Source organism: Thalassophryne amazonica, chromosome 11 (genome assembly GCF_902500255.1).
Source record: "Thalassophryne amazonica chromosome 11, fThaAma1.1, whole genome shotgun sequence".
In the NCBI taxonomy this organism is placed as follows: domain Eukaryota; kingdom Metazoa; phylum Chordata; class Actinopteri; order Batrachoidiformes; family Batrachoididae; genus Thalassophryne; species Thalassophryne amazonica.
In genome coordinates this window covers 2,644,658-2,756,317 of record NC_047113.1, presented here as the reverse complement: position 1 = coordinate 2,756,317, position 111,660 = coordinate 2,644,658, and the positions used below count along the sequence as shown (strand labels likewise).

General features: G+C 41.8%; 2 protein-coding genes across 2 annotated transcripts; one reads left to right on the top strand and one right to left on the bottom strand.

Annotated features, from left to right (window-relative positions):
- The first annotated feature begins 7,942 nt into the window (after window positions 1-7,942).
- LOC117520228 (LON peptidase N-terminal domain and RING finger protein 3-like) lies at window positions 7,943-67,733 on the top strand. The gene is made up of 12 exons (XM_034181538.1): window positions 7,943-8,710; window positions 31,058-31,176; window positions 31,314-31,436; window positions 31,695-31,811; window positions 31,921-32,149; window positions 35,619-35,700; window positions 38,143-38,257; window positions 41,276-41,397; window positions 58,145-58,303; window positions 58,404-58,566; window positions 60,855-61,004; window positions 65,999-67,733. Exons 1-12 carry the CDS (start codon window positions 8,029-8,031, stop codon window positions 66,155-66,157), a joined length of 2,220 nt encoding a protein of 739 aa, XP_034037429.1. The 5' UTR covers window positions 7,943-8,028; the 3' UTR covers window positions 66,158-67,733.
- Window positions 67,734-75,546: 7,813 nt separating this feature from the next.
- Window positions 75,547-99,846, bottom strand: LOC117520096 (liver carboxylesterase 4-like). Its single transcript, XM_034181395.1, has 25 exons — window positions 99,730-99,846; window positions 95,411-95,600; window positions 95,179-95,320; window positions 94,863-94,996; window positions 92,948-93,101; window positions 92,716-92,820; window positions 92,504-92,602; window positions 92,212-92,355; window positions 91,953-92,030; window positions 89,802-89,949; window positions 89,567-89,716; window positions 89,382-89,454; window positions 89,163-89,302; window positions 87,608-87,797; window positions 85,912-86,050; window positions 85,611-85,744; window positions 81,640-81,793; window positions 81,401-81,511; window positions 81,209-81,307; window positions 80,534-80,677; window positions 80,338-80,415; window positions 78,624-78,771; window positions 78,398-78,547; window positions 78,222-78,294; window positions 75,547-76,900 (listed from the first exon to the last, which is right to left on the bottom strand). The coding sequence occupies exons 1-25, from the start codon at window positions 99,803-99,805 to the stop codon at window positions 76,717-76,719; spliced, it is 3,237 nt and encodes a 1,078-aa protein (XP_034037286.1). The 5' UTR covers window positions 99,806-99,846; the 3' UTR covers window positions 75,547-76,716.
- Window positions 99,847-111,660: the final 11,814 nt, after the last annotated feature.

Here is a 111,660-nt window from a genome sequence, read left to right as displayed (position 1 = left end):
CTCTGATAGCAGAAAATCAGTCTACAATTTAAGTTCATCTTTGGGAGAAAAAAAATTATTTGGTGTTGATGGTCCCAGTGCTCTAATTGGGTGCCACTGGCATATGGTGGGCAGTGTGTGTAGCCTTATGTGGTGTTTTTTGGGGAGTTACTTTGGGTACTTCATTCTTAGGGTGACATGCACTGATTTACACACAGGTTTGATTTACACACTGGACAGGATGGCAGGTTATCATGGGACTGACTGCAGAATGTTTACATGTTTATGTAATTATCTGGATTTACCAGTATTTGCTGAATCCGCTGTAGCACACATGTATACTACGTATACTGTGTTACAAAAAGATGAGAGACATTTGAGAAAAGTTTGTGAGTTTGTTTCATGAGCTTGCCTCTACTGGTGGTTGGCTCTCACTGCGGTATTGTATCACTTCCTGTTCCGGAGCACAGCGGTGTTTTTCTGTATCTGTTAGCTGTTTAATCTGCGCAGTTAGATTGATCTAGTTATCTAGATTACTATTTGTTTCACAGTGTAATCTTTACGTGCCTTAACTAAAGCACTCATTCTGCTGAATCACTTCTAAATTATTTACACATTATTCACTTTGCGTGTTTTTAGGAATCCGCTAGCTTAGCGTAGCTACTAGCTCTTAGCCGATTTAGCATGGCGGCTTCTCCTGTCTCTCCCGCACTTTTCTGCTCTGGGTGTGAAATGTTTAGTTATTCCTCGGCCTCCTTTAGCAGTAATGGTACTTGTAATAAGTGTAGCTTATTCGTAGCTTTGGAGGACAGGCTGGGCGAATTGGAGACTCGGCTCCGCACCGTGGAAAATTCTACAGCTAGCCAGGCCCCTGTAGTCGGTGCGGACCAAGGTAGCTTAGCCGCCGTTAGTTCCCCCCGAGCAGCCAGGAAAGCAGGCTGACTGGGTGACTGTGAGGAGGAAGCGTAGCCCTAAACAGAAGCCCCGTGTACACCGCCAACCCGTTCACATCTCTAACCGTTTTTCCCCACTCGACGACACACCCGCCGAGGATCAAACTCTGGTTATTGGCGACTCTGTTTTGAGAAATGTGAAGTTAGCGACACCAGCAACCATAGTCAGTTGTCTTCCGGGGGCCAGAGCAGGCGACATTGAAGGAAATTTGAAACTGCTGGCTAAGGCTAAGCGTAAATTTGGTAAGATTGTAATTCACGTCGGCAGTAATGACACCCGGTTACGCCAATCGGAGGTCACTAAAATTAACACTGAATCGGTGTGTAACTTTGCAAAAACAATGTCGGACTCTGTAGTTTTCTCTGGGCCCCTCCCCAATCGGACTGGGAGTGACATGTTTAGCCGCATGTTCTCCTTGAATTGCTGGCTGTCTGAGTGGTGTCCAAAAAATGAGGTGGGCTTCATAGATAATTGGCAAAGCTTCTGGGGAAAACCTGGTCTTGTTAGGAGAGATGGCATCCATCCCACTTTGGATGGAGCAGCTCTCATTTCTAGAAATCTGGCCAATTTTCTTAAATCCTCCAAACCGTGACTATCCAGGGTTGGGACCAGGAAGCAGAGTTGTAGTCTTACACACCTCTCTGCAGCTTCTCTCCCCCTGCCATCCCCTCATTACCCCATCCCCGTAGAGACGGTGCCTGCTCCCAGACCACCAATAACCAGCAAAAATCTATTTAAGCATAAAAATTCAAAAAGAAAAAATAATATAGCACCTTCAACTGCACCACAGACTAAAACAGTTAAATGTGGTCTATTAAACATTAGGTCTCTCTCTTCTAAGTCCCTGTTGGTAAATGATATAATAATTGATCAACATATTGATTGATTCTGCCTTACAGAAACCTGGTTACAGCAGGATGAATATGTTAGTTTAAATGAGTCAACACCCCCGAGTCACACTAACTGTCAGAATGCTCGTAGCATGGGCCGAGGAGGAGGATTAGCAGCAATCTTCCATTCCAGCTTATTAATTAATCAAAAACCCAGACAGAGCTTTAATTCATTTGAAAGCTTGTCTCTTAGTCTTGTCCATCCAAATTGGAAGTCCCAAAAACCAGTTTTATTTGTTATTATCTATCGTCCACCTGGTCGTTACTGTGAGTTTCTCTGTGAATTTTCAGACCTTTTGTCTGACTTAGTGCTTAGCTCAGATAAGATAATTATAGTGGGCGATTTTAACATCCACACAGATGCTGAGAATGACAGCCTCAACACTGCATTTAATCTATTATTAGACTCTATTGGCTTTGCTCAAAAGTAAATGAGTCCACCCACCACTTTAATCATATCTTAGATCTTGTTCTGACTTATGGTATGGAAATAGAACACTTAACAGTATTCCCTGAAAACTCCCTTCTGTCTGATCATTTCTTAATAACATTTACATTTACTCTGATGGACTACCCAGCAGTGGGGAATAAGTTTCATTACACTAGAAGTCTTTCAGAAAGCGCTGTAACTAGGTTTAAGGATATGATTCCTTCTTTATGTTCTCTAATGCCATATACCAACACAGTGCAGAGTAGCTACCTAAACTCTGTAAGGGAGATAGAGTATCTCGTCAATAGTTTTACATCCTCATTGAAGACAACTTTGGATGCTGTAGCTCCTCTGAAAAAGAGAGCTTTAAATCAGAAGTGTCTGACTCCGTGGTATAACTCACAAACTCGTAGCTTAAAGCAGATAACCCGTAAGTTGGAGAGGAAATGGCGTCTCACTAATTTAGAAGATCTTCACTTAGCCTGGAAAAAGAGTCTGTTGCTCTATAAAAAAGCCCTCCGTAAAGCTAGGACATCTTTCTACTCATCACTAATTGAAGAAAATAAGAACAACCCCTGGTTTCTTTTCAGCACTGTAGCCAGGCTGACAAAGAGTCGGAGCTCTATTGAGCTGAGTATTCCATTAACTTTAACTAGTAATGACTTCATGACTTTCTTTGCTAACAAAATTTTAACTATTAGAGAAAAAATTACTCATAACCATCCCAAAGACGTATCGTTATCTTTGGCTGCTTTCAGTGATGCCGCTATTTGGTTAGACTCTTTCTCTCCGATTGTTCTGTCCTACCAGGCTGCTCAAGGAAGCCCTACCATTATTTAATGCTTCGATCTTAAATATGATCAATCTATCTTTGTTAGTTGGCTATGTACCACAGGCTTTTAAGGTGGCAGTAATTAAACCATTACTTAAAAAGCCATCACTTGACCCAGCTATCTTAGCTAATTATAGGCCAATCTCCAACCTTCCTTTTCTCTCAAAAATTCTTGAAAGGGTAGTTGTAAAACAGCTAACTGATCATCTGCAGAGGAATGGTCTATTTGAAGAGTTTCAGTCAGGTTTTAGAATTAATCATAGTACAGAAACAGCATTAGTGAAGGTTACAAATGATCTTCTTATGGCCTCGGACAGTGGACTCATCTCTGTGCTTGTTCTGTTAGACCTCAGTGCTGCTTTTGATACTGTTGACCATAAAATTTTATTACAGAGATTAGAGCATGCCATAGGTATTAAAGGCACTGCGCTGCGGTGGTTTGAATCATATTTGTCTAATAGATTACAATTTGTTCATGTAAATGGGGAATCTTCTTCACAGACTAAAGTTAATTATGGAGTTCCACAAGGTTCTGTGCTAGGACCAATTTTATTCACTTTATATATGCTTCCCTTAGGCAGTATTATTAGACGGTATTGCTTAAATTTTCATTGTTACGCAGATGATACCCAGCTTTATCTATCCATGAAGCCAGAGGACATACACCAATTAGCTAAACTGCAGGATTGTCTTACAGACATAAAGACATGGATGACCTCTAATTTCCTGCTTTTAAACTCAGATAAAACTGAAGTTATTGTACTTGGCCCCACAAATCTTAGAAACATGGTGTCTAACCAGATCCTTACTCTGGATGGCATTACCCTGACCTCTAGTAATACTGTGAGAAATCTTGGAGTCATTTTTGATCAGGATATATCATTCAAAGCGCATATTAAACAAATATGTAGGACTGCTTTTTTGCATTTACGCAATATCTCTAAAATCAGAAAGGTCTTGTCTCAGAGTGATGCTGAAAAACTAATTCATGCATTTATTTCCTCTAGGCTGGACTATTGTAATTCATTATTATCAGGTTGTCCTAAAAGTTCCCTAAAAAGCCTTCAGTTAATTCAAAATGCTGCAGCTAGAGTACTGACGGGGACTAGAAGGAGAGAGCATATCTCACCCATATTGGCCTCTCTTCATTGGCTTCCTGTTAATTCTAGAATAGAATTTAAAATTCTTCTTCTTACTTATAAGGTTTTGAATAATCAGGTCCCATCTTATCTTAGGGACCTCATAGTACCATATCACCCCAATAGAGCGCTTCGCTCTCAGACTGCAGGCTTACTTGTAGTTCCTAGGGTTTGTAAGAGTAGAATGGGAGGCAGAGCCTTCAGCTTTCAGGCTCCTCTCCTGTGGAACCAGCTCCCAATTCAGATCAGGGAGACAGACACCCTCTCTACTTTTAAGATTAGGCTTAAAACTTTCCTTTTCGCTAAAGCTTATAGTTAGGGCTGGATCAGGTGACCCTGAACCATCCCTTAGTTATGCTGCTATAGACGTAGACTGCTGGGGGGTTCCCATGATGCACTGTTTCTTTCTCTTTTGCTCTGTATGCACCACTCTGCATTTAATCATTAGTGATTGATCTCTGCTCCCCTCCACAGCATGTCTTTTTCCTGGTTCTCTCCCTCAGCCCCAACCAGTCCCAGCAGAAGACTGCCCCTCCCTGAGCCTGGTTCGGCTGGAGGTTTCTTCCTGTTAAAAGGGAGTTTTTCCTTCCCACTGTAGCCAAGTGCTTGCTCACAGGGGGTCGTTTTGACCGTTGGGGTTTTACATAATTATTGTATGGCCTTGCCTTACAATATAAAGCGCCTTGGGGCAACTGTTTGTTGTGATTTGGCGCTATATAAAAAAAAATTGATTGATTGATTGATGAGCACCATGCATCAGATTTAAAAAAAAAAACAAGGCGTGAGTGTGTGTGTGTGTGGGGGGGGGGGTATGATAGAAACCACAACCCCAAAGAAAATCCATTTTATTATTTCTGTATATATATATATAAAGATTTTGTCTGACATAACTATGTCACAGCAGATGGGTAAAGAAAAAAAAAAGCTGATAAAAACAGTCATTAAAGCCAACAGCTGCAGAAGTCAGACTGGCTTCATGAAATGACTAAAGTGGGTCATATAAGTGACACATCTCTGATTGAAGGTTACTGTATTTGTTCCTGTTTGAGGCAGTTGAAGTCAGATAGCTCTGGTGTTCTTGACAAAGATGCCAGTGACTATTCATCTTTCTTTGCAGTCACATGAGACCTTGTTGTATAATAGCACTATTTCAGAAACATATACAAGAGTCAGGGTGCAGTGGAGCAGTCGGCCCTGTGACTGTGGTCTGTGCGTCTGATTGACAGCTTGTGTGGTCAGTGTGTGTGTGTTTGTGTAATAGTCTGGGAGTGTCCTCATTTGCATATATGTCAGTATGTGTCGTGTCAGTCTGTTTGTAGCGGTGTATGTGTCAGTCAGCGTGTGGGATTGAGTTCACAGGCTAGACCAGCTGACCTACATTACCACCACGGCTACTGACATGGACACTGATTGACTGACAGGTCTGTAATCCACACACAGCAAACTGGGCTTATTTTGACACGACAGGAAATCACACTGATAGGCTTCGGGCAGCACTAATAATAGCAAACAGTTCAGTATCAGAAGACTTCAGAGGACAATCCCTGAACTGCAGCCGTTAATCAGAGCTCTAATGTGAAGTCATAACATTCAAACGCGCGTACAATATATGCATGTATTGATGGGTGAATCTTGATTGATTATAGATGGCTGCTTCCAGGTGACAGGGACGGGGTGTTGGCCTTCCTAAGGGTTTTTGGAGCCCGGTGGATGTGGCAGAGTGTAGCACCATCACATACTCTGAGACCTTCAGGATCAATAAAGTATTTATCTATCTATCTATCTAGACCTGATCTCTTATTCATTCATTATCAGTACCAAATTATTACAGTTAAGGGTCACTGTAAAATGGTAAATGGACTGCATTTATATAGCACTTTTCCATCTGCAAATTATGCCTCACATTCACCCTGATGCTAGGGTGCTGCCATACAAGACGCTCACCACACACCAGGAGCTATAGGGGATTAAGGACCTTGCCCAAGGGCCCTTAGTGATTTTCCAGTCAGGCTGGGATTTGAACTGAGGATCTTCTGGTCTCAAGCCCAACACCTTAACCACTAGACCATCACCTCTCCTATTTGTGGTATTTAATCTTTTGTGATGAAATACCCCAATCAACAAACTGGCCAGAGGTTGGCCACTTTCCATCCTGCACACCTTCATATTCCATAAACATGAGGAAGAGTTGCACTAAACCAGATTCATGGACAGATGGATGATGACAACAACACACAGGGTGATTCCTGTATAAAACCCCACATTTCTGGTTGGGGGGGGCTCACATTCACCCGTGTGCACTCAGTCCACAACCTTTATTTCACTCATTGGGGGAATGGACTCTTATCCATATAGCTGAGCTGATTGATTGATTTATTTCATGTTACTAGTAGAGTTACCCGTCTTTGCTTGGGCAAACAGTAGTTACCAAGTTGTAATCATTTCATGAAACAAACAAACAAACCTTACTTGTGTGAAGCACCTTGAGGCAGCACTGTTATGGCGCTACACAAACAAAATAAATTAAACTGAATGATATAAAAGCTGACACTAAAGCAATATTGAATATATGCATATAAAAAAACAACAAACTGGCAACATTTAGCGGGACTTAGCCTTCCGTCACCATGTTTATTACATTTATTATTCTCGCAAGAGTCTCGCAAAACCGGCTGAGTCTATTCGCCCGGCGGCTGGAGATGCAAAGCCGCGGCAAAACGTCTACTCGCCTGATCGTCGGCTGAATAAAACACAAATAGTCTATTCTACCATTGACATTTTGCTGAATAGAAGTGGTGATGGATGTGGCTTTCTGTTTTTATTTTCCCAACTTGTAAAATTTAACAATTTTTATTTTTTTTTTTAAAGGTTAGTGGACTGGGTTCCTTTGTGAATTTTTTTTATCCTTCTTTCTCTGTGATTCAGTAGATGTATTTCAGCCGGACATTTAACAAAACTCATGGACACTGTTTTTTTTTTTTTTGCAGTTACCATGTTTGTGAAATGTTGTGTGTTCTCCAAAAAAGCTAAAATTAAAACCCAAACACTCAGTCTGAGCAAAAAACACTCAGAGTGATGGAATTCTGCTGAGAGGAGCTTCTTTCAGACGCTGTTGGTCAGCGCGGTCGGACGGCGCTGTGACTTGGTGTGCTGAACCCCTCACACCGGCCAGAGACAGACAGTGAATAGCAAACTTCGGCTGTGGGTGCCCGGCCGCTGCCCACAAAACCCAGCAATCACATTCCATCAGTTGACTGAAATGATGTCATCATATTGCTAAACTTTTGCACAAATCTGTGATGGAAACCCAGTTTATGACAGAACATAAAGATTCATTTGATGTTCATTCATGTGCAGACAGCGATCTTGCAGTGTTGAATGATGCATCTCTGCACCACTGGGGGGGGGGCATATCCCCCATCCAGCCCCACCATGGAGCCGCCCCTGGAATGTGAGTCGTTCTGAGTATTGGACGGTTCGGCTGCGGTTCGGCTGCAGGCCTCCACACGGTGACCGGTCACGGTTTAGTGAACTACTTCCAGTCAGACTGATTCGTGCTCTTTGGACGCTCAGACGGTCGGTTACATATCAGACTGTTTTGTAACACTTTTCCACAGCCGTCCAATGAGAACAGCTGCACGGGTCACATGACTCAACCTTTACATAACTTTTTTTTTTTTTTTTTCTCTTTTCTCTCCCCCTCTTTCTCTTTCTGTGCTCCGTTCAGGGTTTTCGTTGGTAAGATGTAAGTTGTTGGTGTGAAGCTGCGCTGTGGCAGCGGGGGATCAGAACCAGAACCGACACATGTCACAGGTGAGTCCGCAGCACCGAGCGGGGATGGACCCGGACACCGAGGACAGCATGCTGCAGCTCGCAGCCCGGGCTTTCCAGGCGAAAAACTTCGACCTAGCGGCGGATATTTACGGGTGTCAGCTCGCGGACGTGGGAGATCCAGACAGCCGGCAGGAGCTGATGGTGAAGCGGGCTGACGCGCTCGTCTTCGGTGGCAAAATCGCCGAAGCCCTCGATGTGTACCGACAAGCCTCCTGTCCGGACAGACTGCGACCCGCGCAGCTGGCAAAACTGATAGAATATCTGTCCGGTAACATCAGGAGGCAAGACGGAGGCGACGGGAGAGGACAGGAGGCAGCCGGTGCCGCAGGTACCGGCCACGAGGAGCTGTGCTGCCGGATGTGTTCGAGCTTCCTGTTCGAGCCCGTCACGTTGCCGTGCGGACACAGTTTCTGCAGAAAGTGTCTGGAGAGGGAGAAGAAGCGCAGGCCGTTTGTGTGCAGGGACTGCAAGACCGGATCCAAAGAGAACGACGTCCAGAACTACAGGGTCAACGTAGTTCTGAGCAGCCTGCTGGCCAAGTGGTTCCCGAACCTATACCAGGCGGCCCGGCTGCGGCGAGAAGGCAACGAACTGTACGGCGACAGGAAGCTGGAAGCAGCGCTGGACCGATACAACCGAGCCGTATTGCTAGGTACACAAATACACAACCGAGCCGTACCGCTAGGTACACAAATACACAACCGAGCCGTACCGCTAGGTACCAAATACACAACCGAGCCATACCGCTAGGTACACAAATACACAACCGAGCCGTACCGCTAGGTACACAAATACACAACCGAGCCGTACCGCTAGGTACACAAATACACAACCGAGCCGTACCGCTAGGTACACAAATACACAACCGAGCCGTACCGCTAGGTACACAAATACACAACCGAGCCGTACCGCTAGGTACACAAATACACAACCGAGCCGTACCGCTAGGTACACAAATACACAACCGAGCCGTACCGCTAGGTACCAAATACACAACCGAGCCGTACCGCTAGGTACACAAATACACAACCGAGCCGTACCGCTAGGTACACAAATACACAACCGAGCCGTACCGCTAGGTACACAAATACACAACCGAGCCGTACCGCTAGGTACACAAATACACAACCGAGCCGTACCGCTAGGTACCAAATACACAACCGAGCCGTACCGCTAGGTACACAAATACACAACCGAGCCGTACCGCTAGGTACACAAATACACAACCGAGCCGTACCGCTAGGTACACAAATACATAACCGAGCCGTACCGCTAGGTACACAAATACACAACCGAGCCGTACCGCTAGGTACACAAATACATAACCGAGCCGTACCGCTAGGTACACAAATACACAACCGAGCCGTACCGCTAGGTACACAAATACACAACCGAGCCGTACCGCTAGGTACACAAATACACAACCGAGCCGTACCGCTAGGTACACAAATACACAACCGAGCCGTACCGCTAGGTACCAAATACACAACCGAGCCGTACCGCTAGGTACACAAATACACAGCCGAGCCGTACCGCTAGGTACACAAATACACAGCCGAGCCGTACCGCTAGGTACACAAATACACAGCCGAGCTGTACCGCTAGGTACCAAATACACAACCGAGCCGTACCGCTAGGTACCAAATACACAACCGAGCCGTACCGCTAGGTACACAAATACACAACCGAGCCGTACCGCTAGGTACCAAATATACAACCGAGCCGTACCGCTAGGTAACATATGTACAGCGGAGCCGTACTGCTAGGTACCAACACAGATGCAACCGAGCCGTACCGCTAGGTAACAACACACATAACCCTTCAAGTTATGACCACAATGTTTTACACACATATAACTAGTACCCCAGATATGTGTATTCTACAATATGAAGATTATCCATTAAATCCCTTCTTTAGTACAGCTCTTTGAAATTTTTTATTTTTTTGCGAGAATGGACAAACTGCCATTTTTGTGACGCCATAGAATGAAAATGAAAAATTAGCTCTGTATCCAATTTTTGACATTTAGTACTATATCTGGGGTGCCCAAATAGGGTGTATTCCAAATTTGAGCGTTTTATCTGCATTTTTAGCTGAGATAATGCCTTTTTACAAAATGGAAAAAAAGCTCAAAATGTGTTGGCGAGTAAAAAATAGGATTGTGGGTACTCTTATCAAAAAAATTGTATCTAAAAACTACTTGGAATTAAGCAGAAATATTTTGCACGTGTTCATCAGACATATGTAGGTACTGGTAAAAAAAAAAAAAAAAATCATGAAAATCCAAGTCGGTGACCTGGGAAATTTTTGGAAAATCTGATGATTTCACATGGAATGACACTTACTTTGAACTTACTAAATAAAGTTATGCACAAACACTTTTAATATATAAATGATTTACTGCCCTCTGTTGGAATGGCGTGTGAGTCCAGCATATAATTAGTAGGGCTGCAACAAACGATTATTTGGATCATCGATTAATCTGATGGGGTTTCAACACGATTAATCGGATTAGCGGGGAATTTTTTAAAAATGTGCAAGAGAAACAATTTTTCTCTCCTTCCATCACTTTATTTAACAACAGAACATTTTTGAAAACTTAAAATACTTGAAAATCAACAAATCGTCAAATGTCCCTTGGCTGTTGAAATATAAAATAATAAAGAATGAAGCAGTTTATATTAAAGAACAAAAATAATTATTTCAAATGACATTGCTTTATCAAAGTGCTGAGTTGCCATAAAACAACATTGAAGCATATAAATGTTATAAAATATATGGTGAAAAAAGAGGTATTTTTATTGCTGCAAATGAGCAATTAGCATAACCAGTTAACCATCAAACCTAAATCAAAAACTGTAGCTGACTCATTATATGTGCAACATTCTCTGTATAACTTGTAAACTATGTGGTCAATTCACAATGACACATGTGACTCATCCCACATATTCTCTCTCTCTCTCTTGTCCACTTGTCCAGTCAAAAATAAAGATTTGTTAACTTGCCCAGACACTGAGCTCTCCCCTTCCTCGCTGATGACTCTGACATGCTTTCGTTTGAGATGCATCATTACCGTCGTACTCCCGTGCCATGCGAGGTCCGACTTGTAAATGTTGCAGTTAACAAACGTCTTTGCGTTAATGTAAAGTGCTCCCACACTTTTGAAGTCTTGACTTTCTTCTGTCTACTTGCTTCTGCCATATTCTAAGTGTGTAGTTCTACGAAACAGCGTCTGATCTGCTCTGTGCACTGGTCACTTCTAGTGCCATAATCGCTCGACACAACGCATCAATGACACAATGTGTTGCCAACGCCTGTTGTAATCGAATTTTATTGATTCGTTGTTGCAGCCCTAATAATTAGCAACGTCCATTGTTCAGTGTTGTTAGCTAATATCCGTAGTTTCTCCAAAAATATTTGTCCTATCAACTTTCCATTTTCACAGCGTTCATCCTTGACCCAAAATACTTAAGCAAATGGCAAATGTCAGCTTTCTCTGGTTGCGTGATCGAAGCCATACATATGCACGCACACACACAGAGGCCACTTGGTTATTATAATATAGATAAGCAGTATTTAAACACACAAATGCATTGCTATCATGATATATATGTATGGATGGATGAGCTTTATTGTCATTGTCATTACAAGTGCAACAACAACGAGATTACGTCCACACTCACATTTCCACAGACAAGAAACAGCAGTTAATCCACAATTATTACTTGTTTACTGTAATAATGGCACACATCAGAATCAAGACAACACATATACGAGGTCTGTCAATAAAGCAACGGTCCTTTTTATTTTTTTCTAAAACTATATGGATTTCATTCATATGTTTTTACGTCAGACATGCTTGAACCCTCGTGCGCATGCGTGAGTTTTTCCACGCCTGTCGGTGACGTCATTCGCCTGTGAGCACTCCTTGTGGGAGGAGTCGTCCAGCCCCTCGTCGGAATTCCTTTGTCTGAGAAGTTACTGAGAGACTGGCGCTTTGTTTGATCAAAATTTTTTCTAAACCTGTGAGACACATCGAAGTGGACATGGTTCGAAAAATTAAGCTGGTTTTCAGTGAAAATTTTAACAGCTGATGAGAGATTTTGAGGTGATTCTGTCGCTTTAAGGACTTTTCATGGTGCGAGACGTCGCTCTGCGCTCTCAGGCGGCGTCATCAGCCTGTTTCAAGCTTAAAACCTCCACATTTCAGGCTCTATTGATCCAGGACGTCGTGAGAGAACAGAGAAGTTTCAGAAGAAGTCGGTTTCAGCATTTTATCCGGATATTCCACTGTTAAAGGAGATTTTTTGTAATGAAAGACGGCTCGCAGCCGCCGCGACGCTCCGCCACAGGAAAAACACCTCTGTTGAAAGCCTTAAGGACAAGTTGGAACATGTCCTGCTGTTAAACAATTTCTCATATACTCACTCCACTGAAAGCCATCAAAAGCCGCCTGGATTTTACAAATGGTTATCAACACGGAGGTGTTTTTCCTGTGCCGCCGCGCCGCGTCGGCTGCGTCCCGACGCGCGGACCCGTCCGCACGTCTTTCATTAAAAAAATCTCCTTTAACAGTGGAATATCCGGATAAAATGCTGAAACCGACTTCTTCTGAAACTTCTCTGTTCTCTCACGACGTCCTGGATCAATAGAACCTGAAATGTGGAGGTTTTCAGCTTGAACAGGCTGACGACGGCGCCTGAGAGCGCTGAGCGACGTCTCGCACCGTGAAAAGTCCTTAAAGCGACAGAATCACCTCAAAATCTCTCATCAGCCGTTAAAATTTTCACTGAAAACCAGCTTAATTTTTCGAACCGTGTCCACTTCGATGTGTCTCACAGGTTTAGAAAAAATTTTGACCAAACAAAGCGCCAGTCTCTCAGCAACTTCTCAGACAAAGGAATTCCGACGAGGGGCTGGACGACTCCTCCCACAAGGAGTGCTCACAGGCGAATGACGTCACCGACAGGCGTGGAAAAACTCACGCATGCGCACGAGGGTTCAAGCATGTCTGACATAAAAACATATGAATGAAATCCATATAGTTTTTGAAAAAAATAAAAAGGACCGTTACTTTATTGACAGACCTCGCACATTTGACATTGTTTATGTGCACTAAACTTGAAACAGTTGCAACACTTGTAGAAACAAGTCATTTCTTGGGAACATAAAAAAATTATACATCACCTCATGTTTTTTTTTTTTTTTTTATTATTATTATTATTATTATCTGGTGACATGCATTATTTGTATATGATATTAAGATGGTTAAATAGGAAATCTGGTCTGCACTGAAATGTGTGGTATGTGTCAGTAGAATACAAGTCTCCCTGAAAAAAGAAATTTTGGTGTTGATGTTTAATTGTAGAATTTTTGTCTTGTTAAACACCCCATCATTGGCAGGTGGTGTCGTCCAATGTCACAGTTTTCACAACAAAACAGAACACGTCCAGGTACAGCTTATGAAGTTCATGTAGCGTAAAATAGCCTCCTTTTCCACCTGGATAGTCCCTTGTTTGTAACGTCTGTCATTTAACCTACAGGTTTGTTTGTTGTTATTATTGTGTGATTTACTCTGAAGGTGCATGATACAAGCTGCTCGGGACAGAATGCACAGGGAAAGGTGACGATCAGGACTGTAGATCTGGTGATATCCATGTGGTCTGCTGTTCATTGGCCTGTGTGAAGTTGCACGTAACGTGTCTAATCATAAGCAGTGTGCACATGCACATAATATAACCAGATGCATCCTCATCATGACAGGTCTTATCTTGTGTGATGTCCTGTTTAATAGAATGTGGAGAACTTTCCTTTATTGTGAAGAGGAATCATGAAAAGTGTGTCTCCTGTAATTCTGGCCAGTCCATATTCTGTGCTGTTGTTATCCACTTGAATGCAGTTTTAGTACTTGATAATATGCTAATAACCATGTCACTAACTAACAGTCACATAACAAAGTGTCGTAATGAAGTGTGCCTGAGGTATCACAGTGTCCTGCACACGGTGTACCAGGTCTCTGCTGGTATATAAGCAGTACAGCCTCGCCATGTGTTGGATAACAGCGTTATGTAGGCTGGGCCAGTGGACCAAACATTGCGTAAGCACACATGGCTCCTCCCCTCCCTCGTTGTGTAACATCAAACAATGAATCAGTCAAATGTAGGTCAAGGGTATTATTGCCGGTCACCACTGGGAAGACTAATTCTGTTTCATACATACACAGAGGAGGTGGTGTGTTGATGAGAAACTGTGACTGCAACTCTGGGATCACCGGGGAGACTGAGCACCAGTGTGTAGAAACTCTTCTTCAGGAAAGAATTTTAGTGCAGCGGATAACTGAAACAATCCTTCAATTGTTGATGCAAGCACCAAATTAGGCAGAACTACTCCTTAGACATTACTCTTTTAAAAAAAAAAAAACAACTGGCCACTTGAATTTTCAGTAGGCGGCCAAGTAGGGGTCAACTGAAGAGTTACACAGGGGTCAAACTTTATAAATGCTCCTATCACATTGAAAACTACACCACATTATTTGTCTGATCATAAAGATTTCAAAAAAGTATAGTTTAGGCTATCTATGACTGAATGTTATGGGGTAAAAGCATGTTGACAAAGATAAATTTCAGTTTGTACAGGGGTCAAAAGTTAAAGTTGCTCCAGTTTTGGTAAAAAAAAAAAAGTGGTGTAAATTATTGGTTGAACTAATAGGATTAATATGTGGAATAGTTTTATTGCTTGGTCTGTAAAGTAAAGCTCAAACTATGTCAACATCCATTGGATTTTATTTAACGGCTGAGTGGATTCTTGTCATTTGATTGGTGGGTTATAGTTTATGTCATGTGACATGGATTATTTGTACCATTTGCCGTTGTGTCTCATTTACTCTGCAATAGTGCTTTTTAGCATGTTCTAATTCTGTATGAAATGTGCTACTGCACGCTCCGACCACTACGCACACTCACACTACCGGGGACAGCGTTTAGCTAACGTGGCAGAGTTTGTTTTGCTGACGGACGACAATTTGAATGAGCTAATTGACAGTTCTAATTCTTCTAACACACGTGAAAAACACAAATCCACCACGCCGTAAATCGTCTGGAGGCAGCTGCTAGGATGAGGAGCTGGACAAATTTTTGACGAGATTTTTCGCTGGACTGAGGAAAGCAGACTGTACATGAAGTCGGTGCACAGCATCATGGACTCCATCATCAGAATTGTTTTTGAAATATCTGACTGTTTTTGCAAATAGACTGAGAACAGTTTTGGACTCCTGTTTAAAGTTTGTGTTGGACTGTTTGGAACCTGTTGACGTCAAAGGACCAGTGACGCACACCAAAATGTGAGTCCCTTTTCTGTTGTTTATAAATTAATAAAATATCACATGACAAGGATCTATTTTAGCCATTATATAAAAAAAATAATGAATGTGTTTAAATTCATTATTTGTATACTATGACGTGCGTAATATGTTACCCTGTAATGTGATAACTCAGCATGGCACATGGTGCAAATTATTCCTTTTTAAAACCCTATTAGCTCCACTCATTCCAAATCTCATACACACATATACATACAGTTATATGCCAAAGTTTGGGCACCCCTGATAATTTTCATGATTTTCCTTTATAAATCATTGGTTGTCTGGATCAGAATTTTCAGTTAAATATATCATGTAGCAGATGAACACATTGATATTTGAGAAGTGAAATTAAGTTTCTTGTATTAACAGAAAGTGTGCAATAATTATTTAAACAAAATTGGACAGGTGCATAAATTTGGGCACCCTTGTCATTTTATCGATTTGAATACATTTAGCACTAATTATTGGAACACAAAATTGGTTTGGTAAGCTCATTGACCATTGACCTCCTTACACAGGTGAATCCAATCATGAGAAAGGGTATGTAAGGTGGCCTTTTGCAAATGTTTCCCCTCTTTGTATCTCTTCTAATGAGTGACAACATGGGAGCCTCTAAACAACTCTCAAATGACCTGACAACAAAGACTGTTCAACATCATGGTTTAGGGGAAGGATACAAAAAGCTATCTCAGAGATTTCAACTGTCAGTTTCCACTGTGAGGAACATAGTGAGGAATTGGAAGACTGCAGGCACAGTACTACTTAAGGCCCAAAGTGGCAGGCCAAGAAAAATCTCAGATAAGCTGAAGTGAAGGATGGTGAGAACAGTCATAGTCAACCCACAGACCTGCTCCAAAGACCTACAACATGAGCTTGCTGCAGATAGTGTCTCTGTGCATCGTTCAACTATACAGCGCACTTTGCACAAAGAGATGCTGTATGATGCTGTAATGCAGAGGAAGCCTTTTCTGCGTATATGCCACAAACAGAGTCACTTGAGGTATACTAAAGCACATTTGGACAAGCCAGCTTCATTTTGGAATAAGCTGCTGTGGACTGATGAAACTAAAATTGAGTTATTTAGACATAACAAGGGGCGGTATGCATGGCTGAAAAAGAACACAGCATTCCAAGAAAAACACTTGCTACCTACAGCAAAGTTTGGAGTGGTTCCATCATGCTGTGGGGCTGTGTGGCCAGTGCAGGTACTGGTAATTTTGTTAAAGTTGAGGGTCACATGGATTCCAGTCAATATCAGCAGATTCTTGAAAACAATGTTCATGAATCAGTGACAAAGTTGAAGTTGTGCAGGGGCTGGATCTTTCAACAAGACAACGACCCTAAACACTGCTCAAAATCTACTAAGGCATTCATAAAGAAGAAGGGTCCAAAATACCTTCAACCAGAATCCAGACTCATTGGAAGCTACAGGAAGCATTTAGAGGCTGTTATTTCTGCAAAAGGAGGATCTACTAAATATTGTTTTATTTTTTCTGTTGGGGTGCCCAAATTTATGCACCTGTCTAATTCTGGTTAAAGAATTATTACACACTTTCTGTAAATCCTATAAACTTCATTTCACTTCTCAGATATCTCAAATATCACTGTTTGTCTGCTATATGATATATTTAACTGAAATTGTTGATCCAAATAACCAATGATTTATAAAGGAAAATCATGGAAATTATCGGGGGGGGGGGCAAACGTTTACATACCACTGTATGTGTATAGTTAAGATTATTTTGAGAAAGCTTGTAGTTTTTCTAAGATTATGTTATTTGGTGCCACTGGGGTGCTAATTTATGTTTATAATGCTGATACGCTTTTAACATTTGTACTCAATATGGATACATCTAACAACCTATTCTATGGCAGAAATAAGCAGCCTGTAGTTTTTGGTTTGCACTTCAAAATGCATGCTGCAAGGCGGTGGTTTAGAGGCCAGAGCAGTGAAGAAATTTGTGGAAAGGTGTGTGTGTGTGTGTGTGTGTGTATGTGTATATATATATATATATATATATATATATATATATATATATATATATATATATATATATATATATATATATATATATATATATATATATATATATATATAAAATCTTCAACCACTTACTCCAATTAAGGATTGCGTGCGAGGTGTATCTATTTACATAATTTTAATGTTACAAGACAATTTAACTTTTGTAGAGGCAGATAAAGCATGTTTACGCAGTTAAGTATGGAGGTTATGTTTTCACCTCTTTTTGATTTTTTTTTCCATATATTCTTATGAAATTTTTACTGAAGATTCATATCCTAATAGGCAAGAACTGATTCAGTTTTCAAGGTCATAGGTCAAAGGTCAAAGTCAGGAAAAATCTTGTAAAATTGGAAAAATCCTTATCATTAACATTTAATCAACATTCAGAAATTTCTAACTGTCCAAAAAGATAAAATTTCTTTCATATTTGAGGTTGTTATGTAGGATGGTATCCTTTATTGTCTGACACAGTTTGATCTGGATCTGATCCAGATTACAGATTTTGTGCCCATTTAAATTTAACTTTGAAAACCCCATTTAATATATTTTACATTATATCTTAATCAAATGTGCCCCAATCACTCTCATATTTGAAAGTGAGGTCCACACTGACACTCATTATCGCTTGAGAAAGTCTGATCCAGATTGTAGAATTTGTGAACATTTGAATTGAATATTGAAAAGCCCATTTGGTGTATATTTGGCATTATATCTCAATCAAAAGTGCCTCAGTCACTCTCATTTGTGACAGTGAGGTGCAAACTGGCACTTTCAGTAAATAGACTTAAATTTGATCCGTATCTGATCTGTATTGCAGATTTAGCAGATATTTGATTCTTTTTAATATTGAAAAGCCCCTTTGATCTATATTTTGTATTATATTTTAGATTATGAAAAACCACATCTAACTGGCCTTTGACCTTGAAAGGTTTTTCCAAGGTAAAAATTTCAGGAATTGGAAACTAATGTTGGTGCAGGTTTGCACTCTAGAAGTGCGATTCTCAAGTTAATAAATGTATTCTGAAGTTTATCTAATAAATTTTGCTTTTTAAAGTTTTCAGTCATTATCCAAATACTCTAAACTGGCCGCATTTGTCTTCACAAATATTAATATTAATCAATATGAAAAAAATATTGCAGTCACATTTTTGGCTTATTACCCATCTCTAGCCACAGGCAGTACTGGTCGGTGTCACTGGAAGTATCTCTTGAAAATAGTTCATTAATACATGCCATTATCATCATTCTGGATAAATATTTCATTTGAATATCCTGTTCTAAAAGCATATCGCTGCATATCACTGTCACAAGCTCATAAAAGTGTGCAGTGGGATTTTCTTTTCTCATAAAAGTAAAGTCAGAACACGGAAAAAGAATAAACGCTGCATCCGATATGAACATTAGTCTGTCCTGTTGAGCAACGGACTGGAATGTGTTCCTAAATCTCTAACAGGCACATTTACCACATTAGCTAAATAAATTGCACATAATGTCCTGAATGAGATTTGGCACAGAATAAACCACCTGGTGTGGTTTAAAAGCAGTAACTAAATGAATGTGGACTGTTCCAGATGATTGGTTGTTTGATTAAATATAGCTGCACTTAAACACAAGCCTACCTGTTGTGATTACTGCCATGAGCCTTTGAAAAAAACTTTAAATAAGATTGATACTGAATGTTTGTATTGTTCTCACAATCATACTTTCAACTCTGAATCTAGCATGAAAAGCGAGTGTGAAAAGAGAGCTTTTTAACGTGATCTTAATGCATTTACTTTGTCTTGTTTAAAAAATCGCAACATTAACCCACACAAAACACAGGAAAAAAACATCTTCAATAAATCTAAGAAATGTCTAATGAGGTGCAATAAACCCAGTGAGTTCTGATCTGCTCGCAGGAGGTTCGCGGCGGCGCCACTGTTGGTCATAACATTAGTGATGCATCGCTGCAGCTGTTGATCCTCTATCACTGGATAATGAGGTGCGAGAGATACGCAATGCATGGCTATCAAAGGACAATGGCAGATTGGACAGTGTGAAATTGGAGTGAGTGTAAAAAATGCATGAAGCAACAAATTCCCCGGTGAAAATACACCATAGTATTGTTTATCCCTGCAGCCAACTGAAAGGTACAGCAGCCTAGTGGAGGGTGTGTTCAGTAGCGGAAGGCTCACTATACTTTAACAAAGTGGAATATAACATTCAAATAATGAATGTTTATGAGTTCAGTGCTACAAACATTTCATGAGGTGAAAGCTGGAATGTTTCAATGAGGGGAATCGCGTCAGAAATTAGTCCATCTCTTCATCCTAACAGCTCTTCAGACAGCTTATGGTGTGTGTGTGTGTGTGTGTTCGAAGAATTAGCAGCATCAATTAGTTCCTTCAAGTCGTCGTCCATCAGCAAAACAAACTCTGCCATGTTTAAACGCAGCCCCCACTTGTGGACAGGATTCGCAGTGTGCAATGGTACAAAACATATGGAACCAAACTGCACGCTAAATGCAACACAACACAAATGGGATGAATAATCCATATCACATGACATACAAAGCACCAATCGAATGACAAGGATCCACTCAGCCATTATATAATATACAAATAATGAATGTTTATGAGTTCAATGGTACGAATGTTTCATGAGGTGAAAGATGGAACATGCCATCTTTCACCAAATCAAATGTTCCTTCCATTGAAATAATGGAAAAAAAACATTTATGATTTATTTTATATAACGGCTAAAATAGATCCTTGTCATTTGATATTTTATTAATTTATAAACAACAGAAAAGGGACTTACATTTTGGTGTTCATCACTGATGCTTTGATGTCAACAGTCCAACACAAACTTTAAATAGGATCCAAAATTGTTCTCAGTCAACTTGGAAAAACAGTTAGATAGTTAAAAAATAATTCTGACGATGTAGTCCGTGATGCTGTGCACTGACTTTGTGTACTTTCAAAAAAAAAAAAAAAAAGACTTTGTGTACTACCTCAGTCCAGCGAAAAATCGCATCAGAAATTTGTCCAGGTCTTCATCCTAACTTCATCCTCTTCATCCTAACAGCTCTTAATGCCTCCAGACGGCTTACGGCGTAGTGGATGTGTGTGTGTGTGTGTGTGTGTGTGTGTGTGTGTGTGTGTGTGTGTGTGTGTGTGTGTGTGTGTGTTAGAAGAATTAACAGTCAGTTAGCTTGTTCAAATTGGCGTCCGTCAGCAAAACAAACTCCGCCACGTTCAGCTAAACGCCAACCCCACTAGTGTGTGGGTGGGGTTTGCAGTATGCAATGGTACAAAAAGTGTGGAACCAAATTTGCACAGTAAATGGAATCAAATTTTCACACTAAATGCAATGCAACATAAATGGGATGAATAATCCATGTCATGTGACGTACAAAGCACCAATCAAATGACAAGGATCCACTCAGCCTTTATATAATACAGACTTAATGTGGTATTGTTTTTTGATAAAACAGAATTGTGATTTAACAAATGTGTAGCTGTTTCAAAGGGCTCATTTACTTATTGAAGATAATAAGGTGAACTGAAAATAGCAGGAAAAATGGTCAGTGTCTTTCTTCAGTTATGCACAAATTTGCCAAAGGCCTATTGTGAATTCTGTTGTGACAGTTCATCATTTTTTAAAAACTGTCACCAGGAAGAAAAGTGTTCAGAGTGCTTCATAGTGCATCTATTTATATGGAAGCAGTGGTTCAACTCTCATCTTAAAATGGGTAAACTGAATTGGTGAGTTTATATGAACAATTGCTGATGTTGGAGAATGCCCAATGGCACACGCAGGAGACTTTTCTGGCTGGAAATCTGATCTGATTTGACTTCACTGAGTTATGAAAGTGAAATTATTGGCCACTTATGTAAGTTTAAAGTTGCATACTTGTTTCACTGAAAGTTGAGACACACGTGTTTTCTGAGAAGTACAGAAAAATGAACAGAGTTTTCTTGGCAGTGAAGTTGATTCTTGACAGAAGCACCGTGTTAAACTTGTAAAAGTCACCTGGTACAGCTCGGTAAAGCAGACAGCTGTTGTATTACGTAGCTCTGTAGTGACCCACATGAACTTGTTTGACTGAAGGATAATAAAACCAAAGTTACATGACTGTCTCTGTTTGGATTAGATAATGACATGAGTTGCCGATTTAAGCTGCAGTGGGTGTGTTGACACATTTGTGGTTATTACAAAAGGCACATGATTACAAATGGAATACTTTACTCACTAAACAATGAGAACAAAAACACAGTCAGTGATTTGGCTTTGACAGAGTCAGCATGGCCAGAATCTTGTATAATCTGGCAGTGCGCTGTACTTGTCAGTGTGGCAAAACCTTATTAAAGTGGAAAAGTGGTTAAAACAGTTACTTTTCTCGCTGTTTCTGCCAACTGACTGTTTTAGGTTATGTGATCACACCAGCTGTTAGCTCATGTCAGTATCTCAAAAAGTACAACACAGATTTAAACACTTTGTGAGGAGCTGGTCCTCAACTTACTTGGGCCCCACCAATACATCTGTTGGCTGATAATATTGCCCAATATGAACCTTCCATGAAATCACTGGTATCACTGTTATTTTTTTCAGATATGACTACTTTTATTTTACCAACTACACAATGCAGAAAAACACTCTGGCTGTTGGCAGTGATGTCATTGCATATTTGTCCAGCAGACGGCACTTCAGAGGCGTTGTTGACAGTGCTGTCAAGCATGGCCAGGACCCCATCACCCCTTGGTCACAGAGAGGCAAAACAAGCACCTGCTATTTATTCAATGAGAGCAGTCCTTTTACAGCAACATGAGATAAGTGGTTGCTGTGTCATGGGGTCAGAACACACAAGAATCGATCCATCCATTTTCTTCCACTTTATCTGGAGTCGGGTCGCGGGGGCAGCAGATCAAGCAAAGCTGCCCAGACCTCCCGATCCACACACACCTCCTCCAGCTCCTCCGGGGGAACCCCAAGGCGTTCCTAAGCCAGCCGAGATACTTAGTCCCTCTAGCGTGTCCTGGGTCTTCCCCGGGGCCTCCTCCCGATGGGACGTGCCTGAACACCTCTCCAGTGAGGCGTCCAGGGGGCATCCAGAAAAGATACCCGAGCCACCTCAGCTGGCTCCTTTTGACATGGAGGAGCAGCGGCTCGACTCCAAGCTCCTCCCGAATGACCGAACTCCTCACCCTATCTCTAAGGGAGCGCCCAGCCACCCTGTGGAGGAAACTCATCTCGGCTGCTTGTACTCGCGATCTCTTTCTTTCGGTCATGAGCCAAATCTCATGACCATAGGTGAGGATCGGAACGTAGCTCGATCAGTAAATCGAGAGCTTTGCCCCCCTGCTCAGCTCTCTCTTCACCACGACGGTCCGATACAGCGACCACATCACTGCAGATGCTGCACTGATCCGTCTGTCGATCTCATGCTCCATCCGTCCCTCGCTCGTGAACAAGACCCCGAGATACTTAAACTCCTCAACTTGAGGCAAGGACACTCCACCAACCTGAAGAGGACAAGGCACCTTTTTCCGGTTGAAAACCATGGCCTCGGGTTTGGAGTTGCTGATTTTCATCCCGGATGCTCCACACTCGGCTGCAAACCGCTCCAGTGCACGCTGAAGGTCCTGATTTGACGAAGTCAACAGAACCGCATCGTCCGCAAACAGCAGAGATGAGATTCTGTGGTTCCCAAACCGGACCCCCTCTACACCCTGGCTGCACCTAGAAATTCTGCCCATAAATGTAATGAACAGAACCAGTGACAAAGGGCAGCCCTGGCGGAGGCCAATGTGCACTGGAAACAGGTTTGACTTACTACCAGCAAAGCGAACCAAGCTCCTGCTGCGGTTCCCCGTACTCCCGGAGCACCCCCTACAGGGTGCCCTGAGGGACACGGTCAAACGCCTTCTCCAGATCCACAAAGCACATGTGGACTGGTTGGGTGAACTCCCATGAACCCTCGAGCACCCGATGGAGGGTGTAGAGCTGGTCCAGTGTGCTGTGACCAGTACGAAAACCACATTGCTCCTCCTGAATCCAAGGTTCGACTATTGGTTGAATTCTCCTCTCCAGTACTCTGGAATAGACCTTACCGGGGAGGCTGAGGAGTGTGATCCCCCTGTAGTTGGAACACACCCTCCGGTACCCCTTCTTAAACAGAGGGACCACCACCCCAGTCTGCCAGTCCAGAGGCATTGTCCCCGACCGCCACGTGATGTTGCAGAGGCGTGTCATCCAAGACAGTCCCACAACATCTAGAGACTTAAGGTACTAAGGACGGATTTCATCCACCCCAGGAGTCTTGCCACCTAGGAGCTTTCTGACCACCTCGGTGACTTTGGCCTGGGTAATGGATGAGTCCGCCTCTGAGTCCCCCAGTCTCTGTTTCCTCTTCGGAAGACGTGACGATGGGATTGAGGAGATCGTCGAAGTATTCCTTCCAAGAAGAATGTCCAGACTACAAGAATGTTTTATGTAAATGATGAGCAATGCGACATTGATCATGCTTCAAATCCGGCGCAAGGCAGCATGATCTACATTGGTTGGTTGTTGGTTATATTTATTTATAATGAAGTTCTTGTTTAAACTGTAAAAAAGCTTCAGTTACATTTCTTTGTCATAAGGTTTTGATAAGGAAATGTTATGAATATTGTCATTTTTTTTTATGCTTAAATTGGTATCGAAATTTTTTTTCTCCCTAATATCAGAATCGGCCCCTAAAATAACCATATCGGTTGGGCTCAACAAGTAACAATGACGCTTTGTTTAAATTTAAAAGATGTAGAAGAATCAATTTTGCGCAGTAGGTCAGATTTAATTTAAGGATAAAGATAGGTGTAGCAGTTCTGTTACCACTAAGATCAACCTTCATTGAGGTAATGTATGTTTAATGTAAATGTATGGTATAATGTACAGTAGTGTTCAGAATAATAGTAGTGCTATGTGACTAAAAAGATTAATCCAGGTTTTGAGTATATTTCTTATTGTTACATGGGAAACAAGGTACCAGTAGATTCAGTAGATTCTCACAAATCCAACAAGACCAAGCATTCATGATATGCACACTCTTAAGGCTATGAAATTGGGCTATTAGTAAAAAAAAAAAAAAAGTAGAAAAGGGGTGTTCACAATAATAGTAGTGTGGCATTCAGTCAGTGAGTTCGTCAATTTTGTGGAACAAACAGGTGTGAATCAGGTGTCCCCTATTTAAGGATGAAGCCAGCACCTGTTGAACATGTCTTTGAAAGCCTGAGGAAAATGGGACGTTCAAGACATTGTTCAGAAGAACAGCGTAGTTTGATTAAAAAGTTGATTGGAGAGGGGAAAACTTATACGCAGGTGCAAAAAATTATAGGCTGTTCATCTACAATGATCTCCAATGCTTTAAAATGGACAAAAAAAAAAAAAAAAAAAAAAAACAGACGCGTGGAAGAAAACGGAAAACAACCATCAAAATGGATAGAAGAATAACCAGAATGGCAAAGGTTCACCCATTGATCAGCTCCAGGATGATCAAAGACAGTCTGGAGTTACCTGTAAGTGCTGTGACAGTTAGAAGACGCCTGTGTGAAGCTAATTTATTTGCAAGAATCCCCCGCAAAGTCCCTCTGTTAAATAAAAGACATATGCAGAAGAGGTTACAATTTGCCAAAGAACACATCAAGTGGCCTAAAGAGAAATGGAGGAATATTTTGTGGACTCATGAGAGTAAAATTGTTCTTTTTGGGTCCAAGGGCCGCAGACAGTTTGTGAGACGACCCCCAAACTCTGAATTCAAGCCACAGTTCACAGTGAAGACAGTGAACCATGGTGGTGCAAGCATCATGATATGGGCATGTTTCTCCTACTATGGTGTTGGGCCTATATATCGCATACCAGGTATCATGGATCAGTTTGGATATGTCAGAATACTTGAAGAGGTCATGTTGCCTTATGCTGAAGAGGACATACCCTTGAAATGGGTGTTTCAACAAGACAATGACCCCAAGCACACTAGTAAACCAGCAAAATCTTGGTTCCAAACCAACAAAATTAATGCCTTGCAGATGTGAAGAAATCATGAAAAACTGTTGGGGAAGTGTCGTGACACGGACCCACAACAGGGGGCGTTAATGAAGGGACAATGGAATAGCCAAAAAGTAACAATTTAATGTTGTGAAGGTGCACAACGTGATACAGACAGATACAAATATGTGTTATATCAGTCCAACAAAAGGTGACTTGTGGCAGGCTCGAAGATAGGAGACGTCCGGTGAGACAGAAGCCGGAACCCACACAAGCCTCACCACCAACGGACCTGAAGAACACTGGAGCCGCCAAGCCCTGCGCCCCAGGTGGCCACTGTCTTCAGCAGTCAGACCCGGTACTGCTGGCAGAAAACAGAAACAGTTCTGGATGAGTGTGAGTCTGCACACTCAGTAATCCCACAGTCTGTGTTCAGTTAATGAGGGAGAACCTCCACCTCCAATCACACACTCGTGCAGCTCCTGAATTAACCACTTATCTGAGTGGGGTGTGAGGCGAAGCCGTCGCAGTCCACACCAAACGCCAACTCCGCAGATAAGGCACACCACAGGAAAACAGCTGCAAAAAGAGATCAGACTAATACTCAAAGTTTAAGTCAGCAGAGAAAATTACCTGTATGGTAGATGATTTCTCGGTGAGGAGGTGGAGTTGCAGTCTGGTCTTTATAGTGGTGGTGATGGGTGACAGCTGGTGATGATTGATGACAGCTGTCACCTCCAGCGGCTCCGACGCCCTCTCGTGCTTGGAGCCCGCACTCCAAGCAGGGCGCCATCTGGTGGTGGTGGGCCAGCAGTACCTCCTCTTCAGCGGCCCACACAACAAAAAACTGTGGTTATACAACTAAATACTAGTTTAGTGATTCACAGGATTGATAAAAAAGCAGTTTGAACATAATAGTTTTGAGTTTGTAGCGTCAACAGCAGATGCTACTATTATTGTGAACACCCCCTTTTCTACTTTTTTTTTCTAATAGCCCATTTTCGTAGCCTTAAGAGTGTGCATATCATGAATGCTTGGTCTTGCTGGATTTGTGAGAATCTACTGAATCTACTGGTACCTTGTTTCCCATGTAACAATAAGAAACATACTTAAAACCTGGATTATTCTCTTTAGTCACATAGCACTACTATTATTCTGAACACTACTGTACGTCAGAAGGTGGTAGAGCTTTTCCATTTCATTAATTTTGCTGTTGAACAAAGTGGCAGCAGTGTAGTTCTATCAACATTTTCAAATGTAGACTAAATACAGCCTTATTGTTGGTTTATTGGTTTACTTTATTATTTTTAATTGTTGTGTTGTTTTATCATAGCAGAGATGTCGGTCCAATGAGAGCGACACTCTGAGCAGAGTGCAATGAAACAGAAAATGTTAAATGTTGAACACTTTCTGGCATGGGTGGAGCTAGAGCAGAGGCCAGGGTTTCACTGGACTCCTGATTGGACACAGATGATTGGCATGTCACGGCACTGCATGTCTGGTTCAAAAGAGCTGCATTTTGAAATCAGTAAGTCAAATTGACTGCTAGGTTCCTCCTGTCCAGTAGTTGGTGCTATGTACCACAAAAAAGTTCTAATTCACCTTAGTAGAAAAAGAAAAATGTTTGCCTCAGATTTGAACTGAACATGTCGTTTGAACCATGGACTAATAATGACACCAAACTTATATTGGTAAGTAAATGACCATATTTTATGCCAGAAATGTGGTCCAGGTTGTTCAAAGTGGCATTTCTCCTTTGTTTTGGGTTGCCTTATATATACGTCTTTTTCCAGTGACATTTAAATGAGCAGGCAGCTGTTGATTAAATAACCTCTTAATTTTGCTATCTGAGTGACAAACCAGTGGCAAAACGTTAGATTAAATAAATCTAAAATTATCTTCCTTAAACTCAAATCAAACTTAAATCTCTACAACCTGATATAAATTAATTGAAAATAATGAAGTGGTGTAGAGGAGGATTTTCTTAAAAAGAAGACCTGAAAGTTCAGATACAATTTGACAGAAAGTGCATTTGAGATGAAAGCCAAGACTTGATGTTTTGGTAAAATAAACTTTTGTTTTTCTTCCTAATTGTTGTGAATAAAGTCTTAGACATATTCGGTGACTTGGAAATGTTCATGTTTCCATCCCCTGACTTGGCTGAAGAAAACTGACAACTATTTGCAGGTTTTATCACGTTTTAGAGATTTGCTTTCAGTTTGAAATCAGTCTCAATCAGTTTGAAGTCAATCTCAATCCCATCGTCACATCTTCCGAAGAGGAAGCAGAGACTGGGGACTCAGAGGCGGACTCATCCATTACCCAGGCCGAAGTCACCCAGGTGGTTAGAAAGCTCCTCGGTGGCAAGGCTCCTGGGGTGGATGAAATCCGTCCTGAGTACCTTAAGTCTCTGGATGTTGTGGGACTGTCTTGGCTGACACGCCTCTGCAACATCGTGTGGCGATCGTGGACAGTGCCTCTGGATTGGCAGACCGGGGTGGTGGTCCCTCTGTTTAAGAAGGGGGACCGGAGGGTGTGTTCCAACTATAGGGGGATCACACTCCTCAGCCTCCCCGGTAAGGTCTGTTCCAGAGTACTGGAGAGGAGAATTCGACCGATGGTCGAACCTCGGATTCAGGAGGAGCAGTGTCCTGGTCGCGGCACACTGGACCAGCTCTACACACTCCATGGGGTGCTCGAGGGTTCATGGGAGTTCGCCCAACCAGTCCACATGTGTTTTGTGGATCTGGAAGGTGTTCGACCATGTCCCTCGGGGCACCCTGTGAGGGGTGCTCCGGGAGTATGGGGTCTGGGGTCCTTTGCTAAGGGCTATCCGGTCCCTGTACAACCGCAGCAGGAGCTTGGTTCGCATTGCCGGTAGTAAGTCAAACCTGTTTCCAGTGCACATTGGCCTCCGCCAGGGCTGCCCTTTGTCACTGGTTCTGTTCATTATTTTTATGGACAGAATTTCTAGGCGCAGCCAGGGTGTAGAGGGGGTCTGGTTTGGGAACCACAGAATCACGTCTCTGCTGTTTGCGGATGATGTGGTTCTGTTGGCTTCCTCAAATCAGGACCTTCAGCGTGCACTGGGGCGGTTTGCAGCCGAGTGTGAAGTATCCGGGATGAAAGTCAGCACCTCCAAATCCAAGGCCATGGTTCTCGACCGGAAAAAGGTGCTTTGCCCTCTTCAGGTCGGTGGAGTGTCCTTGCCTCAAGTGGAGGAGTTTAAGTATCTCGGGGTCTTGTTCATGAGTGAGGGACGGATGGAGCGTGAGATCGATAGATGACTCGCTGCAGCATCTGCAGTGATGCTGTCGCTGTATCGGACCGTCGTGGTGAAGAGAGAGCTGAGTTGGGGGGGCAAAGCTCTCGATTTACCGATCAAGCTACATTCTGATCCTCGCCTATGGTCATGAGATTTGGCTCATGACCAAAAGAAAGAGATCGCGAGTACAAGCGGTCGAGATGAGTTTCCTCCGCAGGGTGGCTGGGCGCTCCCTTAGATATAGGGTGAGGAGCTCGGTCACTTGGGAGGAGCTCGGAGTCAAGCCGCTGCTCCTCCACGTCGAAAGGTGTCAGTTGTGGTGGCTCGGCCATCTTTTCTGGATGCCCCCTGGACGCCTAGTTGGAGAGGTGTTCCGGGCACGTTCCACTGGCAAGAGGCCCCTGGGAAGACCCAGGACATGCTGGAGGGACTACATCTCTCGGCTGGCTTGGGAACGCCTTGGGGTTCCCCCGGAGGAGCTGGGGGAGGTGTGTGTGGATTGGGAGGTCTGGGCAGCTTTGCTTGAGCTGCTGCCCCCACGACCCGATTCCGGGTGGATGGATGGATGGATGGGCTTTCAGTTTGAGTTTGAGGAGGATAATTTTAGAAATTTTTATTCTTTATATATTTTTGTATTTCTTATATTTAAAATGGCATAAGCAAATTAAAATGTGAAATTCCAAGTGTTCCAATACTTTTGGAGGGCACAGTATCCTAACCTTATGATGAGTGCAAAATGAGTGTGGTATTATTACTGTTTTCTTTAAGGTTTAATTTTTACTGTTGCTGCACTTTGTGTCAAATCATAGTCATATCGTATATCATATTGATATGACAATATTGAGATATGATAATTTGTCCATATTGTACAGCCCTAATGTCAACTAGCTGAAAACTTTAAGCATTTTTATGTAGATGTAAATTAATATTCAAAGTGGCAGGGGGTTAAGAGGGCTGTAATGGGGGGGTTCTGGGGGTGGAGCTCCCCCTGAAGCTGAAAGGCAAAAAAAAGAAAAATGTTTAAAAAGGCGGGGGGTGTCTGGGTCTTCTCCCCCCCCCCCCCCCCCCCCCCACCAAGAAGCTGAAAGGTTTTAGCCATGCTAATGCTCCCCTGAAGCATTTGCTTAAACAGTCTGAAGGACCTCAGTGATGTGAGATGCTGAAGAGGTTCGCTCGTTCATGTCTGCAACATATATGTTTTAATAGGAGGAGTTTGTTTAGGTGAAAAACAGTGTCTTTATGCTTCTTTGTATTAAATGTGTGCCACACAATGCATCTGTTTATAATATAAACCCATAGGAAACTTAATCAGTTTTTTTTAACTCAGTTGTTTTGAGAGAAAAAAAAACTAACAAATTTCGTCTGAGAGCTTTTTATTAGTCAATTGATTTTAGTTTATTCATTTTAATTGTTTTTTTTTATATAGTGCCAAATCACAACATAAGTCGCTGCAAGGTACTTAAGGTCTAAGGTCTAACCTTTTTTAAATGTATTTATTTGACTGCTGTGTACTTCTCAGTGCTTGCAGGGAAACATGTTTCCATAGGATTACTGCCACATTTGCATAAGGTTCTATAGTTATGAAACCTAGAATGTGGGGGACCTTGATAGCGCTGCAGGATTTTATTTATTTTTTAAAGACAACTTTTGTTTTTTCCATATACTGTATGAGTTGTTTCATTATGTGGAAAGTGATCCACTTAAAACTTTTAGTTTCATATAATCATCATTTCATCCAAGCAGTAAAATCTGCCCTTGAGGCTATAATTCAAACAGTGTTACACTGTTGACAGACTTCAAAAACCAATCTGCAGTTGGATGTGAAACAGTAGTCTGCTTTAAGATAATGAGGATGAACCAATTAGACAGTTTAACAACTTGAAAATTAATCAGACATTTCTATATTAATTTAATTATTCTAGATATTTTCTTGCAAAATGTAAAATCTGTTGATTCCAGCTTTTTCATTGTGAGGATCTGCTGATGTTAATTATAAATTTAATATATTTGCATTTTGAAGGCAGCAGTTTGGGCTCTAGTGAAATTATGATGGACTTTTTTTTTTTCTTTTTGAATTTTTGACCAAGAATAGATTAAAAGATAATTTATAGATTTACAGGAGAACCAGCATAAGGAAGTGGATATGGATTAAAAAAAAAACTTACTGGATTGGTACTTTGCATTGACAAACTCCTCGGGTTTAGTCCAGGAAAACAGCAAGTCAAATCAGTGCATCCCTGCAGAGGTATTGATAATAAAATGATTTTTATTTACAACTATTAAGAATATGTTGTTGTCATTTCAGCAGACTTGATATTTTTGTGTTGGGCCCTCCTGTCTTTTTCAGCACCCATGGACCACATACTGTTCAGTAACCGCTCCCAGATCCACTCTAGTCTGAAACGCTACGAAAAGGCTCTGAGAGATGCTGAGACGGTCTGCAGACTGATGCCTCACTGGTCAAAGGTATAAAGATTCACATGTAGTTTATAGATTAGAAGAAGTATCATAATCACAACCTCTTAGTTCAGTAAGAAAACATAAAAAGCTCACAGTCAGATGTAGTTTTCATGTGACATGACTTATATTTCCTCGGTCTGCAGGGCCACGTTCGTAAAGCTCAGGCCCTGCATGCTCTGGGGAGGACCGAGGAAGCCCTGACACAGTACTTATTCTGTCTGTCCATCGAGCCCGACTGTAGACTGGCTAAAACTGAGGCTTACAAGGTAAACTCTTGTTACCCACTCTCACCCTCAGAGAACGAAACGTCATTCAGTCATTTAACATCATGCGTGACGTCACGTTTGCACTTCTTTCTAGTTTGTATACTATTTACAGAAGACAGTTTTGCTACATACCAAGTAGAACTATTCCAGTTGCAGTTCTTCATAACACGTCTGCACACAACAAACAGATGTGCAAACATTAGGAGAGCATTATGAGAAGAGTGAGTCATCAGATTACTGTTTCCTGTCTTCTTTCAGCTCCTCAGTGATCTGTTGGCTCCAGTTACAGATCAGGTCCCTGAACACATCTTAGACTCCTTCACCACAGTGTCTTCCAGAGCAAACATCAAAAGCAGCATCAGTGCACCTTCCCAGGTCAGAAAGGTCCTCACTCTGCGGTGTAAAAACGAAAAAAGGTTTAGGGACTTATTCCTTTTTCTCTCTTTTCCACCCATTTCAATGTCTGTGTCTCTCCTTCCCTCAGACACTTTGTCCTGCTCAGTTCTGCCCACAGTCAAGTCTTTCCTTCCCTCCTCCTGCACCCATTGACCCACAACACTCACATGACAGGTCAGAGGTCTGTGAGGTCAGGGGTCAAGGAGAGCGAGAGGACAGAAAGCTGGACCACTGTTTCTTCGTCAGAAAGAAACGAAGGCACATAAATGAGGAGGGAGGAGAGGAAGCGAGCAGTGATCAGAAGAGATCCAAGTTTGGTGAGTTCAGGCACATGATCACATACAAAACTCAAAATTCAGAAGGTCAAACCTGAATTTTTTTCAACACATGTTTTTAGAGGTTTGGTGGTTTTATTTATTTATTAGATGTAGAAAATACTGGCGCTAGTAATTGCCACACTTTAATGGTACATCTAAATGAATGGCTGAAGTACTGGTTCTCAATTTTTTATTTTTTTCAAATTATTTTCATTTATATAGCGCCAAATCACAACAGAGTTGCCTCAAGGTGCTACACACAAGTAAGGTCTAATCTTACCAACCCCCAGAGCAACAGTGGTAAGAAAAAACTCTCTCTGAGGAAGAAACTTCAAGCAGACCAGACTCAAAGGGGTGATCCTCTGCTTGGGCCATGATACAGACATAAATTACAGAACAATTCACAGACAAATATACAAGAAATGCTGTTGGTGCACAGGACAGGAGGATCGCCAACACGAATACAACTCCCATCTCTTGATGGAGCTGCACCTTAAAAAGAGAGAAAAAACAGAATCAGGCATCAGAAAGACAAGAAATACAGTATAACTTGTCAGCATTAAACAACAAGAAAAACAGAGAAATACTAAGGTGATCACCAACCACTAGCCCTAAACTTCACTAAGACCCAGAATTAAGGTCAAGTTGAGGCCGCAGCCCGCTCCAATTACCAATAAAATGAATTAAAAGAGTAAAAAGCGTAAAACAAAACTGTACCAGTATGCTAGCCATATGAAAGGGAAAATAAGTGCGTCTTAAGTCTGGACTTGAAAGTCTCCACAGAATCTGACTGTTTTATTGACGCAGGGAGATCATTCCACAGAACAGGGGCACGATAAGAGAAAGCTCTGTGACCCGCAGAATTTTTATTCACCTTAGGGACACAAAGTAGTCCTGCACCCTGAGAACGTAAAGCCCGGGCTGGTATGTAATGACCCAGTCACACAGCACACGACGAATCCTGAACGAAGGGAAAAAGTAAAAAAAACGTTACAGTTCGTTGAGAAAAGGTGGACGAAAGAGCTTTTATCACCGAACAGTCTGCGAAGCAAGAGCGCAAAAGGGACAAAAGAGGAACTTAACAAAACCGAAGCTCACGATCTCGACGAAACACACCTGGAGCCACAGCTGGAGCAGAGCGTGTCTGCTCCAGCACTCGGTGCTGGGACGGAGTTCATAGCGCCTGAGTCCTGGAGAAACTGCAAACACAATCTGTGGAGATGTTGATGGACCACCTGCTCTGGTTCCTTGTCCAGAACAAAAGAGGGATCATGTCCATCATTATCAGAATCCACACTGTCGACACAATACACACTCCGTCGTTCTCCAATTTAAAAAAAAAAAAGAAAAAAAAAAGTGCGCCGTGGTCACTGCTATAGTCACAGTATTATGTTCTAATCCATATATATTGATTTATAACCGAAAACTGTCAAAAGGGAGAATAAATATAAGTGTAAAGATGATTGACTATATCAGAGCATTAAATTAAATCAGTGCATGTGAACGCGCGCATTGACTCACGTGCGGTTTTTCCACCAGCTGATCACTGATCTACAACGTGAATTCTTCCTTCCAGAACAGCTCTTTATATCATCATTTTGATTCATCTGCCTGTTCCCACATGTACAGAAAGACTGGATTGTCATTTCTACACTCAGATTGTTATATTTAATACAAAATAATAAGCGCACGCAGGAGCTGCTGCTAATGCTGCATTCAAGTACCGTCGGAAAGTACACAACTTTTTCGTTGTTTCAAATTCAACAGTTGCTTGTGGCAAAATAATTAATTATATCCACACAAAAGATTAATTCTGGCCTATGTAATGTGCCTGAGCCCATTGAAGCTGCCCCCCACAGATAAAAAAATCCAAGCAGGCAGGCTGAGTTTGCCCTGTAATTTCCGACAGTACATGAATGCAGCAGCAGCCTCAGCGCTCACAAACTGGCTTCTGCACTTTGTGAAAACGTTCAGCTGCTCCAATGAAGTCAAATTAAACAATACTGTTACAAAACGATTAAAAAACGTCAAGAACACTACAAAAACTACACACAGCAAACAACAGCAAAACGAAACACAGACGAACTGAGGTTTTCGCTGCCCTTCATTCAAATTTTTCAACAGTTTAAAAATCCTGACGAAGCTCCGGCTGCAGGAACGAAGCTGCGCGAAGGTTAAACGATGCCGACAGTCAACGAAAGTCCAGATTTCTTGTTTCCTCAGGGCTTCGTCACCCTTCGTTAAGTGCTGTGTGACTGGGCCATAAGGTTTAATTAGGTCAGCTAGGTAGGGAGGTGCCAGTCCATGAATAATTTTATAGGTTAGTAGCAGAACCTTAAAATCTGATCTCACTGGACAGGAAGCCAGTGAAGGGATGCCAAAATGGGTGTAATGTGGTCGAACTTTTGGCTTCCTGTCAAACGTCTGGCTGCAGCATTTTGAACCAGTTGGAGAGCCCTAATGCTGGACTGCAGTAAACCATAAAATTGAACATTGCAGTAGTCCAATCTAGAAGAGACAAACGAATGGATCAGGGTCTCAGCATCAGCCATAGACAGGATGGGACGAATCTTCGCTGTATTTCGCAGGTGGAAGAAAGCAGTCCTAGTAATATTTCTAATGTGGAGGCCAAAGGACAACGTAGGATCAAAGATTACCCCAAGGTTCCTCACTTTGTCACATGAGCCTAGGCTAAGTGTTAACTGGTCAAATTGATGCTGATGTCTCACTGGACAAAGAACCATCATTTCAGTCTTATCAGAGTTTAAAAGTAGGAAGTTTCTAGACATCCAACTTCTCACTGATGCAAGGCAATCTTCTGAGGATTTTATGTAAAGGAGATTACCAGCAGTTATCGACATGTATAACTGAGTATCATCAGCATAGCAGTGAAAGGTAATCCCAAAATTGCCACCCACATTTGTCATAAGCATTGCAGGGTCTCTAATCACCTGCTCCATGGCCTGCTGTAAATTCCTAAAGTTACCCTCCATGTAGAGCTCTATCTGTGTTCGCAGACAAGATGGCGGCGCCTTCCCCAGTAGGGTGGAGGCCATCCGGCATCAGCAACCCACGGCGTCCCCAGAAAGAAGGCCAGTTATCAATAAAGCTAAAGCCTTGCTGTCTACAAAATTGCGCCAGCCACCTATTTAATGATGTCAGCCTGCTAAACGCCTCATCGTTACCCTGGGAATCGACTATTTATTCTCAAATGTTTTTCATTCACAATGTACTTTGGAAGTGTAAGCATTCATGGCCAATATTCAAAAATAGCAGCTTAAAACATTCTGTCAAAACAAACTGTTCATATTAATGAAAAAAGAATTAAAAGGGCAGGTTATAATTCATTTTATTCAAATAAAGATTCAACCTCTTAATTGTTTTTTAATTTTATATCCGTACCAAACCTCCATCCATTATGGGTGTCTGTTGACTGTAACTACGTATTTCTCTAATACTCTTTCTTTAGAACCCGGAGAGGGGATTGGTTCATCCTTGGTCCTTGGAGGCATTTTGGACCCCATAGACCTGGAATGTTCTCTTTGCATGAGGTGAGATTTTGTTTCAAATTGACTCATGATTAACCCTCTGGAATCAACTGATGCGCCTTCATGTAAAAGTTACATGACCGAATTTAGTGGATGTAACACCCAATGTAACACTCCACTCAGAGCAGATTGGGGTTTTCTTTCACCAGAACATTAAATCTAGGCTAAAATCTCAGATGTACCTTCTGACAAATTGTAGCTGAACTTTCAGGTCTTCTTTTTAATGAAATCCTCCTCTGCTCCACTTCATCATGAAGCTGTAAAACTGGTGATACAAAATGCAAAACTTGCACTGTGCACAATTTCTCCAATCACAGCCATAGAAACCTGCAACTTCTGCTGGGTTGTCTGGGTGTCTTGGTGGCTTTCCTCACTCTTCTCCTTGCACAGTCAGTTTTTGAGAACTGTCTACTCCACACAGATTTATCACAGAGTGTCATACTGTTTGTATTTCTACATAACTGATGTAAATAAAGTTCAAGACATATTCAGTGACTTGGAAATGTTCATGTATCCATCCCCTGACTTGTCTAAAGAAAACTGGCAATTAAACTGATTATTTACAGGTATTATACCAAAGGAGCTGATTACTTATGGAACCCATCATCTTGGCTTTTATATTTTTATGTAATTTATATCAACTTGTAGAGATTTACTTTCAGTTTGAGTCTAAGGAAGATAATTTTAGAAATTTTTATATTGAGAAGCCTGATTTACTTTATGTATTTGAAATGCCATAAGCAAATTAAAATGCGTGAAATACCAAGTGACTGAATACTTTTGTAAGCCACTGTATATGTGGCCCTGTGACAGACTGGCGTCCTGTCCAGGGTGTACCCCACCTCATGCCCTATGACTGCTGGGATACGCTCCAGCCCCCCCCACATGCTCCTCAATTGGAGAAAGCGGTTGAAAATGAGTGCATAAAGTACGAATGACAGTCATAACATGCCCTTAGGAAAAAAGACAGACATACAATTTGTAAAAAGCAATAAAAGCATTTTGTGTAGAGGATATTTTCCAGTATATTTGAACACTATCCATCCATCCATCCATCTTCTTCCGCTTTATCCGGAGTCGGGTCGCGGGGGCAGCAGCTCAAGCAAAGCCGCACAGACCTCCCGATCCACACACACCTCCTCCAGCTCCTCCGGGGGAACCCCAAGGCGTTCCCTAGCCAACCGAGAGATGTAGTCCCTCCAGCGTGTCCTGGGTCTTCCCCGGGACCTCCTCCCAATGGGACACGCCCGGAACACCTATCCAGTGAGGCGTCCAGGGGGCATCCGGAAAAGATGCCCGAGCCACCTCAACTGACTCCTTTCAACGTGGAGGAGCAGTGGCTCGACTCCGAGCTCCTCCCGAGTGACCGAGCTCCTCACCCTATCTCTAAGGGAGCGCCCAGCCACCCTGCGGAGGAAACTCATCTCGGCCGCTTGTACTCGCGATCTCGTTCTTTCGGTCATGAGCCAAATCTCATGACCATAGGTGAGGATCGAAACGTAGATCAATCGGTAAATCGAGAGCTTTGCCCCCCTACTCAGCTCTCACTTCACCATGACGGTCTGATACAGCGACCGCATCACTGCAGATGCTGCACCGATCTGTCTATCGATCTCACGCTCCATCCGTCCCTCACTCATGAACAAGACCCTGAGATACTTAAACTCCTCCACTTGAGGCAAGGACACTCCACCGACCTGAAGAGAGCAAAGCACCTTTTTCCGGTCGAGAACCATGGCCTCGGATTTGGAGGTGCTGATTTTCATCCCGGACACTTCACACTCGGCTGCAAACTGCCCCAGTGCACGCTGAAGGTTCAGATTTGACGAAGCCAACAGAACCACATCGTCCGCAAACAGCAGAGACGAGATTCTGTGGTTCCCAAACCAGACCCCCTCTACACCCTGGCTGCACCTAGAAATTCTGTCCATAAAAATAACGAACAGAACCGGTGACAAAGGGCAGCCCTGGCGGAGGCCAACGTGCACTGGAAACAGGTTTGACTTACTACTGTCAATGCGAACCAAGCTCCTGCTGCGGTCGTACAGGGACCGGATAGCCCTTAGCAAAGGACCCCGGACCCCGTACTCCTGGAACACTCCCCACAAGGTTCCCTGAGGGACACGGTTGAACGCCTTCTCCAGATCCACAAAACACATGTGGACTGGTTGGGCGAACTCCCATGAACCCTCAAGCACCCGATGGAGGGTGTAGAGCTGGTCCAGTGTGCCGCGACCAGGACGAAAACCACACTGCCCCTCCTGAATCTGAGGTTCGACCATCGGTCGAATTCTCCTCTCCAGTTCTCTGGAATAGACCTTACCGGGGAGGCTTTTTATCATATTCACTAAGAAAAATGTCCAATAAAATTTAGGGGAAATCTCATCTTACAAAGACTCGTTCAGTAATAGCATGTTTGTTCCACGGTCACTTGTATGATTTCAGACTCTTCTACGAGCCGGTGACGACGCCGTGTGGACACACCTTCTGTCAGCAGTGTCTAAAGAGGTGTTTGGACCACAACCCAAAGTGTCCACTCTGTAAAGAAGAGCTGTCTGAGGTACATGGTGTTGCACCTCATAACACCATTATATCACACACAAAACCAACTGGAAGCAGCAGCTGCCTGGACTCTGTGAGCTACGTAACAGTTATGTGTGTTACACAACGTACTACACAAATCAAAGACTGAGGTCAGAGTACTGTAGAAAATCAGCCGCCTGTGAAAGAGATGTTGAGGCCACAACCCAAAATATTCTCAGTTCTAACGCTGCAATAATGTGGGATAATGTATTTGTAGGCTGATCACAAAGTGCAGTGGTGTGCAAAGTTCAGGGAATTAGTGCGTATTTTAAATACAGTGGTCCCTCGCTATAACGCGGTTCACCTTTCGTGGCCTCGCAGTTCACGGATTTTTTTAGTCCAATTTTACATGCTTTTTTTTTTTATAGGGCATTGTGCTCTGCGTCCTCATCAAGCAGGCCATTCGCGGCACCGCGAAGGGAAAGTACGCGCATTGTGTTCTGCGTGTCTGTTTATAAGAATCTTCTCACCCAGAAGAAAAAAGAGCACCAACAACTACCCATAACTGTGTTCTTCACTCGGAAAAAGACACCTGCAGCGACGTTTGACTCAGTGGAAAAAGGCGCGACAGCGGAGGGGCGCCACGACGAAGAGGCGCGATCAGAGGAACTATGAAATACTGGTCAGTCACTATTAATAATTTCTTGTGTCCAACCTCGTAGGTTGATCGTTAAAATTAAATTCGTTAGTTCTAAAAGCCATCATAATTATTTATAGGAAAACGTTCTGTTTTTATTTCTCAAACAAATGTTTGGGCCTGAAAACAGGTTGGTCTCATTTTTCTACTAAGGTTTGAACTTTGAGAGTGTTTACACACGAGAGAAAAGTGACAAAATGTTCATACCTGTTTGAGAAAAGTGTATAAAGTGTGTAGTGAGGGGTTTTACAGCCTTAAAACGTCTATAATAATTGTAAAAAATAATGCTATTTCGCAGATTTTGCGTATTGCGGGCTATTTTTAGAACGTAACTCCCGCGTTATAACAACGGACCACTGTACAGTGGTCCGTTGTTATAACGCGGTTCACCTTTTGCGGCCTCGCAGTTTCGTGGATTTTTTTTTTTTTTTTTTTTTGTGCAATTTTGCATGCTTCTTTTTTTTAACAGTGCATTGTGTTCTGCGTCCTTATCAGGCGGGCTGGTCGCGGCACTGGTGGGCATCTCTGTATTTAATCATTAGTGATCGATCTCTGCCCCCCTTCACGGCATGTCTTTTCCTGGTTTTTTCCCTCAGCCCCAACCAGTCTCAGCAGAAGACTGCCCCTCCCTGAGCCTGGTTCTGCTGGAGGTTTCTTCCTGTTAAAAGGGAGTTTTTCCTTCCCACTGTTGCCAAGTGCTTGCTCATAGGGGGTCGTTTTGACCGTTGGGGTTTTTCATAATTATTGTATGGCCTTGCCTTACAATATGGAGCGCCTTGGGGCAACTGTTTGTTGTGATTTGGCGCTATATAAGAAAAAAGTTGAAGTTGATTGATTGATCACTGCGATTGCTCTCACTAAGCACCACAGCGGGCCACTCACACTGCCCCACTGTCTGCTGTGTGGAGTTGCGGCCAAAATCTGGCAACAGGTCCAGAGACTACGCTCGCTGTTTTGATGCAGAGCGCTCCAGCAGCGCGCAAGGATAGAATTCTTGCGGAAACATCTGCAGCGCTGCATGGTCTCGGTAACTGCAGCCGCAGAGCTCCGTGGCCACTGAGAGAGGTTTGTATCTTTTTAATGACTTGGATTCTTTGCGGATCCTGCATCTGTCCTGCAACGGTAACGCCGGAGGCAGTGAGCGAAGGGAGAATACGCGCATTGTGTTCTGCGTGTGCCTGTTTATAATCTTCTCGCCCAGAAGAAAAAAGAGCGCCAAAAACTACCTCTAACTGTGTTCTTCACTCGGAAAAAGACACCTGCAGCGAGGTGTCACTCAGTGGAAAAAGACGCTACAGCGGAGCGGCGCCAGGACGAAGAGGCGCAATCAGAGGAACTGTGAAATACTGGTCAGTTACTATTAATAATTTCTTATGTGTCCAACCTCGTAGGTTGATTGTTAAATTTAAATTTGTTAGTTCTAAAAGCCATCATAATTATTTAGAGGAACATGTTCTATTTTTGTTTCTCAAACAAATGTTTGGGCCTGAAAACAGGTTTTGATCTTTGGTTTCATTCTATAATACTGGACTTATTTTTCTACTAAGGTTTGAACTTTGAGACTGTTTACACAGGAGAGAAAAGAGAAAATGTTAATGCCTGTTTGAGAAAAGTGTGTAGTGAGGAGTTTTACAGCCTTAAAACATCGATAATTGTAAAAATTAACGCTGACCACTTCACGGATTTTGCCTATTGTGGGCTATTTTTAGAACGTTACTCCCACGATAAATGAGGGACCACTGTACTCCGATTTGACTTTATTAACATCATTAAATCAAGAACACACACATCAGTTCAGGCTTCTTTTTGCTGATTTTATAATGAATACACTTTAATAATTAAGTGAAAACCAGTTCCTTCAATATGATTAAAATCAAGGAAAATGCTGCACAATCATATTTTCATTTCTTATTGATTGATTTCATGTCCTCTGACTTTTTTCAATCTGCATGGCTAAAAACCATGTATTATTTCTCATATTGAAGGATTTGTGCAATGTTACAAAGCATCATCTGTATTTTTATTAAATTTTGGTCATGTTGAGATATATGTTTCACATGTGACTGCATGAAATAATCTGATAGAATCTTCCCAAACTACTGGACACAGATTTGATATTTTAAGGGGAGCAATGAGTTTTTTTTTGTTTTTTGTAAACCTGAGCTCAGAGTGACCCTTGAGATGTATCTGTAATGAGGTCAGTGTGTTTCAACTCAGAGTTTGAACCAAGCCAATTCCAGAAGCACACATGTAGCTCCTCATCACCCACCTCCAGTATTTTTTTTTTGGTTGCCAAAAATATGAGAAACTATTTCTGTTGTTGTTAAGCCCTTTGTTAAAGTCTCTGTCTTTCTCCAGTACCTGGTCCAGAGGCAGTACTGTAAAACAGAACTAATGGAAAAGCTGATATCCAAGTATTTTCCTGACGATCTCATGGAAAGACAGAAAATTCACTGGGAGGAGATGGCAGAGCTCTCAAAGTGAGTTTGGTTCTGCATTTTTTTATGTTGAGTTATTGTGAAGGTCGTTGGTTTCTTCCTCATCATGTGTGCTCTTTCATCAAAGCTCATAATTTAAGATGTGTGTAGTATGTTATGTACACTCTCTGTGCCCTCCAGAGCCCACATTACGCCATGATTCATAACAGATGTATTTGCCGGTGCCCAGATATTTAACAGTGCCATGTTAGAATTTGCAGTATTACGTTGTGTTTCTTGTAACAGAGTTACACAAACATGGCAGAACAGGTCCAGGGCGGATAAGAAGCTGTTATGTATACAGTCTTCTTGGTTCCAGAGAGAATACTAGAGTGTGCAGTACACACTGTCCTCGTTTTGTCTCGTCCTTGAGGCACTGACAGGGTGTCTGCTCTGTGGAAGACTCCTTTAGAAAACTGAAGTCTGCCGAATCCCAGAATAGTTTTCTTTTACATCTGGACTTCTTTGCAAGGTTGGAAATGTTGAAGCACACAGTAGTTGATGTGAATGTGTGTTGAGGTTTGCTGACTGTTCTTTAAAGCCTTGTGTATATAATATTTTTTCTATATTTTCTGGTATAAGAAGGCAGGAGCACAAGAATGATGACAATTATTGGACCATCCTTATCACAGTCTTTCATTTGATGGGTTACAGAACAGGATTCAGAGGGCGGGCTGAGGCAGACTTCCTGTCTTGTTATGTGTCTGTTAGTCTTTTAAGACGTGGGGGGTGAGGAGGTTTATGGAGCATCGTATGTGAGACTGATTAAAGCTGAGTGGGCACAGAAATTTAAAAATCATATGCAAAGCACACAGGTGGGGGGGGGGGTCGTACACTGCATTTTTACTGCAGTTATGGAGAGTGTGCATGTGACGTAGTCAAACCCAGAAGCCAGCACTATACCTCCGGCATGCTGGACGGTAAACAGAGCCACAGCAGCTGTGTTCACTCGTCCACATACTGTCACAGTCCACACTGTGAGAACAGGAATCAAACCGTTTTAGACTCGGACAGAAAAAAACTTCATGGATCACACAGTTTTAGACTGTTTAAAGCCATTATGGAGCTCCTGTTTTAACAATCATTAAAGCCAAACCAACAATAAGCTACGATGGGATCAACAATCCACATGTGAGAATGTGTAGCAAACAGTTTCAGATCCAAACAGAAAAAAATGTCATGAATGGAACCATTTCAGTTTCAGCCTGTCAGAGCTCCATGATGCTGTTTAATTTAAATCGCTAAAGCTGAATCAGCATTTTGTGAATTAACGGTAAGCGCACAAACTCCTGCATTTGTGATAAAACAGTGACAATCATTAAAGCAGGTTACTTTGGTATGAAAAGTATTTAACATTTACTTTACCTGCATGTCTCACGAAGCAGGAGGAACAACATAAACTAACCCATGCACCGTAGATGTGATTTTTTTTTTTTTTTTTCCTTGTCACCTTTTAATAAACAAATTGTGCACTATGCAACTCACCCTTGCTATGATGATCTTGTTCACAAACCCCGCAACAAAGTATTTGTATCCCTGATAAAATACTTGTTGATATCCAGGTACTGAATATCAAGGACGTACTCACATGCCAGCAGCTCAGAAAACGTCCACAAAAAATACAGGTCCTGAAGGCCAGTCCACACAATAAGATAAGATCGACTTCATTTATCCCGAAGGTAATTATTTTGCCAGAGTACAGAAACTTTTTTTTTTTTTTTTTTTTTTTTAACCGGCAGTTGAAAGTTGTTAGTGCACTTGGTTTCAGTGCAGAAGGTTCCCGGTTCGACCCCCACCCCTGCCACATTTCTTCGTGTAATGTGGAGTTGAGTCAGGAAGGGCATCCAGCTGATAAAATCTTGTGCCAAAGCAACATGCAGATCCACCTTGGATTTGCTGTGGCAACCCAGAGTGCAAACAAGGGAGCAGCCGAAGGGACTTAGATTAACGTTAACCACATGGAGGAGAGTTTGTCCTCATATGTACTTTAATTTGGGGAGTTATAAGATGCAGGGCTCTCCCCGGAAATTTAGAGAATGATGGTGCTGGAGGTCATGTCAGCACCACGCCGTCTCTAATTGGGAGACGCTATAGCATTTTACCTTCTTTCTAATACCATTTACCAGGCCTCACTGCTAGGGTGCATAATTTCCCCTTTTTTAAAAAAGGATTTTGCAAATCACCTTGTCCCTAGGTAGGGATGGGTATCGAGAACCAGTTCCTTTCGGGTATCGTTATGAAGTGATTCGATCCACCAACATCAATAACCTTTTTGCTTAACAATTCCCTTATCGGTCTTTCAGAGTTGTTTTTGGGGGTGTTTGTCAGGAAAATGAGAATTTCTCTACATTGATTACAGACCCTGCAGCGGGTCTGTAATCAACTTTTCTGCAGCGCGGCTTTGCTTTGAACCTTGAACCAATCGAAGCAGTGATTCGCAGATCGAAGCAGTGCTTCAATCTATTGCTTCGTTGATTCATTCTTTTTCGCTTTATCTTAATTTTCCCCCACTAAAACCCTAAAGAGCATACGTCTGTGAGTATTATTTACCTTTTCTATGTTAAACCGACCTGTTAAGGTCTTCTGAAACAGTTGAAAGATGTATTTTATAACTTAAAAACGGGACCGATGCTAACGTGTTAGCATGTCTATGGCATTTTCAATATTAAAGTTAGCATTAAGTTGTTGCAGCTGTCATCACGTTTGATTCAAGGATTCAAAGGATTCAAAAGAATTTTATTGTCATATGCACATAGGAACATGTTCCTTGCACAATGAATGTGTCTACTGCATTTAACCCATCCTAATTGCCAGTTAGGAGCAGAAGTCGCCTTTAGGCGCCCGGGGACCAGCTCCAGATGTACTTCCTTGCCTAGGTCAACAGCAGGGCTGAGCAAACCATGACCGGCTCTTTACAGACAACGCACACAACACACATGAGCCGGCCCGGTACATGAACACATATAAAAGAACACACAAGGTAAAAACATGGGATAGAAAAACCTTCATAGCTGCTGCATTACACAGCAGTAATGCAGGAAAAAAAAACCCCATCAGCACAAAAATCAGTGATCACACACACAGACAGGAGACGAAAGACGACAACCGAGATTTGAAAGTCCAGTTTATCAGAACACCCGGAGGCCGCCTTTAGGCGCCATCAATGACCTTGTTCATCCATCTGGAAGGAGGAGGGGCTCAGCCCTGAACAGTTCACTGTCCACAGTCAACGTCAGAGCTGGAGAAGCTGAGGGAGGGAGAGACTGGGGAGCGAGGCTTAAGTGTTGTCCTTCCTTCAGGAGGTTTTTATCGCAGCGGCCTTGAAGTGCAGCTGTGTTTTTGGGAAGCCAAATTAATATCCAGATTAGCAGACGCCTGAAAAATTCCACAGTCTGAGAACAGAGTGGCTCTCAGTACATCTGAATGTACAACCCCTGGCAAAAATTATGGAATCACCGGCCTCGGAAGATGTTCATTCAGTTGTTTAATTTTGTAGAAAAAAAGCAGATCACAGACATGACACAAAACTAAAGTCATTTCAAATGGCAACTTTCTGGCTTTAAGAAACACTATAAGAAATCAAGAAAAAAATATTATGGCAGTCAGTAACGGTTACTTTTTTAGACCAAGCAGAGGAAAAAAAAATATGGAATTACTCAATTCTGAGGAAAAAATTATGGACTCACCCTGTAAATTTTCATCCCCCAAATTAACACCTGCATCAAATCAGATCTGCTCATTGACATTGACCCTATGCCATGACATTGACCCTATGTGTCTTTTTGCAAGGAATGTTTTCGCAGTTTTTGCTCTATGGCAAGATGCATTATCATCTTGAAAAATGATTTCATCATCCCCAAACATCCTTTCAATTGTCCAAATATCAACATAAACTTGTGCATTTATTGATGATGTAATGACAGCCATCTCCCCAGTGCCTTTACCTGACATGCAGCCCCATATCATCAATGACTGTGGAAATTTACATGTTCTCTTCAGGCAGTCATCTTTATAAATCTCATTGGAACGGCACCAAACAAAAGTTCCAGCATCATCACCTTGCCCAATGCAGATTCGAGATTCATCACTGAATATGACTTTCATCCAGTCATCCACAGTCCACGATTGCTTTTCCTTAGCCCATTGTAACCTTGTTTTTTTCTGTTTAGGTGTTAATGATGGCTTTCGTTTAGCTTTTCTGTATGTAAATCCCATTTCCTTTAGGCGGTTTCTTACAGTTCGGTCACAGACGTTGACTCCAGTTTCTTCCCATTCGTTCCTCATTTGTTTTGTTGTGCATTTTCGATTTTTGAGACATATTGCTTTAAGTTTTCTGTCTTGACGCTTTGATGTCTTCCTTGGTCTACCAGTATGTTTGCCTTTAACAACCTCTCATGTTGTTTGTATTTGGTCCAGAGTTTAGACACAGCTGACTGTGAGCAACCAACATCTTTTGCAACATTGCATGATGATTTACCCTCTTTTAAGAGTTTGATAATCCTCTCCTTTGTTTCAATTGACATCTCTCATTTTGGAGCCATGATTCATGTCAGTCCACTTGGTGCAACATTTCTCCAAGGTGTGATCACTCCTTTCTAGATGCAGACTAACGAGCAGATTTGATTTGATGCAGGTGTTAGTTTTGGGGATGAAAATTTACAGGGTGATTCCATAATTTTTTCCTCAGAATTGAGTGATTCCATATTTTTTTCCTCTGCTTGGTCTAAAAAAGTAACCGTTACTGACTGCCACAATCTTTTTTTCTTGATTTCTTACAGTGTTTCTTAAATCCAGAAAGTTGCCATTTGAAATGACTTGAGTTTTGTGTCATGTCTTTGATCTGCTTTTTTCCTACAAAATTAAACAACTGAATGAACATCCTCCGAGGCCGGTGATTCCATCATTTTTGCCAGGGGTTGTAGAAAGGATGCGGTCTTACTGACGGTCAAAGCGGTTTTCCAGCTCTGCTATCTTTCCGGAGATGGTATCCATTGCGCGGTTAACACCCACTGATTGAGCTGACACTGCCTTTCCAATCGAATCAATCATGTGGGGCAGCCTGGACAGGCCAATTATAACTGCTTCAACCTTCTTGAGTTTCCGGTAAACCAGCACTATGCCCGCTCCACACAGCAGAAAGCCGGTCACCACTGAGCCAAATATATACACATCTTCGACGTCCTCCACAGACAGCGTGTAAAGGCACATGACCTGCCATCTCCTCCATGAGTCCATCACGTAACCCATCACATGCGTCCTGGCAGGACAGGTCGGGTCCTCCGCCCCCGAATGTCTTGTAGAAAAAATGGTGTCAATTGCGTTCAGAGACCACTTTAATAGATCCATTTTTGTCGTTTTCCAGAAGAGCAAAGCTGCAGCCTCACAGACAACACGCCACAGAAGCAGGAAAGATAAGGAGGGAGGGAGAAGAGAAAAATGTGTCCGTCTCGGCCGAGAGCAAGGAGGCAAAAAAATGGTGCATGTTTTCTGTATAATAATGGCTCAGCGTTTGTTGTCATAAAAGTCAAATGTATTACAAATCGTAATGTTTTTTAAATTTATTTTTGTTTATATTAATAATAATAGCAACCACAACAATAATAGTAATAATAACTAATCAAATTATTAGTTATTATATACAGTTTTAGAGAAAGAGACAAAAAGAACCTAAAAAAAAACACAACAGAAAATTTAAAACCAACTAACAATGAACATACATAAATAAAAAAAATACATACATACATACAGAAATAAATAAGTGTTTCCTGTGAACACCTAGTGACTCTCACACCTCTATTTCATCCCTGTCTTATTTAAGTTTAATGACAATTTGTTTTGGTCAAACCATATTTTCAATGTGTTAAATTCTTCAGTGATTTCCTCCAGAACTATCTGACAAACTAGAAAACTGCTGCATCCTAGTAAGAGCAGAATACTACTGGAAAGAATCTGAATAAGGATTGTTGGGTTTTCTCTCACTAAATGGATGCTGCACTCACTGCAGTTTATTGTCTGGAATAGTCCCAGATTGCATTTCAGAGCTTCTAGAATTCAAACATTTTCGTGCAGGTGGTGTTGGGGGGTAATTTTGGGTTTCAGCTTTTTTATTTTTCACCACTTTCATCCCTGAATGTGTCAACCGAGAGTCACTTTTGTGCAGATTAAAGTCACTAACTGGGACTCCTGTCTTGTTGCGAGAAAGAAACGAGAATCGTCCTCCGTTCTGTTCACACAGCTACAAACGCTGTGCGGCTCTCTGACGAGTCAAGTTGGAATTAATAAATTCAAAGTGAAACACCATTTTGTTTATTTTTATTTATGTCCAGAGATCAAGGATGCAGTGACCAATTTCATATTTATTTCCTTTAAGACTCAATGAAATACATAGAAACCTGTAAAGCCTACTTTTAGTACAAAATTCACAAGAGGTATCAATAAGGGAATCGATAAGGAATCGGATCGATAAGCAGAATCAATAATGGCATCGTAAAATCTTATCAATACCCATCCCTATCCCTAGGTTTGTTTTGTTACACTACCCAAAAAATTACTACAGCACAAATTTAAACAAAATCAACATATATTTAACGGGACCACCAAGGCTTTGAAATTCTTCAAAAACCATAATTTTTTTTATCATTTAAAAGAATTGTTAATATACACTTTATTTATTGTTTATGTTGTTTGTTAACACAATAGAAGGCAGAGAGAGATGCTTCCTTTCCAAATTCTGTAGTCTGTGATAATTTCTGTAACAAACAGAATGACATGAGGTATGAAGCTGAAAGTCAAAATAATACTGAAAGTTTTTGGGAAGTAAAATTGCCTGAAATGTTTTTTCCCACAGAAATTTCAATAGGTAGATTATACTGTCTTTATTTTACAACCCCAATTCCACTCAAGTTGGGACATTGTGTGAAATGTAAATAAAAACATAATACAATGATTTTCAAATCCTCTTCAACCTATATTCAATTGAATACACCACAAAGACAAGATATTTAATGTTCAAACTGATAAACTTTATTGTTTTTGTGCAAATATTTGCTCATTTTGAAATGGATGCCGGGAACATGTTTCAAAAAAGCTGGGACAGGAGCAACAAAAGATTGAGACAGTTGATGAACGCTCAAAGAACACCTATTTGGAACATTCCACAGGTGAACAGGTTAATTAGAAACAGGTGAGTGTCATGATTGGGTGTAAAAGGAGCATCCCCAAAAGGCTCAGCCGTTCACAAGCAAAGATGGGGTGAGGATCACCACTTTGTGAACAACTGCGTGAAAAAAAATAGTCCAACAGTTTAAGAACAATGTTTCTCAACATTCAATTGCAAGGAATTTAGGGATTCCATCATCTACAGTCCATAATATAATCAGAAGATTCAGAGAATCTGGAGAACTTTCTACACATAAGCAACAAGGCCGAAAACCAACATTGAATGCCCGTGACCTTCGATCCCTCAGGCGTCACTGCATTCAAAACCAACGTCATTGTGTAAAGGATCTTACCACGTGGGCTCAGGAACACTTCAGAAAACCATTGTTAGTTAACACAGTTGGTCACTACATCTATAAGTGCAAGTTAAAACTCTACCATGCAAAGTGAGAGCCAAACATCAACAACATCCAGAAACGCCACCTGTTGGGAAAGTGTAAGTACACGGACCCACAACAGGGGGCGCAAATGAACGGACAATGGAATAGGTCAAATAACAACACTTTACTGTTGCGAACGTGCACAACAAATACAACAAATTACAACAATGGACAAAATTCAATTCACAATGGTGTTTTGTGGGCAGGCTCGAAGATAGGAGACGCCTCTCCAAAGTAGAACCGGAACCATACGGTTTCCTCCGCCACAGGACCCCGGGAATACTGGAGCCGCCAAGTTCCGAACGCCCAGGTGGCCACTGCCTCCGCGTGTCAGACCTGGTACTGCTGGCGAGGAACAAGAACACAATTAAACGTGGGCGCGTCTGCACCCAGCAACCTGCACGGCAGGGAAGCTACCTCCACCTCTCGTTGGAGAAAAAAGTCTGCAATCACTCACAAAAATCACAAAGGTTACTGTCAAGCAGTCAGCTGAGATTATTACCTTCCAGGTAGAACGATATCTCGGCAAAGAGGTGGAGACGTCGTCCTGCTGATATACCCCTGCCGATCAGATGATTGGTAACAGCTGTTGCCGGTGATGTGTGACAGCTGTCACCCTGGCTGCTCCTGTGAGGCGGCTGCACCCTCTGGTGCCTGGAGCCCGCACTCCAGACCGGGCGCCCTCTGGTGGTGGGCCAGCAGTACCTCCTCTTCTGGCGGCCCACACAACAGGACCCCCCCCTCAACGGGCGCCTCCTGGCGCCCGACCAGGCTTGTCCGGGTGGCGGCGGTAGAAATCAGCCAGGAGGGCCGGGTCCAGGATGAAGCTCTTCTTCACCCAGGAGCGTTCCTCAGGTCCGTACCCCTCCCAGTCCACCAAATACTGGAAGCCCCGGCCCATCCTACGGACATCCAAAAGCCGGCGTACAGTCCAAGCCGGCTCGCCATCGATGATCCGGGCAGGAGGCGGTGCCGGGCCCGCAGTACAGAGGGGTGAGGTGTGATGTGGTTTAATCCGGGACACGTGAAATACAGGATGGATCCGCAGTGAGGCCGGCAGCTGAAGCCTCACTGCGGCTGGACTGATGACCTTCTGGATCTTGAAAGGGCCGATGTAACGGTCCTGTAACTTGGGGGAGTCCACTTTGAGGGGGATATCTCTGGTGGATAACCACACCTCCTGTCCTGGTCGATACGCAGGGGCCGGGGGCCGCCGACGGTCTGCATGGGCCTTTGACCTCATCCGGGCCCTCAGCAAGGCAGAACGGGCGGCACGCCACACCCGACGGCACTTCCGTAGGTGGGCCTGGACCGAGGGCACACCGACCTCTCCCTCAACCACTGGAAACAAAGGAGGTTGGTACCCCAGACATACCTCGAAAGGGGAGAGGCCGGTGGCTGACGACACCTAGCTGTTATGGGCATACTCGATCCAGGCCAGATGGGTACTCCAGGCCGCCGGGTGCGCGGCTGTCACGCAACGCAGGGCCTGCTCCATCTCTTGGTTGGCCCGTTCTGCTTGCCCGTTGGTCTGGGGATGGTACCCGGATGAGAGACTCACCGTGGCCACCAGTTCCCGGCAGAAGCTCCTCCAGACGTGCGAGGAGAACTGGGGACCACAATCGGAGACGATGTCTGTTGGGATCCCATGCAGCCGGATGACGTGGTGAACCAGGAGGTTCGCTGTCTCCTGGGCCGTCAGGAGCTTCGGGAGGGCCACGAAGTGGGCCGCCTTGGAGAATCGGTCCACTATCGTGAGGATGGTGGTGTTGCCCTGGGACGGCGGGAGGCCCGTGACAAAATCCAGGCCGATGTGGGACCAGGGGCGATGGGGCACGGGCAGCGGCTGGAGCAGACCCGAAGCCCTGCGATGGTCAGCCTTGCCCCTGGCGCAGGTGGTGCAGGCCTGGATATAATCCCGGACGTCGGCCTCTAGGGACGCCCACCAGAAGCGCTGCCGGACAACTGCCACGGTTCTTCGCACCCCTGGATGACAGGAGAGCTTAGAGCCGTGACAGAAGTCCAAGACTGCAGCCCTAGCTTCTGGTGGGACATATAGTCTGTTCTTCGGCCCAGTTCCAGGGTCCGGGCTTCGTGCCAGGGCCTCCCGGACGGTTCTCTCTACGTCCCAGGTGAGGGTGGCCACGATAGTGGACTCCGGGATGATGGGTTCCGGTGGATCCGACAACTCCGTTTTGACTTCATCTTCATGTACCCGGGACAAGGCATCCGATCTCTGGTTCTTAGTCCCGGGACGGTAGGTGATCCGGAAGTCAAAACGGCCGAAGAACAGTGACCAGCGGGCTTGCCTGGGATTCAGCCGCTTGGCGGTCCTGATGTACTTCAGGTTCCGGTGGTCAGTGAAAACCGTGAATGGCACGGACGTTCCCTCCAACAGATGTCTCCACTCTTCAAGAGCCTCTTTCACCGCAAGGAGTTCTCAATTGCCGACGTCATAGTTCCGCTCGGCCGGGGTCAACCTGCGGGAAAAATAGGCACACGGGTGAAGGACCTTATCGGTCTTCCCGCTCTGGGAAAGCACAGCTCCTCTCCCTGAGTCCGAGGCTTCCACTTCAACCACTAACTGGCGACTAGGATCGGGCTGCACCAGAACGGGTGCAGACGAGAAGCGCCGTTTCAACTCCTTGAACGCGGCATCGCAACGATCCGACCAGGTGAAGGGGACTTTTGGTGAGGTCAGGGCTGTCAGGGGGCTAACTACCTGACTGTAGCCCTTAATGAACCTCCTGTAGAAATTAGCAAAGCCGAGGAACTGTTGCAGCTTCCTACGGCTAGTGGGTTGGGGCCAGTCTCTCACCGCCGCAACCTTGGCCAGATCAGGAGCGACGGAGTTGGGGGAGATGATAAACCCCAGGAAGGACAAAGAAGTGCGGTGAAACTCGCACTTCTCGCCCTTCACAAACAGCCGGTTCTCCAACAACCGCTGCAGGACCTGACGTACATGCCGGACATGAGTCTCAGGATCCGGAGAAAAGATAAGGATATCGTCTAGATATACGAAGACGAATCGGTGCAGGAAATCCCGCAAGACATCATTAACCAATGCTTGGAACGTCGCGGGGGCGTTTGTGAGGCCGAACGGCATGACCAGGTACTCAAAGTGACCTAACGGGGTGTTAAATGCCGTCTTCCATTCGTCTCCCTTCCGGATCCGAACCAGGTGATACGCATTTCTAAGATCCAGCTTAGTAAAGATTTTGGCTCCATGCAGGGGGGGTGAACACCGAATCTAATAATGGCAACGGGTATCGGTTGCGAACCGTAATCTCATTCAGCCCCCTGTAATCAATACATGGACGAAGTCCGCCATCTTTCTTGCCCACAAAAAGAAACCTGCCCCATCGGGGAGGTGGAGTTCCGGATCAGCCCAGCAGCTAATGAGTCCCGGATGTAGGTCTCCATTGATTCGCGCTCAGGTCGTGAGAGGTTGTACAGCCTGCTGGACGGGAACTCAGCGCCTGGAACCAAATCAATGACACAATCGTACGGACGGTGCGGGGGAAGGGTGAGTGCCAGATCCTTGCTGAAGACGTCAGCAAGATCGTGGTACTCAATCGGCACTGCCGTCAAATTGGGAGGGACTTTGACCTCCTCCTTAGCCTGGGAACCGGGAGGAACCGAGGATCCTAAACACACCCGATGGCAGGTGTCGCTCCACTGAACCACCACCCCAGACGGCCAATCGATCCGGGGATTGTGCTTTAACATCCATGGGATGCCCAAAATCACGCGGGAGGTAGAAGGAGTTACAAATAACTCAATCTCCTCCCGGTGGCTTCCAGACACCACCAGAGTTACTGGTGGTGTCTTGTGTGTGAGTAAAGGGAGGAGGGTGCCATCTAGTGCCCGCACCTGCAATGGCGTAGGAAGCGCCACCAGAGAGAGCCCTACCTCCTTTGCCCATCTGCTGTCTAGCAGATTCCCTTCTGACCCCGTGTCCACCAGTGCTCGGGCTTGAAGGGTTAAATCCCCGCTCAGGATTGTGACTGGGAGTCGTGTGGCAATTTGTGTGTGTCTCACTTGAATGTCTTGACCCCCCCTTAGCCCAGTCTCTAAGGGCGAGTGTTGACGTTTTGGCCGTTTGGGGCAGTCTCTCTGTGTGTGCTCTGTTGAGCTGCAGAGAAAACACTCTCCACGGATCAGCCTTCCCATTTTGGCCCTGTGCGTTTCCCTAACAACGTCAACAGGGGGAGCTGTTGCCCCACAAAGCGCTGCGATTGTGGAGCGTGGGGAGGGCGGCCCCTTTTCGAACCCGGAAGGGAGAGGGGCGGCGCGTATCCGGTCACGTCCTTCGCCTCGCTCCCGACGGCGTTCCTCTAACCGATTGTCTAATCGTATAACGAGATCAATAAGCCCGTCTAAATCCCGCGGTTCGTCCTTGGCCACCAGGAGCTCCTTCAGGACCAACGACAGTCCGTTTACGAAGGCGGCGCGGAGGGCAGTGTTATTCCAGCCGGACCTCGCAGCCGCGATGCGGAAGTCGACTGCATAAGCAGCTGCGCTCCGGCGCCCCTGTCTCATTGACAGCAGCACGGCTGAAGCGGTCTCTCCTCTATTTGGGTGATCGAACACTGTTCTGAACTCCCTCACAAACCCATCATATGTCAGAAGGAGCCGTGAATTTTGCTCCCAAAGCACTGTAGCCCAAGCGCGTGCCTTGCCGCGAAGCAGATTAATTACATAAGCTATCTTACTAGCATCAGTCGCGTACATGACGGGACGTTGTGCGAAGACGAGCGAACACTGCATAAGAAAGTCCGCGCATGTCTCTACACAACCCCCGTATGGCTCTGGAGGGCTTATGTATGCTTCAGGGGAAGGTGGGAGGGGTTGTTGAACGACCTGTGGAACGTCACTGTTACGCACAGGGTCGACAGGAGGGAGAGCCGCAGCAGCGCCCTGAGGGCGCGCTTCCACCTGCGCGGCGAGAGCCTCCACCCTGCGGTTAAGGAGGACGTTCTGCTCGGTTATTAAATCCAACCGAGCCGTGAAAGCGGTGAGGATCCGCTGCAACTCACCGACCATTCCTCCTGCGGACGCCTGTGCGCCCTGTTCTTCCATTGGCCGTTCAACAGCCGGTTGACGCCCCTCGGGATCCATGACGTTGGCCGAGATATCCTGTTGGGAAAGTGTAAGTACACGGACCCACAACAGGGGGCGCAAATGAACGGACAATGGAATAGGTCAAATAACAACACTTTACTGTTGCGAACGTGCACAACAAATACAACAAATTACAACAATGGACAAAATTCAATTCACAATGGTGTCGTGTGGGCAGGCTCGAAGATAGGAGACGCCTCTCCAAAGTAGAACCGGAACCATACGGTTTCCTCCGTCACAGGACCCCGGGAATACTGGAGCCGCCAAGTTCCGAACGCCCAGGTGGCCACTGCCTCCGCGTGTCGGACCTGGTACTGCTGGCGAGGAACAAGAACACAATTAAACGTGGGCGCGTCTGCACCCAGCAACCTGCACGGCAGGGAAGCTACCTCCACCTCTCGTTGGAGAAAAAAGTCTGCAATCACTCACAAAAATCACAAAGGTTACTGTCAAGCAGTCAGCTGAGATTATTACCTTCCAGGTAGAACGATATCTCGGCAAAGAGGTGGAGACGTCGTCCTGCTGATATACCCCTGCCGATCAGATGATTGGTAACAGCTGTTGCCGGTGATGTGTGACAGCTGTCACCCTGGCTGCTCCTGTGAGGCGGCTGCGCCCTCTGGTGCCTGGAGCCCGTACTCCAGACAGGGCGCCCTCTGGTGGTGGGCCAGCAGTACCTCCTCTTCTGGCGGCCCACACAACACCACCGCCTTCTCTGGACCCGAGCTCATTTAAAATGGACAGACGCAAAGTGGAAAAGTGTGCTGTGGTCTGATGAGTCCACATTTCAAATTGTTTTTGGAAATCAACAACAACAATTAGTGTCCTCAATTCCCAAACGCTTATTGAGTGTTGTTAGAAGGAAAGGTGATGTAACACAGTGGGAGACATACCACTGTCCCAGCTTTTTTGAAACGTGTTGCAGGCATCCATTTCAAAATGATCAAATATTTGCACAAAAAACAATAAAGTTTATCAGTTTGAACATTAAATATATTGTCTTTTTGGTGTATTCAATTTAATATAGGTTGAAGAGGATTTGCAAATCATTGTATTCTGTTTTTATTTACATTTTACACAACGTCCCAACTTCATTGGAATTGGGGTTGTATCTGGGAATCATATGTCCCATTAGTTTTTACCAATCAGGAAAATTGCAAACTTAAATTTGCGGAGAATTATAACTTCACTGTGATCCCCGTAAACAGTAACCAAATCACCTCAAAATTCACAACTATTATTTCTGAAATGGAGCATTTTTAAAGTGGGGATATAGAAATCCATGACTAAGGGTGAAAATGACCCACCCTACTCAGAGCTATGGGTCCGCCCCTGCACCCCAGGCCTGTGCTGTGTGTGCGGCTGCAGAGAACGAGGGTTTGCTGGTTGTTTTTGAGCTCTGCGCTATCAAACAGACAGGTGCACACTGCTGATCATCTGAAATAGACATATTGCATATTTAAAGTGAAACAATACGTTTGTGTATTTTTAAAAAACATGGCGCCGTCGCTGTGTGTTGGATCCACTGGCTGCTCTCCACCTCGCAGGATGCGATATGTGAAGCAAGTTTAACTATTCAAACAATGCCTTTTTCAGGCTGATTCTTATTGGATTCGATCAGAGTTTTCATCTATTCATCAACGGGATGCACAGCAGATTTATCAGTACGACTTTTGTGGAAAAGTTGCACTCCACAGGCTGTTTTTCACAGGCTGCATTCACGTGCACGTGCAGTAGGGTGGTTCAAAAAAATAAAAGTTGGAAATTCATTACTCTCACCCCTTCATTTTATGATGCTTTGGGGAAAAAAGAAAGCCTGCCAGATATTTTTGTCATACATTAATATTTAGAGGTAGCACATCATAGCTGAAGGTTGTAAATATATCAGTTATCGCTGCCCGAGTGCCCGTGCAATAGGTTATCCATTATCCAGTATCTAATCACATCACTTATAAAGAGGATAGAAGTTAACCACCTGAGTGTAACTAAAGTATAATTTTATTTTCAATTTAAAACTATACCTGGGTTTAAATATTTCTCACAAACAACATACTTTCAAAAAATGTTATTTTAGGCTACAAGCTGAAAATTTTGCTTCAATTCACAGCTTCTTTTCTTTCAGATCTTTGGTGATGGTGAATCTAACATGAGATAAATGTAAAAAGAGACACTTGCTGACTTAACATGCTTAACCATTAACTGGAAACTTCAGTAAAACATGTCAGCTACTAGAAGTAGAACATTTGTATACCTTATTGGTTCCACCACTGAAATAAAGGGAAAACAATTGCCCTCAAATGGGCAAATACTCAAGGTATTTTTCTTCAAACACACTGATTTGAAGAAAACTGTCCATGATGCTGCTGTGACCTCTATAGACATGGCAATTCCTTTTGGGAGAGAGCTAGAATCCCACTGAGGGCAAAGCAGCATCTGATCACAAAGTTAGAAAAGGTGTTCGGAAAATGGAAAACATTGAAAAAGCCAAGAATCGCAATACAGACAAGCAGAAGAAAGATGAAACAGTGTTTTGTGAATCTTGGAGGACTTGTTTGACATGGCACATCAGGATGTCCTAACAATGATAAAGTTTGAAGATGACAGACAGTTCCTACTTGCTCAGCGAGAGAAAGGTAGAAGGGGATGCATGACAGGCATAGATAAAATACAAACTGCCAAAGAACAAAGAGCAGAAAAAAGGAAAGCTGCAGAAGTCAAAATACAAAGAGAAACTGGAGGAGCCTGGACCATCTAATGTCTCACTACCTGACACTGTCCTCCAGCCAGAGTGAAGAGAACACAGAAAGTCCCAGATGAAGAATTTGTTATGCCAGTGCCACAAAAAGCCAGTAAAATTAAAGCTGTTGTAACACCAGGACTTGCAGCAGCATTGGATAGGACCAAAACAACAGACAGAAGTGCCACCTATATTCTGACTGAAACGGCAGCAAGTCTTGGTCATGATGCAAGCAAACTTAAATATCATTATCATGTAAAGGATGTTCTCTTATGTTACACAACTGTATAATGGTTCTTGTGCTGATTCATACCTTTTTGAATATTAAGTACTGCAAGGCATAAAGACTATTATGGTTTGGAGCTAGATCAAAATATATGTGGAAATATATAAAGCATAGACTTATTTAAATTTATCAATAATGAAACAGTATTCATCAATAAAATGAAAATGCAATGTTTGATGTTACAAAATCTTCACTACCCCAGTATGTAGGTACTGTAGGAGCATGATACATGTACGAGAAGAACTGCTCTCACATTTCATGTTTTAGTGTTACTATTTTATGGGATATGAAAAGATTTGATTTTCCAATGTATTGCCATAATTTCTGTCCTGACATATCAATATTAAACTGACAGAAATCATTTGGAAATATCTGGAAATGACCATACTATATGACAAAGTTATTGCCAGCAAAATCTTTAAGGGCTGTGTGCTACCAGTAAGAATTATTAGAGTTTTATTAAATTGTACATGATGTGTTTTTATGTTAGGTACAACAAATTTAGAGGGTGAGACTTGAAGTTTTTTGAAAAAAAAATTTTGATCATTTTTATGGACCACCCTAACGTGCAGCCCCCCCACTGATGGTCTGGGAAAGCAAAAGACCACACCATCAGGTCACCTTCTGTGTGTGTACACACACTGGCCGGGATGGACAAACTCACTTATCCATCTACAGTTTTGCTTTTCATGCCCTAAGTTGTTACCATCACAAGGAATGTTTATACCTAAACTGTAGCTGAATGACCCAAAATAATAAATGAAGCTTCTAGTTTTTGGCTACTCGGGAGATTCTGTAGGTTGGCAAATTAAAAAGTAAAATGAAGGTACTCTAAGTAAAGCCTCAGGACATAAGTTCTTTATATGCTTCAAGGGAAAATCTTGTACTGCTGTTGTCATGTTTGCTTTTTGCCTGGAGACTTTGTCCTTCTTATAACAGCCCTTGTACTGTGACCTTCCTGTGCACCACATCATGACATTCTTTATTTTTCTTCTTTCTTTTCAGCCTTAACAAGAATGTGCCTATATTTGTGTGCACTATGGCCTTCCCCACCGTCCCGTGCCCACTCCATATCTTCGAGCCCTGTTACAGATTGATGATTCGCCGATGCATGGAAACAGGAACAAACTGCTTTGGCATGTGTTTGGGAGACAACCTCAAAGGGTCAGTGCAAAAATGATGTATCTGTTAGCTACAAGACTGTCTCAACACTTCTGTGGGTATAGACCTCACCTCCTGCTCCAACGGTTGTTCCTGGCTCTAGGTTTGCAGACTACGGGTGCCTGTTGGAGATCCGGAATGTGAGGTTTTTCTCAGACGGCCGGTCAGTGGTTGACACCATTGGCAGACGGAGATTCAAAGTCATTCACCACAGCGAGAGGGATGGATACAATACGGCTGATATAGAGTACCTGGAGGATGTAAAGGTATGACTGACTGAAGCAAAAAGACAATAGGAAAAAGATGGCAGGACAAGAGCTAAGATATCTCTCTGTCCGTCAGTCAAGGGAGGACCTAGGTTAGCTCTGTAGCTACTAATACAACCCCTGGCAAAAATTATGGAATCACCGGCCTCGGAGGATGTTCATTCAGTTGTTTAATTTTGTAGAAAAAAAGCAGATCACAGACATGACACAAAACTAAAGTCATTTCAAATGGCAACTTTCTGGCTTTAAGAAACACTATAAGAAATCAGGAAAAAAAACAAAACTGTGGCAGTCAGTAACAGTTACTTTTTTAGACCAAGCAGAGGGAAAAAATATGGAATCACTCAATTCTGAGGAAAAAATTATGGACTCATGAAAAACAAAAGAACGCTCCAACACATCACTAGTATTTTGTTGCACCACCTCTGGCTTTCTAACAGCTTGCAGTCTCTGAGGCATGGACTTAATGAGTGACAAACAGTACTCTTCATCAATCTGGCTCCAACTTTTCTCTGATTGCTGTTGCCAGATCAGCTTTGCAGGTTGGAGCCTTGTCATGGACCATTTTCTTCAACTTCCACCAAAGATTTCATTGGATTAAGATCCGGACTATTTGCAGGCCATGACATTGACCCTATGTGTCTTTTTGCAAGGAATGTTTTCACAGTTTTTGCTCTATGGCAAGATGCATATCATCTTGAAAAATGATTTTCATCATCTCCAAACATCCTTTCAATTGATGGATAAGAAAAGTGTCCAAAATATCAACGTAAACTTGTGCATTTATTGATGATGTAATGACAGCCATCTCCCCAGTGCCTTTACCTGACATGCAGCCCCATATCATCAATGACTGTGGAAATTTACATGTTCTCTTCAGGCAGTCATCTTTATAAATCTCATTGGAATGGCACCAAACAGAAGTTCCAGCATCATCACCTTGCCCAAATCAGATTCGAGATTCATCACTGAATATGACTTTCATCCAGTCATCCACAGTCCACGATTGCTTTTCCTTAGCCCATTGTAACCTTGTTTTTTTCTGTTTAAGTGTTAATGATGGCTTTCATTTAGCTTTTCTGTATGTAAATCCCATTTCCTTTAGGCGGTTTCTTACAGTTCGGTCACAGACGTTGACTCCAGTTTCCTCCCATTCGTTCCTCATTTGTTTTGTTGTGCATTTTCGATATTTGAGACATATTGCTTTAAGTTTTCTGTCTTGACGCTTTGATGTCTCCTTGGTCTACCAGTATGTTTGCCTTTAACAACCTTCCCATGTTGTTGTATTTGGCCCAGAGTTTAGACACAGCTGACTGTGACAACCAACATCTTTTGCAACATTGCGTGATGATTTACTCTCTTTTAAGAGTTTGATAATCCTCTCCTTTGTTTCAATTGACATCTCTCATGTTGGAGCCATGATTCATGTCAGTCCACTTGGTGCAACAGCTCTCCAAGGTGTGTTCACTCCTTTTTAGATGCAGACTAACGAGCAGATCTGAGTTGATGCAGGTGTAGTTTTGGGGATGAAAATTTACAGGGTGATTCCATAATTTTTTCCTCAGAATTGAGTGATTCCATATTTTTTCCTCTGCTTGGTCTAAAAAAGTAACCGTTTACTGACTGCCACAATCTTTTTTCTTGATTTCTTATAGTGTTTCTTAAAGCCAGAAAGTTGCCATTTGAAATGACTTTACTTTTGTGTCATGTCTGTGATCTGCTTTTTTCTACAAAATTAAACAACTGAATGAACATCCTCTGAGGCCGGTGATTCCATAATTATTGCCAGGGGTTGTAAATCTCCGTCCGGACCCAAACAAAGAAAACACGTGTTTTTCTCTGCACTCGTTGGTTCTGGCAGCACAGTGTAAACAGTGAAAGAATGCCACAGTGTTGTGTGCCCATGTGCACCAATCGATCTTATACTTCGCCGGATTTGTCTTTCTATACATTTCCGACTAATGGTAAAGAAAAAAGTAGATGGGTACAGCTGATAAGGTAAATAAAAACGACTATATTAGATATGTTACTGCCAAGTGGACCCAACAGATAATGTTAATGTCACCTTCGCAAAAGTATTTAATTTAGATCAGTGACTGCAAGTGGGACGGGTTAAATTAAACAACTGAATGAACATCCTCCGAGGCCAGTGATTCCATATTTTTTGCCAGGGGTTGTATATGAAATAACTGTGATGAATTGTACTTTTTCTTGGTTTGGCTGTAAATGGGATATGTTGTGAGTTTGACCATTTGTTTAAGCAAAATGGCTTGTTTGTGTGTTTGTAGGTGGAGGGCAGTGAAGAGCAGGAGCTGCAGTCGTTGCATGATGCAGTATATGACCAGGCTTTAGTTTGGGTCAACTCCCTCAATGCTGAACAGAAGGAACGCATCGAAGGACACTTTGGACCCATGCCTGAGAAAGACTGTGAGCCTCAGGTACACACATACACACAGTTTACATGGCCACACCTGCGTTGGTTTAATTTGTTGTCTTGTGTGTTTGTGTATGAACAACGCTGTTATGTTACATCAAACCAATCTGGGTGGAGTCATTCAGGATCAGCCCAAGTGATTTGACTTTGAGAAAAATCTGTTAAAACTCAAGGTCATAGGTCAGGACAGGTCTTGCAGCATGTGCTGGTGCTGTGCAATTTCAGTTTATTAATTTATATAGTGCCATCTCACGGCAGAGTCGCCCCAAGGCGCTTCACATAACACACAATTCATAACAACAGAGTAAATTTAAGATCAAAAAGGGCACAATAAAAGAGTAAAACACAGTAGAATAAAAAAACATTACAAGGCAAACATAAAAACAGAATACATTAATAAGACAGTCTAAAAAAAAGTGGGTCTTCAGTCTTGATTTAAAGTGGATATGACACCTAAAAAATTAGGTAAAACTGATATAAATATCAAAATATACATACAGTATAGTAAGTTGAAAGTGGTTTTAATTATTATCACTGAGAAATAAAGTTTGTACAGCTTCTCAAAAGTGTGTTTCTTGGAAAGCGCGCTGGCAGCGTTCCATCAGCGGTCACATGATGCTGTGACGTCACAGCGTGGAGAGTACCATCTTTGTCTGTTCGATTAACAACAGGAACAGATGGACCTCCTGAGGATGTCGCAGCAGTGATTAGACCCTACAGATTGGAGCCGTATCTTTCGGACGAACATTCAAACCAGGAGCATTCTGGCAGCGAAAATAATGCCGACGTGTTTATGGTGGAGCCGAAGCAGAGGCAAGAGACGTGCCAATTCCGATGGATTCTGAAAGGCTGCAGAATATGGAATGGTAAGGGAGGCTTTCATTTTTGTTGCTGCTGTTTATAACACTCTAATTACTGTATAGCATTTTCGATTCGAGCGTCTGTTTACTACCTTTGTTATTGTTCCGGAGCCGTGATAGTGTAGCTGCTACTTGTGGACCACCGTCATTACCTTCGGGTTTTTGCCGTTTTCGAGTGCCTGGCATTGCCTTCATCCATGTTTAGTTACGTTATTTTCACGAAAGAATAAGAAATAAACGGCGAAAGTTTCGAAAAAGATCACCAAAAACAACAGTGAACATGCCGCCGTCGTGTTTACACGCCGTCGTTGTGTTTACATGACGCCACTGTGTTGACTACGTAAGTTCCTTGACCATTTCAAGATTATTGTGAATATATTATTTGGGGTTGACATTTTATGTGTTCCTGTGAGTGGTGTGAGAACACGGAGATGGTAGAGGAAAGTGTCTGCTGTCAGGAGCAAATGCGTGTGTGCGAGCGGCAGCCGGACATTTCGTGCATCGCACAACACCGCAGCTTTTGATCAGTCTGCCTGGACTTGAAAAGGCTAAAACCATTCACCCTTGTGTTTGTGCAATATGCTGCGACACACTGGTCAGGCATATCAACAAACAAGTCCCTGAGAGCTGTGTTTAATCAAAGTTTCTGCCGCTAAAAAAAGTGTAAACAACGGCCGCCAGGCGCGCAAGCCGATATGGTCTACACATAGTGACGTATTTCAGGATTGGTGCTCAGCGGGAAGCTGGTCACGGGGCGTGCACATTTTTCAGTGGTGGGACGTTCAAATGTTGTATATAACAGGAGAACCGCGTCCATTTTCCTAAAACGCTTAGGTTGACCAAATTATATAACCTTTGTTACATGTAATAAGACTATGCTGTCTTTAAGTGTCATATCCACTTTAAAAGTCTCCACCGTGTCGGACTGCCTTATAGCTGCAGGTAGATCGTTCCAAAGAGTTGGACCACGGTAGGAGAAGGCTCTATACCTCTGTGCATTGCCACATCCACAAAATTAGGGAACCGTCATGAGTCCTGGATAGTAACTACAGTTGCAAATCATCTATCTCCACCTCTTAAAAGTGCGTAACCATTTATCTGCCATGGGTCTTCTTCAGCTCCTAGGACCCTCAAGCCTGAGGCACCTGCATCCTGGATCATGCCTAAAGAAATGCATGACACAGTTATTCTAGTGGTTCCCAAGGATCTTCTGAAGAGACTTGGCAGGAAAGCTGCCTCATCATCAGCTTAGGTGACACTCGCCAACATCCGAGTTTTGGTCCAGTTCTTATATAATGGAGGATGTTCAGAACGGCTGCTTTGAGGAATTCGTTACAGATATAACCTTTGTTTACTATGAAACACCAATATAAAGTCATATCACCTTTCTGTTAGTCACATGACCTTTGATCTTGGGTTACCTTGAAAGGTCAAACTCAATGACCCATTTAACCTGGGAATTGATTTGTTCTTAGTCTGAGGCAGGGGTCTTGTTTTAGGTTTACAGAATTCTGACATTTTGACTTCAAGTCCCACATGTGCAATTCAACCATTTATGTCTTCATCCAATGTGCAAAAGAACAGTTTCTAGTTTAGGCTGGGAGTGTCACAGTGGGTACAGGACACAGTCTCACTATGAAACATGTCTCTACATTTCACACACCCGGCACTAGGGGTCACCAGCGCTGCTCCCGGAGATGATCTGCTCTGCATGTTTTCCACGTCTCCCTGCTCCAACCTTTGCTAATTAAGTAAAGCCACATACTCATTACACGATCATGCAGTATGAAATGTGTGTTTTGTCAGGATTGCACAGAAACACAAGTTGTATTGTAACGTATGTGTCTTGGTAAAGTCAGACTGCAGTGCAACATTTCAAGCATGCTCAAAATGTCTGTGACGTGGCCACGGCCATATTTCCCGTATTACATCATAAAGCACATTGAGACACATAGAGCACCGCACAGGTGTGCAAGAACGCAGACAGACAGACACATTTGCACTTGCGAAACAGGAGTAACCAAAGTGAAAACGTATCTCACTCACCTGTGGTCAAAGTCCACCAGATATCCATAAAGACTTTGTGTGAGGAGGAGATGATCCATGTTTCTCTTGAAATCCCAAATAAAAGCATCAAAAAGAATGTTTTCTAAAAGTAAAGACGCAAAGTTTTAAAGGACCCACTTCCAGTGTGCACATGGAGTGTTGGAGTCCACAGAGTGGACAAAGAGGAAGAAGTAGGACCTGTATAGACTTGAGGCCCACTGGTGTTGGTGTTTATCTCCGTATTCCGGAGCATCAAGCAGATGAGAGTCTACAACTCCCCCCGAATGGGACACCAGTCCAACGCACATTACTTCTCCAGCTGAGGCCAGGACCCCTTAACAGCTGGGTGGATTACATGTCTTGTCCAAGAACAGACAGGTGGCGTAAGCAGGGTTCAAACCCAGGTCAATTGGAAGACCAGCTCCTTATGCACTCAGTGACCTGATCCACTAAAAAGATGACATAATAGGAAAAAAATGTTCTCATGCACACAGTTTATAATTAATTTCCATAATTTGGTTAAGTTGTACACATGAAGTAAATACTTAAATAATTTTGTTGGCACTGGAATAGGTGAGATGGTGCACGCGATGCAACGTTCTCTCTGCACAAACATCTATTCTGTGCTCAATAAGTGTGTCATTTTTTATTATTATCCACATAAACTCTCGATGTCTCTCAAACAGGTTGTTAGTTTAAAGTAATTAGCTTTAGCCAAGACATGACCGACTTCTGTGTGCTAACATGGGCTAATGCTAACAGGCCAGACTAGCCGCTCACGGAACTGTATCATGTCACGTAAACAATAACAGTTTACCCAAATAAATATTAAAACCAAATAACTTGAAATGAATGTAATTAAAGGGTGGAACCAGTAGGTAAATGATAAACATAGTAAAATATGTTCGATATGTATGAACGTCCACACATCATCAGACACAACAGGGTTATTCCTGTTCTAATCCAATTCCATCGTTTGCATGGTTTATTTTTCTGAAGGTAATTTGGGTGGCGAGGCTTACCGTGAAGCAGTGAGCGTCTCTCCATCAAATCAGTAATCCATCAAACGTGAAAATCCATAAAACGTGAAACGGTAATTCTGTATCAGAATCCACATCAATATTTTGTTACAGTAGCTTAAACTCACTCATTTTAGCAGCAGCGGCACACGACTTTCTCTCACTCTGAGCTAACAGCGCTAACAGCTAGCAGCGTGCACAGCACACAGGTGTTCTGACGAATTGTGCATCTTGACAGTTCCGTGTCCTGATAATACTGTGCATGCGCAGTTGTGCGCGCATTTGCTGTTGCACGCGGAGGACAGGAAAGACATTCAGCGGTCATGACGTCTCGTCAGAACACCGGTCAGGACACGGAGTAATACATCTTTGGCCACCGTTCCACAGATATTATACGCCTGATATTTCACATGATTAACCAATCAGATTCGCAGAAAAAATGTAATTGGATTAGAACAGTAATTATTCATTTTCTATACCCACTTATTCCAGTTCAGGGTCTGGTGGGAGGTGGGCTGGAATCTGTCCCAGCAAATGGGGCTTGAGGCAGCGTTTACTTTGAACAGGCCGCCAGCGTGTCACAGGGCCACAGACAGACAAACATATGAGCAATTTAAAGTTTCCACTTCACCAAACCTGCATGTCTTTGGATGTGCGAGGAAGCCGGAGCACCTGGAGGGAACCATAATGACAATAACAGTTACTAATAATAATAATAATAATCATATTATTACAAGTTAGCATTTCTGGATCAAATTCTTCATTAGAACATTCCAGTGACGTCTGTTTACATCAGCATCTACAGATTCTGTGCACTAATCAGAACATTATTTCTGGGTTCTAAGTTTCAGCTACCAAAATAAAAATACATTTAACCTTCATTCTGTGCGATGGCAGCTGAAGTTTTAAAACCAGGGCACATAAAATCCAAAACTATCTGCATAGTTGGATACTATGAGGGTTATGAAGAAAACAAATGTTGCAGTCAAAGTATGCCATTTTTCAAGATTTGGCAAATAGATGAAATGAATGTTTCACACTGTCTTGTTTTGTGTGTCTTTGTCTCCTTGCAGGCCAGTCCAAACGGTCCATCGTGGTGCTGGTGGTTACTCGCCGTTCTTCCATTAGAAGGTCGGGCCCAGCTCCCGTTTCTGGCCCTCACCTCTCTGAAAGACCGGCTCAACGGCATCCACAAGGTTCTGCTCTTCATGGCCCACAACAGGCACCGATGACGTGTTCAGTTCAGCAGTGAAGTTCTTGTTCTTCTGTTTGAAAGACAAAAAAACAACTTGTGTAGCTTTTAGTAAAGCAGCGTTGAGCTCCACCTATGCATCAGCAGCAACTGAAAGACAAACAGCAAACGTGCAGCTACAGTAGAACTGAATAATTAAGTAGCTTTTAACGTATCACATTGTCTTCACCACGTGCTGCAGAGCTACGTTTTCCTTCATGTCCAACATGTGTCATGCTGCATTCAGAAAGGAGGCGGATCAGACTCATTACAGCGTCCGCTGGACCACAGTGTTCGGACAGGACAGGACTTGTGTTATTACAGCAACGTGTTAAGGGCGAAAACACTTTGCTACTGGACTCGAGCTGTGAGACCAACTCAGTGGACGTCCAACTGAAAAAGCTGCCTGTACAAACATGGCATTAGGTCCAAAATACAGCAAATATCTCCTTTAAAAACAGTCATAATTAAAAAAAACACAACAACAAATCAAAACAAAAAGATCTTTTGTGCTAAACTGCTGCAAGTGGTCCTCCAGGTTTCAGTGCACAGTCCCTGCCTGCACGTCAAACACAAGTATTCTGCACGAGACCACGCCATCAGGTCGCCTTTTGTGTGTGTAAATGGAAATGGCTACAGTGGAGTGTTGATAAATATTAATGAATATTGCAGGGATTAAAGTTTTATGTTGGTACAACAGATTTCCATCAGTTGGGCTGCCAAAAAGCGACTTTCATGCTGATGCTGTCTTGACACAGAATCAAGGCTGGACGCAAGATATGAAACTTACCACATACAAAAGTCGATTTTTAGAATAACACCGTTTATGTTTTGTTTTGGGTTTTTTCTCTCCTGGCAGCGAGTCGTGTCCTGTCTGCAGGGGGCGGTGTGTTTGAGTGTCTCTCAGTGCACAGAGAGTAAAGAGCAGGGGTTTACAAACATACTTTTAAACTTTTCTTTTTTTCAAAGTCTACCCTAGGTGTCCCTGTGAGTGTCCTTGCTGTGGTTAAACTAAAAACACAGCTGGAGACCCACAATGCATTAACAACAAACACTTGTTTTTTTCCCCCTCAAAATGCCCCTAAATCTCTTTCTGAGGGCGGCATGACATAAATGCGCTGATAAAACTTTCTTACTTCTTAATTAGGTGCTGCTTTCAACATAAATACACAAATTCTTGATTGTTTCGGCTCAGAGACTGCAAGTCAGGTGTGCATCCAGACAGAAAGAGGATGTTGTGGGGAGGGAGGTACGTGCCTTCCGCAACACCCCTTGATTAAAGGTCCAATTTTGAAGATATTTTTTATATAATCTGTCTATTTATAGCCCCGCGCTACAAATAGAACTTCGGCCATTGACAACAGCTCGCCAGTGAACTAGGGTTCGGGCTGTTCAGGCTCTTCTTCATACTACTACTCATCATCATCATAATAATTATTATTATTATAACAACTAAAATGTTTGAATTGGTATTAATCTGGGCCTACGTTTTACTATAGTTCTTGACTAACTTTAATTGATGAGCTGTTTACAGTGCAGCAGATAACAGAATATTTCCAGAGGAATCCTTCAAATGGTGATAGAAGCACCAAATTTGGCACAAATACTCCTTAGACATTACTCTTTTGAGAAAAGAAAAGAAAAAACAATTGGCCACTTGAATTTTCGGTAGGCAGCCAGGTAGGGGTCGATTGAAGAATTACACAGTGGTCAAATTTATAAATGTTCCAATCATATTGAAAACTACACCACATTATTTGTCATAAATGCTCCAAAAAGATATAGTTTGGACTGTCTGTGACTGAATGTTATGGGGTAAAAACAGCAAGAATGGTGACAAAGGTCCATTTCAGTTTGTACAGGGGTCAAAAGTTAAAGTTGCTATAATTTTGTTAAAAAGTGATGCAAATTATTGGTTGAGATAATAGAATTAATAAATGGAATAGTTCTGCCAGATTGTTTAAGTTATCTGCTGCACTAATAAAAGTAAGTTTAGTTAATTAAATTTTTCTGCATAACTAAAGTAATGTAATGTCAAAGCTCAGCATTACAGAGTCAGATGGGATGAGGGAAGCCAAAAAATAGGAAAATGATTGACTGTTGTGGTTAGTAATCTGATCAAACAAACATGTCGGTTGTGATGTCAAGTTTGTTTAAAGGCAAAAAAAGGAAAAAGGAAATACAACACATATTAAGAAGTACAACTAAATTGTGGGGGATTGTGGTGAGAAAACGGTGAACAAAAACCCCTCCAGAATCCCTGGACATCAAAAACCCAAATTTTTCTGGGAGCCCCCCCCCCCCCCCCCCCCCCCCCCGGCTGGCTGGCAAAGGTCCACTTTCACCAAAAAAGCCCCACTCCCCCATTTCAGATCCCGGCTACAGGCCTGAGATTTTAATTGTTACTGAATGAAGTAAAAGCTGTAGACAAGCTGTCTGCTTAAAATTTGTTTAAATATTTAAATAATGTGAAGGTTAAAATCTTTCTGTAATAGAAAAGAGCAGCGATGGTTAGTGAGGGAAATATAATTTTGTTCAGCAGGAGAACAACTTGCTGTTTTCTTCATGGTCTCCATCCTGTTTTACCTTAAACACTACAACACGATCGCAAAAGGGTTTCTACAGAAAGGTAGATGGTGAACAGCTTATGATTTGGCTGTGAAAAAAAAAATTCAGTCAGATGATTTTATTTATTTTGCTTTAATCCCTGATATTGACAGGTTATACTTGTTCACTCACATTTGTGTCCTTTTCAGCGATTGAGACACATTTACACCACCAGCAATTCCTACACTTAAGAACACAGAGGCGGCATAGGCCCACTTTGAAATCTGAAAACCTTTAATCCCTTTAATCACAGTTTGGATAAACACCTAAGACAAGATAAAGACTTTCCATACATATGCTTTGTTAAAGTAGGTCAGAGAAATGGAAAAATAAGTTTAAATCCTCTGGCGTGGTTTTATTACTTCTGATTACACATTAAAAATAATCAAATATTTTAGGTCATTTTAAACTTTATTACAAATAGAAAATTTGACTTTTTAATTATTTTTTTTTAATGACCTCATAGACCACCTTCAGTACCCTGAAGTCCACCGGGGTTCTGCAGCCCACACATTGGGAATCACTCCACTACAGGTGTGCTGAACATCAGTGTTTACAGGGATCCCTGTGTTTATTATATTATGGAGTATTCCGAAGTCCAAAACCCTTCCCTTTTTTTTCTTTTTTTTTTCTTTTTTTTTTTTTGTCTTCTCCACGTGCTGCAGCTGACAGCACAGGACTCCTTATTTTCATGGGTCTCCTTGAAGGCTGTTGTGCTTTTTGATTTATTCATTTTTTAAATTTGTTGGGACTTTTTCATTATTTATTACCTTTTTATTATTTGTGCATGCACTGATGTTTACATGTGATTAAAAAGACATTCTGATCTGCTCACTTTTCAAAAACTATTTTATTTATATTTGACCCTGAATTAAATCCAGCAGGACACCATATGTGGAAGAGTTCAGAGCTGTCCATAAAACCCCCTTTGTGTTCACATTCAGAGGGAATCTCACTGAAAACTAGTGCAGAGTGAACCATCAGATCTGTTTGAGATTTATATATATATATATATATATATTTTTTTTTTTTACCTTCAGTATGTTGATGTCTGTGGATTTCTCTGCTGCCTGCGGCCTCCTTGACGGCTGACAAGCATTTAGATCCTCCGCAGTGGAATCATTCCAAACAGATCCCATTTTATTTCACTTTTTACTCAGATAAATTTTGCAGTTCCATTATCTGTAAGTGTTGGAGTAGAAAAGTGGACTCCAGCAGGGGTCTGAGGGTTCTCTGTACAGACTGCGTGACCACACTGCAGTATTTCAGCTATCCCAGAAAGTAACACCTGGATTACAGTATTTTTATAGAAATTGGCCTGAATTGTGAACCAATTTGTGATTAGAAACATGCCAGAATGTCTGCTTTGATTGATAGTTGTTGATACTGAAGGCCGGGGCCTTTACTGTCGTTGTTGAAAACTAAAACCCAGCTGTTCGTTATCCAGTTTGTCCACATTATGCTGTTTTCCATTAAAGATGTCGTACTGTCCAGAACTGATTTAAAATCTACATTTTGCAGTTAAGATGGTTGGGACTGCATGTTAAACATGCTCTCATTCCTAGAATCCTCTCTGTGCATGTACAAGGAAACAGCTTTGATTTAACCAACATTTAGAGCCAAAGCGGCTCTGTTTGGACCTAAGTGACCTATGTCACAGAGGTCCACGTCTGCCCTTCTGTACTCTGAGCCACTCCCACAGCATCTGTGGGACAGAAACTGTACTGTTAAATCCCCATGATCCCTGAACCCTCAAGAATTTAACTGGTGTTATTGGGAAATTGGAGCAACTTTAACCTTTGACCCCTGTACAAACTGGAATTGACCTTTGTCACCATTCTTCATGTTTTTACCCCATAACTCTATAACATTTATTTATAGATAGTCCAAACTATATCTTTTTGGAATCGTTATGACCATTCAAATACTGTGATATAGTTTTCAATATGATTGGAGCATTTTTAAAGTTTGACCCCTGTGTAATTTTTCATTGACCTCTACCTGGCCGCCAATTGAAAATTCAAGTGACCAATCCACTTTTTTTTTTCTTTCAAATCAGTAATGTGTAAATGAGTATTTGTGCTGATCTTGGTGCTTGCATCATCATTTGAAGGCTTGTTTATCTGCTGCACTAACGTTGCTTTTTTAGTTGGTGTTTTTTTACTTTCTTCACGGCTGAGGCGTGTTCTGGGCTCTTGCCTTACAGAGCGAATGAGAGCCAATTATCAAGTAATTAAATTACTTAATTTGTCAAAATGGCATAGTTCAGCAAAAATAGATTTAAATAGATTGATGAAGAAACTGTTTGGAAGGCTTTTTTTCTTCTCTTTTTTTATTTATCTAGGTTTCCCAAGACAACCCAGTTTCTCCACATACAGACACAATTGTGGCACTTTGAGGAAGTTTAACATGAAACTCCAAACATATTTAACTAAAATGTAGTTGGAAGTAGTTTTGCACAGTATAACTCCCATTAAAACTTACTAAGTATTAAATGTCTCCTTTCACATAAACATGCATTTACAGTTTCCTCAAACATGACAAAACCATAAAAAAGTGACATTTTAAATGTGTGCATATAAAGTTTCAAAGGGTAAACACACAAACCTTTCTGCTTACTGGCTCAGGAGGCTGTTAACTTTAAAAGTGACTGTTCCCCTTTGGATTTCACTGCCCATCCTTTTAAAGGTGATTGACACATTTGTGTCCCTTCTACATGAATGATGAGATCCCAGAGCACATATGTTGATCTAATCAAAATGAGCTGAAAACCTGAAAATTTTCCAATACAACAGCTGTAAAATTTCTCAAAAATGACGTTCTTGTAACATCTGTGTGAAACCAGGGTTTGTTTTCCATCAACAACAATAAAAAAGCATGCAGTCCACATCTTCACGCCGTGTGCCCTTGGGGCGGGGGGGTTGAGGCCTGGACAGGAGTGATTTTGTGGAAACACGCTTTTGTTGAAAAAATGTCGTTTGGGACGTTTGAGGCCTTGCTGTGTGTGATGTAAACTGTGCAGCAGATTGTTGAACTTTGCCTTCAGCAGAGCCATTATTTATTTATTTTTAAATTTTATGTTCATGTTTGAGTTTTACTGATTGTTTCTTCTCTTTCGAGTACATTTTGCCTCACCCTGATCACTTTATTTCACATGTAATATTACAGGGAGTTTAATGTAAAACCATCAACATGCTTTGTTTTGTATTTAAAGGGTGGAAGCCATGAAAGACGAGGTGGTTATGTGCAGTAACATCTCTGTCCCCAGAATATTGGACATGTATATCGGTGCACTACTGGCCTCATAGTCACGTGATTTCTCTCAGTCAGCAGTGGGGTTTAAGGTTGTAGAACTGAATTGTTAAACGATAGTGTGGATCTGTGATCAATGTGAGACAGTGTGAGGATTTCAACTCAATAGAAACATCTGCTTTGAATCATGTCTGACATCAACCCAACTATAGTAACGACAAAAATTACAGTCAGTGAGGAAACGATTGTGTAAGAATGCAGCTTTGGTTTGGTGAGCAGAGGTGCTGATTTGTTGTAATTTATCTTATTGGGGTCATTTTTACACAAAAATTGAATTTTGGCTTTACATTTGTATTGTTTCATTGTTTGTATGTGGCAGCAGTTTTTGTGCCTTAATTTTTTTTTCCCTCCCATGTATAAACTCATAGCAAACAAGCTCAGTTCTCTGAATAACATCTTATTGTCATTATCATGCTTCTTTGTTATTTGTGTTTTGTACTGAAGCAAAATTTGGAGTCAGTCTGTTTTAAAAGCTCCGTCTGTGTGAGTGTCAAAAATGTTTGTAGGCGAGTTTGTTCTTAATTCATAAAAACTGAACATTTTTGAAGGAGACGTGTAACTAGGAGAAGAAAGAGTGACATCAAAGTTATTTACAGTATTGAAATTTTCCAGCAAATGAAAGTTGAGAACTGCTGTTAAACCAATAGTAAGAAAAAGTCCTACAAAAGATCAAAAATATTAGTCAGTGCTACAGTCAATTTTTTTTTAACCTGTTAGTCATTTTATAAGCTAAAGTATGTGCCCTGTAAAAAATGAAGTGAGCAGATACATAAACAACACAGTCACTCAAACACAATAAATACAGTCATCTTGTAAGTCGCCAGATAAAAACGGCATAAAAACGATAAACTGATTAAACTGACTAACTTTTCTGCTCTAGATAAATACACATGAACATTTGTTTTGCTTAAGTAATACCACATGCAGCAGTAGCCTAGGTAGCCACCAGACCAAGGCTTTGGAAATGAAAAACTGCCAAACAAGCTCATTTCAAGAGACCTGTAACCTCAGCTGCACCTGCTCCTAATTTCCGTCATCCATGTGATAAGGTTACTCCCTGCAACAGGCCAAGACATTTCTGACAGGTGGCAGTTTTCAGTAGGTAAGAAATGTCTATGGTATTTTACAGAAACAAACTTGTTTTTAGTAATGATCTGGTGTATCAAGGTTAATCATGTAATCACATTATATTCATTATGTGTCTTTTTAATTTGGTGAGTTACAAGATGACATTTATTGTTGGTGAATTATCATGTGAACAACCTGGAATGGATTGACTCCTTTTATCCATCTGTTACTGCTTTTATCTAAGAATACGGCGTGTCTCACAGTTGCTGGGCATGTCGGGGCTTATTGCGGAGAATAATCTCAGCACGATTGAATATTAAAAGAATATTTAATTTAAAATCACTATGCAGCATGAATATCAATCTTTCAGTCCGGTTGTCCAGACAACACTTGATTTTTCCCTGCGTGTTACCAGCATAAGGTTTAGTCCTTACCAGCCCTGTTGTATAAATAATAATTCAAAAACAAGAAATGTAACATCAATTTAAAAGGGCACATAATGAAGATAAAGTGATTAGAGGGTGGTTAACTGTTGGTGCACCAGAACAACTGAAAAATAACTGTTGTGTTTATGAAAAATTCCAAGGAACAGTTTGACACCTTTATGCACACTGCCACCTAGAGGAAGGTTCTGGAATGTGCATCCATATAAAATTATGAATTTCAAACGCAGCTGCTCCTGTCAGCAGAGGATCTCTGTGTGCACAACTTATTTAATTAACCAAACTTGTACATGTTCATATTTTTTACGAGAATTACTCAAAAACTATTGAAAGGCACCGGTGGTGGTGGCCAACTGGTTAGTGGGCTTGGTTTCAGTGCAGAAGGTTCCCGTTTCAAATCCCACCCCTTCCACATTTCTCCATGTAATGTGGAGTTGCGTCAGGAAGAGCATCCGGTGCAAAATGTGTGCCAAATCAACATGCAGAGCCGCCCTGTGGTGACCCAAGCGCAAACAAGGGAGCAGCCGAAGGAACTTACTCAGAAACTATTGAAGAGGTTTTTATTAAGAATAGTCAGATTTGGACTCAGAGCTGGATGAAGGGCCATCTACTCCTGAATGACTTTAAAAAGTGAAAATCACAAAACAGTTTACAGTTCATTAGTGTGTGTATAAGATTAGATAGAACTTTATTAATCCCTTGGGAAGACTCAGGGAAATTAAAGTTAAAGCAGCACACAGGGTAAGAAGCACACAGAGTATTAAGTAGAAGTGAGAGAAAATTAGCAAAATGTTAATACAAATATAAATACCAGAAATACTATCTTACTGGCTACAACTGCCTCTTGCTTCTCCTCCCCCTGAGTGAGGAGTTGTAGAGTCTCTGAGGGACAAAGGACTTTTTCAGTCTGTTGGTGCTGCACTTGAGAATACATCTACTTCAAGAAATGTAACATTAGTGAGTTAGTTCAATTTATTTTATTAATGCCCCGTTTACACCAGACTGAGACCTATACCAGGTCATGACATTTACAGGTCTCGGCTGGTCTCCGCTTTCAGCTGCTATTTGTGTTTACACCAAGCGTGCACAGCAACAGAACGGTGCGAGTGAAAAATATGCTAATATCCACGATCACTGATGCAAGCCCATGCAGAGTCTATTAACGACCCGCAGGATCAGGTTCAGAGTGAGCTGAGATGGGAGATACACGGGTCTCATAACTGGTCTTGATAAACTCTTGTTAACTGGACACACAACTTCTGTGAGTGTTTTAAACAGATCAACACACTCACACACATGATGGAGACCAATGGTAACCAAGAGAGATCTTTTCCATTGTGAGGAGCCTGCAACCCCAGTGGGAGTCTGTGAGAGTGACGATGAGCAGAGACCGTTTTTTGATCGCAACTCGGTGTAAACAGGGTGTTTGTATAATGCCAAACCACAACAGGTCAATCGGTTATAATTTCAACTACTGATACTCTTATATTTTAACATATGGTCAGAAATAAATGCAAACAATTTTGTTTAATCAAAATATTTTTTGAAAATGTCCAAAGTTATTTGGCAACAAGAAAAACCAAAATGCTTTCATAAAGTGAGACAAAAAATACAAACATAAAATGTTTGCTGGACAGAGTTATCAGCAGCTTGTACTCCAGAAAATGCAGTACATTAGTTCCAAATGACTTGGAGGCAGAAATGGCCAAAGTGGAGGGTTAAATTCACTTTTTGCACACGTTGTCTAAGTAAACGTACCCTGCTCATAAAGGAAGAGATTTCTAAGAAAAGTACTGTCAGCCAGAGAGTTCATGCAGTTCTTAAATAAGATGGCAACACAACACATTCAGCACATTTGAATGATATCCAGCAAAAATGTAATTATGATATGTCAAAAATCCCTTTTAAAATAGATGTGTTCTTTTCACAAAAATGATTTCAGGGCATGTTTTCAAATGTAAAGTGATCCAAGGACAGGTTTATTTTCCACACAGAGTATAAGTACAGTGAGCCGAACATAAAACTTATTCACAAGACCAGACTTCAGAATTAATTACTGAACTATTAATAATTCTTCATTACAGCATCAGTGCATCAAATACAGTCATTCCCACACCCAGCTGTTTGTACCAAATGCTTGAAAATGAAACATTTTAACTGGTATTCCAGCAGTTTATTCTTTAAAAGATAGTGTGTATGATTTAGTGTCACCTAGTGGTGAGTTTTTAGATTGAATTTTACAGTCTCTAGTCCTGATTTTGTTTCCCTTCATATTTTAACTTCTTTGGAGACAGATTCATGCTCCCTTGTGACAAATGATCCTTCAGTTCACAAACGTGAGGGTTCCTAAAGTTGTAACACACATGTAACCATCAGTTTTTACCAGAACTCACTGATGTTAACGTTTCTGTACTTGATCCTGAAATTCTAAATATATATCTTTTGTGTAAAAGTGGCAGGTTAAAACTTTATTTTTTTTTGTGTGGTTAAAAACAACAAAATCCCTTTTATTCCATTCATCAAGGAACTGCGGGTACTGCATAGTGCACATTAAAGTGCAACATTTTATTTAGATTAGGCAAATTTGCAGAGGTGGGAGTAAGTCACCATCAAGTCACTCAAGTCATGAATCAGCAAGTTTGACAGCCGAATTGAGACTTGACTTGGGACTTGCAGATTGATGACTTGAGAGTGACTTGACAGTGACTTACACCCACCTCTGCCAATTTGACATATCGTATTTTTTTATACTCTGGTGTGACTCATAGTACTAAAAATTAAAGTTTGTTATTAATAACAGTAATTACAACAAATATTTATGTGGAACTTTCCCAGGAATCAAAGCAATAAACAAAATAAACTCCAATAATTAAAGAATAAATGCTAATCATAAAAAAGACAATTACCCAAAATCCCAAATTAAAGAGCTCATAACACAGAAAGAGGCGTGAGCTTTATATATATGTGTGTGTTTTATCTCTTCATGTTTTTTTGACGGTGCGACTTAAACTCTAGAAAACACAGAAATTTAAACATGGCTTCAAAACAGTGTAAGTTTTTTCCTGTAACTTGTTTGTGGTTGAAGATTGATGATACACCGGCGTACCAGAGTCGTCACATCTGTCTATTTTTACAACTCTTCATGCACCTTCTCTTTCTGTTGTTGGATGTGATCTGGGATGGTCTCAGTGCAGGTGATGAACTTATCCTTCTTCAGGTGCTGAGCAGGTACCTGCTTATCGATATCGATTAACATGTAGTGTTCCTCTGCTCCATACTGAGGCCAGAAGGCAACATCGACCCCGTTAGGAGATCTGCACAAACATGCACACGCTATAATGGTACTCGTCTTATCCCACTGTGCATTAGAAACCTTAAAGGACATGTCGCACGGTTTTTCACATCCCAGTTAGCAAGACAACATAAAGGGACTCATGATTCTAAGTCTCTCCACACACGTGCTAATCATTAGTGATTGCTGATGTATTTTATTCCTCTCACTCTGAGCATTAGCAGGTGCATTTCTGAAAAACGTCTCAATTGGCAATTCTCGGCGTGTGATGCACATTTTATAATGAGCAGAAATATCCCGATGACTGACTGACTGAGTGAAACAAACCTGCTCCATCCGAAAATGAAGCTTCTGAGCTGCCATTCGAAAGTGATGGCTCAGATTTACAGACAGGAGATGACACGCTTCACTCCGAAACTCGTACATTTTCAGTGTCGGATTTTGGAACCTAAAGTTTGGTGACCCGCTGTTTGTGTGGATGCTGGTTTACTGAAGCTGTGGACATGGAGACATGTGACTCTGTTTTTAACAGACTGCCTGGACACGGAGATGGATTTGTTACATTGGAAAAAGTCAGAATACATTATTTCCAGGAGTTGATGGACTTTATGTGCCACAATCATGAGAGAACTAAAGGTGGAGCTGCAGCTGACGATCACGCATGCATGCGTGCTTTGTGTGGAGTTTACATTTGGAAATAATTACTTTTTTTTTTTTTTTTTACTTTGAGTGTGAATTTGAAGCTGGAATGTGTGTGTGTGTATACACTGTACAGCTTATGAGATGCTTCTGCCGCTGTGAATGTCTCCACCATGTTTTTTTCCCCCGGAAGCAGATGTATTTTTTTTAGATTTTATTGATAACAACACTCATAATTAATCATGCACAAAGCTGAACCTGGAGCAGAGATTGTTACTGACAGGCTGCATTTATGACTCATGGCCGTGCAGGTGCACCGAATCTTCTCAGGGCTGCTCCGTTTACCGTGACTGCACCAAAATGAACAGTTTTCACTTAAAAACGAGTCTTCACAACATGACATCACACTTACGTAAACTACTAAATAATCTGAGCCTCAGTTCTTGACATTAGCAGATACATTCCATTGAAGCGCACACTGGGACGTTTGTAGTAGCTATGTCACCTGTCGGAAACACACAAGTACTCAGGAGAACTTTGTTTTTGGAAGTCTCCATAGCTGTTTGCTGCGAATGCTGTATACTTTGAAACTGGTCATGAAAGTATACAAAGTAATCCTGGTGTATCATCGGCTGGTCACTAACAGCCTAAATCTAAATTATGATTTTGGTGCGACATGTCCTTGAAAGAGGGTAAATTCCTACCCTGTGCGAGCAAAGTTGCCCCAGTAGGTCATCATGGTTCTGCTGAATTGCTCCTCTTCTTCTGGACAAGCCTCTAAAATAACGACAGACCGGTTAGGCGTTAGCTGCAGACTTTAACACTCAGTGAAAATCCAAAAACAATCATCTCTTGTGACCATTTGATGAACGTGACTTACGCCCTAACTTGACATGGGTAGTTGTGAAGCAGAGTCCAAACACTGTGAAGACTTCATCAAAATGGTCACTCTTTACAAAGCTTGGCCTTTTTGTCTTCAGGAAACTGGGAGAATGCTGGTATTCATACAGGTACACAGGAGCTCCTGCATCTGTTAGCAGACAAATGTTGGAAAAAAGCAATTCCTCAGGCATAGGATCACACAGGTGTAGTTCTAGAATGAATACCTCTGTGGGCATTTGCTGCCTTAATGGCTGGAAAGGTGAACATCATGTCTCCAAGCAGCTTCGTAAGCCCATCTCGATTTTTCACACGATCTTCAGCAGTTCCCAAATATTCATCTGTCAACATCTGTTTGAGCATGTCATCTGCTGGCTGCAAAAATAACAAGCATCATACAGTAGTGTTCAGAATAATAGTAGTGCTATGTGACTAAAAAGATTAATCCAGGTTTTGAGTATATTTCTTATTGTTACATGGGAAACAAGGTACCAGTAGATTCAGTAGATTGTCACAAATCCAACAAGACCAAGCATTCATGATATGCACACTCATACCTATGAAATTGGGCTATTAGTAAAAAAAAAAAAAGTAGAAAAGGGGGTGTTCACATTAATAGTAGTGTGGCATTCAGTCAGTGAGTTCGTCAATTTTGTGGAACAAACAGGTGTGAATCAGGTGTCCCCTATTTAAGGATGAAGCCAGCACCTGTTGAACATGCTTTTCTCTTTGAAAGCCTGAGGAAAATGGGACGTTCAAGACATTGTTCAGAAGAACAGCGTAGTTTGATTAAAAAGTTGATTGGAGAGGGGAAAACTTATACGCAGGTGCAAAAAATTATAGGCTGTTCATCTACAATGATCTCCAATGCTTTAAAATGAAAAAAAAAAAAAAAACAGATGCGTGGAAGGAAACGGAAAACAACCATCAAAATGGATAGAAGAATAACCAGAATGGCAAAGGCTCACCCATTGATCAGCTCCAGGATGATCAAAGACAGTCTGGAGTTACCTGTAAGTGCTGTGACAGTTAGAAGACGCCTGTGTGAAGCTAATTTATTTGCAAGAATCCCCCACAAAGTCCCTCTGTTAAATAAAAGACATGTACAGAAGAGGTTACAATTTGCCAAAGAACACATCAACTGGCCTAAAGAGAAATGGAGGAATATTTTGTGGACTGATGAGAGTAAAATTGTTCTTTTTGGGTCCAAGGGCCGCAGACAGTTTGTGAGACGACCCCCAAACTCTGAATTCAAGCCACAGCTCACAGTGAAGACAGTGAAGCATGGTGGTGCAAGCATCATGATATGGGCATGTTTCTCCTACTATGGTGTTTGGCCTATATATCACATACCAGGTATCATGGATCAGTTTGGATATGTCAAAATACTTGAAGAGGTCATGTTGCCTTATGCTGAAGAGGACATGCCCTTGAAATGGGTGTTTCAACAAGACAATGACCCCAAGCACACTAGTAAACCAGCAAAATCTTGGTTCCCAACCAACAAAATTAATGCCTCGCAGATGTGAAGAAATCATGAAAAACTGTGGTTATACAACTAAATACTAGTTTAGTGATTCACAGGATTGATAAAAAAGCAGTTTGAACATAATAGTTTTGAGTTTGTAGTGTCAACAGCAGATGCTACTATTATTGTGAGCACCCCCTTTTCTACTTTTTTTTTTTACTAATAGCCCAATTTCATAGCCTTAAGAGTGTGCATATCATGAATGCTTGGTCTTGTTGGATTTGTGAGAATCTACTGAATCTACTGGTACCTTGTTTCCCATGTAACAATAAGAAATATACTCAAAACCTGAATTAATCTTTTTAGTCACATAGCACTACTATTATTCTGAACACTACTGTACATGTCAACAGACACGCTTGATCAAGATGAAGACGTGCAATACTTTGAACGATGGGTGATGTTTGTCTTACATCAGTGAAATAAATGGACAGATGGTTCAGGACCTGCTCCCGATCCATTCCCTCTGTCCAGTTTGGAGGAGCAAAGAACTGATACAAGAAGCAGATGACAAACAGAAACAACATCCTTATGTTATTACGGCACATCATTTTTTAATGTCTTTGAACTACCGTGACTTATTTTATGTTTTTGTAGGTTTACACTCACTTTGATAAGGAGCCAACCGCCCTCATCATTAGTTACTCCGGTCATGAAAGGCACTGTGAGTAGTTCATGATTCTGGAACAGCTCATCCACAGGTTTTCTCAGGAAGTGTCCATCAACAGTCACAGGAAAACGTGGTTTAAAACTCTGCACACACAAACAAACCACAGACCATTTGGATTTTGTCCATAATATACATGATCTGCCCTCTACTGTTCAACATAAAGAAATGGAAAATTTGGTTTTTTGTAATTCATTTGTGCAGAACGTGCACATGGAACAGTACAGAGAAAAAAGAACAGGCAACAAACAAGTGCTATAGCTGCAAAACATAACTGATATGTATTTATAATTTGCTAAAGTAGTTTCACTTCTCCAACTACACAATATGACACTTGATGGTAAAGCAACTGATTTGAAGGAGTTAGCTTATTAGCTTGCTTGCTAGCTTACTGAAGCTAGCATCCTGCTACACAACACGTGTGGTCTCTCTCAGAAATAATGGAGGCTTCCAAAGAAATAAATACAGTAGGTGAACTGTTGAGGCCCTGGAGGCTCTTGGTGAATCCTAATCACGCACAAATTAAAATTTGTATGAGATACACTCATTCAGGGAGGTAAAATTCAACAAATGTTCAACAACTCATGAAGTTATTCTTTCCAGTTTGCAAGGCTCACCTGATTAAAATCAATAATTTTATCCATGTTAAGGTTTCTCATGCAGTCAGCCATTTTCCTTGTAGTCTCGATGTGACACCCAGTTTCATTAACTAATACCTGAGAATGAATGTGAGAGACACTGATACAGTTTTATGGCAATATGGTTTTATAATGTTGTGAAAGAATACATTAAAGACATTGATAAATAACCTGTGTTACTGGCAGGACATTATTCGTTATGATGTTGAATATCGTAATATGAGCAGTGCCACTTTCAGCAATTGCACGATGGAACAACCCATCAGACAACGGCGAGAGAAGCTGCAAGAGAAAATACACAAAGTTTCTGCACTGTGGTAACTTTATAGTAATGCTGTTGTACAAAACAATGGCATTAAAATGTGTCCATCTAAAAAAAAAAAGAAGCTTGACCATCGTTTGACCCTTACCAAAAGAGACACACTAATACCACCAGCAGACTCCCCAAATATGGTGACTAAATTCAGATCTCCTCCAAAGTTGTGAATGTGCTGCTGAACCCATCGAAGGGCTTCCACCTGGTCCAACAGGCCAAAGTTTCCTGGTATGTTCTCATCTCCAGTGCTGCATAATTACAGAACCACAGTTTGTTAGCCTGAATTAAGCCACATGATTATCAGGCAGTCTGTCCATTTGTTTCTTTCGCTCAGTTTTGCTGAGTCACCTGGTGTGGATCCACAAGTTAATATGTGTTGGGAAGGTGTCGTAGCACGGACCCACAACAGGGGGCGCAAATGAACGGACAATGAATAAGCCAAAAAGTAACAATTTAATGTTGTGATAATACACAACTAAATATACAGAATTTGCAAAGTCAATTGACACCAGGTGACGTGTGGGCAGGCTCGAAGATAGAAGACCCCCGACAAGAGATGAGCTGCGTCCCACACGGCCTCCACCACCAACGGTCTGAAGAACACCGGAGCCGCCAAGTCCCGAGTCCCCAGGTGGCCTCTGTCTTCGGCTGTCGACCCTGGTACTGCTGGCAGAAAGCAGAGACAAGATGAATGAGTGTGAGTCCGCACACTCAGTAATTCTCAGTCCGAACACAGTTAGGAGGGAGCACCTCCACCTCCAATCACACACTCGTGCAGCTCCTGTTTAACCACTTATCTGGTTTGGGGTGTGAGGCGAAGCCGTCGCTGTCACACCAAATGCCAATCCCACAGATAAGGAAAACACCAGGAAAACAGCTGCAACAGAAGTTCAGATTATTACACACCGTATGAGTCAGCAGAGAAATTACCTCTTCAGTAGTCGATTTCTCGGCGAGGAGGTGGAGTTGCAGTCCAGCTTTTATGGTGATGATGATGATGATGATGAACGAGTGACAGCTGGTGCAGAGGATGAATGACAGCTGTCACTTCTTCTGGGTCTGGCGCCCTCTCGTGCTTGGAGCCCGCACTCCAAGCAGGGCGCCCTCTGGTGGTGGTGGGCCAGCAGTACCTCCTCTTCAGCGGCCCACATAACAATATGACCCAGGTTTGAACCAGATGCCCTTCCAGATCAGGCAACATAGTTATGAAATCTATGAAAGCTCACAAACATGACTGGTACGGCCAATCTGCCACAGCAGATATCTCCATGGACAATACATCAGCATTAGTACATCTTTTGTCATAAAACACCAAAATTAACAAACAGGTCAACAGCTCTAAAGTGCTCAACTTGACTGTATGTCATGGGTTAAAACAATAAATTTTCATCTGACTGAAACTTTTTCTTGGCAAAAATCAATGCCAGCAATTCCCTAAAATGTGGTGTAGTGGAGGCACACACTCTTTTCCCCTCAATAAATACAATAAACACATTATACAGCATACAAATCTATTCTAAAGAGCCTCTAAGGAGAGACAGACAAAGCATAAAAAGAATGCAAAACTTGAACATAAAGGTACATAAAAGGGTGGTAGTCTTGATTCTGGGGGGTCTGGGGGTGCCCCCCCCCCCAGAACATTTTTTAAAGACCAAGTCAGATTTTATGTATTCTGGTGAATCTGAATGGGTATGAAGCCCTCTGAAACAAAGAAAACTCACTTTAAACTGTCAAGTAAAAATTCTTTGTCTTCTGTAGTATTTTGATCTGTTCTAATCCGGTGAATGCACCAAATTGGTGCTGTGTCGCTGCTGTACAGTCAGTAAAATACAAAATTAGGGCCTATAGCAACTGACAACGTTGTTCTGCTGTGCACAAAGTAACACTGTCACCCGTTTTGAAAACGCATGCGCACTAAACTCAAAACTGGCTTATTCACATTTAATTGGTAAAATACTCTCACTCATAAAACAAACTTGGGCTGCAACTAACGATTATTTTAGTAATCAATTAATCTTTTTTGTTGTTGTTTGTTGTTTTTTTTACTTAATGTGAGTTTTGCCATTATTTCTTTGAGTTATTATTAAAAGGCCTTTGTCACGCAACATCAACATTTGAGCTTGTAATAAAGTGATGATGTTATATTCTCATCAAAAACATACCTGGAGTAGTGTTTAGTTTTATTTTGCACATACATACGTCACCGACACACCACAAAGAGATTTCTGTCAGGTTTCACCCGATTATCAGCATTTTTAGATGCCTACAGCAACTATCTCAACCACTGACAACATATTACAGCAAGAGTCCATGAAAGTATTTTAAAGGCCTGACTAAAGTGTAATATGTTATATTTAATAAGATATTTTCATGAAAAAAAGACACAAATGTGCCGTTTACTGCATTTTATTTTTTTCTTGTGTTAAAACACAGATTAGATGTGGTTTGACCAAAACAAACTGTCATTAAACTTAAATAAAAGAGGGATGAAGTGGAGGTTTAAGAGTCACTAGGTGTTCACAGGAAACACTTATTTATTTCTATATTTATTTATTTATGTTAATTGTTAGTTGGTTTTACCTTTTCTTGCTATTATTATTAATATATAAATTAAAAAAATTACAATTCGTAATACATTTGACTCTTTTACAACAACAAACACTAAGCCATAATTATTAACAAAAGCACACAAACTGTGCTGAGATCCAAACAGCTTAATGCTAACTTTAACATTGAAAGCACCATTGACATGCTAACACATTAGCATCTGTCTTGTTTTTAAGTTAGAAAATACATCAACTGTTTTAGAAGACCATAACAGGTCAATTTAATCTAAAAACTGTAAATATTACTCACAGACATATGCTCCTTAGGGTTTTAGCGGGAAAAAATTAAGATAAAGTGAAATAATACAACAAACCATTGAAGCAGTGAGTCGAATCATATGGTTATGAGATTTGGCTCATGACCAAAAGAACGAGATCGCGAGTACAAGCGGCCGAGATGAGTTTCCTCCACAGGGTGTCTGGGTGCTCCCTTAGAGATAGGGTGAGGAGCTCGGTCCCTCGGGAGGAGTTTGGAGTCGAGCTGCTGCTCCTCCACGTCGAAAGGAGTCAGTTGAGGTGGCTCAGGCATCTTTTCCGGATGCCCCCTGGACGCCTCGCTGGAGAGGTGTTCCGGGCACATCCCATTGGGAGGAGGCCCCGGGGAAGACCCAGGACATGCTGGAGGGACTACATCTCTCGGCTGGCTTGGGAACGCCTTGGGGTTCCCCCGGAGGAGCTGGAGGAGGTGTGTGTGGATCGGGAGGTCTGGGCAGCTTTGCTTGAGCTGCTGCCCCCGCGACCCGACTCCGGATAAAGCGGAAGAAAATGGCTGGATGGTTCAAAGCACAGCTTGGGGAGTGTCTGCCAATGTTCTCATGAAGACAGGGAGGAGAAAGACCGCGGCTCATGGCAAGCAGTAAACAGAGCAGAGAGGAAGGAAAATTCACACAGTCCCTTCCTCCTCAGTCCACGCTGACATTGCTGCTGCTTTAATTAGCGCAGAATGGGATGTTGCTTTGACAGTGAGAGTATCATATTTCGGCCCCAAAACACGCATGACACCACGTGTGCACGCGTATGTGTGGTTAAAATTTCCAAATGATGGAAATCCGTCGTGGTGACGCAGAACTTTTACCCATGCTGTATGTACATGAACTTGTCAACTGTGCATTAGCAACAAAAGTCCAGTCATCCCCCATTGAATACATCAGAGAAAATTAGGTGCCTTCATGCACATAAATATGGTGCTACGACTGTGTGAAGTTTCTCTGAAATCCAACTAGTTTACCAGGAGTTGACCTGACAAGACTGGTTGACAAAGAGATGGACAGACACGGTGATTCCTACTGGAATTCTTACATATTCTGTGATGGGGTACAAAAAAATAAATGAACATTAAAAAACATGAACAAGACTGAAACAAATGATAAGATTTACAGAAGTATGAGGAATCATAAAGGTACTACTGTAACTGTACTTACATTGAGAGATTATCATTCTAATTTTTATTTATTTTTACCTGAGAAAGCCCAGCAGTCCCAGTCGGTACTGGATTACAACCACAACGACGTCCTGGTAAGCAGCCAGGGCAGAGCCGTCATACATTGAAGCTGACCCTGATACAAACACTCCACCATGGATCCAAACCATGACCTGGTGAGTCAAAAAAAGACTTTGAAACGTACACCATGGATGAACATTTTGTCAAGACAAATGTATGTGGGTCATCTCACTCAGTCACACAGTACTGCTGGAATATATGTATAGCTTCCTTTGTGGCTGAGTGATTAAAACAGATGTATCCAGGACATGGTTCTTACTGGGAGTTTGGCATCAGGAGCTTTGTTTCCAGGCGTGTAAATGTTGAGGTAAAGACAGTCTTCTGAAATATCTGGGATCTCTACTGTCAAATCCCACATTTTCAAAAGGTCCTGATATAATTCTTTATGCTGAACACACCTGAATACAGAACACTGCATTATTGTAGCTGAAGTAACGGACATTATTCTTCCAAATACAACCCCTGGCAAAAATGATGGAATCACCGGCCTCGGAGGATGTTCATTCAGTTGTTTAATTTTGTAGAAAAAAAGCAGATCACAGACATGACACAAAACTAAAGTTATTTCAAATGGCAACTTTCTGGCTTTAAGAAACACTATAAGAAATCAGGAAAAAAGATTGTGGCAGTCAGTAACGGTTACTTTTTTAGACCAAGCAGAGGAAAAAAATATGGAATCACTCAATTCTGAGGAAATAATTATGGAATCACCCTGTAAATTTTCATCCCCAAAACTAACACCTGCATCATATCAGATCTGCTCGTTAGTCTGCATCTAAAAAGCAGTGATCACACCTTGGAGAGCTGTTGCACCAAGTGGACTGACATGAATCATGGCTCCAACACGAGAGATGTCAATTGAAACAAAGGAGAGGATTATCAAACTCTTAAAAGAGGGTAAATCATCACGCAATGTTGCAAAAGATGTTGGTTGTTCACAGTCAGCTGTGTCTAAACTCTGGACCAAATACAAACAACATGGGAAGGTTGTTAAAGGCAAACATACTGGTAGACCAAGGAAGACATCAAAGCGTCAAGACAGAAAACTTAAAGCAATATGTCTCAAAAATCGAAAAATGCACAACAAAACAAATGAGGAACGAATGGGAGGAAACTGGAGTCAACATCTGTGACCGAACTGCAAGAAACCGCCTAAAGGAAATGGGATTTACATACGAAAGGCATCATTAACACCTAAACAGAAAAAAACAAGGTTACAATGGGCTAAGGAAAAGCAATCGTGGACTGTGGATGACTGGATGAAAGTCATATTCAGTGATGAATCTCGAATCTGCATTGGGCAAGGTGATGATGCTGGAACTTTTGTTTGGTGTCTTTCCAATGAGATTTATAAAGATGACTGCCTGAAGAGAACATGTAAATTTCCACAGTCATTGATGATATGGGGCTGCATGTCAGGTAAAGGCACTGGGGAGATGGCTGTCATTACATCATCAATAAATGCACAAGTTTACGTTGATATTTTGGACAATTGAAAGGATGTTTGGGGATGATGAAATCATTTTTCAAGATGATAATGCATCTTGCCATAGAGCAAAAACTGCAAAAACATTCCTTGCAAAAAGACACATAGGGTCAATGTCAATGAGCAGATCTGATTTGATGCAGGTGTTAATTTGGGGGATGAAAATTTACAGGGTGATTCCATAATTTATTCCTCAGAATTGAGTGATTCCATATTTTTTCCCTCTGCTTGGTCTAAAAAAGTAACCGTTACTGACTGCCACAATCTTTTTTCCTGATTTCTTATAGTGTTTCTTAAAGCCAGAAAGTTGCCATTTGAAATGACTTTAGTTTTGTGTCATGTCTGTGATCTGCTTTTTTTCTACAAAATTAAACAACTGAATGAACATCCTCAGAGGCTGGTGATTCCATAATTTTTGCCAGGGGTTGTAGAATTTGCAATCATTAATGTAAAAAAAAAGAAACCTTACATGGATGGCTGACGGGAGGCATCTCTCACTCCTTCCCATCCTACTGCAGGCTGAGGAGGTTTCAGTCTCAGGGCACGTACAGGTGGCTTTGCAAATGGAACCCCCAGGAAGGCGTGGACTCCAGTTTTTGTCCCCTTTACTGACACATAGTCGCCTCTGAGGCTCCCGAGCTTTGTGTGGACCACAGGACCTGTTCAGAAATTATGACCGAATCTGTCAGTTTCAGTGGATCTGGACAGCTTTTAACACAGCTTTCATTTGTCATCATTTGTAGTATCTACAAAAGAAATAGTTGATAGTTAGTAGAATAGAATAGAGTTATTCATCCGTCCATGTTAACAGCAGATAGTCTGCAAATGTTTGTCAGTGTGCCGTCGCCCAGTTTAAATTCATATGTTTGGACCTGCTGAATTAATTTTTTTTTTTTTTTTTGGCATGCAAAGCCATTGGTATAACTAATGGTACATGTATCCCTGGAAGTACACAGACGTATTTATGTATGTGGGAAAGTTAAAAAAAATATAAAATTTCATTAACAAAAAGGCAGTTTGCAAATACATGCTTAACAATAATGAAAAGTTCAAGCATTTTCTCCATCACACCTCACAGGTGTGACACATCAAGATGCTGATTCGATAGCATGATTGTTCCACAGGTGTGCCTTAGGCTGGCCACAATAAAAGGCCACTCTGAAATGAACAGTTGTGCTTTATTGGAAGGGGTGGTGGTGTCAGAAACCAGTCAGTATCTGGTGTGACCACCATTTGCCTCACACAGGGCAACTCATCTCCTTCATATGGAGTTGATCAGCAGCCAGACGGCATCGAATGTGAGCATTTGCCCACTCAAGCCAGTTACGACAATGAACTGCAGACAGGTCGAGACCCCGATGAGGAAGACGAGCACACAGATGAGCTTCCCTGAGACGGTTTCTGACAGTTTGTTCAGAAATTCTTTGGTTCTGTAAACCGATTGTTTCAGCAGCTGTCCGAGTGGCTGGTCTCAGACGATCTTGGAGGTGAACATGCTGGATGTGGAGGTCCTGGGCTGGTGTGGTTACATGTGGTCTGCAGTTGTGAGGTCAGTACTGCCAAATTCTCTGAAATGCCTTTGGAGACGGATTATGGTAGAGAAATGAAGGTTCAATTCACAGGCAACAGCTCTGGTGGACATTCCTGCTGTCAGCATGCCAACTGCAGACTCCCTCAAAACTTGTGACATCTGTGTTATTGTGCTGTGTGATATAACTGCACATTTCAGAGCAGCCTTTTATTCTGGCCAGCCTAAGGCACACCTGTGCAATAATCATGGTGTCTAATCAGCATCTTGATACGCCACATCTGTGAGGTGGGATGGATTATCTCAGCAAAGGAGGAAGTGCTCACTAACACAGATTTAGACAGATTTGTGAACAGCTCGTGTTCAGAGTTTGTTAACGTACATCACACCAGTAAAACGATCTTCACGACCTCTGAATGTTTAACCTCTAAAATGAGTTTTTATACTGTTAGATTGTCATATGCAGAAATACCCTTGATGACAGCAGACATCTTACCTGGGAATGTCTGAGTCCAGAAGAGGAAGCGGTCCTTCTTCAGGTGCTGACCGGTTACCTGTTCCTTTATGTCGAGGGCCAGGTATTTTTCTTCTGCTCCATACTGAGGCCAGTGGGTTAGACCGTCCCCATTCGGAGATCTGCACACATGCACTCACTATCATCATGTCTGTCTCATCTCTGCCTGCATCATAAACCTTGATGAGAGTTTATTCTTACCCTGTGCGAGCAAAGTTTCCCCAGTAGTTCATCATGACTCTGCTGAACCCTTCTTCTTCTTCTGTACATGCCTCTAAATGAACAGGAATTAAATCAACGGTCAAGCTCCACTTGCAGACTTTGACACAGGAAAAATCCAGAGACAAATCATCATTTCTGATGATCCTCTGAAAAACTTTACTCACGTTGTAATTTGACATGGGCAGTTGTGAAGCAGAATCCGAACACTGTGAAGAGTTCGTCTGCATGGTCACTCTTAACGAAACTTGGTCTGTTTTCCTGCAGGAATTTGGGAGGATACTGGTACTCGTACAGGTACACAGGAGCTCCTGCATCTATGAGGGTACAGATGGGTGTGAGAGTAAATAGGAAGGCCTCCTCATTACATTTGGGTTGTTAAAACATATTTATTACACATACCTCTGTGAGCATTTGCAGTCTTAATGGCTGGAATGTTGAATATTGAGTCTCCGATTAACTCAGTAAACCCATCTCTATTTTTCACACGATCTTCACCGTTTCCCACATATTCCTCGAGTATCATTTCCATCCGGATCGTATCTTGGGGCTTGAGGAAAAGAAAGCATTGCATCTGTTAATAGATGAGTCTGAGCAATGAAAAAGTAGATGCCATTTAACTCTTAATTCATATGACCGGTGGCATGGTGGACTTTGGAGGTGTCAACCAAGAAGTGGTTTTCATAAATGCACACAATATCACAAATATGTTTACTGTGGAAAGACTGACTCATGCTTTAGCCTCAGTCATATCAGCAATGAGTAATAATGCTCTTGCCTGAAATGTACTCATACTAAAAAGTCTCCAAATGATCAAAAATCCTTCTGCTAGACATTTATGCAAATCTAGAGCATCTGAATCAATATACTCCAACATTCGCCTCATTTCCTTGACTTGCTACACATCTAAGGTCAAACGTTAATGTTTTACTGTTAACCTATGTTATAATTTCAATTTCAAAATCCTGTCCATGAATATCACAAACAGGATTGGTGACAAAGTGCCGCCCTGGTGGAGGCCAACCCTCACTGTAAATGAATCCGACTTACTGCCGAGGACCCAAACACAGCTCTCGCTTTGTGAGTACAGAGATTGGATGGTCCCGAGAAGGAACCCCCTCACTCCATGTGCATTCTTTCTTATGAAAATATTTGGGATTCATTTTCAAAACCTTTATGTTGACATTCAACCTTTATTTTTGAACATTAGTACTTCCAAGATGGTGCCCTCTGTGGCGTCTCACAACTGTAAGCTAACTCTGACCAAGAGCTGCAACGTCAATATCAGGGTAAAGTGAGAAAACAAAGACTGCAGGAGAATGACTTTTGAGAACAGCAGTCAGTTAAACGTCTTCTTTTCATGTTTGTTTGCAAATAATATCAACTGTGACTCGCTGACGTTACTGGTAGCAAAGTTAAACAACATCAGATAGTTCATGTTGCTCGCACCATTTCACAATAAAATGTTTAATGCCAGCATCCCATCAAATACATGCATGGTCTTAAAAATCCTGACGAAGTTCCAGCTGCAGGAACAAAGCTGAGCGAAGGTTAAACGATACCAACGAAAGTCAAAGAAAGTCCAGATTTCTTGTTTCGTCAGGGCTTTGTTGCCCTTCGTTAAGTGCCGTGTGACTGGGCCATAACACTGAGGAGATGTTAATTAAAGTCTGTTTTTTGCTAAAAACAACAAATTTCCCACAATTTCTACAAAGTTTCAGTAAGTACATAAGCTGAATAAAATCTTATATTTGTTGTGAGTTCAAGTTTTATTAAACTGTGTTCAGGAGGTGGTGGTGCTGAAGATTTGCTGTTTTAAATATTCCAAATGTTCTGTTTAATTTTGTCTGAGTTTCTTCCAATAACCTGTTTAATATGAATCATTTTATTTTCATATAAATATAATATATATAATATATTATATATAATAATATAATGATAAACTGATTTAAAAAAACCCAATATGAAATAGTATATTCAAATAATATAACATAATATATCTATCAAAATGTCAATCAAATATCTTTAATTTATGCCAAGTGGCTTTTGAATGTTTGTATTGATCAAAATTGATATTATTTCTACCTCAAATGTTACAATGTAAGTCTTTGGCTCACATGTCAATCTACATATTTCACAACAAACCTAAATGTCTCTGACTCACATTATCAATAATAACTACTGTATTCACACTCACATGCTTGTGCTTCTTCATTTATAGTAACTGTGTTTATTCCTTCCTATATCTCTGTGTGTGTATATGTATGTATGTGAGACCGTGTTGGATGAATGTCAGTGTTTTTATTAAAATAACTGGATTTGTGTGTCTCTTTGTACTCCTGTAGAAAATTGGGAGCTTAAGTAGATTTTTCATGGATGGTTGTATGAGGCTGTGTTTGAAGGTGGGATGAACAAAGAGGTGAACTTACTCTCACATAGTTTTAACAGACAAAGTGTACGTTTGTTGAGACACTGAGATTAAAACCTTCCTACGGGCACTGCACTAGTATATGTAGAAACAAAATGGCCAGTGATTTGTTTTTTGTCTCTTACTTTAGGATAAACAATAGACACTAGGTTCAAGAAAAGCTCCCGATCCATTCCTTCTGTCCAGTTTGGAGGAGCGAAGAACTGAAAGGAGAGACAGAAGACAAACACAGAAACAAAAAATATTTTTTATGATATCAACTAGACTGGCTGAGATACTTTCAAGACCAGGACTAAGACTATGCATCATCATTACTGCATACGCTTGCTTTTTTATCTAAGCAACCTGTGACACATGATGATACTTTTTAAGTTTCACACTTGCCTCACAAAGTAAGTAGCCACCTTCATCATTTGTAACACCAGTCATGAAAGGTACAGTGAGAAGTTCATGGTTATCATACAGCTCTTTTATAGGTTTCTTCAGGAAGTGTCCGTCGAAAACCGGAGGGAAATTAACTTTCATGTCCTGCACAGAAAACAAAATGTTGACCAAATGGTTTGCTGCTGAAGTGAGACCGAAACATTTACCAAGAAATACCGTGTGTGAAACAATTAATAAAGGATATTAAAGGAGCATGTTGAACTAAATCATGTGTCACCGCTGCATATCTCACCTTAGTAGCATCAATAATAGACTCAACCTTGATGTTTTTCATGCAGTCAGCCATCTTCTTTGTATTTTCCACGTTGCAGCCAAGTACATTGGCCATTGCCTGACAAATGACATCAGGAATCAGTCACAATTCTTTCAAAAGGAACCCAAAATGTTTTCTCATTCTATTGCATAATGCAGAATTTTAACAACACACACACATTGATAAATTACCTTTGAGACTGGCAGAGGATCCATGTCTGCGACTGACTGAATATGAGCAGTGCCACTTTCAGCAATTGCACGATGGAATAACCCATAAGACAACTGAGAGAGAAGCTGCAAGAGAAGCAACAGAAAACACACAATGTTTCTGCACTGTGGTAGTAATGTACAAAACAATGGCATTAAAATGTGTCCATCTAAAAAAAAAAAAAAAGAAGCTTGACCATAGTTTGACCCTTACCAAAAGAGACACACTAATACCACCAGCAGACTCCCCAAATATGGTGACTAAATTCGGATCTCCTCCAAAGTTGTGAATGTGCTGCTGAACCCATCGAAGGGCTTCCACCTGGTCCAACAGGCCAAAGTTTCCTGGTATGTTCTCATCTCCAGTGCTGGATAGATTACAGATGTGTGCAAAAAATAATAAATGATTTGACATGCAACCATTGGAAAAATCAGCTGTCAAACAAGTTGTGTTAAACAGCCTTTAATGGGGAGCTGATGAATACCCTCCATGCCCTACACATCACGATATATATATATATATATATATATATATATATATATATATATATATATATATATATATATATATATATATATATATACACACACACACACACACACACACACACACACACACACGTCTGTAATGGTGTATTTGACTATGTATGTCTTCATCATATGATATCTGTGTGATTTCATTATGTAATCATTCATACCAGCAGTCAGAGCGCAAGGAGGGGTACACCCAGGACAGGACGGCAGTCTGTCCCAGGGCCACACATAGACAAACAAACACAGACACACCCACACACACACCTACGGACAAGTTTAAAGATTCCAATCCACCTAACCCGCATGTCTTTGGATGTGGGACGAAACCGGAGCACCCGGAGGAAACCCACGCAAACACAGGGAGAACATGCAAACTCCACACAGAAAGGCCACAGGAATTGAACCCAAGACCTTTTCGCTGTGAGGCAACAGTGCTAACCACTAATCCACCGTGCTGCCCCACTGTTGACACGTGTTTCATGTAATTTAATCATAAGTCGAAATACATCCATTGATTGGCTGAAAGCTGCAGTCCTCATGCAAACAGACTCTTTCAAATATTGAAACCATTCACACACGAAGTAAATATGAAGTCTTAATCTTACCTGTTTGTTTCAGTCTGATTCATAATTACATCCTGATAAAAACATATCCACATAAAACATACTGATTTTGGAAAACGACATCTGAAAATACTTTGGTTACTTCTCGTGGCTGGAAACATAGATGCAAGTACCTTGGTGGTTTTCTGCTTCAGGTGTGTTTCTCAGCCTGAGGATGCCAGTGTTGCAGTCTGATCGGTCCCCCGTGTAACTGATCAGATGGGGGACCAATCAGACCACAACCAGCACGGCAGTGTTTACCACAGCCATCAGTCGACTCATCAGCATTCTACACCCAATGAAATAAATCCCATGATCCACCAAGACATAAAATGTTAAATTGCTCTGTTTTGACTCCGTGTGGAGAAGAGATGCTGTGAGACACCATATGTGCGCTGGATGATGTGTTTGTCAGCATTTAAGTGTTCCACTTGCCAAACAAAAGGGCTCTGCCAGCAACAGAAATGCAACCCAAACCAGACTTAACCGTTGTGACCTGCACGACACTGTGCAGTACCAACCTGAACCACTCGGTGGTAACAGGACTGTCAGCATACGCTGATTAAATCGTCAAGGTGTAACAGCTGCATAATTTATTAGACATACGCCAGGATTTTTAATATAGTCTGCATACGGTGGGTAAATTGTTGAGATGTGACAGGGCCATAAGATTCTTGGTTGTTAAAATATTTAAACAAAGGAAGAAAGAAAAGAAAAAAATTGTTTTCGGACCTTTTTCCTTCACCAAAGTACTTCAAAATCTAATCAGCTCTAGATATCAGTCCAAGTAATACTTTTCCCAAATTTGAAGGAAATTCCTACAGATATTTTTGAGTCATCTTGCCCACAGACACAGACAGATGCCAGTAAAAACGATGCCATCTTGCTGGTTTGCTCGTGCACAGGGAACTACAACAGTCACAGGACAGCATCTATAGTCAAGGGATCCTGTCTAAATTTGGGCTTGACCACTTTTTTATTCATGTGCTGTACCTGAGAAAACCCAGTAGTCCCAAACGGTATTGGATTAAAACCACAACCACTTCCTGGTAAGCAGCCAAGGCTGAGCCATCACCTATTGAAGCTGAGCCCATCACAAACCCTCCACCATGGATCCAGACCATGACCTGAAAGTCAAACAAAGATACTGAAATAAACAAACTCCATTTGACGACTCCTTCACCGGCTGCAGTACCTTACTGACAAAAAGATGATTGCTTATGATTTTTTTTTTTAAAGCACCACAAAAAACTTTTGTTTTACAAACACACTAAAGGGGGGGGGGGGGGGGGGGGGGGGGGGGACTTACTGGGAGTTTGGCGTCAGGACTTTTGTTTGCAGGAGTATAAATGTTGAGGTAAAGACAGTCTTCTGAAGCATCTGGGATCTCTGCCATTAAACCACCCAGTTTATTTAACAGGTCCTCCATCAATTCTTTTGGCTGAACACAACTAAAAGGACAAAACCAGTTCATTATAGGCCAAATCACAGATATTATTTCAAATACGATTTATCACCTCTAAAGTATGCAAAAGTCGTACATGGGTGGCTGATGAGAGGCATCTCTCACTCCTTCCCATCCTCCTGCAGGCTGAGGTGCTTTCAGTCTCAGAGCGCCTACAGGTGGCTTTGCAAACGGGACACCCAGGAAGGTGTGGACTCCTGTGTCCTTACCCTTTATGGTCACATACTCACCTCTGAGGCTCCCGAGGTTTGTGTGGACCACAGGACCTGTGAAGAAATGAAGACTGAATGAATGCAGTTGGTCAAACAACAATGGGTGAGCTCTGTGCCGGACCACAGCTCAGTCATAGACAAACACACAAATGTACCTGTAATGCTATTTAGAGGATGCAGGTGCTCGACATGACCATATGACAACTGGGCCTGGTTCTACACTCAACAAAAATATAAACGCAACACTTTTGGTTTTGCTCCCATTTTGTATGAGATGAACTCAAAGATCTAAAACTTTTTCCACATACACAATATCACCATTTCCCTCAAATATTGTTCACAAACCAGTCTAAATCTGTGATAGTGAGCACTTCTCCTTTGCTGAGATAATCCATCCCACCTCACAGGTGTGCCATACCAAGATGCTGATTAGACACCATGATTAGTGCACAGGTGTGCCTTAGACTGCCCACAATAAAAGGCCACTCTGAAAGGTGCAGTTTTGTTTTATTGGGGGGGGGGGATACCAGTCAGTATCTGGTGTGACCACCATTTGCCTCATGCACTGCAACATATCTCCTTCGCATAGAGTTGATCAGGTTGTCATTTGTGGCCTGTGGAATGTTGGTCCACTCCTCTTCAATGGCTGTGCGAAGTTGCTGGATATTGTCAGGAACTGGTACATGCTGTCATATACGCTGGTCCAGAGCATCCCAAACATGCTCAATGGGTGACATGTCCAGTGAGTATGCCGGCCATGCAAGAACTGGGACATTTTCAGCTTCCAAGAATTGTGTACAGATCCTTGCAACATGGGGCCGTGCATTATCCTGCTGCAACATGAGGTGATGTTCTTGGATGTATGGCACAACAATGGGCCTCAGGATCTCATCACGGTATCTCTGTGCATTCAAAATGCCATCAATAAAATGCACCTGTGTTCTTCATCCATAACAGACGCCTGCCCATACCATAACCCCACCGCCAACATGGGCCACTCGATCCACAACACTGACATCAGAAAACCGCTCACCCACACGACGCCACACACGCTGTCTGCCATCTGCCCTGAACAGTGTGAACCGGGATTCATCCGTGAAGAGAACACCTCTCCAACGTGCCAAACGCCAGCGATTGTGAGCATTTGCCCACTCAAGTCGGTTACGACGACGAACTGGAGTCAGGTCGAGACCCCGATGAGGACGACGAGCATGCAGATGAGCTTCCCTGAGACGGTTTCTGACAGTTTGTGCAGAAATTCTTTGGTTATGCAAACCGACTGTTTCAGCAGCTGTCCGAGTGGCTGGTCTCACACGATCTTGGAGGTGAACATGCTGGATGTGGAGGTCCTGGGCTGGTGTGGTTACACGTGGTCTGCGGTTGTGAGGCTGGTTGGATGTACTGCCAAATTCTCTGAAACGCCTTTGGAGACGGATTATGGTAGAGAAATGAACATTCAATACACGAGCAACAGCTCTGGTTGACATTCCTGCTGTCAGCATGCCAATTGCACGCTCCCTCAAATCTTGCGACATCTGTGGCATTGTGCTGTGTGATAAAACTGCACCTTTCAGTGTGGCCTTTTGTGGGCAGTCTAAGGCACACCTGTGCACTAATCATGGTGTCTAATCAGCATCTTGATATGGCACACCTGTGAGGTGGGATGGATTATCTCAGCAAAGGAGAAGTGCTCACTATCACAGATTTAGACTGGTTTGTGAACAATATTTGAGGGAAATGGTGATATCATGTATGTGGAAAAAGTTTTAGATCTTTGAGTTCATCTCATACAAAATGGGAGCAAAACCAAAAGTGTTGCATTTATATTTTTGTTGAGTGGAATTCGTAGCACTCAACCTGTAGTCAAAGATGGTGGAGTGGAATGGGGACAGACTAACCTGATGACTTGGCACAAGTTTTATGGTGGATGCCCTTTCTAACACAACATGGAGAATGGGCATTCTTGAACCACCTTCTGCTCAAAAAAAAAAAAAAGAAGATTTAGAAGCTGCTGATGAAGTCGCACGCAGAAAGTGATTAACCTCCCTGCTGAAGCTGCCGCTTGATCTAATGGATGGAATTTGCACAGGAAGAGAATTCCATAATTGGGCCGTACATGGTAGAAATGATCTTACATGGCTGACGAGGTTTGATCTTGGGACTTCCACTGCTAGGTCACGGGACCTCACAGACTGTGGAAACCTGGGGTCATGGACATGGATGTTTGGCATCAGCTGGCCTAACAACTCAGGGACCTCCCTGTAGAACATACGATGGAAGATGGTAGCTGCTCCAGCTGCCCTGTGGTGGCCATACTCATCTTTTGGCAGACCAATGACTTGCTTAGCTGTATTTTGGAGTCAAGCTCAGCTAGTAAGGTGGAGGTTGCACCAATCCAAACTCTACTCCAAAGACCTCAAATTTAGACTGCCCATCTGAGGTTGCTTAAGCCAGTTAGTTCTGGTCTAAGGACAAGATTGTAGCAACTCCCGTGCTACAAGATATCGAGAAAGGATTTTTCCACCATGGCGAGGGTTCCCCCAATCCTTCGAATTTATGATATTTTTGGCTGTTTTTGACTGAGGAAAAAAAAAAACCCTCTCTGAAATCATACCCAAGTACCTTATTAAAGGACATTTTATATAGTACACTTATTAAAAACTGCAAGAAGATCCATGCAATATTAAGCCTTCTAGCGCTGAAAATGTGTGTTTGACAGCTGAATGATTACAATTTTTTATCTTTGAAATCACTGCAGTTGCTCATATGGCAAAAACAGGGAAATTGTGAATAAAACACCATCTTTTTTGGTTGCAAAACTTCACCCCATAGTGTTAAGTGTTCCTCACGTTGTCTAAGTTCCATCAACAAGAATCCACGAGTATTTAGTTTCACAGTAATATTTTGGCCCAAGAACATAGAACAAACATCTGTTTTGCATTTTGTCATGTTGTTGAATTTCAACAGCAGTGTTTCCGCTTTTGAGCTGGATTATCTCAAGCAAATGTACATTTTGGTGTTGGTAAAATTTTTACTTCTTTTTAAGGCAGGTGTGGCGGCCAAGTGGTTAGTGTGCTTGGTCTCAGTGCGTAAGGTTCCTGGTTCAAACCCCACCCCTGCCACATTTCTCCGTGTCATGTGGAGATGTGTCAGGAAGGACATCTGGTGCAGAACTTGTGCCAAATAAAAAGACTGCTGACACTGACACTTTGGATGTGCTGTGGTGACCCTGAGTGAAAACAAGGGAGCAGCAGAAGGAACTTAGTCTGTTCTTTTTTGTATCGTTTCTACTCATTGGAGACAAAGACAGATTTGACATCCAAAGAATATGTGCTGACAAGTGTGAAGAGGAAACCGCAAAAAAGATGCAATGAATTTCTGCATTACTGGGCATGCAAAAAGGAAAAGAAAATTTAACTACTTTGTGCACAATGTAGGACTAAGCTCATTGCACGGATATTTTTTAGTCTGATGCTACAATTAACCACAGGTCTTGGACTATGACTTGGCCACAAATGTTTCAGTATCACCAAAAACAACTAAAAATCCCCTGCACTGGTTGAAAATCAACTGCACTGGGCTTTGCACTGGGTTTTGCACTGCATACAGCAAAATTCAAAACACAACAAAAACCAGACGACCCATTTTACCCCTAAAATAAGTTTAAAATGCGTGTGAAAAGAAGCTCATTCAATCAAAATTCTTTCTTTTGCAGCAGAGAAAAGAATCTGCCTGAACACGATATCTTTTTGAAAAGCTTTCAACCTTTGGAGCCAGTGGGAATTGCAGGTATAAAGGTGAAAGGCGTAACAACAAGCAAAGTTCAACAAAACCTGAAAGGCAGCAGGAGCAGCAGTTGTTTGACTGCAAATGAATCATGGCAGTTCACTGTTCAAGAGGTTAAATATGTGAAGCATTTTTTTCCTTAAGTTTCTACTTTGATATTGCTGCAAACTGACTAATATGTTTGTTTTTTGTGTTATCTGTGCATCCCAGTCTCTGGGAGCAGGGCATTTCCAACAGTAAGAGCTACTAACTCAAAAGAAAATATAACTGATAAACAGGTCAACCTGTAGAAGACAATGTCAAACATTCAGCCCTATTAAAACTGTGACATATTTAATACTGCAATAAAGCTGTTTCTTTTTATGCTCTGAAATGAGAATTTTTTTCCCCCACTTACCACGCAAGTCTGCAAAAACACATAGAAATAAAATAGCTGATACAAGAATGAAGAAATGTTGCACTCTGAGCTCCATAATAGACGCGCGCGCGCTCGGGCTGCAGCACTCCGCGGACTGTGGACTCCAGGCTGTGACGTCACAGGCTTCAGTCACACCACGCCCACAGATCACGTCACCTTTGACCAAATGTAGTTTCTGCAGAAATCCAACGGTTATAATGTCGGTTTATTTAGAAACGTCTTGTAAAATTAAAGCTCAGTTTAATGAAGAGTACACGTTTATCCGGTGGAAATTTCATAAACTATATTTTATTTACTTTCTAACGGCGTCTGCAGGAGGGCGCGTGCGCGTGCGCATACACGAGCTGCTTTTATTTAGAGACCGGAAGTTATCTTTGACCGAGTGTGATGCGCGCGCACGCTGACGTCCGCAGGATATCTTGTAAATCACTCCAGAGGTGTTATCAGGTTACAAAAACAGCGTTTTCAATTTTAGAAGTGTTTATTTCTCGCTAGCTTTTACATAATATATGAGAAACATGTTATATTTACACAGAAACGAACCGGACGATGTCTCTCCACTCTGATTGGCTGTCTACACTACGTGGAACGGCCGTCACGGCTGAGCGAGTGAAGCCAAGCCGCTGCATTGTCGGCCATCTTGCTTCCCCCAAAAGGCGCAAACACCGCACAGTGGAATCAGGTCGATAGTATCGGGTCAAACTCACCAATTTCTGCAGAATGAAGCCCTTCGTTCAGTTGTTATGTAATATTATTAAGCTCTGTTAAGGTTATTTAAAAGACTTGTACACGTAGTGTAGTTTTTGATAGATTACTAAAGTAAATAGAAACAAAAACTTGTTAAATCTATGGACATTATTGTTCTTGCAATGCAACACTATTTGAATACTTTCTATCATATTATACACTTGTGAACACGCACAAAGCCCCCCCCCCCCCCCCCCACACACACACACAATGTTCATTTGACACAACACACACACACTCAAAACACCCCCCAAACGGTGCACATCAACCACAATCAAATGCACAAATACTTTTTAATATCATGGACACACACAGAAAGACACACAAGTAATTGGTCAATCAGTTAAAGTAAATATTAGAATGTATTTTAGTTTTGCAGAAGTAGGAACATTGCAACAAATCACAATCACAGTTGATGTAAAGCAGTCAATCCATAACTATGTGACAGCTTTAGTGTCTGAAACAACAAAATACAACTAGAGCAATGGCCCAATTTTAAATGAGTTGTTTACAGTTGTTTACATTTCAAAACTTTACAGCATCTGATTAACACATTTTGAAAAATACGTTTTTATAAATGTACAGAGCGTGTACTCACTTTCATCATCAGATGAAGCAGCATCTTATTTGGATCCAAAATAAAAAATAGTATAGTAATATTATTTGATAATGCTCTATAGAGTTGACATTTTCAAAGAAGCCAGACTAAGTTAGAGGCTGAAAATTTCAAAATGTATATTACATGTATTATATGTATTATTATTATTATATCATATTACATATATTATATATTATAATATATATTATATGTTTTACTGTATAATATATGTATTATATGTATATTACTGAATAATGTATACTACTGAATCTGGCCTGTCAAGTTCATGGCAAACTCATAATAATAATAATAATAAAGCAAAACTGAAAATCCTGAAAGTCCTCTCCCACAATTTTCACGAGTATCATGATTTGTGCAATTAACTGCAGCGCAATACGGCATTTTGCAGTGCAAACAAAGCAAAATCAAATCAAACAAAGCTAAATAGGCAATTATTAATCTAGATTGTGCGTGTGCGACGAGCGTCTTTTTTATATCGGCGTTCGAAGTTGTGGGGGACATAACATGGTGTTTTCTGTACTTTCGCCGTCTTCACGCCTCAGCGGCCAATCAAGGTACAGTGATCGATCAGGCCCATTCCACGTAGTGTATAGTTCAGTGTGTCCTTCCCAGAACCCCTCGCGTGATCTATGACGTCACAGTGTCATAAAACAATATACAAATAATGAATGTTTATGAGTTCAATGGTACGAATATTTCGCCTTATTGAATGGTTTGTTCAAGCTTCCACCGAATTAAATATTCCTTCCATTGAAAGAATGCAAACATTCATTAGTTGTTTTATATAATGGCTAAAATAGATCCTTATCATTTGACATTTTATTAATTTATAAACAACAGAAAAGGGACTTATATTTTGGTGTTCCACTGCTGCTAAAGTCCAAATTGTGACGTGTAGTTCAGTGATGCTGTGCACTGACTTCAGACTTCCATAAAAAAAAAAAAAACAAAAAAAAACTGTGTAGTTCCTCAGTTCAGCCAAAAATCACATCATCTTTTCATCTGAACAGCTCCTCATGCATCCAGGCGGCTTACAGGGGAGTGGATTTTGTGTGTGTGTGTTACAAGAATTAGCAGCATCAGTTTGCTCAATCAAATCATCGTGTTGTTGTCCCCCGTGCGCAGATACACGCAGCCGAGTTAGTGCTTGTGCACACGTGTACTACCAAAAAAAAAAGGCTGTGTACATCGCAGTGCAGAGAAAAAAAAAATTACGTCAGAAATTAGCCCAACTTTTCATTCTTTCTTCCTGCTAACAGCCTCCAGGCAGTGCAGTGGATTTTGTGTGTGCGTGCACACGGGCATGTGTGGACGCACGTGCATGTGTGCAATGGTGTTATGTGTCGGACGCAGCCCGGAGAACCGACCAGCGTTTGAAGGACCCAGTATAAAATAAGCAGAGCACGGTACAAAGGATAACAGAGTTTAATAAACATAACAGTGATGTGAAAAATATAAAAGTGCGCGGTCTGGCGTGGTGGATTGCGGTGTGCTCCCAGCAGCGCTAACGGTCCGGAGCCAGAACCGGTTCGGACCCAAGGACCCCGCCGACACCCCCCAGGTGGCTGCGACAAACCGAGTCTGTGACAGAAGAAATCATTATGTGAGTCCACACTCAACACACAGAGAGACCACTCAAAGGTGTACAAACAGCAAACACTTCCTGGCTTAATTGCAAATCAGCTTCCCACCCTGCAGGCATGGAACACCCAGTTCACAAAACTCCACTGCAGTGGAAGCTGATTTAAATGACCAACATACAGCTCAATATAATAAGGTGTGAGGGACACCACATTTACTGACTGTATAAATGTTAGTCACAAAATCTAACGTACCTCAGGAAGTGTGCTGACGAGCGTGAGACCTCACCCTCTCCTCTTTCACAGACCATGCATCAAACCTGGACGTTCTCTGCATCCACTGATGATGAGATGGCTCTTGAGACGACGATCTCACCCGTCTGGTCACAAGGTCGAGTCTCTGGCAAATACACACTGTGTACTCCAGTCTTAAATGCCACCATGTTCCAATCCATGTAGATGCACCACAGCTGTGAGTCCTGACGAGCCGCAGGTGATCAGCCTCAGGTGATCAGGGTGAGGTCCTGATAAACTCAGCTACCCAGCCACTCAGTCCCAAATGCGCACCACCTGGGAGGAAAACCAAAAGACAAACAAAAGACACACAAAAGCCAGCCAGGCACGCCAGCCACAACAAATGGTACCAAACGTATGGAACAGAACTGCACTCTAAATGCAATGCAACACAAATGGGATGAATTAATCCATGTCATGTGACATACAAAGCACCAATCAAATGACAAGGATCCACGCAGCCGTTATATAAATGTCAGACGACAGGTCGATGGATTATAATTTTATACTCACAATTTATAATTGTTAATAAAAATAATAAATATATGCCTTCAACAATAAACAGCAAAATTAAAAATTATTCTTAACTGTAGAAGATAAGATCAATCAGTTACCTTTGTTTCCTTCAGCTAATGGGGAGGAGATTTTTAATATGGTGATGGATGAAAGCATGAATAGATGGCCTCCCAGAAACTATACATCTTCAGAATTAGAACAGATCTGTAATAGGATAGGCTTAATTGACATTTGGAGACATACAGTGGGGGAAATAAGTATTTGATCCACTGCCAATTTTGCAGGTTTTCCCACCTACAAAGAATGTAGAGGTCTGTATTTTTTAGGTACACTTCAACTGTGAGAGACAGAATCTTAAAAAAAAAAAAAAAAAAAAAAAAAAAAAATCCAGAAAATCACATTGTATGATTTTTTTTTAATAATTTCATTTTATTGCATGAAATAAGACCTGTTAATTTTTCTTTAAGAAGCCCTCTTATTCTGCACTCTTTACCTGTATTAATTGCACCTGTTTGAACCTGTTACCTGTATAAAATACACCTGTTCACACACTCAGTCAATCACACTCCAACCTGTCCACCATAGCCAAGACCAAAGAGCTGTCTAAGGACACCAGGGACAAAACTGTAGACCTGCACAAGGCTGGGATGGACTACAGGACAACAGGCAAGCAGCTTGGTAGAAGACAACAACTATTATTATTTATTAGAAAGTGGAAGAAACACAAGATGACTGTCAATCTCCCTCAGTCTGGGATTCCATGCAAGATCTCACTTTGTGGCGTAAGGATGATTCTGAGAAAGCTCAGAACTACACAGGAGGACCTGGTCAATGACCTGAAGAGAGCTGGGACCACAGTCACAAAGATTACATTAGGAACACATGATGCTGTCATGGTTTAAAATCCTGCAGGGCAGCAAGGTCCCCCTGCTCAAACCAGCACATGTCCAGGCCCGTTTGAAGTTCACCAGTGACCATCTGGATGATCCAGAGGAGGCATGGGAGAAGGTCATGTGGTCAGATGAGACCAGAATAGAGCTTTTTGGAATCAACTCCACTTCCCATGTTTAGAGGATGAGAACAACCCCAAGAAAACCATCCCAACCGTGAAGCATGGGGGTGGAAACATCATACTCTGGGGGTGCTCTTCTGCAAAGGGGACAGGACGACTGCACTGTATTAAAGGGAGGATGGATGGGGTCATGTATTGTGAGATTTTGGCAAACAACCTCCTTCCCTCAGTAAGAGCATTGAAGATGGGTCATGGCTGGGTCTTCCAGCATGACAATGACCCCAAACACACAGCCAGGGCAACTAAGGAGGGGCTCTGTAAGAAACATTTCAAGGTCCTGGAGTGGCCTGGCCAGTCTCCAGACCTGAACTCAATAGAAAATCGTTGGAGGGAGCTGAAACTCCAGACCTGAAAGATCTAGAGAAGATCTGTATGGAGGAGTGGACCAAAATCCCTGCTGCAGTGTGTGAAAACCTGGTGAAAAACTACAGGAAACGTATGAGTTCTGTAACTGCAAACAAAGGCTACTGTACCAAATATTAAGATTTGTTTTCTAGTGGATCAAATATTTTCCCCCACTATAGATATATAAATATAAATCTTTATGCATGGAGCAACAAGGAGAGATATCAACAGTCCCACATAGACTTTTATTTGATTGGTGCTTTTATTTAATTTGGTGCTCCCCCTTTCATGAAAATAAATGGTATAGCAAAGGTGTTTTCAGCCACAGACATTTCAAATGTATTCTGTTACTTATCATAACGTCATAGCATCACATTCAAGATTGTACAATACAAGTTCAAATGAATACAAAACAGGTTATAAAATTTTCTTTTCTCTTCAAGCAATCTTCCATTGGTAAATTTAGAATTAATGATTTGATATGCAAAGATGAAAATGTTATTTCAAAATATGTGAGTTTTTTTTTCCCCCACCAAAAATTGTATATGGTTCAGAACATGAAAATGACATTTCTTTGTGGACAGAAAGAGAATACAAACAATATAGATGATAATTTCATGTAAATTTTTGGTCAAGAAATTAATCAAAAAGAAGTTCAAGAATAAAGATAACAAGATAACAAATCCCCTGGAATTTGGATTAACGAGTGAATTGTGTATTTTTTTTTAACCAAGGCATTAGCCCTATTCTTAAAGGCAGTGTTTGAAGAAACAGTAGTGAAAGGAGAACTACTTCAAACTGTTTGTCAAGGCCTGACAAAATTATTTCCAAAACCAAAAAAAAAGACAAATTAAGACCAATTAGTCTTCTTAATATTGATGCCAAAATATTTGCACTTATTTTTGCTGAGGGATAAAATTAGGACTAAATGATATTATTAATGAGGAACAATCTGGATTTATAGCTGGTCGAAACATTTATAATAACATTAGATTGGTTTTGGACATAATTGATGACAATATATATATATATATATATATATATATATATATATATATATATATATATATATATATATATATATATATAGGATGATAGTTTTATAAAACATTTGATACCGCACCTTTTGCTCAATACTTTGTTGATGCATCTTTGGCAGCAATTACATCCTCAGGTTTTCTTGAATATGATGCCACAAGCTTGGTGCACTTATCTTTGGGCAGTTTTGCTCATTTCTCTTTGGAGCTCCATCAGCTTGGATGGGGAGCGTCAGTGATCAGCCATTTTCAGATCTCTGCTGAGATGTTCAATCAGATTCAGGTCTGGGCTCTGGCTGGACAACTCAAGGACATTCACACAGTTGTCCTGAAGACACTCCTTTGATATCTTGGATGTGTTCTTAGGGCCATTGTCCTGCTGAAAGATGAACTGTCAAGTGCACTTTGGAGCAAGTTTTCATCATCGCTGCATTCATCCTTCCCTCAATCCTGACTAGTCTCCCAGTTCCTGCTGCTGAAAAACATCCCCACAGCATGATGCTGCCACCACCATGCTTCACTGTAGGGATGGTGCCTGGTTTCCTCCAAACATGACGCCAAAGAGTTCAATCTTTGTCTCATCAGACCAGAGAATTTTGTTTCTCATGGTCTGAGAGTCCTTCAGGTGCCTTTTGTCAAACTCCAGGTGGGCTGCCATGTGTCTTTTACTAAGGAGTGACTTCTGTCTGGCCACTCTATCATACAGGCCTGATTTGGTGGATTGCTGCAGAGATGGTTGTCCTTCTGGAAGGTTCTCCTCTCTTCACAGAGGAATGCTGGAGCTCTAACAGAGTGACCATTGGGTTCTTGGTCAACTCTATGATGAAGGTCCTTCTCCCCCGATCACTCAGTTTAGACGGGCGGCCAGCTCTATGAAGAGTCCTGGCTTAGGGGATCCAAACTTCCTTCATTTATGGATGATGGAGGCCAATGTGCTCATTGAGACCCTGTAGACCTCAGAGACAGTTCCTTTGACTTCATGCTTGGTTTGTGCTCTGACTGTCAACTGTGGGACCTTATATGTAGACAGGTGTGTGTCTTTCCCAATCATGTCCAATCAACTGAATTTACCCCAGGTCGACTTCAATTAAGCTGGAGAAACATCTCAACGATGATCAGTGGAAACAGGCTGCACCTGAGCTCAATTTTTAGCTTCATGGCAAAGGCTGTGAATACTTTTGTATGTTTAACAAATTTTCAAAAGTCTCAAAAATATATGTATATGTAATTTCTTAGTTTTTTTATTTTTTATTTTTTATTAATTTTCAAAAATCGACAAAAAACAAAACAAAAAAACACACAAAACCCAAAACCTTTTTCACATCATCATTATGGGGAATTGCGAGTAGAATTTTGAGGAAAAAAATTACTTTAATCTATTTTGGAATAAGGATCTACATAAAATATGGAAAATGTGGAGTGCTGTGATCCAGGTGCTACATGGACAGACCTTTGGCCTTTTCCACTTCCTGGGATCCTCATCATTAGATCATGCTCAGGGGACTGTATCACATCTACACCTCATCTGTCTCCATAAGTAACCAGTCATTTGACACAGTCATTCCAGTTCAGTTAAGCTGTACATCTCAAGGGATGATCAGTAGAAACAGAATGCACCTGAGCGCAATTCTGAGCTTCATGGCAAAGACTATGAATACTTATGTATGAGGTCTGTTAGAAAAATATCGGACCTTTTTATTTTTTGCAAAAACCTGATGGATTTGAATCACGTGTGCTTGCATGAACAAACCTTGAACCTTCGTGCGCATGCGTGAACTTTTTCACGCCTGTCGATTGCATCATTTTCTGGTAAGCAGAAATGACCAGATCATTTCCAAAGTGAACGCTGTGGTGATGTGGGACTGTCGTGTGACTGTCCGAGAAATTGCGGAAGAGGTGGACATCAGCACTTTTTCGGTACATTCCACTGTGACAGAAGATTTGGCCACGAAAAGAGTAGCTGTGAAATTCATGCTGCTGCTGACGGCAGAGCAAAAGCACCTCTGTGTTGAAGTCTCACAGGACATGTTATGACATGCCCACCTCTTCCACAATTTCTCGGATAGTCACACGACTGAAAAGTCACCGAAAGCCGTCTGAATCATCCGAATAGTTTCCACCTGGCTGTCGCCCAGTTTCTGGCAAAATTTGATGTGGCGCTGCTCCAGTTGTTCCGTCATTTTCCTTGAAATGAAAATCCGCCAAGCGCACTGCACACGTCCCACACAAAGGCTGCTTACCAGAAAATGACGCAATCGACAGGCATGAAAAAGTTCACGCATGCGCACAAAGGTTCAAGGTTTGCTCATGCAAGCACACGTGATTCAAATCCATCAGGTTTTTGCAAAAAATAAAAAGGTCCGATACTTTTCTAACAGACCTCGTACATATGAGTTCTTAGTTTTTCCAGTTTTAATACATTTGCAAAAATCTAAAAAAACAAAACAAAAAAAACCACATCGTCATTATGGGGTATTTTGTGTAGAATTTTGAGGGGAAAAAAAAAAATCCCTTTTGGAATAAGGCTGTAACATAGAATAGAACAGAATAATAATTCTTTATTGTCCACCGATGTGGAAAATTGTCTTCGGCTTACAAGCACAAAAAAGACAAAAAAAACAGTCATAAAACAGTCATACAAACACACGAATAAAACAAAAATAAGATACATAAAATACATGGAAGTAAAGGAAGAAGTAGAATAAGACCTAGTAAGATAAATAAAACGTACAGTAAGATCTAATAAAATCAAATAAAACAGAAGTAAAGCAGTTCAGGTTTAATTTGTGGAGTGGTCACTTTTTTGAGTTCATTATGGTGACGGCATTTGGTATAAAAGATTTTATGAAAGAACTGTAGCGCCTCCCAGACTTCAAGAGCTCAAACTGACAGGAACTGTACCAAGATATTTAAAAGTTTCAACCGTTTCAACAAGCTGGCCATCGAGTGAAACTGGCTACACGGTCAGTTCTTGCTTTGTGTGAAAAACAAGCTCCTTTGTCTTAGACACATTGATTTCCAGCTGGCTGTCGAGACACCAAGCTTCAAGAGCCTTAATGTGAGCGAGATAGGAGGCTTCGCCAGAGGAGTCACACTTCTGTAGCAGGCCGACTAGGGCCATGTCATCCGCATATTTAATCAATCAATCAATCAATCAACTTTTTTCTTATATAGCGCCAAATCACAACAAACAGTTGCCCCAAGGCGCTCCACATTGCAAGGCAAGGCCATACAATAATTATGAAAAACCCCAACGGTCAAAACGACCCCCTATGAGCAAGCACTTGGCCACAGTGGGAAGGAAAAACTCCCTTTTAACAGGAAGAAACCTCCAGCAGAACCAGGCCCAGGGAGGGGCAGTCCTCCGCTGAGACTGGTTGGGGCCGAGGGAAAGAACCAGGAAAAAGAGATCGATCACTAATGATTAAATGCAGAGTGATGCATACGGAGCAAAAAGAGAAAGAAACAGTGCATCATGGGAACCCCCCCACAGTCCACGTCTAAAGCAACATAACCAAGGGATGGTCCAGGGTCACCCGATCCAGCCCTAACTATAAGCCTTAGCGAAAAGGAAAGTTTTAAGCCTAATCTTAAAAGTAGAGAGGGTATCTGTCTCCCTGATCTGAATTGGGAGCTGGTTCCACAGGAGAGGAGCCTGAAAGCTGAAGGCTCTGCCTCCCATTCTACTCTTACAAACCCTAGGAACTACAAGTAAGCCCGCAGTCTGAGAGCGAAGCGCTCTAATGGGGTAATATGGTACTACGAGGTCCCTAAGATAAGATGGGACCTGATTATTCAAAACCTTATAAGTAAGAAGAAGAATTTTAAATTCTATTCTAGCATTAACAGGAAGCCAATGAAGGGAGGCCAACACGGGTGAGATATGCTCTCTCCTGCTAGTCCCCGTCAGTACTCTAGCTGCAGCATTCTGAACCAACTGAAGGCTTTTTAGGGAACTTTTAGGACAACCTGATAATAATGAATTACAATAGTCCAGCCTAGAGGAAATAAATGCATGAATTAGTTTTTCAGCATCACTCTGAGACAAGACCTTTCTGATTTTAGAGATATTGCGTAAATGCAAAAAGGCAGTCCTACATATTTGTTTAATATGCGCTTTGAATGACAAATCCTGATCAAAAATAACTCCAAGATTTCTCACAGTATTACTAGAGATCAGGGAAATGCCATCCAGAGTAACGATCTGGTTAGACACCATGTTTCTAAGATTTGTGGGGCCAAGTACAATAACTTCAGTTTTATCTGAGTTTAAAAGCAGGAAATTAGAGGTCATCCATGTCTTTATGTCTGTAAGACAATCCTGCAGTTTAGCTAATTGGTGTGTATCCTCTGGCTTCATGGATAGATAAAGCTGGGTATCATCTGCGTAACAATGAAAATTTAAGCAATACCGTCTAATAATACTGCCCAAGGGAAGCATGTATAAAGTGAATAAAATTGGTCCTAGCACAGAACCTTGTGGAACTCCATAATTAACTATAGTCTGTGAAGAAGATTCCCCATTTACATGAACAAACTGTAATCTATTAGACAAATATGATTAAAACCACCGCAGCGCAATGCCTTTAATACCTATGACATCATTTAATCAGTTTAAAGTTTGTGTCATTAACTGCAAATTCTTTTGTAAAAAGAGAGAAGAGCAGAGGTGAAAGAACGCTACCCTGTGGGCAGCCAGTGCTTATGATGAGCTCTCCTGACAGAATGTTGTTAGCACAAACTCTTTGAGGGCGACAAGACAGAAAGTCTCTGATCCAGAGCATCAGGCCCTTTTCAACATTTAAATCAGCCTTTTCAGAAGAATATGTAATTTCATAGAATTAAAAGCTGCACTGAAGTCTACAAACAAAACCCGAGTGTATGCTTTAGCAAGTGAAAGCTGCTTTGAGATCATGTCCAGTAAGATCAGTCCGGCATCATCAGTACCTCTGTCCCTCTTATAGGCAAACTGCAGAGGGTCTAGTTCACTGACCACTGTGGTGGTCAGGACGTCAACTAAAACTCTCTCCATAGTTTTACATAATATGGAGGTTATGGCAATGGGCCGAAAATCTTCAGGTTTGCTTGCCCCTGGCTTTTTTGGTATAGGCCTTATTATGGAGAATTTCCAAGATTTGGGCACTCCTGTGACAAGAAGGGAATTAAACAATCTGGAAAAGACTCCTTTTAATTGAGGAGCACAGTCTTTGAGTAGACGGGCTTTCAGGCCATCTGGGCCAGTGGCTTTGTTTGGCTTCAGTTTAGAAAGACTTTTAGCCATGTCATCCTCAGTGATGGCTGTGGGAGCTCCTGCTGGAAGATTTTATTCCTGTTTATCATCCACTTTATCAAATCTACAGAAGAAACGGTTTAACTCATCAACAAAACATTGATTAATGGTTGTAAGAGCATCACATCTCTTACTGGATTTGCCCATCAGTGTATTTAGACCTTCCCAGGCTTGCTTTATATTGCCACTGAAAAATTTACTTTCTACTTTATTCTTGTACTCAATTTTTGCCTTAAATATATTCCCTCTCAGCTGTCTCCTTTTTTCCTGCATTAATTGCACATTACCAGAGCAGAAGGCTGCCTTCTTTTCATTAAGACAGATTTTCAATTGTTTGGACAGCCAGGGTTTGTTATTTGGGAATATTTTCACAGTTTTAGTCTCTGACACGTTATCCTCACAGAACTTAA

Coding starts and splice junctions, on each gene's coding strand:
- LOC117520096 (XM_034181395.1), bottom strand. CDS start 99,805: ATGGAGCTCAGAGTGCAACATTTCTTCATTCTTGTATCAGCTATTTTA. Junction 95,601..99,729: donor TGTTTTTGCAGACTTGCGTG/GTAAGTGGGGGA, acceptor ATTTCTTCACAG/GTCCTGTGGTCCACACAAAC. Junction 78,772..80,337: donor TGTCCATTTATTTCACTGAT/GTAAGACAAACA, acceptor TTATTTTTGCAG/CCAGCAGATGACATGCTCAA.
- LOC117520228 (XM_034181538.1), top strand. CDS start 8,029: ATGTCACAGGTGAGTCCGCAGCACCGAGCGGGGATGGACCCGGACACC. Junction 31,177..31,313: donor TGATGCCTCACTGGTCAAAG/GTATAAAGATTC, acceptor CTCGGTCTGCAG/GGCCACGTTCGTAAAGCTCA. Junction 38,258..41,275: donor GTAAAGAAGAGCTGTCTGAG/GTACATGGTGTT, acceptor GTCTTTCTCCAG/TACCTGGTCCAGAGGCAGTA.